Here is a 144179-nt window from a genome sequence, read left to right on the forward strand (position 1 = left end):
TGACCAAAAACAAAGAGGGCAAACGTTTAAAAATGCGTTTCGGTGCTCCAGCAAAATTAATTGGAAACGTGCATGAGATGCATGCCGAATGGATTCAATTGTTGTTGAATCGATGTAAACTCTCTATAAATTACTGCAGCCAATTAGATTCCAGCCTGCATAAGAGGGGATAGGAGAGGAGAAAAAGAACGGGTCACCCCCCCCCCCCCCAAGTATTCTGATATTAATTAAGGAGAGTCAAATCACTGGGAGTTTTCCCTTGTGTAATTTGAACATATCGTTTTTTTAAGATTGTTGCAGTAGCTGGGTGCATATTTCAGAACTCTCAAGGAATCTCCAGGCTCCTAATGGGGTTTTAGGATGTGATGTCTGAACAAGTCTGCAGTTAGTTTTTGGATCACTGACTTGGCTCCTGTGTCGTGTAACCTCACAATGTCTCAGAAGTTGGAACAATAGTCTACAATGATATTTCCTTTGCCGACGAAGAGACTTCTGTCAGTCTTTCCCCATGGTCTTGTGGGACTTTCCCGTGGTTTAAGGTCATCTGTGATATCGCAAAGGTGCTTTTTCAAGAGGCAACTGGAATTTCTGGTTTTTCTTTGAAGATGGTTGAAGAACTGAAGAAATTTCTTAGGTGAGAAGCAAAATGTCTTCAAAGAAAAACCGGGAAGTCCAGTTGCCTTTTGAAAAAGCATCTTTGGGACAACCATGACCTGGATGACGGAGAATCTCCACAGACATTTAGCTATGTCTCCTGTGATACTTATCACAAGAAGAGCATTTCTGACTTTTTTCCATGTTTGCTTTCAACTATGTTGTCCTTCAAAGTCAGCAAACATACCTACAACAAGCTCACTGCAAGCCTCAATCAATTTGTGATGTATGTTTTTCCATCAGTCTTTTGTATAGTAAGTGAGGCTGGAATAGCATGTACCTTCAGATTAAAACAACTTTAAAGAACTCAGGATCCTTCTTTAAACTAAAGACATGCTTCAGCACCTGCAAGCACTTGGGTTTATTTGCTGACCAACCTTACTGTAACTTGAGAAGAAGGATTGCCTCCCACTTTCAGTAACCAGCCATTATTGTTTTTTTAAAAAAAAACTGGTTTGAATTACCTAATTTCTATCAAAAGATCACCCTGCAGCAAAACAAAAAACAAAAAAACCCCAACCCTGTTGTAATAATTTCAGTTTATTATGTATTTTGTCAAATTAAGCACAAATATCAGTGGATGCCATTTTCGCCACTTATAAAGGTATCAGTTACCACTGCTGTTTTTTATACGGAGCCTTGGTATATGCGTGCCTTGGTTAAATAAGCATGGAAGAGTTTACTTACAAACTTATTTTAAAAACAACACTGAAAAATTAACTGGAAGAGTTTTGAAGCATTTAAAAGAAGTCACCGTTATAGTTAAAATAGAGACATGATCCGCTTGATAAAGGTCTTCATTTGGAAAGCTGGAATTGGATTAGTGTTATTGCAGATAGATGATTTAATGCAAAACAATTTATCTTCTGAATTGTGGGAGGAGACACACCACATTCATAAGTTGGCCACATGCTTTAGAGTGACTTCAAAGGACTCACCCGTTGTACAGAAACTACTAGTTCCAAAATACCTTGCCAGCTAGGAATTCCAAGAACCGAAGTCCCTACAAATCTGGAGGAGACCAGATTGACAAGCAATTATTTTACAGCAGTATTTCTCAACCGTAAGAGAGATGGATTTCAACTCCCAGAATTTTGGAAGTCCGCCTTTCTTAAAGTTGGCACGGTTGAGAAACACTGTTGCAGAGGGTTCCTGTTGGACAAGTTTGAATTGCTTTCAACAATGGAAAGACAACCTTTGTGGATCCTTGAATTGCTGGCTTTTTAGAAGCTCAGCCTCTCACAATCTGATCTACAAGTTATTGATTGGCAAAAAGTTGCTCCCCTTTCTCCAATGATGACTTTTTGCCAGGAAAGGCCAGGTTTCTAGAATATTTCTGAAGAATGAGGAGGTTGGAGTCTCATTAGCATTTGGATGAGAAATCCTAAGGAAATACCAGGACTTCTGAGCTGAAAAGTCATAAAAGATATTTTCATGTTAAAGACAAGTTGTATCCATAAAAGTACCAGGAGTTTAAAATCACCTCTAAATGTAAAGATAAAGATACCCTCAAATTGAGTTCAGTTTGAGGGCATCTTTACATTTAGAGGATTGCTGATAATGTTGGCACTGGGGCTAGTTCATTGGCCAATTCCTCAGCACTTGGCCTAAATCCAGCTTCATCTTACATTCCTTTCTCTTCTGCATTATTTATTTTTGCCTGAGATGTACCCTCTATTGTTGCTACACAGTATATACTGCAAGCCCTTGCTTTCACTTTTAAAACCAATGAAAAAGAATAGCCACCTAGATAAATACTCAGTTTCTTCTTTCTTATATACAAACTAGTAGATTATTTATTTGCATACCATTGTGGATAAATAGCCAAATGGTAAAAGATGATGATGATGATGATGATGATGATGATGATGATGATGATGATGATGATAATAATAACAACAACAACAACAACAACAACAACAATAATAATAATAATAGCCAGAAAGAGAAAAGTAGAAGATTGGAGCACAAACTTAAAATAGGGGCCTACTGTCTTTTTACCAGGCTAAATTCTTGCTGTGCACTTTGCTAAGAGACCAGCCCCAGAGGCGGCGGCGGGGGGGGGGGGGGGTCAAGCAATGCAAAAAGAACATTGTTGAAGAAATGCAATCTTATGCCAGCTTGCTCAAATATCTACTGGAATATCCTGCAGCTACTTAAGATCTGTGTATCTAGGGAGCAGAATCTCAGGGTTGGAAATTTATACAACCTGGTCATTAGAGGGTCAGTAAGAATTGTGTTTTCTACACATTTGCTGTGATGCTTGGACAAAAAATATCTATAAATGCATTAAACAAACAAATAAATACACACACGCAGCATTATATTCCTGCAGTGGGTCATATGTTGGTTTTCTTTTGAACACTACAAAAATATCTGTGGATACAAAATAAACAGCACTTAGCTTCTTATTTGGGCTATTATGGAGTTAAATGGAAGTTACTTTCTAGATTGGTTGCCTCCTTGTCTGAGAGCATAATTCAGGGAGACACTGATAAAAATAAGGAAGGCAAATATGATTACATTGCACTTTTAATGTTTATAAAACAACACATGTATCAAAAGGGGGAAATTAGAAATCTAATTGGTTTTTTTCTTCATTTTTCTTTTTTTCTACATTTGAGAATTTTAATTAAAATTTAATGTAATTTAATTTTAATTAAAGTTGCTCTTTTTTCATTAAAATAAAAGGTGTCTATGTGTGTGAATTCAACAACAATACTTTGGACACTATAACATTAAAAAAATAGCTTAATTTTGAAAACTTTATTAATGAAACTTATATACTACCCATCTCACTACATAAGGGTTTCTAAATAGTTTACAATAAAAAAGGCCATTTGGGATAGATAAGATGCCATGGCAATTTTTTTGTAAATTGATTACAATAACAGTTGGGTAATAAGAGTTTTGAAAATTTAACCTTGTCTTTTTTATTATTATTATTAGTGTTCATCCTGTTAACTATTTTATCATTAATGTAGTAGATAGATGACAGGCCAATAATTTGCAAATAGATTTGATAAATAAAATGGGGGGGGGCTTTCTCTCTAGGGGTGGGAATCAATATTGTAATAATGTATTAACCTGTATTCAATTAGAGGGGATAACTGAAGACCAGTTTTTTAATTAATACACAATTATGTGTATGCATATTTTAATGCACATTTTAAATGTTTTGATTGATTGTTGGGTTTTTTTAAAAAATTTTTGGAGTTTTGTATTTTAACTTCTCTTTATAAAATGAAATAAAATAAAAAACAAAAAACATCATAACAAACATACCAAAATGTATAAAATATACAAAGACAGCGAGGGTTGCCCTCAAGGTACCAGCCACACCCAGCCTATGAACCAGTCTTGGATTTCCATGCTACTTAAAGAGCCAGACCTTTTATCATATGACAAATGCTTTGTTGTGAGGGGTGGCAATTCTTTTTTCAAAGTAATATTCAACTTTGAATGAAAACAGAAAATAATCGTATGTTTGTAATATTGACATCCTAAATCATAGTTAACTAGCTGATAACCCAGTGTTGCCCGGGTATTTATAGAGGGGAAATGTCCAGACCAAATGTAATTTCTAATGTTGGATTTTGCCCCTTACCAGAGGGAGCCCCCTTGTGGAGTACTGTGAAGCCGTTATCATGACAACTCCACTGCGCAGTACAATAGTAGCCATTTTAAGACTGTTCAGTAGAAGCCATTTTAAGGCACAACAGGCTGTATTTTAACAGAACACACACCCCAGGGGGTATAAAGGGTGTCTTACCCCCACAGTATTTTTTTCCAGAGAATAAGTCATCTGTGTACCAAGTTTGATTGAAATTGCTTGAGGCGTTCCAGAGTTATGCTGGAACACACACACACACACACACACACACACACACACACACACAGAGATCTTTTTACTTGTCTGTTTTCAATATACAAAGCTATTTAAAGAATAGAATGTCAGTAATCTTTAAACATCACTGTATTTAAAATAATACAAGTTATCCACATTTAATCCCAGCATTTGAGAGCTAGTTCTTAAACAGCCTCAAGCAAATCCCCTGATATTAGATCAGTCCATTACCCAAATAAGCAAATCATCTCTCCTTCTTAAAAGGAAGATGTTTCTGCTTCATTGCATTGCATGATCAGAAGAAAGAAGGAGAATTTGAATCTTGATTTCACTCCTAATAGGTTTCGCATTTGTTACAGTGCAGTCACCTGAAATCTTTCAGAGCAGCTTCTTCAGCATTTCCATAACATACCTACCAGTGGTGAAATCTTTTTTTTTTTTTGCTCACTGTTTTTTTGGGTGTGGCTTGGTGGGGGGATCATGTGACTGGGTAGGTGTGGCCAACTTTTTTTTCACTTTTTAAAGCATTTTTTCCCTGCCTATTCACTCGAACCAGCAGGAAAAAATTGCTTTAAAAAGCAGGGGGGAAAACTTCCCATGATTGCGTGGCTCACAGCTGAGCCGCGCGATCCTCGGAAGCTTTTTTTAACTATCAGTTTGCAGAACCAGGGACAATCGTCCCTACCGGTTTGGCCAAACCGCGCCGAACCGGGAGGATTTCACCCCTGATACCTACTTTCTAAATGTTCCTCTATCTTTGGGTGATTGTTTGTTTTCACTTTGGCTTGTAGGAAGAAGCCTGACTTGGTATCTTCATCCAGGGCTGGGAAAGGATCTGCCAGAAACATCAAAAAACAGTTGCTGTTATTCAAATAGTGCTCCAGATGTTTTGGAATTGCACTCAAGGTGCCTATTACAATTGGCATTTTATTTATTATTATGGTTCATCACATGGTCAGCTAGATGTTTAGATGGGATTTGGCATTTTTATCCACTCAGTGCATCTTTTCCAAGGACTTGGAGTAGAAAGATGCTGTAGTTTGATGGTATTAAAGGTATCATTGCAAGATGTAAGCTGTAAACTGCGTTTTGTAATTGACTATAATTGTGATTTTTGTCAATGCCAATAGTGTTCAAGTGATGCTCCAGATATTTTAGGATTGCATTCAAAGTGTCCATTACTATTGGTCCTATTTTTACTTTCTTTGACCAGTCACTCTATTTCTATTTGCAAGTCTTTCTGTTTTGCTCAATTATTATTTAGCTGCTATTGTATTTTCCTTATTTGGGTTGTTGTGAGCTTCCAGAAGTGATGAGAGCCAAGCAACATTTGAGTTTGATTAATAATAAAACCATATCTGGAATATCACAAGCTGTCTTTATTTTCCCCCGATATTGTTTAGTTGCTTGTACATGACAGCTTGTTGCAACTTTCAACCATGTCCATCCCTGCTTTTCATACCTTTTAGAGGTAAGCAGAGAAATACATTCATACATTAATTAAAACTAAAGAATCTTTTCGTTTTACTCAAGATTCGTTGTTGTTTAGCATTTGACTGAACGTAGGTGTGCACTGATTAATTGGCACAAGCTTATTACAGTCTTGGTTTATGCTTCTGAATTCAAACAAGGAAGCCACCCAAAACCAAACAACATACAATCTTGATTAAACAAGTGCATAAATACTTGTGAAAATAAAGGCGCTTCTCTGCAGGTGACCCAAATCAAAAGAGAATGTTTGCATATCTCTTTAGCAGCAAACAAATTTCCAAAGCAAAGCAAAATATATGATAGGAGATCCAAGTAGAGAACAAGATTGCCATAGCCAGGAACATGTTATCTGATATTCTGCAATGGCAATTTCAAGCAAAACCCAAGACATATTCTATGCATAGAAAATTACAGATAGTCCTCAAATTAAGACCAAAACTGAGCCCAAAATTTATGTTGCTAAATGAGAAATTTGTTAAGTGAATTTTGTCCCATTTTACAACATTTCTTGCCACATTTGTTAAGCGAATCACTGCAGTTCTTAAATTAATAACGTAGTTGTTAAGTGAATCTGATTTCCCCATTGACTTTACTCGTCAGCAGGTTGGAAAAGGGGCTCACATGACCACAGGACACTGCAGCGGTCATAAATGTGAGTTTTCAAGTATCCGAATGTAAATAACATGACCATGGAGATGCTGCAATTGTCATAACTGTGAAAAATGGACATAGGTCACTTTTTTCAGTGCTGCTGTAACTTCAAATGGTCACTAAACAAACTGTTGTAAGTCAAGGATTACCTGTACAGCAGCCAAACAGAAGTAGTATGTTGCCTGCTTTTAGATAGCTCTACTAGCAATCCTTTGAGATGGATTGGTGATGTAGTATCTCTTAATCTCGCAGGGAACTCAAATGCGTATCATTGATGGTGCATGTTTACATTTACCATCCAATTAAAGTCAAAGCCGAGACATTCCATTTTCCAAGAAAAATGTTCCTCATTAAAAGCATCACACAAGCAGGTACTATTATCCTTATTCTAGAAAGGAAGCATCCCGTTTTACAGCAGTGATTAAGGAAGTGATGCATGTGGAATTCTGGGAGTTGACGTCCACACAGCTTAAAAATTGCCAAAATTGAGAAACTTTGGATTAGGGAATGAAATTATCAATGGAAAGATGCCAGCTCTGAGATGTTTTCCCAGGTTATAGTCCAGCAGAAAGAACGAACTTGAAAAACAGGAGAAGCAGGTGGAAGAACATGGTTGATTAAGGCTTAAGAATCCAAGCCTGGGAAAATTTCTACCTACCAAGGAACCAGGATTAGGAATGATTTTAATGCTAAAGTACACTAATATTAATGGAGCATAGATACTCCGTAGGAATAAATAACCCTATCTGAAAGCCATGTCTTAGCCGTTTAATAAAAATCCCTTTGTCCATTGTTTCTCTATTAACCAAGTCTCAGTGCTAAACCTATATTTTCACCATTTTCCACAAACTTCTTTTATTAAATTTCTAAATCAACAGGTTGTTTATTTGTTGAAGCATAACAAAGAGATAATAAAAAAAAGATTCTCAAGACAAAGATGATACATGACAGCAACAACAACGGGGTTATAATAACGTAGTTTGCTCCCTCCCTTCCTCCCTTCCTCCCTTCCTTCCTTCCTGCCTTCTTTCTTTCTTTTTCCCCAAACATACAGTAGTGGGAAATTTGCGAATGCCTAAATGTTGTTGGGTTCCTTATCACTTGTGTGGTCACTGATAAGAGCTGAGATGCAACAATATTTGGAAGGCCACAAGCTTCCTAGCCCACCTTTTCTTTTCTCCTTCAGCATTTACAATCTTAAATTCATCCCCCCCCCCAAAAAGCATTATTTGTCCACAAGATGGCTCTTTATACAGTTATACGTTAAAAACATAAAGCAGCTTCCTCTCCCCTGGATTTTAGAACAGAATGACAAATTGATGTATTTGATTGTTGTATTGCAATTATATTAACATTTGCAACTGCATGCAAGCTTAATATAGTATCTTTCTGCTAAGAACATTTATTTATTTCAGCTTTTTAGCCAAGAACTTTTCCATCATAGATTGTACGTCTATGAAAACACCCACCCCTGATATCCACATATGCACACACACACAAGCCTTTCCTGAATTACATACAATCTCACTTTCTTCTCATTCCCAAAGTGATAGAGACAATAAGGCCATCTAATCAAAACAGGGAGCAAGAGGATCCAAATGTGCAAAGTGTCATGCCTGCAAGCCATCTTTTCTTTTTGGACTTCAGGCTTGCCACACTTTCTACTGTGGGAAAATAGGAGGGGGGATTATATGGACTTGGGTGATATGTAGCCATAATAACATTCTTCTTAGAAATCCAAGGTCCTATTTGTGTCTGCACCTGGCCTGATCTGGATGGGAGGACTCTGTCTTCATGGCAGTGGGAGATTGGGCCATGTGATGAACTTGTGGGTTTTGGGACAGGATCTTGAACTTTTAACTGGGTGGGGAAAACTGGAAGCTTTCATATTCGGGTTTCCCTAGATTTGCCAACATGGCTCTTTTAATAAATTGCAATTTTGAGGAATTTCTAGCCTTGGAGTGTTATTTGTTTGAGGATGCTATTTGGAACCCTGACACAAAGGTCTTTCTATGCTTTATGCCTTAGATCAGGGGTGTCAAACTTGAGGACCGGGGACCGGATCTGGCCCATGGGGTTGCCCTGGAAACAGTAAAGGACCAGCCTGCAGTGCCTCTGCCAGCAAAAACAGAGCTTGGGAGCCATGGTGGGATTCAAACATTTTTATTATCGGTTTTATGGACATGGCTTGATGGGTGTGGAATGGCTTGGTGGGTGTGGCTTTGTGGGCGTGGCAGGGGAAGGATACTGTAAAAATTTCCACTCTCCCCCCCCCCCATTCCAGGGGAAGGTTACTGCAAAATCCCCATTTCCTCCTGATCAGCTGGGACTCAGGAGGCAGAGAATAGATGGCCAGTCAGAGGTGGTATTTACCAATTCTCCGAACTACTCAAAATTTCTGCTACCGGTTCTCCAGAAGTGGTCATAACCTGCTGAATACCACCTCTGCTCGGGAGGAATGTGTGTGTCCCTCCAGAGCTCCATTTTCATTGGCAGAGGGTTGCAGGAGGTAGTCACAGCCGAAAACAGACCTTGGGAGCCCATTTTCGCTGGCAGGGTGCTTGGGCCACCACAGGTACCCCCGACAGAAGTGATGTCGAGATGGCCATGCCCCCTCTGGCTCCCCCAAGGTCAAACACGACCCAGATGCAGTCCTCAATGAAATAGAGTTTGACACCCCCGCCTTAGATAATAAAAACAGGAATACAATTGGAGTAGTCTTCATCTCATCCCATTGGACTTTTAACGAACTATTTATTCGAGGTCAGACCTGCTCCGCCTGCGGGAGGCCCCTCTCTCGCAGGTATGGCCCTTGGCTCTCTCAAGGGCCTGCCTTGATGACGGGTTTGCGAACCCCGAGAGGTGGAAGAAACGGAGGCTGAGGGGCTTTTTATCAAAATATTTTTTATTGTTATTAAGGGGTTCCAGGGAGGGGTGGGTGGGTTAACCAGGCCAGGAGAGGAGCCAGTGCCAGACGAACAGGTGAGTCCGGGAAGGAAGTGAGCGGGGTGGGGGGGAGAAGGAACAAGTTATTCCAACAGAGGGTTGTTTGATTACAACGGTCGCGGGGAGGGGGGGATGCGAGGACAAGAAAAGATCACAAGGTCGGTTGGGAGACCGTAGCTGCTGGCTACGCCCGGTCGTTTGTACCAACCCCCGCAACCTAGGTGGTCAGGAACTACAGAGCCCGGGCCTATGGCTGATGCTTTGCAATGCAAGGTCCGTAACCAACAAGGCCCCCCTCATTAATGAGTTGATCTCTGAGGGGGAGCTGGACCTTGCAGGGATAACAGAGACCTGGTTGGGCCACAAGGGTGGTTTACCCCTCGTGGAAATGTGCCCACCAGGTTTCCGTGCATTCCATCAGTCTCGGGCCCTGGGTAAGGGTGGTGGGGTGGCGGTAGTTATACGGGAAGGTCTGGAGCCGAGGGAGTTCACTGTTCCTCAGATATCTGGGTGTGAGTCCCTTGGTGTGAAATGGGGCCCAGGGAGGCAGTTGGGTTTGCTGATTGTATACTTGGCTCCTCGCTATACATCAGCGGCCCTGCCCGAGCTCCTCGATCTGATCTCGGAGACGGCAGTTGAGATCCCCAAGCTTGTGGTTATGGGGGATTTCAACCTGCCGTCGATGGGAGCAGCATCTGAGGTGGCTCGGGAGTTCATGGCTTCCATGACAGCCATGGGCATGACCCAGTTAATTCAGGGCCCCACGCACGAAGGCGGTCACACACTGGACCTTGTTTTTGTATCTGAGCAGTGGACGAGTGATCTGGGTATAGGGGACTTAGTTGTTACACCCCTGTCATGGTCAGATCACTCATGTCTCCGGTTGGACTTCCCTGGCGCTACCCCCCACCGCGAGGAGGCGGGACCAGACGGTCCAAGCTGGTACCGCCCCAAGCACCTGATGGAGCCGGATAGGTTCCAGACAGAGCTTGGGCCACTACCTGTAGCCCTGACCCGCGCTCGGTCGGAGGACCTAGCGGCCGCCTGGAATAGGGCGGCGGCTGGGGCCTTGGACCGGGTTGCGCCTTTGCGACCTCTCCTGCGGCAGCGACCCACCCTGGCTCCTTGGTATACCGAGGAGCTGAGGGTGATGAAGCGCCATAGGAGACGTCTAGAGAGCAGGTGGAGGTCCTCACGCTCCGAATCTGATCGAACACAGGTAAGAGCCTACTTACGGACCTACCTTGTGGCATTAAGGGCGGCCAAACGTAGATATTGCGCCGCTCTTATTGTGTCTGCGGATAACCGCCCTGCCGCCCTGTTTAGGGTGACCCGCTCCCTCTTGTCACAGAGGACGCAGGGGCCACCCTTGCAGGGCAGAGCAGAGGAGTTTGGGGAATATCTGCAGGACAAAGTCGCTCAGATCCGGAGCAGATGGGCCCCCCTCAGTGGACCGGACGGGCCGCCAACAGCGAGTCTTGTGAGACCATCCTGGGAGGAGTTTGATTCTGTTGCCCCCGAGGATTTGGATAGGTTGCGTGGACGGCTGCGACCCACCACATGTTTAATGGACCCGTGTCCCTCCTGGTTGGTACTGGCATCTTGGGAGGTGACCCGAGGCTGGCTTCTGGGCCTAGTGAATGCCTCATTGGGTGAGGGATCCTTACCAATCGCCTTGAAGGAGGCGGTGGTGAGGCCCTTACTTAAGGGGCCTTCACTCGACCCAATGGAGCTAGCTAATTATCATCCAGTCTCCAACCTTCCCTTTCTAGCGAAGGTTGTTGAGAATGTGGTGGCGCAGCAGTTTCCACGACACCTTGACGAATCCGATTATCTAGACTCACGCCAGTCCGGCTTCCGACCCGGGCACAGCACAGAGACAGCCTTGGTCGCGTTGGTCGATGATCTCTGGAGGGCCAGAGATAGAGGTTGTTCCTCTATCCTGGTCCTATTAGACCTCTCGGCGGCTTTTGATACCATCGACCATGGTATCCTATTGCGCCGGTTGGAGGGGATAGGAGTCGGAGGTACCGTTTTGCGGTGGTTCGGCTCCTACCTCTCCGACCGGAAGCAATGTGTGTTGACAGGGGGACAGAGGTCGACCCCGAGGCCACTCACTTGTGGAGTGCCACAGGGGTCGGTCCTCTCGCCTCTCCTGTTCAACACATATGTGAAGCCGCTGGGTGAGATCATCCGTGGTTTTGGGGTTGAGTATCACCTCTACGCTGATGATACTCAACTGTATATTTCAACCCCAAACCACCCCAACGAGGCTGTCGAAGTGATGTCCCGGTGTTTGGAAGCCGTCGGGGTCTGGATGGGGGACAACAGACTTAAACTCAACCCCTCCAAGACCGAGTGGCTGTGGCTACCGGCACCTTGGTTCAGCCAGCTGATTCCATCGCTGGCCATAGGGGGCAAACAATTGCCCCCTGTGGAACGTGCGTGCAATTTGGGCGTCCTCCTTGATGCCCGGCTGTCAATGGATGACCATGTGGCAGCCGTGGCGAGGGGGGCGTTCCACCAGGTTCGCCTGGTGCGCCAATTGCGCCCCCTACTGGACCGGGATGCCCTACGCACGGTCACTCATGCGCTGGTGACGTCCCGCCTGGATTACTGCAACGCTCTCTACATGGGGCTGCCCTTGGGACACGCCCGGAGACTGCAGTTAGTTCAGAACGCAGCCGCGCGGGTTGTGATGGGGAGTACGAGGTACTCCCACGTAACACCTCTCCTGCGCGAGCTGCACTGGCTACCTGTGGTTTTTCGGGTGCGTTTCAAGGTGCTGATTACCATCTTTAAAGCGCTCCATGGCACTGGACCTAGTTACTTGCTGGATCTCATCCTCCCACATACATCCCTGCGGCCAATTCGCTCACACAGGGAGGGACTTCTCCTGGTGCCGTCCACTAGGCAATGCCAGCGGGCGACACCAAGGAGTAGGGCCTTCTCTGTGATGGGCCCAACCCTCTGGAATGACCTCCCTCCCGACATTAGAACCACTACTGACCTCCGCTCCTTCCGGCAAAAATTGAAGACTCACCTGTTCCGATTAGCAGGCCTGGCATAATTACAACTGTCCCTCCTGGCAAATGTATTATCAACTGGTTATTTTTAGGGGTATTGTTTTTAATATTGTGTCTATTTTAGGGGTTTAAAAACTTATATTTATATTAGCTTTGTACAGTTCTTTTAATTACATTTTAACCTCCTCCATGCCAACTGTACATATTTAACTTTTTTTATTGTATTTTGTTATATTCTGCATGGACTGTACACCGCCCCGAGTCCCTTTTGGGAGAGGGGGCGGTCTAGAAGCATCAAATATAAATAAATAAATAAATAAATCTCATAATCAAGGTTGCAATAGCCCATTTTACAGCATATGATTTATTCAGCAGTAGCTGTCCTCTGATGATTTGAGAACAATTCAGAGAGCAAAGAAAACCAGCAAGTTTTGCCTCACTTGATAAGAGCTGACTGAATGCATCCATAACTACCTATGGCTCTTTCTGGGATAATCAAAACATGTGAGACGGTCATGGTCTCGTCTATTCTAATATCTTCTTCCTTCGCAGGGTGCTGCAGGTGCCTTAGAAAGTCTGTAAGCTGCACATGACAGTTGCACAGGACAGCAAAAAGGCTGTCTCTACAACATAATATATGGAAATTTATATTTTATAAGCATCCATTCCAAAGCAGTAAAAAAGGTTGCTTTTTTGGAAGCTATTTGCACAGGAATAAGGTTGTGTGTCCTTGGCTGTGGAATGTTGCATATGCTAAAAGTAAAAACCGAGGGATTTTCTTTCATCATCTGGAAAGATCCTCTGAGGTTTGACATTGTCTTGTTCTTTGGGATTTAGTGAGAACCACTAAAAGTAACTTGTTAAATAATTAATAACTGAACAAAAAGCTGCTTGCACAACAGACGTTTAGCCCTTCCTCCCTCCCTCCCTTCTTCCTCCCCCCGCCCTTTCCATATATTACCCAACAGTTGAAGGAATCCATTACAAAAGTTAAAATCCCAACAGAGGTACAAAACAATAGCAATAACCTACAAATTAAAGAAAACCAAGAAGAGTAGCTGCCTGGCTGGTCTCCCTGAGTTCTCTACTGCTTTCCTGATAAAAGACAAACCAATGTATGCCATATGGCCCTTCCTGCTTCTCCAAAGCAAACTTGCTTTTCTCAAATGGTATAAAGACTGGCCAGAGCTAGGTGTGATTCAGCAGCCGGTCTAACTAGCATTTCCTTTGCTTCTGAAAACAATCGATCTGTGGGTTGGTTCTACAGAAAAGCAATAGTAGAGATTATCTATTATCTGTTCCCTTCTCGATTGACAGTTCTTAATGTTCTCAATGTACTTAATGTTCTCAAGGATTCGTTCAGTAAACTTCCCCAAAGAGTCTGTTCCACAGGATTAAAACTGCCACTGTGGGAATGAAGCTGGCCATTTGGAGTGAGGGAAACTAGAACTGGCACCAATTATAATAACATGATACCGTGTTTCCCTTTTCTTTTGACCCCTGAAATAAGCTTTTGGCCATATTTTCGGGGAGGTCTTATTATTTTTTAGGTGCAGGAGAGCGTGGTCACCTCATGGCTGCTGCTGTGTTGCAATATTTTCAGGAGGGCTTATTTTAGCGCATCTGCTCAAAGGCCCAATTGGGCTTATTATTTTGGGGGAAATGGTATTATACTGGATGTCCATGTTATATTGACCACATATCACCAGATACAGAGTTGAAGAGTGAGCTATTTAATAGTTAATCTTTTCTATTTGACCAGGAAAAGTTTTCTTATGTTACAACCAGTTCTTCTACTAGCACACTGAGTTAGTGAGTGCAAACAGGACTGTGTCCATAAAACACCATCCATCTGGAACACAAAAGAAAGCCAATTTACTTGAGAATATCCACATGTTTGCATAGGTGTGGTTTGCTCTGGGTGGGTGGCTTTTTTTTGTTTGCTTTTTCTTTTATATATCTCAGGGAAGTCAATTCCATCATTGCCATAAGAAAAGGAGAAGTAATTTTAAAAGTATGGTATGGATTTTAGATTATCGGGAAGCAGATTAATCATTGTTCCATTAAGGGGTATAGCTTACCTGTGATTTATCATTCCAACTTGTTTCTTAATGGCTACCTAATATTCTCAGTGCCTAGGGACAGTGAATCTCCTTCGGATGAAACTGATCATAAACACACACAAATGTTTAGAATGATCCATATGAGATGTTATTGCAGATCACTGGGGTGATTATAAATGTTTATAAATGCTTCTGTATCACTTTATAACTAGAGAACATTGATTCCTGATCCTGGCCTTTTTCATAGGGCTACATATTGTAAAGAATTGAAACTTTTCTTGCGTGACTGAAAGTTAAATGTCACTTTAAAAAAAATACTTAAGGATGTGCATGGTGTTGGCACTGCTTTCCAGGAACACAAATGGGAGGGAGGGAGGGAGGAAGGAAATAATATGTTGTTGTAGTAAAAATCATCTCCCAAGAGAGAATTCTGAAAGGCAAGAGGAGTGAGATCTGCTAACATAATAGTCTTTTTATGAATGCTCCCATTGGTAGCCATTTTGTAAGACTGTTCACAGAATGCTTTCAATGTCTAGTTACCCCAAAGATTTTCCACTCTGATACTTACAACTTACAAACACTTTCCTAATCATCAGTAAACATAGATACTGCTTTTTTCTCTAATCCAACAAGTCCATTTGTTCATCTCAGCAGATTCTGTCATCTTCACCAACAATTCTTCAGCCATAGGTATTGCCATATCTTTCCATCTTTGTGCATACAATGGTCTTGCTGCAATTATCATATATATAAACAATGTTCCGTGGTTTTTCCCCCCTCAACTGCTTATCTACCAGTCCCAAAAGGAAAAACATATCCTGGTTTCACAGGGATACTCCCTTTTGAATAAAAATGAACAAATTGAGCTGTTTTGCTCTCACTCTTTTCAGAGAAACAATTTTTTCCTTGGGAAGACCCAACCTATGTATAAGGCATAGTTAAAATAATATTTGTAATATTCCCCCTGAAAACCAAACTATTTTTCAATATACAGGTTAACTTAGAAGTATCATTTCCAACTAAGTGAAACTGGCCAGAAATTATATTCTATTTCCTATACCCAGCAGAATGCAAGAGTAATTTTCCCCTTGAAAGTTATGATGAGAATATGTGATCTGGGCATTATATTTCAAATTGATTCATCACAAGGTAAACAATCTGTTGTACACCTCTGGTCTCATGTCCACTAACATTAGTATTTTTTGCATCCCAGAGCATGTGTGTTTACACCAGATATTCCTTCTCTCACAGGGCAGATACAAATTAATTCTCAGGTGGTCTCCATTTTTAAAACATGGATAAGCCAGTATACTTATTTGTGTTATTGCAAAAAGAACACATTGAGAGAATTCTGAGTAGAGAGCCAGCATTTAGTGCCTCCAATGTTTCATCAGATATTTACGAAAGCTTTCAACAGAATTCTCTTCATGGTTTTCTTGTATTTCAGATCACTTATGCCTGCAGGTAAGATTTCAACATACTTCACCCAAACCTAATTTGCGAGTTGCTTCACAGGCTCTCAAATTTTTTCTCACTGCCTTCATCCGGTAATTTCCTCACTGCTAAGCAGGTTTTTTTTTATCCTTATCTTTTTTTTCTTCCTGAATTCTTTGTATCATCTATTATTTCTGCCTGTGATATATACCTTCCAAATAATTCACCTAGGAAGTGGAAAACAAAAAAAATGTGCTCGGTTATGTAAAATGAATTCTGGTGTTATCAGGAGGTAGATCAGAGTGTCTCTAAAATCACATCACTTATAGGTGAATCTGTGCAAAAACACAGAAGAGGCATTTTAATAAACTGCATTTTGGCAGAAAGTAACAATTGACACATTATGCCATTCCCAATGATTTGGGGGACAATGCCACAAAAATATTTCAATTAAACATAGTAGACTCTTCTCTTAAAATGTCTATGGAGATTCTCAGTCAACCAGGTCATGGTTGACTCGAATGTGCCTTTTCAAGAAGCAACTGGACTTTCTGGGTTTTCTTTTAAGATGATTCACTTCTCATCCAAGAAGCCTCGTCAGCTCTGACTGGATGGTGGGGAATGGAAGGATTTAAACTCTTTGCAGTCAGATCTAAAGAAGCTTCTTGGATGGGAACAGATTAACAGTTTAACAAAGTTGGAACGGACCTTGTAGATCATCTAGTCCACACACACACACACACACACACACCCAAGCAGGAGACCCTACACCATTTCTGACAAATGGCAGTCCAATCTCTTCTTGAAAGCCTCCAGTGATGAAGCTCCCACAACTTCTGAAGGCAAGTTGTTCTATTGGTTGATTGTACTCACTGTCAGAAAAGTTCTCCTTATTTCTAGGTTGAATCACTCCTTGATCAGTTTCCATCCATTATTCCTTGTCTGGCCTTCTGGTACCTTAGAAAATAGCTTGACCCTCTCCTCTCTGTGGCAGCCGCTCACATATTGGAACATTGCTATCATGTCTACCCTGGTTCTCCTCTTCACTAGACTAGCCATGCCGAGTACTTGCAACCATTCATCATATATTTTAGCCTCCATCGTATGTTTTAGCCTCCAGTAAAAGAAGGGAAACGTCTTCAAAGAAAAACCAGAAAATCCAGTTGCCTCTTGAAAACAAAGAACTTTGGTACTCTTAAAATGTTCTTATTAAAGTAATAATGGTATAGCACTTCTTTAGTCAATTTAGAGCTGATTTGATTGTGATGAGACTTCTGAGTAAACATTCAAGAGAAGCTCACATCTTTTCTAAGAGATTTTGCCCACCTTGTCAGGTTGGTACAATTATCACATAGTGTCAAGTGCACTTTTGCATGTAAATCATGATAGGACATCAACAAGACAATTTACATTTTAAATAGTGATCGATTTCTTGTAGCATAATAAATGTCAGAGTCTACCTAACATGGGTAAATTAAGTTATTACAGGTGTAAATTAATTTGATACACAATTACATGCACATTGAAGAAGTCAAGAAACTGCACAGTGATAACTGCAGATGTGTGATGAAAAGTGCCATTAATGTGTGAACAATCCCAAGATCGAATCAGACAATTCACCCTGTAGTATTAAGAATATCTGTGTGGACACAGAATGGTACAAGCAAACACTATGAAACCCTGGTTTTTAATGGAAAATTTAATGGAAGCGTGCAGCGATGAATATCTTACACGGTTACCATTTCTTCATGTTCAACACTTGTTTGGGACACATCCTCTTCAATCCTATGGAAAAGATGCCCCAATCCTGCCCATATCCTGATATACATATACATTTATAATACCATGCTTCACTCTCTCTCTCCCCAAATTGTATATTCATTTTCATGGAAGCAGGTAAAGGTCCAGGTGCCTCACCTGTTTGTCATGAGATTTTTGCAACAAAGTAAGCAACCAACAATCTCTCTCTTCAGACATAGGCATATGGTATTCACTGAAGTCCCTAGAAAAGCAATAAGAAAACCTTAAAAATAGAAGGAAAATCAATCCAATAAAATTATATCCAGCCTCTGTCAGAGAGTGGCACTCAAGGCCCCTTTACCTTTATTTCTGATAGCACAGGGGTTAAATGCAGTTTTTCAGGAGAACTCTACCCACAGCATTTCAGGCAAACTCTGCCCACAGAGTTTGACCCTTGAGTCCACAGCTCAAGGTTGACTCAGGCTGGAGTGAAGAACATGAAATAGGGCAGAGACAGGGTTAACATTAGCATCCCAGCTGATATGGGCACAGGATGATGTACTTCCCTATATCATTTTCATATCTTTAGACCCAGCATATATCAGAGATATTTATTTTATTATTTGTAGACATTCAAATGAAATTGTTATCCTCAAAAATATGTGTTCAGCTCCAGGGCAAAACCTGGATTTTTATTCTGATGCCATGTTGGAAAAGCTGCTGAGAATACTGTAGAGCAGGGGCAGAGGTAGCTTCCTACCGGTTCGCACCAGTTTAGTAGAACCGGTTGGTCAAATCTACCGAACCGGTTAGAAGAGGTTCCACCGGTGGACCCGGAAGTAAGTTCGGGAACACCTGCCCCAGCCCTGTTGCTCGCTTGCTCACCCCCCTGTCCATCCGGAAGCTGCTCCATCGCTCGCTCACCCTGCCCATCCGCACTATCCTAGCCCCACCCACCGCTCACAGGTTGGCTGGCTCACCAATCGCCTCGCCCACCTCTAAGAACCCTACCTTTTATTCCTGCTTGGCTCTCTATTGCTGCCTGCCGACTCCGAGGAGGTTAGTAAGCTGCAACTAAGCGTGGGACAGGGGGAGCAGCAGCAGGCCATCTGGAGCAGTCCTGCACTATAAGCGAGTCCAGTGACCTTTTGCGGCCTTGCAAGGATCCCGGGCTCGCTTATAGCGCAGGGCCGCCAGAAAGCATGGGCGCAGGGGTGGGGATGGCAGCAGGAGGTTACGTGGCACAGTCAGCGTCTTTGAAAAGTTCGGGGACCTCGCAAGGCCTTTGCAAGATCCCTGGACTTGCTTAAGATGCCTGGCCACCAGAAAGCACGGGCGTGGGGGGTGGGGACGGCGGCGGGAGCTTAGGCAGCGTGGAGGGAATCTTTGAAAAGTTTGGGGACCTCACAAGGCCTTTGCAAGGTCACCGGACTTGCCTAAGATGCTTGGCCGCCAGAAAGCACGGATGCAGGGGTAGAAACGGCGGCGGGAGCTTGTGCAGCTGGTCTCTTTGACAAGTTCAAGGGCTTGCAAGGTCCCCGGACTTACCTAAGTAGCCTGGCCACCAGGAAGCACGGGCGCAGGGGTGGAGACAGCGGCGAGAGCTTATACGGCATGGCCAGTCGTCTAGGACCTCCTAGGTGCCGGGCGCACTGTGCAAACTACTGTCCATCTCCCCATGCTCAGGAAAGAAACTCCGGGAAGGTCCTTTGGTGGCGGCAGGCATCCTAGAACCTGCCTGCTAGCAAAGGACTTGCACGGGCTTCCTTTTCTGAGCATGGGGAGACAGATGGCATTTTGCGCCGTGCGTCTCCCCATGCTCAGAAAAGCAACTCCGGGAAGATGCTTTGGTGGCAGCAGGCGTCCTAGAACCTGCCTGCTAGCAAAGGACTTACCCGGGCTTCCTTTTCTGAGCACGCGGAGATGAATGGTAGTTTGCAATGAGGTTGTAATGAGGGGTTCTGAGTCCTTGGTGGTTTTCTTGCAGACGTTTCATTACCAAACTAGGTAACATCATCAGTGCTAGAAGGGAGTGGGGTTGGGTGGAAGGAGGAGAAAGATAGGACAAAAAGGAGAAAGAGAGGGAGAAAGAGGAGGTGGAGGATAATGGGATGCTTACTGCTTTCTGAGCTTGGTGGTTTTCTTACAGACATTTCATTACCAAACTAGGTAACATCATCAGTGCTAGAAAGAGTGGGATATATTGAGAGGAGGAAGAGGAGTGGGGGGGAGGGAGACAACAGCGGGGTCCTTGGTGTTCCCTGAGCTTGGTGGTTTTCTTGCAGACATTTCATGACCCAGCTAGGTATCTCACACCAATGACAATAAAACATCTGCAAGCAAACCATCGAGACCACAGGGCATTTATTTCTTCATTTATTAAATTTATATGCTTCCGGCCTCGTGGTCATCACGACCTTTCACAATGACCTGCCTCAGAATTACATCTCCACAATCTCAAATTTTATTTATTGTGTATAGAATATTTTAATGGTTTTATTTTAATTTATTGTGTATAGAATATTTCAATGGTTTTATTTTAATTTATTATGTGTAGAATATTTTTAATGGTTTTATTTTAATTTATTGTGTGTAGAATATCTTTTTTAAAAATTATTTTAAGGGAATTTTTATTTATGTATTGCTTATAGAATGTTTATTACAAGAAATGTTATTCCTTTTTGCAAATGTTTTATTTGTGATGCAATATGTTGCTTTTAAGTGTACAGGTTGGTGCATGGTTTATGTGTCTCAAAGTGGCTTCTTTTCTATGGGCAGGCCAGATAGGTGCGAGGCAGTTTTGCCAGATTTTGTGTGTTTCTGTGTGATACCTGATTGTTTAGGTAATTGTGAGGTGGTTGCTGGTTCTGCGAGCTTCCTGGCACTGCCCTTTATAATTTCCCACACTGCCTTGATGGTTTTTATTCCAGTGGCTTTGTCTTTCCTGTTCTTAGGGTTAGGGAAAAAACTGGTTTCATCTGCAGTCTTTTGGGGGGGAATTGTTATTTTTGGGTGTTTTCCTGGCACTGTCATAGTTTGTGTGTGTGGGTGTATAATGTCCCACAGTTATCTACACATTAATAATGATCAAGTACTAATAATATTTCTATACATTTTAGTGACCTTTCCTTACATAATTGGTGTTTTCTTTCATACGTTTAAATTTCTAATTGCTGTTTCTGTTAGTTAGTAATTAATAAAACAAATCCCATATGAAAAAGTATTCGAAGCCTTCTTGATTTTAATTATCAATTTATTCATTCCTGCACGTTCTAATATTTATTCATTTTCATATCTTTGTTTTTTCCACTGTTGTGCAAACACAATTCCAGCAGCTGTTAACATGTGTAAAATTAAATATGTATTGTATTCCCTTTGAAATACAAGTAGTAAGTAGTAAGCTACTTACCTTCTGTAAGTAGCTCTTTTATTGTTTTGTGTACTTATTTTAATCTTATTTAAGTAGTAAGTGCACAAAATAATAAATTTCCTTTTTATATCTTCTTTTTCTAGATCATCCATTGGGGCAGAGAATTCAGTGACATCGTCTTGTCCACTCCCACCCGGTCACATGACTGCCAAGCCACTCCCACCCAGTCACATGGCCAGCAAACCGCTCCCACCCAGTCACATGGCCGGCAAGCCACTCCCACAAAGCAGGCTACACCTACAGAAGAGGTTCTAAAAAAATTTGAAACCCACCACTGAAGGGAGGTATTGTCCTAGCAAGCAGTGGAAACAATAGCACATCTTAAAATAAGCAACTATGCTCCTCCAAAATACTGCCAAACTATACAATTCCCAGTTTCCTTAAGGAGTGTGGCCAATGCAGAGAGAAGGGATGGATGGGGTGTAATTTAGTAGCATATGGAACACAAAAACCATATTGAGGTCAGTGTTCCCACATACAGTTTAGGACACAGTCTCCAGGGACTTTTAACATCTGGATACAGAATTTTCTTGCATTCTAGCAATCATAGTGGTGGGGAATAACAACAGGCAGCCCAAGAATATCTGGAAGAGGGCCCGATAAATAAGTCATTTTCTTCAATCCTTCATCGTGGAGCCAAAACTATGACCAGGTAGAAAAACACATCTCTCAAATCTGCTTTATCACGGCAGTGGGTTATTCCTGGGATGGAGGATCAGAGAATGCTGGGAGAGTATCCCAAAAGTATATAGTCTCAGCAGGACCTCTTGGAGTTAAAAGTAACTTGACAGGACATGGGGTGGAGTTGGGTGGAGTGCAATTCCTTGCTATTCATTTTCAGAGGTCAGAAAAGTGCAAGAACCAGTTTGGTGTAGTGGTTAAGGCATCAGGCTACAAACTGGGAGGACTGAGAGTTCCTGTTCCACCTTAGCCACAAAGCCAGCTGGGTGATCTTGGGCCAGTGAATTTTTCTCAGCTCTAGGAATGAGGCAATGCAAACCACTTCTGAAAAACCTTGCCAAGAAAACTGCAGGGACTTGTTCAGGCAGTGACCAGGTGTCCATGCTGACTCAGCAGCATATGTTTGCATGCACAGACACACACACACACACAAACCCTCCTACAGCTGTTCCATAGATATATAGTTAAGTCTGGCCTAATTACATTTTTCCACTTCCTTCCTCCCCCATCTAGAGCTGATACGAACAGCTAATACAAAATCTTTTCATCTCTAGTCAGAGGAGAGGCTGTGATAGTCTCACTCCTCTCTAGTTCCCATAAGCATTTGTTTTCTATCTGCAGCTGTGAATCAATTCCAGAGAAAGGAGAAATAAGCAAGCAACAGAATACTGTGTTGCTGAAACAAATGTGACTGATGGGTATCTTAAACATTTCTCTAACTGAGGAATCTGAAACTCTCCTTTTGCAATTTAAGAGTGGCAGAGTCCGTGCCAATCCTTATGATTAGCCAGAAGGTAACATGTTACCGTATAGTGCAATACGATATTTGTCTGTGAATGTGTGTTGAAATTATGGGTTCATGAGAAACTTGATATTTACTTGTGTAAAGTAATACTGATCGAATTCTTATATGCAGTGTAAATATTGAAAACATGAGACTTTTCTTTTAGCAAAAAAAGGGTCATGCAGCATTCATTAATTGCGATAGTTTATTCCTGAAATCCAACCTCTTTACATTTAAATAAATTTAAGTAACATGTTCTTTCTTCAGGTGTTAACTTTACAGTGACAACTCCTTAGCCTTCTACACGCTGACTTAAATCAGATCATTTAATACCATTCCTTGTATTCTTGTAAACGAAATGCAAACAAATAAAATTGTAGTCCTTGCACATATTCACTTGGAATTGAATTGCAAATGTTTACAGGGATAAAATGTTAATGCAGGTATATAAAATCCAACCCACTACAGAACCGAATATTGTCTATAAACTTCTCAGTTCCTCCTTACTGGGTGTTAAAAAGGTATTTTTATGTTCATGAGGCACTTTTCTTTCATATTCTTCTGACATTTCTGTCTCCTTTTCCCATATCATGATTGAAGGTTTCTTCATTATGCCAGACATTTCTGCAAATTAAAAGAAGAAGAAGAAGAAGAAGAAGAAGAAGAAGAAGAAGAAGAAGAAGAAGAAGAAGAAGAAGAAGAAGAAGAAGAAGAAGAAGAAGAAGAAGAAGCAGCTAATTATTTGGTTTTTAAACTTTTCTATATTGTTAGCATCCTTCATTATTTCTGGACATATCATTCAAACATTTGTCTGGAACCACACTCATGAGTAATAAAGATTTTAGTTCCACTTGTCAGTTCTGATAGGTACAGATGTTTTATTTGCAACTGGATCCTTTTTTTAAAAAAAATGGAGATTCAGAATGCATGTTGATTCTGAAATTCGGGATTCAATTCTGTCTTCTCTTCAGGAAGGTAAGGAGACTCTCTGGGCCTACATATAAACCTGTCAGAAAAACCTGACAACCAGATTTGAGCTGAAAAAAATCTGGATGACCAGGAGATGGAAGCAAAAAGTTAGAGGTTTCCATATAGCATGTTCCAGTGGTGGGTTCCTACCGGTTTGGACCAGTTCGGCCGAACCGGTGGTGTTTGGAGGCCTGGGTCATTGGAACCGGAAGCGACCCAGGCCTGCCATGCCCCTGAACCGGTTCTCCGATCGGCACTATCAGTGGCGCCATCTTGTTTTTCAGTTCTGCACATGCGCAAAACAATTTTAATTGCACTGCGCATGCAAGCACAGCACGCATCAAACGTGCACACAAGTGAAATGGCAGTAGTGCTGGCTGGAACCCACTCCTGGTATGTTCTGTTTGTTCTCTAGTCAGGAACCTCTGAGTCTAGTTTCCTCACTTCCCACAGCACATTTTGACACACAACTTCACCAAGTTATCAGAATGGAAACTGGTGAAATCATCCATTGTGCAAATCTATATTTCATGTTGAAATCCATGTTCTATTTTGCAACTATTTTTAGTAGGTCAGAAATATCTAAAACAGAAACAGAGTAATGTTTCCTTGAGGACCTTGAACAATATAATAATTCTTTTTGCTCCAAAAGGTGCATTAGGGCTTATTTTCCAGTTAGGTCTTATTTTTGGGAAAATATTGTACTAAATGTGTCTGTCTGGCTCACGATATTAACTGGGGCTTATTTTTGGGATAGGGCTTATATTACAAACATCCTGAAAAATCATGCTAGGGCTTATTTTCCCGATTGGGTCTTATTTTGGGGAAAACATGTTATCTCTTCTCCTTCACGATCCCACAGAGTTGGCCTCCTCAGGGTACCGTCAGCCAGACAGTGTCGGCTGGTGACCCCCAGGGGGAGAGCCTTCTCTGTGGGAGCACCCTCCCTCTGGAATGAGCTGCCCCCAGAGCTTCACATAATCCCTGACCTCCGGTCCTTCCGACGCGCCCTAAAAAGTTGGCTTTTCCAGCAAGTTGGCCTGGCCTGTTAATTTTATCTCATTTTTTAAATGTATTGTCCTATAAATTGGGTTTGTTTTTGGGATATGTATTTAATTTCTTTTTAACTTTGGGGATGTGTGTTTTTTAATGTTGTACGCCCCCCTGAGTCCTTTGGGAGAAGGGCGGCATATAAATCCAATAAAACAAACAAACAAACAAACATCACTATTTGCCTATCATTTTGCAGTTAAATCCATAATCTATCCTGTGCCACACAGAGAGAGCAAATAGCTTACGGGCTTGGTGCAAATCTTATTATTCTGTGAGAAGGTTCACATCTTTTGATTTGATTTGCAGAACTCAAACCATGTCTGGCCCAAGACGTAACGCGTGACCACAAGAAGCCACAATATGATGAAATCAAATAGAAACATTGGATCTCTTAAAAGATGAAAGCATCTCCCCAAAGCCATAGCAGAGAACATCACACGTATATATATAGACCTACACTCACCAGAAGGCTCCAGAGGATTAGCTCTGTTTGTTTTTCATTATTGATTATATTTGTCATGGTGGTTATTCACTCTGCTTCTGTTTCCCTCAGCACAGTCATAGCTCAAAGTAAAATGTGACACCTGAGCTGTAGGTTATAACTGGCTACGTGTGCCTACATGTACTAACTATTGTGTTTGCATTTGCTAGGGCTAAGTGTTCCTTGATCAACCAGGGGTACATCCAACAGAGTTGGAACTCTTCATGATAAACGGCTTTACAAGTTTCTATCAAGGCTTAATATTAAGCTATTTGATAATGGAAAATAATCTCTGCATCAAACTTAAGATGAATTCTGGAGCTGATAATGGACAATAGTTTAGGGGAAAGATTAATTAATTAACCAGACTGATGTGGAGAACCATCAGTGTGGAATCTTGTATTATCTTTGTAAATACAAAAAGCAAGGAATGAAGAAGGGATATATCTTTATTAACCACCTATGTGTGTGTGTGTGATTTCTTGAAGGTGATCCTGCTAAAGGAAATTACATGTAGTATAATGCATAACACTACAATGTGTAACACTGGAGCACTGAATCTAATAGAGGCAATAACTGGTTAATATGTAGCATAGCAACCTTGCTGAAACAAACCTGGTTTTTAATCTGGTCAATATGTAAATAGGATAATGGCTGAGATCCAGAGAGATAGTGTGTGTGTATGTGTGCACGCACACACACACGTGTGTGTGTGTTGTGTTGTGCCTTCAACTCAATGCCCGGACACAGCTTTCTTGGCAAGGTTTTTCAACAGTGGGTTTGCTATTGCCTGCTTCCTAGGGCTGAGAGAGTGGCTGGCCAGCCATTTGCTGGCTTTATGCCTCAAGCAGGATTGGGACTTACAGTTTCTAGCCTGATGCCTTGAACAACGTAGTTTCCAAAGCATCTCACCAACTTACCTTGCCTGAAGTGAAGCATTTACTGCTTCACATCACGTTCTATAATTTTTAAAAAAATGAAGAGGAGGAGAAAGAAATGCTAGGATTTCTGGAGAAAGAGCATGGTTTCAATAATTGTTAGATGCCTCTCCCACCCAAACCCTTTCCAGGCAATATTGATTCCAGGATACTACTTCACATTCCCTTTGCTCTGCAATTAAAAATAAGTTCTGGGGCACAGATATATCATTAAATGCCAAGTTGGCGCATCAGGCTGCAATTACAACACTACGCTCCCTGATGAGGGTTTGTAAATGTCTCCAAGTGTCAGAAGACAAAGGCCATTGCATCTGTATTATTATACCCTGAATTCTTTTCCTGCTTCTACAAGGAGGATGAGGTGGGTGTGATAAGAGCTACAGGTCTCCTCCCAAATGTCAGGTACAGGAAGCCATTCTCCATACCTGACGGAACAATACCACCACAATCTGGCCTGCTTACCTCTAGCTGTGAAAGATAGCCCAAATCAAGGAAGATTGTGCCATCTTATCTATGGTATCTAGAGATGGGCCTTGCTTATCTTGCCAGGTTCGGTGTTTTTCTGGATGAGGGACTCTCTGGTGTCTTGTGCCTGAGCTCCAGAATGAAGGTATGATTGGATATGAATTCAATAAACAACTTCATGTCCTCGTTTCCTTTTAAAAACACTCTATATCCATGATGAAGAACCTATGGCAGGCCGTCACCCCATTTCAGCTCTGCTGTGCATGCACGTGTGCCTCCCACCACCCAGTTGATCTTTGGGTCTCTGCTGTGCATGTGTGGGGTCAGAGTGCATGCGGGGGGCATGTGCGCATTCGCAAGGGGGCATGCAGGGGGTGCATATGCATGCGCAAAGCTGCCCTATGTCAATGGTCCCCAACCTTTCTGGCACCAGGGAAGAAAAATTATCTTCCACCGACCGGTCGGTGTGTGTGTGTGTGTGTGTGTGTGTGTGTGTGTGTGTGTGTGTGTGTAACCTAGATTCCCCTCATGCTCAGATGATGCTTCACTTGTTTGGCTGCCACTTGCTTGGCCCAGTTACTAACAGCCACAAACTGGTACCAGTTTATGGCCCAGGGGTTGGGGACCTCTACTCTATATCACAGTACTACTAATAAAGTTTAATTAAACTTATCTTTGGCATTTCAACCTATACAAGGCTTGAGGCATTATTCTCTAATCCTAGTCTTTTTAAATTATTGCCTCATTTATAAATAAATATTTATTTAAACCTTCTAGGCTTCCCAAAGGGGTGGGAATCTCAGCTATTACTTGCAGAACACATACAGTCATCTTCCACAAATGCCGTAATTGTGTGCCATGATCAATCTGTAGGGTTGAAAAATGTACGTAGAACTCTGAAGGTGGCAGTGATCCCTGTTCCAGCTGGGCTATTGTCTAAATGACACTGTAGACCTAGCTTGACACTTAATTGAAGGACAGATCTTTTTTTTCTTTTCTTTTTTGTGGACAGATTAATTGTGATTGCTACTCAAGGACTACCTATAGATTTTCTTAGCTCAGGTGAAGTAAAACTCAAATGATTCTTACAGCTAACTCAAAATTTTGCATGCCAACAATATGACTTATTTTTTCCCTCAGGCAATGTTAAAACTAACCCAGATCTGGTCTGCAAAGATCCAGACAACCATCGGCGGACAGCAAAGAAATAACTTTTTATGCCTCTTTCTGCCCTCTAGTGATATTGATTTTGCTACCTCACCTGGTTGCTCTAGGCTAGGACAAGGGTCCCCAACTACCGGGCCGTGGCCTATTCAAGCCCGGAATGGGCAAGCAGCAGGCCAGCATGTACGTGCACACACACACAGCTTGACTTGTGCAAACGGCAGACCAGCTTGAGCAGCAGGCCAAAAGGCATGCACATGCACATGTGAGCATGCCAGCACGCTGCTCGCATAAGTTAAGTTGCACATGTGCATGCTTGCCAGCCCACCACTTATGAGGCCCAGTTCCCCCCTCAACCCTGCTTAGCTGGGCCACCAAGCCACAAAGATTGGGGACTGCTGCTCTAGAGAATCTAAAGGTAAAGGTTCCCCTTGCACATATATGCTAGTCGTTCCTGACTCTAGGGAGCAGTGCTCATCTCCATTTCAAAGCCTAAGAGCCAGTGCTGTCCAAAGACATCTCCATGGTCACGTGGCAAAGGTACATGGAACGTTGTTACCTTCCCACCAAAGGTGGTTCCTATTTTTCTACTTGCATTTTTACATGCTTTCAAACTGCTAGATTGGCAGAAGCTGGGACAAGTAAGGGGAGCTCTCTCCATTATGTGGCACTAGGAATGCCGCATAGGGAGTCTAGGCAATGTCATATACTCTCATTTCCAAAGGTTTTTACCAAACTTTGCATTGCATGAGTACATCTGGAGGGAACATTCATTTTGAATGAATACAATATTTCCCAAAACTGAGAATATATTTCTAATATATTTCCCAATTATAGTTATTAATCAATCATGATTATGAATTCAGTATCACTAACTGCATAGCCACAATATATTCCTTTAATCTACAAACACGTATTTTCAGAGCTCGGAAGAAAAGTACTAGTTGCAAGTCAAAATCCTTAGGCAAATCTTTAAAATATAGAATCTATTTTATATGGGGAAGTTAATTGTTCAGCTAGACCAGTATTACTTACTCTTACTTTGAAGTAAGTGTCAATTGATATGAAGAGACTATCCAGAGACATGCAGTGGCTTTACTTACTTTGCTGATATGAAGAGACTATCCAGAGACATGCAGTGGCTTTACTTACTTTGCATCATCACACTATTCCTCCCCCCCTCAAATTATCTCTGTTATAATTAAATGGTCCATTGGACTGGCTATTGATTTTCAGGGATTGGTTCACTACAGTTCCTATTAATTCAAGCAATTTATATAAACAGTTGTGTCTGAATATTTTGTTTCTTTCAGATGTGCTCTTTTGTCTCTCGTTTACATTCCGTTCCATTTCCCCTTCAGATACTTGGCTTTCCAAAAAACTATAGACCAGGATTGCAATGCTATGCACTGTTTTTCTCACCCCTGTATGATTAAACTGGTTTTGCACAAGTGGAATACAATTCCAAAATCTAGCTCCATTGTGAATGATCAGGGCTGATTGCAGCAGAAATGCTTTCCTCTTGGCATGACCTAAAGGTCAATCTGATCTTAAAGATTCTCCTTGAAATTTTCTTGTCCAACATCTAAAAAATTCTCAGACATTCCCCGTGTATTTGCTGCCTGTGTTTTGATATCAATCTACATTTTATTTTAGAATCTGAAACCTGGCAGCTGTTATTTGTCAATATTTGGTGGTGTATCTGCAGTAGCATGTAGTATTCTTATTAGCTTCTTCATTCACCTTTGAAGCTCACCACAATCCAAGCAAGCCTTTGCCTTTTGAGCTAAAAATATCACATACAATGTGCAACCAAAATATGTCATTCAGAATGTGATGGGGAAACTGGGAAAATTTCAAAAAGTTAACTAAATTTGTATGTATTTTCTTCAGTGCCAGGAGCAATGATCAACTATGCTTAAAAGACTTTAGAAGCAGCGTGCATTTATCCATGATAGCATGTACCTGTATGTATGCACATGCCTTTAAGCCAGTTTTCTTGGGCCTAACTAGACAGTTTCTGGCCTGGTGCCTAAACCCAGGGGTGTCAAACTCAAGGCCCGTAGGCTGGATGCTTAGATCTGGCCCGAGGGGCCACTCTGGAAACAATGAAGGACCGGCCCGTGGTTCCTCTGCCAATGAAAATGAAGTTCAGGAGGGCCACATGCAGCCCTCAGAGGCTCCATTTTCAGCCATGACGGCCTCCTGCAGCCCTCTACCAGTGAAAATGGAGCTCCAGAAGGCATGCATACGCCCCTCCCCCCAAGCCGGGAATGGATTTCAAAAAAATTTACTACCGGTTTGGGGGGCATGGCTAGATGGGGGGATGTGACTGAGTGGGCATGGCCAACTTGACGTCACTCATGCACACTCAGTCACATGGCCCCTCCAACAAGCCGTGCCCACCAAAACAGTGGCCAAAGGTTTTGACAAGGGGGGAGGGGGCCTTCAGCCTCGCTGGAGCTAAGGGAGTGCCTGCTAACTACCCAGTAAGGAAAAATGTTTTTGTCCTTCCCAGGGGGCCCAGGAACACTCTGCAGGTTTCAGCAGGGCTGGGGGAAGGAAAAATGCCCCCCCTTTGTGAAAATGACTCATTTTCTGCCCATTTTTCACAAAAAGGGGGGCATTTTTCCTTTCCCCAGCCCTGCTGAAGCCTGCAGAGTGCTTCTGGAGGCTATGAGAAGGGGGAAATGCCGCCGCCCACCCCTCATTCAACATGCTGCTCAACCTCCCTCCTGCCTTCACCCAAAGCTTCGCGCCACACCAGGAGGCTGAAGTTGGAATTTCCTTTCCCCCTGTTGCGTACCTTGACAATAGGACTGTTTCTGTCTGTTTTCTTTTCCAGCCAAAAATCATGCCAGCAACAGCAGTGGTGACTGGGGAATCGGTTCGGAGATTTGGCCAGGCTGCCATTACTACTAGTTCGGAAAGGTATGCCAGATTTTTACTACCTATTTGGCCGAACCGGACTGAAGATCTGGTTATATAGCAAAGGACTATATAATCCCTCAATAAGAGGCAGAATAATGTGAAGTGTATTTCCTGCTGTCCTCTATTTTTTTGCAGCTCTCAACAATTTCACCTCCCCCTTAAAGGATTACTACTGCTGGGTCAAGACTAATATCCAGCTAAGCCCATGGGGAAATTGTTCCTTATGCTCAGACATTGTTGAATTACAACTACCAACTCCCTCTCTCCCTCTTCTCCTGTCCTCTCCTGTCCTCCCTTCTTGATTTTCTGATATTGCCTTTTGCTTCCCTCTGTTTCCAATGGTTTGGCAAGAATAGGACAGATTTCTCCTGTCAAGCGTCTGATCTTCATCTGTTCCAGAAGGCTATTGAAATTGAGCCAAGAACAGGGGTGGGATTCAACCAGTTCGGACTGGTTTGGGCGAACAAGTAGCTCCAACTATCAGCTGGGAGCGAACCAGTTTGCTCGGCCTTTCAGCTGGGTCCACCCACCCACTCCGCCCTCCGGTGCTATACTCACCTACATCTCCTTTTCTGAAGCCCAGCTGACAGGCGCGGCACTGTGGATTGCCACGCATCATCTGTTTTCCTTCCCAGCAGTAATGGGGAAGATGATTTTTCTGTAAACTGTGCATGCGAACCAGCTGTTAAACCGGTAGGATCCCACCTCTGGCCAAGAGCTGTATGCAAACAATAATGACCTATCCTATTTTTCAAGAAAAAGACTCTACCCTCCTCTGATTTTGAGATAAATCCCCAGATGCAAATAAAACACCTGTGATTTCTCACTAATTGCAGCAGTACAACAGAAAATATTGCAACAGCATTCTATCCTACTATCTTTTTAACATTTAGATTTTAAAATACTATTGCAGTATCCTAATGAGGTATCTTCTCAATAGTTTCCTGCTGATGCCCTCCCTCTTACTACATTCTTAGAGAGGGCTCTTTTCTGTGTGAGCTTTTATAGCAGGATACTCTTACTGTGGGCCATAAAAGTTATTCCTTATGCACTGACCCAGTTACATAAAACATGAACACTTTATTTCAGGGAGGGGGAAAAAAGTATTTGGACATATCCTCTCTGATCATTTGTTTGACATTTTGCAAAAAAAACCCACCCAACAACTGGATGTATAGCATCCAAAAGTGAAATCACACCTGTCTCTAGAGCAGTTGTGCTTTTTTTAAAAAAAGGGGAAAAACAACTTCATGCAATAGCGATACACAATAAGAAAAGTTTTATTTTTTTTTCTTGCTTCATAAATATATTAATGTTTGTTGTCGTAGACTAAGCTGCTTCCCTTCTACCATTAATCATTGAACATCTGGAGAATAATGTGCTTCCCAGTGGCAATCATAGGGAACATTTGACCTGTCAACCTAATTATCTATCCAGCCTATAAAACTTTTAGGGGGTCTCACCCAAATTCCAAATCCCTGCTTCCTCTCCCACACTTTGACTTTCTGCCTGTAGATCTTCTGCCATAGCCTGACCTTTAAAACAGGGGTTCCCAACCCCCAGGCTTCAGACCGGTATGTCCGTGGCCTGTCGGGAACCAGCTGGAGGCAGGAGTGGGCTTCAAAAATTGCAGCAACGGATTTGCTGCCCCATTGCTGGGTGGGTGTGGTCATGGTGGGCGTGGCCTAGTCAGCCTCCTGCACCACAGTATGGTGGGGGGGGGGTTCATCCTACCCAGTCCCCGGAGGCTTTCCTTGAGCCTCTGAAAGGTTGAAAACTGCTTACCCTGGAATCCGGAGGCCCTCCAGAAGCTGGAAACAGGCCCATTTCTAGAACTTCCGGTAGGCCCGTTTTTTGCACTCCCAAAGCTCCAGGGGCTTTTCTCGAGCCTCCTGTAGGGCGAAAACGGCTTTCCCCAGGCTCTGGAAGCCCTCCGGAAGCCAAAAACAGGCCCATTTCTGGACTTCTGGAACATCTAGTAGGCCCGTTTTTTTCTCTCTCCGAGCCTCCATGCATGCCCTGCACTTACCTGGCATGATGAACGGGCCGCATGAAGACTCCTGGGAAGGGAGGGGAAAGATGGGTTGAGAGGGGTGGGACGGGGTGGGCATGGCCAGCCGGGGTGGCATTTGGGGGTTGGCCGAACTGGGCAGAATCCTAGCTAGAGGATTGCCCAAACTCTACGAATCCCCAGCAGCCCACCCCTGGCTGGAGGTGAGCAGTGGGCAAACGAAACTGTGCATTTGCGAGATGTAGGTTATGTACTCCTCCCCAACTCCCACCCCTGATCTGGAAAAAGTGGTTCCATGGAACCAATTCTGAGTGCCAAAAAAAGTTGGAGGCTGCTGCTTTAAAATACAAAGAGTTGCCATGGTTTGTACTTGTGATTTTCCACAGGAAGAGTAAGTACACTATTCCTTTAATTCCTCATTTAAAAACACTTCCGGGTGATTTGGGAGAGTTTGAAGATGAGGATTTTGGAGTCAGAGTCAGGGAAGAAGATTGAAGCTGGCATTCTAGAGTGATTTTTTAGGGTTGGATCTGTGAGGCAGGAGCTGAAGAGAGAAAGTATCATTGTAGGCCAAGGTTTGTGCTTTTTCAACAATTGGGTAAATCCAGCTACACAGAGCAGCCCCAAAGGAAAAAACAAACCCTTGGAACACTTCAGTTCTTCCTAAACCTTTGTTTTTTCCCCAAATGCCAGCAGTGGCATAATCCACTTACTCACTCACTTCTCCCTGGATGAAAGAAAGGGTAAAATGTGCTACTTCCAGGACTGGTGTCAGGATATAGCAACTGTGGGTCCAGGAAAGGGAAGAGAAGGAAGACATTTGCAGAGCTTATTTTCAAATCTTGAGGAGTGACCTAGATGGAACATCAAAGAACTAGCCCTACTTTCTCCATGTCTTTCCTCCTTCTTTCCTCATTCCTCACTTTCCTTTCTGCATTCCTCACTTTGATTTTGGAGAAGATTCCGTAGAATACCATGCACAGCCAAGAAAATAAACAAATGGATCATGAACACATAAACCCAGAATTCTCACTCAGGATAGAAATGACCAAGCTCAAATTATTCTACTTATGGCACATTATGTGAAGACCCAGCTCTCAGGAGTAGGGTATAATATTGGGAAGGAAAGATAAGATGAGGACAACTAGGAGCAAGGTGGACGTACAATGTTACAATAATGATAGGTGCATCATTGGAAGACCTGGAAGGACCAGGTTGGAGACAGATTGTAATCTGGAAAAATCTATCTCTGTTGGTGCTAAGAATTAACATGAACTAGATGGCACATAATCAAATAAAAGAAAATGCTATCATTAACATAGCATGCAATAAGTTGTTACCAATAAAAGATAATGCTTGTAAAGTTGAAGTTGTGAATGCCACAGAAGTTGTGAATGCCCCAACACTGGAAGTCTTTAAGAAGATGTTGGATAGCCATTTGTCTGAAACGGTATAGGGTTTCCTGCCTAGGCAGGGGGTTGGACTAGAAGATCTCCAAGGTCCCTTCCAACTCTACTATTGTATTGTATTGTATTGTATTGTATTGTATTGAGTTGAAATGAGAGGCCCTTGGAGCTCTCTGAGCTTGCTTGTTTTCTTACAGACATTTCATTACCACACTAGGTAATAACATCAGAGCCGCTGCTGATGTTTCCTAGTTTGGGTAATGAAATGTCTGCAAGAAAAGAACCAAGCACAGAGAGCACTAAGGACCACTCAAATTATTATTAGCTACTAATGATTGACAATTAAATGATAATGTAATATATAATTATGAACACAGTATGCAATAAATTATAAATTTATATAGAACGGGAAGGAGGGGAAATGCATCTTGTAATATTTCATATAGGGTAGCACGCGACCATTGTTATGAAATAAGTAACACAGATAAAATAGAGCCTTCAAAACATAGTAGCATAGTTAATGTCTCTAAGATAATGTCCATGGAAACATAATACAGTAAAATTTCAACATAAGAGACTAATTTGGAGAACAGGTTGTCCATTATTCCCAGGTGTCCATTAAATACAAACGTGTATCTTTCCGCATTAACTTAAGCCATTTGCATAATGACTTAAATAGATGGTAATGACATAATTCACTACAAATGTCATAACATGAAGATAAACTTAAGATAAATTTAGCTACATTTTCCAGGCTACTTCAAATGCCTTTTCATTATTTTGAGATGATGTCTGGAGAATTCTCAGTGGATTGAGACATTTGATCCATTGCATCTGAAATCTGCTCAAAGGTTACGCTGAGGGTGCAAACACCAAAATGAGGAAGAGATTAAAAAAAAAACCCACAAGGATAATTGGAACTGGAGAAGCCAAGGAACAATGTGGTTGCAACTAATGCTAGCCTGTTAACAGTCCATGGGGACAAACAGATCTTGGGTAACAAACAGTTGAAACTGCTCTAAGAAATACCTTTCAGAGGAGGCTGTATCTCAATCAGATTCTGTACCGCCTTCTGATATTTCTCCTCAGCCAGAAGTTGTTGTTCCACCTTGATGTTTGAAGACCATTCCTCCTTCAGGAGAGGACCAAATTCTTTTCCCAGGGAATGGTACATTGCCAACACACTGAACCCTGCCTTGCGTAGTTTTCTCAGGAACTTCCCTTCCAACTGCTCTCTTAGAAACTAAGATCATGATTGCTTTTCCCCTTCCGGCCGATGTTTCTCTTCATTTCCCGAATGACTCCAAAGGAGGACAGGAAGATGATAAAGCCAATGACACTCGCAAGGCAAAAGCAGACAAGCAGATAAAAGATAAAGGAAAGGGTTGAAGCAAGAGTTAAATCTGTTACTAGGAGAAACAGCTGAAAGAGGTGAAGTCCCATGACACCAGCCAGAGTTGTACTTCTTGCTCCTTTGCTTACTAGCTTGCAGAGAAATCTTCTGGAAGGGAGGTGCGTGGTATGCAGTTATGTCATTGGAAAAACATCCACTCTTGTGAAACCTGTAAAAGTGAGACCCAGCCCTGTTGGGAGATTGAATCATTGTCCCAGCTAGAGTAGCAAACAGCATTTCTAACTCATTTTCTCTGTAGAGAAGGCCAGGGGTGCTCATGAGATCTGGCAGCCTTGTATCTAGATTTTTCATAATAGCCTGCTAGGCTGAAGGCCAAGATTGGTTGAAAGGTTGCAATTCCCCAGAAAGATTGGTTGAAAGGTTGCAGTTCCCCATGCAAGTGAGTGGCATCTAGACTAGCCATAAAGAACCAGTTGAAGTTAATTTCACAAGAAAGGGAGAGGAGAGGGGAGAAGGAGAGAGGAGGAGAGACATTGCTAAATTAAGGTTACCTTTTTAAGATACCAAAACATTCCAGCTTAGATTTATTAGGCAAAGTCAAGATCAGAGAATTCTTTAGCAGGGAATTGCAGGAAGGAGAGCAATTTTAAAATGGCTTATGATCAGAATTGGTATTTATGTCATCCTTTTAAAAATCTGTACGGCCATTTCTGTTCTGGATGATGATTTTGCAGGGGCTGTGTGACTCACTGAGTTCTCTTAGACCAGCGATGGTGAACCTTTTTTGACTCACATGCCATAAGTGGGGGTCGTGTGCAGGCGTGCCACACCCATAATGCAATGCGCGCACTACAGGCACGCCCCCCATTTTTGCATGCTTTTTTCGCCCTCCCCAGGCTCCAGAGGCTTTATAGGAGCATGGGGAGGGCGAAAACAGCCCCCCCCCGCCCCCCCGCCTCCCGGATGCCCTCCAAAGCAATCAAAACGACCCTCCGAGGAAACCGGAAGTCACTTCCGGTTTGCTTGGAGGGTCGTTTTAAGCGCTCCGAAGGCTTCAGAGACCTTCAAGAGGCCTAATTCCCTGTCTTAAACTGTAGTCTAGTTTGCCTTTGCGTCCTTGATTTGGGGTGGTAGGAATCTTACTGTAAAGCCTTAAGACTGTCAACATCTAGGAATTGCTACTAAATGGCTATTGAAATCGTCATTAAATTCTAGCCAAGGTGCAGTCTTTTTTGTTGATATTCAGTGTCTATTAGGATTCTATAGGTTCTGGCATTAAATATCAGTGAATGCAAATCTAAATCTTATGTCTTGTTAGTAGGATTACCAGAACTTCATTATTTCATAAATAACTATTTACAAAACAATGCATAATTTTCTTTGATATCATGACCTCTAAAATGATGATAATGAACAGGAGGAAGTTCCCATAGAGATTATCACGATTAGGTCACCAAACACCTGTATGCCTCCCTTGTAGAAGCATGAGTCACACAGATAAATATGTGTATATTCTTATAAATAAGGTAGCCAAATCTGGGCTGCAAAAATCTGAACCACCAGATAGCAGAAAGAAAATCCCTTACTGCCATCATGTCATCTCTAAATTTTTGGCAGTCCAGATTTTATGGTTTTTGTTCAGAACTTAACTTGTTGCTGGCTCCTAGTAACACACACAACAGTTCACTGGGATTGTAATTGTGCTTTGACTTCTTGTAAACTCATGCAGGGATCATCAGTGATTGAATCTAGCCACATTTGTTGGCCTCCTTTCAAATTGTTTTTAATTTTTCCAAGGATTTGGGTCTGCTCCAATGACTCTTGCCTTGGTGTTAGGTTTCAAATAGCTAAACTCTAATTTCATTTTTCATGCTTGCAGTGAGCAGTCTGGTTTCCAGGGTACAGGTAGTCCTTGACTTACAAGCACATTTGAGCCCAAATTTTCTGTTGTTAAGCAAGACAGCTGTTAAGTGTTCCGTTAAGTGGATCTGGCTTCCCCATTGACTTTCCTTGTCAGAAGTTCTCAAAAGGTGATCACATGACCCTGGAATCCTGCAACCATCATAAATACACCCCAACTGTCTGAATTTTTATCATATGACCATGAGGATGTTGCAATGATGGTGTGAAAAACAGTCATAAACCACTTTTTTCTGTGCCATGGTAACTTCAAATGGTCAATAAACCTGAATGGTTGTAAGTCAAGGACTATCTGTATTCTCAATCATTTCCTACAGTATATATATATATTTTTGGTCATTCAGCCTTTCTCATGGGTCAAGTCAACCTACATAGCCATATACTTCAACTGGAAAGATCATGACCGTCACAATATATGAAGTTGCCGTTTGTATGTCTCTTACGTTTAATACTTACCATTGTTTTTCTCCCAACATTCTTATTAATGGAAGACCTATGTGCAATATCAATGAAGCACTTCGTCCATCTGAAGAAGGAGAATTAAATCTACAAAAGTTTATGATTAATATATTTGTTCACCATTCAAATGGCCTAATATATTCACTGCTGTTCAATCGATCAATTGGAATAGAGCTGGAAGGGATCTTGGAGGTCTTCTAATCCAACCCTTTGCTCGAGCAGGAAACCTTTTACCATTTCAGACATGTGACTGTCCAGTCTTTTCTTAAAAACCCCCAGTGATGAAGCACCTACCACTTCTGAAGGTAAGCTGTTTCACTGCTTAATTGTTCTCGGGAAATGTCTTCTTAATTCCAGGTTGCTTTCTCTCCTTGATTAATTTCCATCCATTGTTTGTTGTCTTGCCTTCTGGTGCTTTGGAAAATAGTTGAGCCCCTCTTCTTTGTGGCAGCCCCTCAAATACTGGAATTCTGCTATCATGCCACCCCAGTCCTTCTTTTCTCTAGACCAGTGATGGTGAACCTTTTTTGGCTCGCGTGCCACAACTGGGGGGAGCGCAGGGGGGTCGTGTGCGGGCATGCCGCACCCATAATGCAATGCGTGACCCCCTAGTACGCATGCGCGCACAAAAGGCGTGACAGCCCCATTTTTACATGCTTTTTTCGCCCCCCCCCCCAGGCTCCAGAGGCTTTATAGGAGCCTGGGGAGGGCGAAAAGAGCCTCCCCCCCCCGGAGGCCCTCCGGAGGCTTCAGGGATCATCCGGAGGCTTCCCTGAAGCCTTTGGAATGCTTAAAACAACCCTCTGTGCAAACCAGAAGTCACTTCCGGTTTGCTTGGAGGGTCGTTTTAAGTGCTCCGAAGGCTTCAGGGACCGTCCGGAGGCTTCCCTGAAGCCTTCGGAACACTTAAAAAGACCCTCTGTGCAAACCGGAAGTGACTTCCGGTTTGCTCGGAGGGTTGTTTTGAGCGCTCCAAAGGCGTCAGGGAAGCCTCCGGACGGTCCCTGAAGCCTCCGGAGGGCCTCCGGGGGGGCGGGGGAGGCTCTTTTCGCCCTCCCCAGGCTCCTATAAAGCCTCTGGAGCCTGGGGAGGGCGAAAAATGGCTTTTAAAAATGGTGAACTCAGCTGGCCAGCACGCGCATGCGCGCTGGCCAGCTGACAGAGCAGCACCAAGCGTGCCCTGACAAATGGCTCCGCATGCCATCTGTGGCACGCGTGCCATGGGTTTGCCATCACTGCTCTAGACTAACCATACCCAATTCCTGCAACCATTCTTCATACATTTTAGTCTCCAGACCTTTAATAATCTTAGTTGCTCTTCTTTGCACTTTTTCCAAAGTCTCGGCATCTTTTTTGTAATGTGGTGGTCAAAACTGGATGCAGCTGTGTTGTCTTATTAAGGATTTATAAAATGGTACTAATACTTCACTTCTTAAAAATTACATTTGACTTTTGTTGCAAGTCTTTGTTCATTCCAAGCCTTTGCTTTCCTGACTTCATCTTTGCAGATTTGGGCTATCTGCTGATGATCTGGTTTAGTTATGTTTATTTATTTATTTCCATTTTTTTCTACTTATCCTTAAAGAGAGATCTTTGTGCAAGCATCCTGATTTCTTCTTGGATTTCTCGTTTTTCTTTTTTAGTGGTATTGTGCCTGGACTAGGTTTTTATGCTCATATTTTTCAGTTTCCCACACTTCTTGAGTTGTTTTCCCCTTAGGATTTTCATCCGTTTATTGTTGCGGCTGTCTTTTGAAATGCAAATATTGCAAACGAAGCTAGTTCTACAATACTGTTTTCAACTTTATAATACATTTGTGTCTAAATGTGGCCAGAAAGCACTTATTACTTTAGTTGTGGCTTTTCCTGAGTACACATTCTGTAATTTAAAACAAGAGTTCAAGCCTGTTCATTAAAATACTTAAATATAGCAATATCGCCATCTATTGGCCTTTGTAGTTTACAGCAAAATAAGGAAGGGAAATTGCAGTATGTTAATTGGGATGCTTTATTTTGAATTCTTGTAACAAGAAAATTGCCTACCTGCCCACTTTTCACATCTTCCATTCTATGATTCTGTTATTTTGATAAATATTATTTTATATTTCTTCTGATAAAATAAAACCCCACAGAATAACTGACAATTACCTAGATAAAAAGGTGGAAAGGCAATGGAATGAACCAGCTTTTTAAAAGGAATGGATGCAGCTTACAAAGAATATTTATCTGGATATGCCCATTTTCTGAGTTCACTATGTCTACTTTCTATTTTTCCTTCCCTGTTTTGTGAAGACTACAAATACTGATGGTACAGAAGGGTCCTTTTTTTCTGTAAACGAGGGCAGTGGCATTATAGATCAAAAGGCATTTGGCAGCTGTACCCTTTTTCCTTCCTTAACAATTACTTCTAATATTAAAAATATGGGAAAGAAATAAATTAATACTAATTATTAATCATACAATTACTTAGAATAGAATTCTTTATTGGCCAAGTGTGATTGGACATACAAGGAATTTATCTTCGGTGCATAAGTGTACATAAAAGCTATAAGTGATAAATCATGATCATAGTCATCATAAAAATACATTCATCATAAATCATAAGATACAACACTTAGTGATGGTCCTAGAATACTAAACAAGCTATCAAAATCAAACCAGGAAACTAAATAAACAATATGAATCATAAAGATAAAAGCAACAAGGTTATAGTCATAAGTAGAAAAGGAGATAGGTAATAGGAAGGATTAGAAGAATAACAGTAATACTGCCTTAGTAAATAGTTTGACAGTTGTAGGAAGTTAAAACCCACCCCTCTCCTAGAAAAATGAAATATCCTGGGAAATATTGAAAAGGCAGAATATTATATTTCCCTGAATCAGAAATGGAGAAATATGTTTTAGGCAGGAAACAGACTCACTCTTAATAGCCCCCACCTTTTTCAATGGGCCATTAAAAAAGCCTGGGCCAGTCTATTCTACATAACAAAGATCTTCCCCTCCAGCTTCAGGGTGATGGTATTAAGGCATAATAGTATTAGCCCTTTACCCACCTCACCACAGGGCATCTGGGAAGAAGCAATACTCAACCAAATGTGAACTCATATCCTAGAGAGTTGCCCTTGCATGGCCCCATGTGAATCTGACAACCAATCAAAATGCAAGCTCAAGATCAAAGGCCAGAAAGGGCATAAAACCAGGAACTTTCAGCCTCTCACTCACTTTTCTGGAAAGATCACATCTGGAAGCACGTGATCCCCTTTTCTGTTCAGGAGCTTAAGCCATGTGATCCTGTCCACCATTAAACCATCTTTCCAAGCAGCCTCCATGCTTCCAGTGTCTTTTTCCCCACTTGGAACTGAACCCAGAAGGACATTTCTTCCAACACAGTGTTGTGGGAATTCGTTGTAAGGGAAACACTAATGGCTTACACTAATGTTTGCATTTCGTTCCGATCCTGGAATTATGGCTGCACACAGTCATACCTGAATACCTTTTCTACATTTACTTGGCAGAATAAATTCCTTTAATGCCTGGAAAGACGCTACCTCAGAGAACGAAACAGCAACAAAAGGAAAGACGGTATGGATCCTCTTCCTTCATTCCAACCTTCTTTTCCTCCTCTGGCTCCCCTTACGTTTGTCTGCATCTCTCAGGCTTCCCCAGTCAGGCTGGACAAAGGAATTGTCCATACATCTGGAGTGCAGCTGATTGGGGAACTAAATTATATTTTAGCAGCTTTATGTACAGATTGTTAGGATGTGGAGAGACTTTTAAATGCACATGTATGCCCAATTTCATTCCCCGGCCACGCATAAATTGTCTAGATTAGGGGGGGAAAATATTCTGCACTTGAAGTGAAGGCCTGTTGGAAAAGGTGAAGAAAAGTTGATAACCTGTCATGCCCCCATCAGAGCCTGAATCTGCGAAGGAGGACGAGCCAGATCTGGAGCCAATGGAGATCGAGGGGGGAAGCTTTGTTGGCTTCGGAGGAATGTGGAAAGGAGCAGGCCGTGGCAGCCCAGGGCCCCTCAGGATTGGGACAGCTTGTTAGCAGGGAGGAACTGAGGTAGGATGACTGAGAGAGGGCAAGCAGTGGACATGAGGAGCAACAGAGCTCAGGCAATGAGCAAGGACCACCCCCTCCTGATCCTCGAGCACGGAGAATGGAGAGAAAGCAGGAACAGCAGAGGCTGACCCGACGACTTGGGAGGAGAGCGGACTGCCCCTCTTCACAAGGCACACCTGGGGACTGAGATTTAAGGAGAGATGTTTATCAGGAATAAATGCTGAATTAGTAGAATTTGGTGTGCCGGTACAGATATTTGCAGGACTTGCTTCTTTCTGACTTCAAGGAATCAGTGCCTTGTTCCTGATTATGTGGACTCAGTACCTTCTTCCCTACTTTGTGGACTCATTGTTTGTTCCTTGGTTTGTGGACTCATTCCCCTGTTCCCTTGTTTTGCTGGACTGGGTGCAGCCAGAGGCTGGTGTGTGTGTGTGTGTGTGTGTTTGTTTGCTTCTAGGACTTTTCAAGAATGTGGGAGTGTTTGGGGGACATTTGGAGCATTAAAAGGGAGTTTGAACTCTCAGCTGGCTGTGTGACCTTCGTGCCTTCTCCCGTGTCATCAAAGTAAACAATAATGGAGAGATCAAATAGTTTCCTTCTGAATAAAGGGGGAAACGCTTAAGGTGTTAACTTTATGGAATTGAGGTATAAATGAGAAGTGATGTTATACAACTTTATAAAATGAAGTATGGTCAAAATAGAGAAAGAAGGATTTTTAAAATCTCCTCTGTAAACCCTTGAGCTACCAGATGAAAATGATCAGCAATGCAACAGGAAGTAATGGTGATGTGCTATTCCCAGCAGTAGAGGTTGAAAGCACCTCAGTGACACAGAACTGTAGAATCGTATGCTCTTCAGTTGCTGGGGAATTCAAGGAAAGTATTGAATCTTTAGTGCTGGGTTCTGGACTATCCATTTATAACCGATAACAATGGTTCTTAAAGCAAGAATTAAGAGCTTTTGTTTTTGGAATTCTACAAATTGTTGGAGCAGATCAATGTTCCCAAATTGGCCGCCTCTGAACTCTTAAATAACTTTGTTAAACTGGTCATTAGTATAGGGAATTATTTGGAAGGCATACAATCAAATCTGGATGAGTTTGACCAGCAGGATTCTCATATAGAGGAATTACCAAAGATATCAAATTGGTGAAAACTGGTTAAGTATTTGCTTCAATGATATGGGGATACCAAGCATACCATACTTAACAGTCATTGTGAATTCAATGCCCATTACTTTGGAATAATCCGGCAATTACTTGCATAACGGTAACATAGGCTTTTAAAATATTCTTAGATATTTCAAAGTAAATATATAAACAAAAGAACAAAGAATGCGAGAATAAAAGTAAATTACAATTGAATACATGAGATTTATAAATATCAGAGGGTTTTTTGCAGCATATTGTTCATTGCTTGAATCTCTCTCTCTCTCTCTCTCTCTTGTGTGTGTGTGTAAAATAGAAAATATTATATTGCTTTAATATATATACTATTAAACATAAACATCAGGAACTGTGCTCAGCAGACCATGGAATTAAATTATAGTATGAGCTACAATAAATTATATATAAATTGCTCAATGTCTATTCTGATTTAGAAATCCTACATTATTAAAACATGTACTTTATGCATTAAGTTAATGGAATATCCACAGAAATATGTCAAGCAAAATAAAATAGTTAGGTCCTAACTAAAGTATGTCAGCAAATTGGTAGAACAACATAGTGGTCAACAGATTAGAAGAGGTCAATCTACATTGGAGGAGGAGAGGAGGATTTAACAGAGTGTGCAAACTTTCATCGAGGATCCTTAAATTCACATGCTAGCAAAATAATGTTTAGGATTATCCAATGCAAATAAGAGTCCTACATGGGAAAAAGAGATGCCAGATATTCAAGCTGTCATTGGGAAAGAATGAGGAACATGAGACATTATTGCTGGTGCATGCAGGATAACTGAGAAAGCCAAAAAAAATATTTTTAGAAGTCACTATGTGCTTCATTGTTTTAGAAAGGTCTTCAGTTCTGTCAATCATGTCAAGTGGTCACAAAAATGCAAATCCCACAGCATCTCATTGTCCTCATGCAAAAAATTTATACGGGTCAGGAAGCTGACAGAACACAATGAAACAGACTGGTTCCTGGTTGGCAGAGAAGCATGCCAAAGCTGTATACTCTCCCTTTATTCATTCAACCAATATGCTAAATGTATATTAAGGGAAGTTGGATTGGAAGAAGATAAGCATGGTTTTAAAATTGGTGAAGAAATATCAATAACCTGTACTATGCCGATGATACTACTGCAATAGCCGAAAATGCAAAGGGTCTGCAAGAACTGATAATAAAAAATTAAAGAGTATAGTGGGGGGAGGGAGGCTCTAAAACCTAAGGACTAAATTAATGATAACAGCTAGAACAACCATCCTTAACGCTGATAATGAAGATATCAAAGTGGTAGGTAGCTTTTGCCTTTTAAGACAACAGTAAAGGAACAATGAACAAATAGGCCACAGATTAGGGGCCTTGGTAGAACAAGCATGAAAGTCTTGGAAAAGAGATTCAGTTGCTGTGCTATGTCTTTACTTAAAGTCAACAATGAATTGATGGCACATAATCATTCAATTAATGCATAAAGATATTCAGATTTTAAATATGGTCCAAATTCACGCACTGACTGAAACATTTGTGCTGGTTTCAGTGTTTGAGAGAAAGGCAACTATACGTATCTGGAAAATCCTAGCATAGAACATGTAGAATCAACTACTCAAATGACAGAATTATCATGAAATTAAATTCTGTGTCAGGTTTATTTTTAAAATATGTGGTTATTCGGATTATTCTGGTTACATTCCCACAGCTTGGTGAGTTATTTTTCTAGTAAACATTCTTCCCAATAAAAGATATATAGGATCTTGCAGCAGTTGGCATATATAAAGCTAATTTGGCATACTTTGAGGAAAGATATACTTTAATAACGTTTAATAAAACCTCACAGGTTGAAATGGAGATTCTAATTTTCCATTCTGGCATTCATAAGCTTCCAAAATTGTTGAATTCTATATTATGGGAACCAAATGTGAAAAAAATTATCTAATTTGGTCAATACATTTGCTGCAATTTTTAGAGAATGTTTTGCCCATTTTAGCAATCAAGATTGCAAAAATATATAACAGTAAAAATACCAATTTTCTCTATTAGTCAATTTGGAGTAAATTTAATACTATTCACTGAAATTACCATTGTTTTATATCTTTTTCTGCATCTAAATTCTGAATCCATTTAATCTTACAATTTGTTTTGACTTCTGAGTCATAACTTGATCAGCAGTTTATAAATATGATGCAACAGATGATCTGAGTCACACATTATAAGATTTTTAAATACAATCAAGTCTCTAAATTGTTTCTGCAAATTTCTTGATGCTATTCTGCTTAATTGAAGATATTAAAACCAGTCAGATGAACAAAACCAATATGACATAATAACTTTCTTTGTTTTATTAATAATCAAATCTCGCCATCTAAACTAAGTATATCTCCACTGAGAGAATATTTTGTGTTCTTCATAAAAAGAAAACATTTAGTAAGAAAAGAAGAGAGGAAAAACCTAAGCTTATTTTCCTGTATTTATCCCAGGTATTCGATGCATTACTTTTATTGCATTATCTCATATAAATGGTTTGCTTCTATTTGGATCACTCTCAAGATATTTATCTAGCTGCTCATCTGGAAATCCTGTCCCTTCCACAGAGGCAACTGGGCCATAAGGAAATGCAATCCATTCCCTAATCCATGTTAAGCAAATGTGTGATAATGTAATATAATATAATATATAATACAGCCACCAAACTGCCTTGCTCTTTCAAATCATGTCAGTTTTCATTTGTTTGTGGACTATATGTAGTTTACAACTTGTTTATGCCACTTATTGGCGTTGTCATTGGAATCAAGACTCCTAAGAATGCCATGGAACGTCAAAAAAAGAAATACATTTTCCCCCTGAAAATCAGCACTTATTTCTGGTTTTCGACAAAACATGCCCATAGCAAAACTTGGTAAGAAAATTCTAAGGCTGCGATGCAATATAGGTAGTGCTCAGTTTACACCCATTCATTTAGTTACCATTCTAAGTTGCAAGGGCACTGAAAAAAAGTGACTTATGAACATTTTTCAAACTTATGACTGTTGCAGTGTCCCCATGGTCACATATGTTTATGATAGTTGCTGGGTCCTGGGATCATGTGAGCCCCTTTTGCACCTTACAAGCAAAGTCAATGGGAAAGTCAGATTCACTTAACAACCGTATTAATAACAACTGCAGTGATTCGCTTAACAACTGCAGAAAGAAAGGTCGTAAAATGGAGCAAAACTCACTTAACAACTGTGTTGCTTAGCCATGGAAATGTTGCACTCAGTTGTGGTCATACATTGAGGACTAACTGTATGCAACTACTTGAAATTGCCCCATTGACGTACTTCCAAATGCTTTGCAAAGGGAAGTGGTTGTAACGGAGTGTGGGAGTGGCCTTGGGAGACAGGAGAAAGAGATGCTGCCCAGGGAATGGAGTGGATAAGAGAGAGCATAGCCCATAGCTGCATTATGGGCAAAGAAAGAAACTAAGCAAGGAACCTCTCTAATTTATCAGGTGGTAAAAGAGACAGCAGGAGACGTACAAGATTCTGTTAATGTGGCCTTATACAGGTAGTCCTCAACTTACAACAGTTCATTTAGTGACCGAAGTTACAACAGCACTGAAAAAAGTGACGTATGATCATTTTTCACACTTACCACTATTGCAGCATTCCCATGGTCACATGATCAATATTCAGAGGCTTGGCAACTGATTCATATTTATGACGGTTAAAGTGTCCCGGGGTCATGTGATCCCCTTTTGCGACCTTCTGCCAAGCAACGTCGATGGGGAAGCCAGCTTCGCTTAACAACCATGTTACTAATTTAACAACTGCAGTGATTCACTTAACCACAGTGGCGAGAAAGGCTGCATAATGGGGCTAAAACCCACCTAACATACATTTTGCTTTTAGCAACAAAAGCTTTGAGCTCAGCTGCAGTCATAAGCCGAGGACTACCTGCAAGAAAGTGGAATTAGCTTGTCTGAGAGTGTTTCCTGCTTCAGCTTGGGAAGATTGACAGTGGTCGAAGGGTAGGACTTGGAAGAATATGACACGCTCATTCAACTGAAGCCGAAGAAGCTGAAGCATGAGAAGCAAGCCACATTGACTTTCAAATAATGAAAGAAAAAACATAATTTAATTCGTTAAAAAGAAGTGGCATACACACAAAGGAATAACCTTACATACAAAGGCCAGTCTGGTGTAGTGGTTGAGGCACCAGGCTAGAAAAGTAGGACACCATGAATTCTAATCCCACCTTAGACACAAAACCAACTGAGGACCTTGGGCCGGTTACTCTCAGTTAGCTTACTTTATTGTCATTGCAATAATGAAATTAAATGCGTCAGTGTACAATGACAGTTCAGGTTGTGGTTGTTAAGGAATCATGTTCAGTCATTAAGCACAACATCAAGTGGTGGCTGGCTTCCTCATTAACCTGATTTATTGGAAGCTGGCAGTGAAGATCACAAGTGGTGATGATGTGACTGTGGGAAGCTGTGACCATTGTAACTGTGTGCCGGTTGCCAAGTGCCCCAATTATGATCCTGTGACTGTTGGGACACTGCGACAGCCACAACTTCAAGGGCCGGCCATACATCTTCTAGTTGAGCACTGCTGTAACTTCAAATGGCTGCTGAACAAGAAGTCACTAGATTAGGACTACCTGTATAGTCGAAAGCTGTCTTTCATGGTTGACAAAGCATAGTGATACCCCTGACAACAACAATTGGATCAGCCACTTGGTGGGCTCTGTAGTACCCTGGGGTCTCTGGCCTGCTGGCAAAACCATATCTTCATGCTTTTTGAAAGAATGTAGACCTGGGAAGGAGGCAATGGCAAATCACTTCTGAACAACCTTGCCAAGAAAACTTTAGGCATGAATGCAGGGAGTCACTGGGAGTCAAAAACTGATTCAAGGGCAGAAAAAAACAAAAGCACCCTTACACAGATGTAATGCACATAGAAACTTTCACTACAGGCTTTGACAATTGCTCAAGCTCAGTAAATATCACTTATATCCTGGTAGAGATATAAATAGATTATCCTCCATCAGATGCTTTCCACTGTTTGGTTTCCTTTGTTGACACGTTGACCTTGGCTGATTTCAGGAAAAGCTAAGCAGGGTCGGAACAGGTTTGTACTAAGATGGGAGACCAGCAAGAAATCTCAGAGCTAGTGATTTGATTATGAATAAAAATGCCCCAGAAAAAGGCAAACCGCTTAGTGCAAACTAAACTGGAAACTAGTTTTAGTAATCTTCCAACAACTACTTGTTTATAAGACCTGTCCCCATTACCTTCCACTCTCCAAACTCCCCCCCACCCCAATCTCAACTTTAGATTTGACGCCTCTTGGATAACAGGGTTGTTTTGATATCAAAATCTGTGGTTTGCTTGACTTCTTTTCTACATAAAAAAGCATCATTAAAAATAAATCTGTCAAGGCAAAAGGCTTTTATTTCCCTGGGAAAAATTCAAGTTTATTCCTGTAATAGTAAGCCAGACTTTATTGAAGTAAAAGAAGTATCTCAGACAGATCTGATCCAGAAAATGTGTATCTGACTTTCAATTTTTGACAAAATCGCTCCCCAAACACCCCAAAATATATAAAATGCATTTTAGCCATTAAATGTATAAACTTAGATAAAAATGGTATAACTTAACCTCAAGGATATAAAAAGAAAGCAACATAAAATTTGCCACGTGCTGCTAGTAGAAGGAATTATGGGATTTCTTGCCAGGTAGATGTGGAATTAACAAGATTCCAAAGAAAAATATAAAATTAGTCCATTTTAGTCCATTAAAATTAGTCCATGGGGAAAAAAATGAAAATATTGTTAGAGTTTAACCTTATAGCCTGTTTAGCTTAAAAGTTTAAACGTAATAATACCAGGTGACCCACACAGTGGCAACTTTTCTGGAATGACTTTTCAATGAAAACGTAGAACAGTATTAAAAATTTTCAAATTTGAAGGGATTTTTTTTTTGAAATTGAATAGAATTGACCTGAACAGATAAATCTTTTATCTTTCTGTTTTGTCTGTCTTTCCAGGTTTTTCTTTGTTTGTTTTCAGTTATAAGTTGTAATAAATCTTTTCTTTAGATTTTTTCATTTTCACCATATAGTATATTATCAGTGGTGGGTTGCAGGTGGTAGGCCCCGGTACGAGTGTACCGGATCCTGGCCAAACCACTGGATACCATTCTAGTACGGTGCTCTGGAGGGCCCATCTGCCCGCCCGCGCTCCTTACCGGTGCCTTACGCTATTGGCGCTTCCGCGCACACGCATGGCACATATGGCGCCTGCGTGAAGCTCCGTGGAGCAGCTGGAGCGTCGTCAAGGCTTGTGGAAGTGTCATTTGATGCTAGAACGCATGTGCGCGCCGCGCACTTGCATGTGGGTAACTCCGGGGCCGTTCCAACCGTACCGGTTGGAAAGGAATCTGGAACCCACCACTGTATATTATATAATGTTATATTCCACATAAGCATTTGGTGGTAACTGTACTGTCTACAAGGAAATATAACTGTACTATTTTTAAAATTCAGTTTGAAAGTTATAGCAATAAAATAAAATCAGTTTGGGCTGGTAAAATAAATCTTAAGGAGAAAATGGGACCCACAGAAATCGATACCTTTTCTATCCTAAATAATAGTAATTACTCTAATTACCCAGATAAGTGATGGGCTCCTCTTAACAAGATTCAATTGTGGTTAAACAGCCACCTGTTGCTTGTATTTGGACACATACATCCAGCAGATGTTGGCCTTGGTTACCTGAACAATGCTTTTCATTGGAACCTATAGAAGTATTAATGGCATATTATACAATCAAATGATTAAAATTTCAATCAGTTAATACATATCATCTTCTTTTAATGACCCCATAATCCCTTGCGGGGCGGGGTCTGGCCAATTAAATGGAGCTGAGTGTTTGCTGGCCGGATGCCCTTCCTATCGCCAGTGCAGAGTTATATTCAGCAGATATATTCTCATTGTGCCCAGAGAGAGAAATATCTGCCTCTACCTAGGATTGAACTCCCAGTCTCCTGACTGTGGGGCGAGAGCTCCACCTCTAGGCCACCGCACCAGTCAGTCAGTTAATACATATGATAATGGGAAATTAACCATATACAGGTAGTAACCAGTAGTAAAACCAGCAGCAACCCACCCCTGTGTTGGGGGTGTTACTTGGAACCGCGTGTGTGTGTGTGTGTGTGTGTGTGTGTGTGTGTGTGTGAAAGGAATGTGAAACTTAGATCCCTTGCATGGGTAGTTTACAATAGGGTTCACACACTTATAAGACAGTGGTGGGTTCCGACCGGTACAGCCATACCGGTAGTAGCCAGGAGCAGCTGACAGCGTACTGGTACGGTGGCTCATTTGGCCAGCAAACACTCACCCACCTGCATTCTATACCAGTTTTTAAAGCAACTGGCCAATTGCGCATGCTCCGACAAGCAGCTGGGTGTCACAGGGGTGGTGGAGTGCGCATGCAAGCGCAGCACGTGTGCATGAAAAGATGCGCGGACCCATGAGCACCGTACCGGTAGCAACGGGGAGAGGAACCCACCACTGCTATAAGAATCTAATGCCTGATGATCTGAGGTGGAGCTTAGCAGGTGATGTTAGTGCTGGGGAGCGGCTACAAGTACAATGGAAGCTTTACCGGCTCACCCACCACTCTCCTCCACTGTGCAGCCCGGTTCCTAACAGGCCACAGACATAGCCCGGGAGTTGGGGATCCTGGCTTTAGGGAGTTACTCCTGGCCTTCGGAGAAAGCACTTGGGCAGCCTGTCTGGGATACATAGCATGCAGCCAGGGCCTATGTTTACAAAATATGGCAAGGCACAAAACTTTGTCACTGGGTCCTAATCCAATCTTCAAGCCTTCTGTGCTGCTAAACTCTTAGATTGAGCTGTCCGTTCAGTCCTGATTAGTGGCATACACTAACCTAAAATAAGTCATGGTCCTTTGTCACCATGACAACAAGATGGTCAGGCTGAATGATCCTTCAGGGGTTTCACAGTTCGGAACTTACAGCAACTGTTCCTCCAGTTGCCTCTTAATATCAGGCACCGATACAGCTGGGTTGCAAATCCCCTGAGCAAAACAGATCAGCCTTACACCCCCTGCAGTTTGTTATTGATTACAATCTCCCTTAGATTAATCTCCGTGGTGTGATTCTATCTGTCATGAAGGTCGACTCATTTAATTTCTAAACTATTTTCATTCCATCCTCTCTGGAGACACAGAAGAATGCTTAAACAGAAAGGCTTTTGATCAAACCCCACTGTATAAAATACAAAACTAATTTGGATCGAAGGAGGCAACCTGTTGAAATATTCAGATTTTGAGCTATGGGTTAAAAATTGAATCTGCTTTTCAGGTTATTTATTGGAAGCTCTTTACTTGAGAAGTATTTCCAGCAAAGAAAAACTCATTTGATTACATAAGCTACTGTGGCTAAACTCTTTTGAGCTTCTGTCTGCTGCCAGAAGATGGCACTCTCATCCACCTCATATACTGTACACCTCCTTGCCTCTCTTAGGTTAAATGTTTCCAAAAAGATCTATGCATCAAACAGATCCAAGGAGACTGTGCACAGAGAAAGCTGTGTTTGCTGATGGATCTCAGATATTTATATTCCAAGTTTGGAAATGAACATGTCACCATGTAGAATGTGCAATCAAATATATTCACAAACCCACCAAACTTTGTTAGATTCGCTTTTCTTAATTAAGTTGAGGGTTTTGGTGGAAAAATGAAGGACAAGCCACCTCCAGTGCTCTACAATTCCCAGGAATAATTTCATTTCCATTTTGGCTGTAGGAGGCTGCACCTGTTGAATAACTAGCACCTGTGATAATCCAGGGCAAGGCACAGAGGCAACACAGTCAACCGATAGTTGAAATTGTCCATTTATTGCTCCAACTTCCCCCAAATGCTCTCCTGTTGATACCAAGTCCCAGAGCAAAGTCTCTCTCTCTCTCTCTCTCTCTCTCTCTCTCTCTCTCTCTCTCTCTCTCTCTCTCTCTCTCTCTCTCTCTCTCTCTCTCTCTCTCTTTCTCTCGCATGCACACACACACACACACACACACACACACACACACACCTCCAGCAGTCTCTGGCTGCAAGTAGTCCAGCACAATGCTGTGAGCACAACGGCTGCAAAGTAAGAAATCCAGCAGGGCAAGGGAGTAAATCAATGAATCCAGGAAGTAAAAGAACACAGCAATAGGTTTCAGGAAAGAAAGGAACAAGACAATTAATCCAGGAAGCAAGAAATAAAGCAAGAAGTCCAGGAAACTCCAAACGTTGGCAATGGCACACAACACTCCATGAAATCAGCATTTGTTCCTGACAAATGCCCCTCCTCACAGTGTCTCCTTAAAGCTCAGTCCCCAGGTGTGCCTTGTGAAGAGGAGCGGAATGCTGTCCTCCAGAGTCATTGGATCAGCCTGCACTGTTCCCGCCTTCTCTCCACTCTCTGTGCTCAGAGATCAGGAGGGAGTGATTCTTGCTCATCGCCTGAGTTCTGTTACACCTCATGTTCACTGCTTACCCTTTCTTGGTCATCCTGCCCCCATTCCTCCCTGCCTACAAGAGGTCCCAATCCTGAAAGACCCTGGGCTGCCTCAGCCTGCTCCTGCCCACATTCCTCCAAAGCCCCCTCGATCTCCATTTGTTCCAGCTCTGGCTCATCTTCCTGCCCAGATTCAGGCTCCGATGGGAGCACGACAACACCCTCTACTCTGTTTGTTTTGCTTTTCCAGGCCACAGAGTTTTCCCATCATTTCTTACTCATGAGCCATATTAGAGCATTTCAGGCAATGGTGGTTAGGAGACTTGATTAGATCCCAGAATATTAAAATATGAGTTACTCCCTAAGTTGACATTTTAGTATATTTCTTTCTTCTTTCAGTAATTTTTCTTAGTGTTTGCAACGGTATAGAAGCTATTCTATGATAAATAAATTTTAAAACCCTCTGTTAAACTGCTTTTTTTAAAGGAAGGACAAAAGAAGGATAATACTTCTTTGAGAAAATAACTGCACATTTGTGTGTTTTATTCAAATACATACTACAGAGAATTCATTTAACAACAGGCAACTCATAAATTGATTGCCTAGAATCAGAATATATTGATTACAGGCATGCTGGCAGTACTGAAACATTCATCAAGAACAATTCATCAAGAACAATTCTAAAGTCCATCCTTTAAATCCATTTTTAATGAGCCATACTGAATCATCACACCAGCCAGAGAAGGAAAAAAATGGAGATTTTTTTTTTAAGTGGGGGTGTACATCTTTACATTTAAATCAAAGAGCTCACTAAAGATTATGTAACTAAATCAAAGTTATAACCGGAAGGATTCTAGCCTCTGGGAAGAGCGATGTTATGAAACTTCAACAGATCCTGCTGCCAAAATAATTCAGTGTCAGCCCATTAGATTTTGGAAGTACAAGAAACAAAAGGAATGGTTTTTTTGATTTTTTAAAAATGTTCCCCAGCAATATTTTTTTAATTTTAAAATAGCTAATTTTAAAAAGCCAGTGGAGAAGCTCAGCTCACTCGTGACACCATTACCTTGCCCTAGAAAAGTCATTTTAAAAATTAACCGTCACAAAAAAGTTCCTCATTCCTAGTTTAAGAGGTTCTCCTGTCAATAGCAGTTTAACTAAATAAAACTGAGATTACTCAAACTGTATGAGATTAGCATTCTTGACGTACTCAGGTTGGATTTATAAGAAAGACAACCATATTTTGGCCATGTGATGTGAGTGGACTCACTCAAAAAGTCAAGCATACTTTGCAGTGGTGAGATTCAAAAAATTTAACTACTGGTTCTGTAGGTGTGGCTTGATGGGCATGGCATGGCTTGGTGGGCGTAGCAGGAGGAAGGATACTGTAAAATCTCAATTTCCTCCCAATCAGCTGGGACTCGGGAGACAGAGCATAGATGGCGGCGGGGCCAGTCAGAGGTGGTATTTACCAGTTCTCCGAACTACTCAAAATTTCCGCTACCGGTTCTCCAGAACTGGTCAGAACCTGCTGTATACCACCTCTGAAGCTTTGAGTGATCAATGGAAAAAGGAGAAATGGCTGCCCTAGTACCCACTGGCTTGACACTAAAAAGAATGACACTAGGATGACCATGGTGGAGCTGAAGCAGGCACTGCGAGACAGAGGAGTATGGAACGTGTGGATCCATAGAGTGGCTGATGAATAGTTGACCATGACAACTCTTCATAATAATATCTTTTAAATCTAGCCAGTAACTTAAGCCTATTGTAAAAACTTTCACACTTTTTATCTGGATTAGATATGGATGTTCTTTCCAGGGAAAAGGTTTTGCTCCAAAAACGCATTATCTTTTATAATTAGGGAATTAAAATAGACATTTGGCTATTTAGGGACGTTCACTGAAAATCCATTTAGGTCCAATCAGTAGCTTTTACATGCTGTACATTTTGAAGCTTAAGAGCAATGGAAAACTTTGCCTAAACTTGAGAGATTCAGACAAATTCTTTCTGTTAGGAATTTGTTTAAACCAGAGGTGGTATTTAGCAGGTTCTGAAAAATTTTGAATTCCACCACTGGTTTAAATTATCCAAGAAAGTAGGTAGCTACCATATACTTTTTAACCAGCATGTGTGCTAATTCCTAAGGTTGCAGTTTGTGGGGTTTTCAATCCATAACATGTACATCAGTGGTGGGTTTCAAATTTTTTTGGAACCTACTCTGTGGGTGTGGCCTCCTTTGTGGGAGTGGCTTGCCGGCCATGTGACCTGGTGGAATGGCTTGGCAGTCATGTGACCAGGTGGGCATGGCTAACTTGGAAAATGTGGTGAAACTCACTTAACGATGCTCTTGCTTAGCAACCAAAATTTTGGGCTCAATTGTGGTCATAAGTTCTTTTTCTTTCTTTCTTTCATCTCTCTCTCCCACTTTCTTTCTTTTTTTTCTTTTTCTTTCTCTCTCTCTCTCTGGCTCTTTGTCTCTCTCTCCCTCCCTCCCTCCCTGTCTCCCTCTGTCATTTTCTCTGGGTGTCTATCTGTCTGTCTCTCTATATATATCTCTGTCTCTCTCTCCTCCTTCCCCCATCTCTGTCACTCTGTGTGTGTGTGTCTGTCTGTCTCTCACTCACTCTGTGTGTGTGTGTGTCTGTCTCTGTCTCTCCCTCTGTCTCTCTCCCCTCCCTTCCTCTCTCTCTGTCACTCTGTGTATGTGGGTGTGTCTGTCTCTCACTCATTCACTTAATCACTCACTCTGTGTGTGTCTCTCTGTCTGTCTATCTTTCTCTCCCTCCCTCCCCCTCTCTGTCTCTCTCTGTCTCTGTGTGTGTGTGTGTCTGTCAGACTCTCTCTGATTCCCTCCCTCACTCCCTCTCTCTGTTCCTCTCTCTCTCTGTCTGTCTGTCTCACTCATACACACACACACACTGTGGTCACCTTGTTGAGTGTTCCAATCACATTTGAAACACTCAACAACTGGCCTGCATTTATGGTATTTTGCAGCATTCTGCAGCAGTGACGTGCGGTGAGGGTTATGGCTGGGGAGGCTGGTGACGTCATCAGGAAGGCGGGGAATGGGACCACGTGTGCAGACCACGTGTGCAGACCACGTGGTCTCGTTCTCCGCCTTCCTGAGTGAACATTAAGGGGACCGCGGCGTAGCATTACTTCCTCCACCGGCACCAGTCCCTTTCACCCCGCTCAAGCCTTGCCGCCTGCAGCCACCGCCCGCCCTCACTGCTCCTTTCGTTGCTTGCCCACCCGCCTCTAAGGCACGCCAAAGCCTCCTTCGTCCCCCCCCCAGCGCGCGCCCTTTTTATTTCCTGCGACACCCCCCCCTATTTCGGGAAAGCTTTCCCCATTGCCTGGGGGGTGAGGGGAGCGGCTCCTCTCCCCCCACTCCCTCCGTCCCTGCCTCTCTCCTCAGCCCCAAAGCTCCGTCCGCGCGACTCACTTCCAAGGCGGTGGCTGCTCCATCCCGCTCCGGCTCTGGAAGCGACCGAAGATCAGGCTGCGTCGCTCGCTCACTCGCCGGACTGCTTCGGCGCCATTCTGGCTACCTTCGTCCATCCGCGCCCGGGAGATGCGGAAGCAGTCTGGTGGACGAGTGACCGAAGATCTCGCTGCCTTGCTCGCTGCCTCGCTCGCTCGCTCGCCGGACTGCTTCGGCGCCATTCTGGCTACCTTCGTCCATCCGCGCCCGGGAGACGCGGAGGCAGAAATGTTGTCGGCGCCTCCAGATGACGAACCAGTCGCTTGCTTTCGTCATCGGGAGGCCGATAACATTTCTGCCTCCGCGTCTCCTGGGCGTGGATGGACGAAGGTAGCCAGAATGGCGCCGAAGCAGTCCGGCGAGCGAGCGAGCGAGGCAGCGAGCGAGGCAGCGAGCGAGGCAGCGAGATCTTCGGTCACTCGTCCACCAGACTGCTTCCGCATCTCCCGGGCGCGGATGGACAAAGGTAGCCAGAATGGCGCCGAGGCAGTCCGGTGGACGAGTGACCGAAGATCTCGCTGCCTCGCTCGCTCGCTCGCTCGCCGGACTACTTCGGCGCCATTCTGGCTACCTTCGTCCATCCGCGCCCGGGAGATCCGGAGGCAGAAATGTTGTCGGCGCCTCCAGATGACGAACCAGTCACTTGCTTTCGTCATCGGGAGGCCGATAACATTTCTGCCTCCGCGTCTCCTGGGCGCGGATGGACGAAGGTAGCCAGAATGGCGCCGAAGCAGTCCGGCGAGCGAGCGAGCGAGGCAGCGAGCGAGGCAGCGAGATCTTCGGTCACTCGTCCACTGGACTGCTTCCACATCTCCCGGGCGCGGATGGATGAAGGTAGCCAGAATGGCGCCGAGACAGTCCGGTGGACGAGTGACTGAAGATCTCGCTGCCTCGCTCGCTCGCTCGCTCGCTCGCCGGACTGCTTCGGCGCCATTCTGGCTACCTTCGTCAATCCGCGCCCGGGAGACGCGGAGGCAGAAATGTTGTCGGCCTCCCGATGACGAAAGCAAGCGACTGGTTCGTCATCCGGAGGCGCCGACAACATTTCTGCCTCCGCACCTCCCAGGCGCGGCCGGACGGATGTATATAATATTATATATATATAGTATATAATATTATATACTATTATTCCATGAAGAGAGGTGAGGCCCTGCCTCCCTTGCCTCTACTGACCGCACATCACTGTTCTGCAGTCATAGGACCAAAATATATGCTTTTAACGGTGGGAACTTGTTGTCACTCGGCCAGGCTTCTGCAGAAGCTTCCCTCCGAAGCCTTCCGAGGGAGGAAGGGCCAGTTGGGAAAGGGACTTTGCTCCTGCTCCGGGCTGTAATTGCACCTATGTTTTCCACGGAGTGGGGCCGCGGCCAGAAGACAAGGAACATGAGGTAGCGCAGCAGTGGCAGCGGGGAGTCAGCCCCGATGCAAAAAACGGCAAGGGGGTGGGGCAGGAAATTACTTCCGGGTTCATTCTCCAACCGGATCGCGCGATCCGGTGCGATCCGGCAGAAACCCACCACTGATACATGATCAGAATTATGCTGGATTTTAAAACTTTAAAGTAGATGTTTTCAAATTTTGTCTCTGAACCATTGAAGGTCTACGAACTCATTCCAAGTGATCAATGCAAGGAAGAAGAAAGTTGAGAATTCAGGTACATTTGACTCAGTTTGGTGAAAATGGAGATGAAAACTTTAGATTCTAATTTGCATTATGCCATGTACTAATTTCATCAGATAGTATATATTTAAAAAAATATGGAATTTGACTTGCACTAAAGCTGACAAATGTTACACAATGTTATATAACTTAGCTTGCAAAATACAGGGATATTGACTTAAAAGGAAAGTCTGAGGGTAGATTGATCAACTTTAATTTTAAAAAGATTCAAATTAAAGTTGATTTTTAATTGCAATGTTGTAACACATGATAATATATTATTTCAATACACATTTCAATGCAGTAATTGTTTATATAATTAAATTATTTTCTATTGTTTTAAAATATTGAAAATAAAAGTACAAATGCTATCTTGAGGGACCGCTTTGGGAGGAGTTTGACTCGGTTGCCATCGAGGATTTGGACAGGTTGCGTGGACGTCTGCGACCCACCACATGTTTATTGGACCCGTGTCCCTCCTGGCTTGTACTGGCATCCTGGGAGGTTACGCGCGACTGGCTCCTGGGCCTAGTGAACGCCTCGTTGGGTGAGGGATCTCTACCGGCCGCCTTGAAAGAGGCGGTGGTGAGGCCCCTGCTCAAGAAGCCTTCCCTGGACCCAACGGACCTAGCCAATTATCGTCCTGTCTCCAACCTTCCTTTCTTAGCGAAGGTTGTAGAGAATGTGGTGGTACAGCAGTTCCCACGTCACCTGGAGGAAAATGATTATCTAGACCCGCGCCAGTCCGGCTTCCGACCCGGGCACAGCACGGAGACGGCCTTGGTCGCATTGGTTGATGATCTCTGGAGGGCCAGAGATAGGGGTTGTTCCTCTATCCTGGTCCTATTAGATCTCTCGGCGGCGTTCGATACCATCGACCATGGTATCCTGTTGCACCGGCTAGAGGGGCTGGGAGTCAGGGGCACCGTTTTACGGTGGTTTGGCTCCTACCTCTCTGACCGGACGCAACGTGTGTTGGCAGGGGAGCAGAGTTCGACCCGGAGGTCACTCACATGTGGAGTGCCACAGGGATCGGTGCTCTCGCCTCTCCTGTTCAACACATACATGAAACCGCTGGGCGAGATCATCCGTGGCTTTGGGGTGGGATATCATCTGTATGCTGATGATACTCAGCTATACATTTCCACCCCGAACCACCCCAATGAGGCCGTCGAAATGATGTCCCGGTGTTTGGAGGCCGTACGGGTCTGGATGGATGGCAACCGACTAAAACTCAACCCTTCCAAGACGGAGTGGCTGTGGCTTCCGGCCCCCCGGTTCAACCAGGTACTTCCATCTCTGGCCATTGGGGGCGTGCAACTAGCCCCCATGGAACAGGTGCGCAATTTGGGCGTCCTCCTAGATGCCCGGCTGTCCATGGATGACCATGTAACAGCCGTGGCTAGGGGGGCGTTCCATCAGGTCCGCCTGATGCGCCAATTGCGCCCCTTATTGGACCGGGATGCCCTACGCACAGTCACCCATGCGCTAGTGACGTCTCGCCTGGACTACTGCAATGCTCTCTACATGGGGCTTCCCTTGAGATGCACTCGGAGACTACAGTTGGTCCAGAACGCGGCCGCGCGGGTGATTATGGGGAGGTCTAGATACTCCCCTGTAACACCTCTCCTGCGCGAGCTGCACTGGCTTCCTGTGGTCTACCGAGTGCGTTTCAAGGTTTTGATTATGATCTTTAAAGCGCTTCATGGCAGAGGACCTAGTTACATGCAGGATCGCATCCTGCCCCACACATCCCTACGACCAATTCGCTCACACAGAGAGGGACTTCTCCGGGTGCCGTCCGCCAAACAGTGTCGGGGGGCGACATCCAGGAGCAGAGCCTTCTCTGTGATGGGCCCAGCCCTGTGGAATGACCTCCCCCGTGACATCAGGATTATTTCCGATCTCCGCTCCTTCCGTGTACAGTTGAAGACCCACCTCTTTCAATCATCCGGCCTGGCTCAACCGTAATCTTTTCATATTCCTCCTGACTGTCTTTTTTAAATTTTAAATTTTTATTGTATATTGGATTTTTTATTTGTTAATGGTTTTAATTTGTCTTAATGTTTTAATCTATTACCTCCTCCGTGCATGTATGTCTTTGTATATATGTATGTTTATATATGTCTTGGTGTACGCCGCCCCGAGTCCTGCCCGGAAAGGGAGCGGCTAATAAATCCAAATTTATTATTATTATTATTATTATTATTATTATTATTATTATTATTATTATTATTATTATTATTATCATTATTTGCTATTTGCCAGAGTTGAAAGCATAATATTATTTTTTCATCCCAAATTGAGTATAAGATAAAGTTGAACTTGACTTCTGGTGATTTCACAGACACCTATTGTACATGACAACAACATTCCAAAATCTTTCTCCAACATCTCATCCTTTCAGTTTCAATTGTGGTTTGTATCTATGCCTATACTTCCCTTTTTAGAAAAGTACTTATGTATTGTTTTAACAAGAAGCGTTCTCTATTTCAGCTGAGTCTGTTGAGGTCTGCACAGGGCAGGTATAAAAAAAACCCCATCCAGAGGGCAATTGTGACATGTAAGGTCTTGTCACTTCATATATATATATACAGTACCTGTACATGATATCACAAATGTAAAGGTTCCCCTTGCACAAATGTGCTAGTCGTTCCTGATTCTAGGAGACGATGCTCATCTCTGTTTCAAAGCCAAAGAGCCCATGCTGTCCAAAGACATGACTAAATGCCGAAGGTGCACAGAACGCTGTTACCTTCCCACCAAAGGTGGTTCCTTTTTTTTTCTACTTCTATTTTTACATGCTTTCGAACTGCTAGATTGGCAGAAGCCAGGACAAGCAATGGGAGCTCACTCCATTATGCTGTGCTAGGGATTTGAACCGCCGAACTGCTGACCTTTCTGATCAACAAGCTCAGTATCTTAGCCACTGAGCCACTGTGTCCCTTACATGATATCATACACTGTACAAAGGGAAGGGAGAGCTTTGACTGTGCAGTCACAAGTACCCAAACTTCCACAGATGCTATTGAAGGTCATCCAAATTTTGGGGCCAATTGTAACGTCAACAATGGGGACCAGTCTTGGAAGTAGATTTTGAATCTCCACACAAGCATCCCAATGTGGTTTTTTTTAAAGGCACAATTTAATCCCCACCCCCATTAAGCTCATGTTAGTTTTGACCATTATGATGGTAGCTAGAGTTATAGCCCAAAATGAGTGAGTCTTCGTTTTTTCCAGTATTTTTTTCCACAATAATTGCTGGAAAACAGTGGATGTGTACGAAAGCCAGGCTGGGTGGAAGCTCACCGTTTAGCTAAATCTTGGATGCTATAGCTGGTTTTTTTTTCATACTTAGCTGTTTCCCACCAATCAACTGAGTAGCTACTGAAGAAAAATCATGAGAAGGGAAGACATTTATTGATTAAACACAGCAGACGTTGGAAGAAAAGTGCTGACAGGGCTATGAAATTATACTTGCTCTGAGATTTTTAGCAATGGAAAACCCAGTCTAGCATATTATTTCAGTGATTAACCATCAAAATGGATCCTGGTTTTAGATAAAGACTCATAGGCCATTGTTGTTTTAAGAATGGTTTGCTGGATTAAGCTGATGTTCATTTGTTCTTAATCTTTGTCAGCAAGCTGTAATAAATCTTCTAGCAGCAATGTACCATAATAGGTTTCTTAAGCTTCAGGGCAAGCACAGAAGCCTTTGGAGTCTGCAAATTTAATATTTGCAGAGAATGCCTTTGCACTAATCTTGCCCTGAACCAGGACCAGGGGTGGGATTCAGCCGGTTCCAACTGGTTTGGATGAACAGGATGCTAATATTACATCTGGTTTGCCGAACTGGTAGTTGCAAGGACTGGCTGGCCCCGCCCACCCCTCCCTGCCCCCCTCCCCTCCCAGGAGTTTCCACATGGCCCATTTTGGATGCCAGCTAGGTAAGTGCAGGGCTCGCATGGAGGCTCTAGGAGGGTGAAAAATAGGCCGTTTTGGCCACCGGAGAGCCTCCAGAGCCTGGGGGAGGCCGTTTTCACCCTCCCGGAGGCTTGAACAAAACCTCCGTAGTCTGGGGAGGGAGAAAACATTCCCCTCCCCCCGACGACGTGGTGCAGAAGGCCGAGTAGGCCATATCCACTATGGCCACATCCACCCAGCAACTGGGCAGAGAACCAGTTGCTAAAAATTTTCAATCCCACCCCTGACCAGGATTGTTCCTCTTTTCAGATTTTATAGACAATGAAATATTTGATAAAGTCAAGTGATTTTTTTTTTTATGACATGTTACAAGCCTAAAAGTTTTTCAGTTAGTTTGTTGTCAGGCCCCATCCATTAAAACTCCTAATTCATTGGAGAACATTATATTGAGGCAAAATATTACTTGATTTTAGTATTATCGCCCTAGCCCATTGCTGGCAGATAAGCATTTACTACTTCAATTCATACAGAATACTTGAGAAGCCCATAGAGGTTATTTCTGTTGGGAAGATGTATAAATTCAATATCTCCACGGAGCTTTTTGGCTCAAAAAATACACTTTCCTAAGTGTTCTCCTTACCACGATGAACAACCAATATGTGAGAAGTGTTTGGAGGTGAGAAGTTTATGATCTTGTGCTTTTATTTTGTGATGCATTTGTTTGTGAAGAGTAAGATTTTTTTAAAAAAAAAAACATGGTCATCAGTGTTTGCAATCCTTCCAAAACATTATTTTTTACCATGGAAATACAGCCAATATTTCCTATGTTGTCGGATAATAAACTAATTGGAAAGAAGTCAGAGATGTGAAACAGTTGTAGCATTTTTATTTGAGCTGAGTCACATTATGGTGCCAATATGACAATTAAGTTAGCCAATTAAAGGTGGGTGTTTTTATCAAATTAAAGTCCAGGATTCTAAAATAGTTAAGCAATTAAATTACTTTGTTTGTAATATATGGTTATAATGTGCTTAACTGTGTATTGCAAAATCACAGTAGGAAGAAAGTATTATCAGCTGTATCTAATGGAAAGAATGATATAAAAGATGGCACCAAAGAGAGATTTTTAAAAATTGATTAGAGATATTGAATAGGATCCATATCAAAATATGTAAGGTAAATGCTAGATACACTGGATGTGTTCCTGTTTGGTGGAGAATTTTTTTTAAAAAACCACTCACGATTTAAACATACAGTATATCCAATTCACTAGAATGTCCTTTCCCCCTTTTTTTCTTACTGGCATTGTACAAATATCTCTGTAAATTAGACTATGCTTTGCAAACAAAAATCTGACAGTCTCAACCTTTGGGCAGTATAATTTCTCTCCAAGATTACTCTAGGCCAAAGCAGAAAAGCTTTTGGATTAAAAAACTAATTTGATAGGATGTGATGGCTACTCTCATAAAATAGCTGCCTTAGAGGTGTGGTCAGTCCCTGTGATAAAATGTCTAACAAACCCAGGAAACATAAAGGAATGAATAACATCATTACAAGAGGGAGGTGAGCAGGGGTGGGTTCCTGCCAGTTCTAACCTCTTCTATAGAAGAGTTTCCACAAATCTACAGTGCCATTTAGAACCGGTTCCAGCTCCCTCCCCCCGCCTGTCCGCACATCATCAAGATGAAGAGCGAGAGGAGGAATTCTGGGAATTGAAGTCCACTAGTCTTAAAGCTATCAAGTTTGAACACCCCTGGAGGTTTTTTTCCTAAAGGGTTAGGGGTGGAAGGGTCTTGTAATTTGACAGCTTAAGACTTGCGTGCTTCAAATGCCAGAGTTTCTGAGCCAACATTTTGGTTGCTAAGCAAGAGCATTGTTAAGTGAGTCTCACCACATTTTACAAGTTGGCCACGCCCACCCAGTCACATGGCTGGCAAGCCACTCCCACCCAGTCACATGGCCAGCAAGTCACTCCCACAAAGCAGGCCACACCTACAGAAGAGGTTCTAAAAAATTTTGAAACCCACCACTGGAGGTTATAGAGGAGATTCTGTAGCCCATGGAAGGGGAAGAACCCGAGAAAGAGGTTAATGAGGGCAAAGATTCATTCTCCAAGCTTGTGCGTTGGTTTCCAAATGTTTCATTACCAGGATATGTAACATCTTCAGTGGAGTTTAGGGGATGTCATTCACTTCTGCTTTGTGTGGTCAGTAGGTCTTGTGATGGATCAGGTGTGGGTGTGTCTGAGGGTCTTGCGATGGGTCAGGCAAGAGTCATCAGTGAGTCTTGTGATGCGTCTTGTGTTGGGGAAGTTATCTCAGGTGAGGGTCAACCAGCACTTCACCTCCCAATGACCCTCACCTGAGGTAACTTCTCCATCACAAGACCCATCACAAGACTTATTGATGACTCACACCTGATTCATGACTGACACTGACATCTCCTAAACCATGGGTGTCAAACCTGTGTCATCACGTCATCACGTAATGTATCGCAACTTTTTCTCCCTTCACTAAACTGGGGGGTGGGCGTGGCCAGTGCATGACACATCTAGCCACAAGCTCAGAGAACTAACCTTCACCTCATCCTACACCCAAGCTACAGATATTCGCCTCTATTGCAAATAGATTAATGTGAGATCCTGCAATACCGGCAAAATCAAGAAAGAAGTGCCATTTAGATCTAATAATTAAGGCAGAGTTACTCTGAACGTCTTTCTCATGAGTTCCCTCTCCCTGGATTAAGAAATCTCCTCCATAATGGTTTAAGTTCTCCCTCTTCTATGTTCTGTTGGACGTTCCATCAGAGTCCTAAAGGTCTTATCTATTTGAAGGATAAATGTTGGGAACAGAGTAACTTCCACCTCTCATTCTAGGATCAAAGGATGTTGCCCCTGCTTACACATGTGTGTGCGCGTGTGCGTGTGCATGTGTGTGTAGGAATATTTCTAAACAGAACCCCAACAAGAGCCATTGATAGTTTTTATTTTCTGAGAAATGAGAAAATAGAAGTATTCTTGGGAATAAAGCTGATGTGGGGATGGGCGTCTTTGCAGCATGCCAACTTTCTACTTATAATTTCATTATTCGCTTATTTTCTTGGGAAAAGGTAGATCAATGATTTTCCATTGATGTTACATGGCCATATAATTCATTCCCACCGGTGTCCATGCTACTACAGCTGTTCTTCTACAACTGTTCCGGACTACTCTTCAACTTGGTAGAGCAACTGTTCTCAGCCTGGGATATCCTTGGTGCCAGGTCAAAAACATTTTCCTTCAATACCTGTAGCACTTGTGTCACATTTATAACATTACTAATCCTCAGTGGTATTGCTACTGTCCACATCAGCTTATCTGACAAGTTTATAGTGCAACTAACCATTATATCTTAGTAGCTACTTAACCATCAGAATCTGGTATAAGCGCCTGGTAGCATAAAAATTGTTCCCAGAATTTTACCTTACTTATTTTTTTAAAAGTCCTAAATCTATTCCATTAAATGGTGGCCCTCCTTTTAATCCTGGACCTGAACAACTGTCCCAAAACCCAACGACTCTGCTGCATGCCTATGAAGACTTCTGGAATTTGTTATTGTGGATAGCTTCAAATAAAACAAATGGAATCATCGGTTGCTTAAAGATGACATCTGATGGGTTCTAGCGACATGGTTTCATATCTAGGAATACCTGAGTCATAATCCATTTGTCAGTCTTGGAGCAAAGCAGAGGTGTGTTGCAAATCCTGTTTGCTCGTGCTTGTGCACACTCGCATGCTCGAGTGATGCTTCTGCGCATGCGCAAAAGCATCTGGGCGTGGGGGAGCCACCCACCGCCACCACTACCAGTTCACCCGATCCGGGCCAAAATAGGATTTACCCACCTCTGGAGCAAAGCACTGGCTTTGTGGCAAAGATTAGCTAGCTTGTTGAAATCTGGTTATTATGCTTGTGTTTTAGCTCTCTATTATTTTGTGAGAGAATAGAGAATTTAGTAACAGTTGCTGGGTTAAATTGGTATTCTGCTCTGGTGGTTCTAGACACTGACTTACATTTAGTACTCTTTTGGGTCTTGTACTTATTATTGGTTTTTGCTAGGCAAACTAATTTTCTAAGCAGAGACATTTCTAGCCAAGAAACCTACCCAGCAACTTTGCATTCTCCATACCTGTAAAATCAAGTAATGTGGAAAGCCAATTTGGTACAAAGGTCAATGACTCTCAGGGGAATTCCTTCTTTGTTTGTGATGCTGTTTGTTAATTCACCTGCATATCTGTCCTCGGGTCTAAATCATGGGCAGAATTATGATTGGTGGAATCCTGATATTATTGAACTTGAACCTATTAAAGGATTTGGGATTTTTTTTAAAAAAAAGTTTTTAAAATGTATGGCAGCTTGTTCTACTTGTCTTAAAATGACAACAACCCTGATCTAAGAAGAGACTGGACAGCCACTTCTCTCACATTGTATAGGACTGTGATGGTGAACCTATGGCACACGTGGCATGCGGAGCCATTTGTCAGGGCATGTGAGGCATTGCCCTGTTAGCTGGCCAGCGCACATGCGCGCACTGGCCAGCTGACTTCGGCCTTCTTTTGAGGCCATTTTTCACCCTCCGGAGGCTTCAGAGTGCGAAAAACCGGCCCTACAAGCAAACCAGAAGTTCGGGAACGTACTTCCGGTTTGCTCATAGGGCCGGTTTTAGCCTCCGGAACCTTCAGGAGGCTTCCCTGAAGGCTTCGGAGGGCAAAAAACAGTCCTAAGAGCAAACCGGAAGTCCATTCCTGAACTTCTGGTTTGCTTGTAGGGCCGTTTTTTTGCGCTCCAGAGGCTTCAGGGAAGCTCCTGAGGTCCTCTGAAGGGGGGGTAGGGGGAGGCTGTTTTCGCCCTCCCCAGGCTCCTATAAAGCCTTTGGAGCCTGGAGAGGGCGAAAAAAGCATGCCAAAAATGGGGGGGAGTGCTGATTGTGCGTGCATGCGTGCTGGGGTCGTGTGCATAGCATTATGAGTGTGGCATGCCCACGCATGACCCCCCTGCGCTCCCCCCACTGGTATAGGATCCCCTGTTTGATCAGGGGGTTGGACCAGAAGACCTTCAAAGTCCTTTCCAGCTCTATTCTGATCGATCAACAACCCCACTCCTTTTCCTCTGCACATTGACAGTGTTTGCTAACCCAGCTCAGCAAACCTCAAGATCCCAATCCTGAGATCCATCTATTCTCCATTAAAATTAAGTCTGCTCTTTCTAAACTCTCACGGTGGTTTCTGATTTTCTGCTATGCTAAAGTATACTCAGGCCAGTGGTGGGTTCCTAACTGGTTTACTACTGGTTCCCTGAGAGGGCATTTTGCTCGCGTGCTGCTTGCTTCGCTTGTGCGTGTGCCCGCCACACATTGCTGCGCATGCGCAGTTGACTGGAAACTGTTCTGCACATGTGCAGAAACATGCCTGTGATGACAGAAGAGACTCGGGAACCAGTTTGGGGGCATGGCAGGCCTGGGTCGCTGTCGGTTCCAGCTACCCAGGCCGCCATACCACTACTGGTTCGGCCGAACTGGTCCGAACCAGTAGGAACCCCCCACTGACTCAGGCACTATGCTGAAACAGATACCACAATTATCTTAAACTCTGAGAAGGGTGGGGAACTTATGCTGAGAACAGCTCTTACCCAAGAAACACAGATCTCAACTTCATCCCACTTCTGTCCAGTCCTCCAAAGTTTTTCCCTTTTGCAGTGCTATATTAACAACTCTGCCTCTGAACTGTCACCTGGAGAAGAAACCAGCTGCATAGCGCAGGGGTGCTAGATGATGAGGCTAGACTCCTTGGGAGTAGCACCCTCCTTAAGCGTTGCCCCAGGGGGAAGTGCTAACAAGCAGCAGATGAGCCTGAGAAAGGCTCAGCTGCTAGGAGCATAAGCCTTCACTCAGCAGGCAAGTCAGGTTGCAGGGAAACAACATATGTGGCAGCCCTTTTTGTGTCTTTTATCCGGAAACATTGACTTTGTGTTGCTTTCTTGGGGTTTCCCGTCCTTTTGCTCATTCATCATGGATTCTGTATTATTCTGCGCCTTCGACATACTGACTGAACTTGATGATTCTTTAGCCCACTGATGAAAGGAAGTTTCCCAATCTCCCTGGGAACACCTCGTATCTAGCAGAAGGTGTGCAGGGGACAAACACTTGAATGCAAAATATTAATTGTGGGGAAGAGATGGTTCGTAGGAGGCAGGACAAGTCCTCTTATTCATGCCTCAACTTTTGCAACATTCCATTTCAAATTTTACAAGAGGGGACTAAGCTTCCCACCAGTGTTTGCAGTGGTACATAAGGGAGCACGAAACCAGACTGCTAATTTTGTCTTTCCCCAATCCTCACAAAATGAATGTGGGTGGAACAAATGATTGTGTGCAAACAATAGTCATGTTGTTCAGAGCAGTACATTGGGGGGTTTGAATTTTAAAACCATGTGTCAGGGAAGGTTAATGTAAAAACAAATGAATAAAAGAATGATTTGCATTAAAAATATTCTTAGGCAATTATGCTAATGGTGACATGATTGCCTGGAAAACAAAGACATATGTTGCAAGATTTTGTGAACTTAAAGGGTTACAGATTGTGCTATTAATTTTTAAAATGTAGAAACAGTATCATCAGAGCCTGTGCTGGGGCACTAACGTAGGTAATAAACCACTTGGGATTTGTACATTTGTATTATAGAGATGGACAAAGAATAAAATCTAAAAAAGTTGGGGTTTTTTGATGCACTCTGAGTCTGTTCCACTAAATCCTAAAATAATTATTAATGTAAACTTGTAGAGGAGGCTGAATGGAAAGGTACTGAGTAGAAAATAAAGGGCCTGAAGACAAATGTTATAGATTTGTCGTACTGTTGTAACCTTTCTTCTGAGTTGGAAAAAACAACTTCTCAGTTCAGGAATATTTTCAGTGTTTAAATTGGAACATTTTATTAAATAACCATCATGCGTTATCACAGCATACAGATAGTCCTTGACTTACAACCACAATTGAAGCCCACAATTTCCATGGTTAAGGAAAGACAGTTGTTAAGTGAGTTTTGCCCTTTTTTATAACCTTTCTTGCTATTGTTGTTAAGCGAGTCACTATAGTTAAGTTAGTAACATGGTTATTAAGTGAATCTGGCTTCCCCATTGGCTTTGCTTGTTAGAAAGTCGCAAAAGGGGATCACATGACCCCGGGACACCGCAATCATCAGAAATATGAACCAGTTGCCAAGCATCTGAATTTTGATCATGTGTCCATGGGTGGCTGCAACAGTCGTAAGTGAAAAATTGTCATAGGTCACTTCTTTCAGTACCATTGTAACTTCAAGCAGTCACTAAACGTATTGTGGTAGTCAAGGTCTACTTCTATTGACTGGTGTTTTCAAATCCATTTATGGATATTCTTATTATTTTAAGATATGGAATATAGAATGTATTCCATCACATATGGAATTGATAAATATCATGTGGGTTGGATCCAGTTTACACTTCTATTTCTTTATAAATTAATGTGAAAATTCAGCCTTAACTAACGATAGGTGACAATTTCAGTTTGGGTGAAGTTTTTATTTTCTGTTTTGTTTTAAAATAAAAAATCTTGAAAGACTCATCTATAGAAAGAAAGAAAGAGCTCTTCTATTTTGACCCTTGTATTTTCTGTACAGGTGTGAGCCTGAATTTTCTGATGTAGCAGTCAGACTCTATCCTGATCTTCTGATTACATAGGAGCAAAACCTTTTAGATTTGGGTGGTGCATATTGGTGATAGGTTCATTTGAGTTGTTTCTGGTAAGGAAAATGTGCAAGGTACTTCAGAAACAATAAAGAAATTTATTTTTGAGAGGGGCAGGAGGAGAGGGAGAGGGGGGAGGCACAGACAGAGAGAGAGACAGAGAGAGAGACCTGGAAGAATGCAAAATTGACAGATTTTGATGGTCTTAAGAATAAGTAAGTCACAGAAATAATACAACAATGAATACAAGAGTGATGGTAAAAGATTTCTCTGGATCCAGTTTCTTGAATGTATTAAGATTATGCACATATTTGTATTAGCATTTCAAATATAATAGACTTAACTTAAAGAATTGTTAGAACTACTGTCTACCTATTAAATGCACTTGACACCAGAAAGTCTAAGAGATAACCATTTTGGGAACCAATGTATCTACAAAATGTATCTTACCTTTGACGTTATTAGGGAGAGCCCAACCCAAGTTAATAATAAATAGTGGGCTTAGAGTTTCTAGAACAAAAAAAAATGAACAATATTTCTATTTTTTGAAATGCAGATGTATTACAGAAGACATGCATTGTTTTCCATTTTGTATTTGTGTGTCATTTGTCTCTTTTCTTTCTTTCTTTCTTTTTCTTTCTTTCTCTCTGAAGTAAAATAACAAGGAAGATCATGCGGAGAAAAGCAAAATTACCAGTAGGGAGCTTTAGCAAATGTCAGGATGTGTGTGAGTGGGGTATATCAACTCTTCCACAATGGAAATATAGATCCCTGGTTTTGGTTAAATAAAACCCTGATGAGATGGTATGGGGATTTTGTTAGAAAATATTGGAGCAGCTGCTTTGCTTGCATCTTGCAAGGCAAGGACAGAATATTGAGAGACCAAAGGGGAATTGGATCCAATGATGGGGAAATCTGCTAAAAGGAATTCTGATCCAGTAATGGTGCTGAATTTGAAGAGCAGAAGGAGAAAAGCAGGATTCAGGGCTCTGGGGTGCAATCCAACTGTGTTTATTTGTTTGTTTGTTTCCCTTATGTCGCAAACATTCTTCAGCTGCCCAAAGATACCTTTGTGAGATCAGCAGCCATATAAATGAATTTTATTTTATTTTTAATTAACATTTTCACAACAGGGTTATAAATTTTCCGAATCTGTTATAAAAGAGATCATCTAAATAAAAACTGAGGTGGTCATGCTTACTTCATAATCTAGATTTAAGTTTAGTCTGATGTTAAAATGTTGAAGGAATCCATCACCTGGGAATTTAAAAAAAAAAGATTTAAAAGTAGTCTTCATTTTAATTCAAGAAGAGAAGAAGTCCTTCAAGTGGGCTCTTTTATCCTCTTTTACCAGGGAAGGAGAAATGCTTCTTCCAAGAAGTTGCAGTTGCTACACTAAGAATATGATTAAAATGAAGACGATGGTTCAGAATTCTAATTTTTACCCATATGCAAACCAGCTATTTGGCTAGAGCTTGCATAATGAAATGACTGATATTTCCTTAATGTAACATTGCTTGTTTCCTCAGTTCTTTTGCTTAAAACTGAATAACCAGAGAGAAAGTACCCATATTTTGTACCGTATATTGGTAATGTACGAGCTCAACACATTCAACCATGAAATCCTTTGAAGATACTCTCAGCTTAACTTTATCTACACCGCGGGCTTAAATTGGAGGCTGGCTTTCCTTCAAGAGGCGCAGTGATTATAATTCTGTGAGGATGTTATAGATATAATGTCTTCTCACCTACAATATAGGAAGAAAGAACAGAAATCCAATAGTTAAATTTCATTATAGATAGTCTTAATTTAGCACCTACCCCATTTAGTGGCTGTTTACAGTGATGACTAGGATAGCAATAGAACTTAGACTTATATACCACTTCACAGTGCTTTATAGTCCTCTCTAAGCGGTTTACAGAGTCAGCCTATTGCCCCCAACAATCTGGGTCCTCATTTTACCCACTTCGGAAGGATGAAAGGCTGAGTCAACCTTGTGCCGGTCAGGATCAAACTCCTGGTAATGAGTTGAATTAGCCTGCAATATTGCAGTACTGCGCCACCAGGAATTGTTGAAAATGTAACTTTACTATGAATAGTCACATTTATAACCTTAACAGGTCTATAAAGCAAGGTAAGTAAAATCATAAGCACAGATGCAGTTTCAGTTAACAACTGCTTTGCTAATAACAACTTGCCGTTCCTAATTATGGTCACTAAATGAGGACCATTTGTACAGGAGGACTTTTATAGTCAGCTCAAGAAGTACCTAGATGGTCAGCAGATAAAATTCAATATGCAAGACTAACGTCCCAAGGAATGTCTCTTAGTTTTTCTCCACCTGCGAGCACCTGAGCACTATAAATATGGGGAATGAAGATTCAGTTTAAAAATGAAGTTACGTATATCTTGTGACTAGGACATCCTTTTCATCTTGTCTCCCCCTTCCCATTCCTTTTCTGAATTAGAAAGAAGTCTACTCTGATGAAGAAGGCAGGATGCTAATGATTGAATTAGAGACAACAGAAAAAACTATGTTATTAATAGTCATATATGCACCAAATCAGAAACAAGAGGAATTCTATAGGAAATTACACAACAAAATAAACGAATTAGAATATGAAAATATTTGCTTAATCGGGGATTATAATGCAATAGTGGATTAAAAAATGGACTATGAAAGCAAAAAGAAAAATAAAACAAAAAAAATATGCTACCCAAATCCTTTTTTGAGATGGCAATGGAATATAAATAACATGATATTTGGAGAGAAAGGCACAAAACAAGAAAGCAATATACCTTTTATTCGAACCCCCACCAGTCCCTATCAAGAATTGACATGGCTTGGATTTCATCTGGTCTATGCAATCAAGTAGACAAAATTGAAATAGAAGCAAATGAGTGGGCAGATCATAATCAAATAAAATTAAGATGGAAAGGTCAAAGAAGAAGAAAAAGATGGATGATGAATTCAAATATTGTAGATGAAATAGAATACACTCAAATGCTGGAGAAAGAATTAAAGCTATTTTTTAGAACAAATAAAAAAGAAGACACCTCAATTCAAAATCTCTGGGACACTATGAAAGCATACACAAGAGGCCTTACAATTGCCTACATGGCGAGAAAAATTAGAAAACAAAAAGAGCAACAAGAATGTATGCAAAAGGAACTTATGGAAGCCGAAGATGAACTACAGAAAGACCCAAAGAATAAAATTAAAAAAGAAAAAAGAGATGATAAAACATAAGATTAACTTAATAACTCAAAAGGAATTAGCACAGAAAATTAAAGCGGCCAGACAAAATTACTTTGAACAAGCCAACAAACCTGGACAATGGCTGGCATACAGACTGAAGAATGAAAGAGAAAAAAGGATGATATATCAATTAAAAGATGATGATAAGAATTCAATACAAAGTGGAAAAAAAGAAGCATATTATTCATAAATACTTCACAAAACTATACGCACAAGATAGTAGGAGGAAAACAAAATAAAACATTATTTAAACACAGAAAAGATAACACCAATCTCAAAAGAGCAAAGGGAGGCGATAAACAGGCCAATAACGTTAGCCAAAGTGGAATTAGTCCTGAAACACCAGAAAAATAATAAAACTGCAGGACCAGATGGAATACCAGTGGAGCTATACAAATATAATAAAATAATATTGGAAGAGCTAGGAGTGGAAATGTTTAATGAAGTTTTAGGAAAGCCAAGATACCTGAATCATGGACAGAAGCAATAATATCGCTAATCCCAAAAGAAGAAACCAGCCTACAAGAAATTCAAAAATACAGGCCAATTTCATTACTAAACTCCGATTATAAAATATTTGCAGCAATTATGGCAGGAAGAATTAAATAGGTTTTAAATGAACGAATACACCTGGACCAAAACGGATTTTTACCTCACAGACACATTAAAAATAATACGAGAATCATCCTAGATATAACAGAGTATTACGAGACGTATCCAGAAAAACAAATGGTACTGGTTTTCCTTGATGCACAAAAAGCATTTGACAACGTAATCTGGAAATTTATAATAACACTATTGGATGAGATGAAATTCGGAGAAAAATTTATAAAAATGATAGAAGGATTTTATAACAATCAGACAGCCAAAGTTCTGATGAATGGAGAATTAACAGAGAAGATTGAAATAAAAAAGGAGTCAGACAGGGATGCCCCCTCTCTCCTTTGCTGTTTATATTAACTTTGGAAATTTTATTAAATGAAATTCGGAAGGACCAGGGAATAAAAGGTTTAAGACTCAAAAATGAAGAATATAAGGCCCAAGCTATGCTGATAACTTAGTATTTGTTCTAGAGGACCCATTAAAATCCAGCCTGAAATTAATTCAAAAATTAGAAGAATATGGCGAAGTGGCAGGACTAAAGATCAATAAAGACAAAGCAAAAATGATAACTAAGAACATGACAAAAAAACAAGAAGAGGAACTGGAAGTAGCAACCAGAATGCAAATAACTAAGTGAAATACTTGGGTGTCAGCAAAATGTTCCACAATTAAAGACGATAATTATAATAAATTAGTGATACAAATAAAGAAAGATTTAGAAAATTGGAAAAATATTCAGCTATCACTCATGGGACGTATAGCGACAATTAAAATGAATATTTTACCAAGAATCTTATTCCTGTTGCAAGCCGCACCTATTAATCCGGGTAAAAAATTCTTTTAAGAATTAAACAAAATAACCGCTAGGTTTATTTGGCAGGGACGAAAAGCGAGGATTAAACTAAAGTCAATGCAAGACAGCAAGGAGAGGGGAGGTTTAGCATTACCAAATTGGGATCTATACGCATCAGCAGTAACAATAACATGGGTGAAGGATTGGATAGAGCTAAAGAATAAAATAATTTTGACCTTAGAAGGCCATGATTTGCAAGCAGGCTGGCATACATTCCTATGGGATGATAAAAATAAAATGCACAAATACTTTCAAAATCATTTAATTAGAAGAGCGTTATTGCAAAAATGGCTCAAAAAAAAAAAACCATTATGTGAAAATTCCGAATTGGCTATCACCGACAGAAAGGACGACCCATCCAAATTTTATAGATTTGAACAAAATGCTAAGATATAGAGACTTAATTGATAGACAGGGAAATGTAAAAACAATTGAAGAATTGGCAGAACAGAACATGAAAGTTGACTGGCTAACTTACCTTCAAATCAAAACTAAATACAATAAAGATACTAAATTATATGACATTCAAACAAAACCACATGAATTGGATAAAATTATTCAAAGCTCAGATAGAAAGATAATAGGGAGAATATATAAATTTCTCCTGAAGTATAAAATGGAAGAGGAAATTGTGAAAGAACAAATGATAAAATGAGCGCAGAACTTTGGCTATAATATTGAATTAGACAAATGGGAAAAATTTTGGGGAACAAACTAAAAATGACATTATCAGTTGCATACAAGGAAAACCAGTACAAAATGTTTTATAGATGGCACTTGGCACCAACAAGGTTAGCTAAAATCTCAACAAATACCTCCCCAAAATGTTTGAAATGCGAATCAATACATGGAACATACTACATGGGGCTGCCCTTGGGACGCGCCCGGAGACTGCAGTTAGTTCAGAACGCAGCCGCACGGGCTGTGATGGGGAGTACAAGGTACTCCCACGTAACATCTCTCCTGCGCGAGCTGCACTGTCTGCCTGTGGTTTTCCGGGTGTGTTTCAAGGTGCTGATTACCATCTTTAAAGCGCTCCATGGCACGGGACCTAGTTACTTGCGGGATCGCATCCTCCCACATACATCCCTGCGGCCAATACGCTCACACAGGGAGGGACTTCTCCTGGTGCCGTCCACTAGGCAATGCCAGCGGGCGACACCGAGGAGTAGGGCCTTCTCTGTGATGGGCCCAACCCTCTGGAATGACCTCCCCCCCGACATTAGAACCACTTCTGACCTCCGCTCCTTCCGGCAAAAACTGAAGACCCACCTGTTCCGATTAGCAGGCCTGGCATAATTCAACTGTCCCTCCTGGCAAATGTATTATATCTGGTTATTTTAGGGGTTTTTTAATTCACTGTATTTGTTTTTAGGGGTTTGAATTTATTTTATATCTGCTTTGTACAGTTCTTTTAACAGCATTTTAACCTCCTCCATGTCAATTGTCAACTGTACATATTTAATTTTATTGTATCTTGTTATATTTTGTATGAACTGTACACCGCCCCGAGTCCCTTTCGGGAGAGGGGGCGGTCTAGAAGCATTAAATATTATTATTATTATTATTATTATTATTATTATTATTATTATTATTATTATTATTATTATTATTATTATTATTATTACCATTTATGGTGGACCTGTGAGGAGGCTAAAAAAATTTGGAAAAAGATCAAAAATTGGCTGGAGGCAATAACGGGGGTTAAAATAGAATGGAAACCTGAAATTTTTTTATTGGGAATAATGTCTGCGAAATACAAAAAAAAAAAAAAAATCCAGTATTTAATATTATACATAATTACGGCGGCAAGGATTGCCTTTGCCCAAAAATGGAAAAACAAACTAACTCCAAGTGAAGATGAAATAATACGAAAGGTTATGGACTGTGCTGAAATGGACAAACTAACTAAAGAAATTCAGGGAAAAGAAGAATTAGAATTCTACCAGATATGGAATAAATGGTATAGGTCCGTGATGGCGAACCTATGGCACGCGTGCCACTTGTGGCACGTGGAGCCATTTGTCAGGGCACGTGAGGCGCTGCCCTGTCAGCTGGCCAGCGCGCATGCGCGCGCTGGCCAGCTGAGTTCACCTTTTTAAAAGCTATTTTTCGCCTTCCCCAGGCTCCAGAAGCTTTATAGGAGCCTGGGGAGGGTGAAAAGAGCCTCCCCCCCCCCGGAAGCTTCAGGACCGTCCCTGAAGCCTTCGGAACGCTTAAAACCACCCTCCGAGCAAACCGGAAGTCACTTCCAGTTTGCTCGGAGGGTGGTTTTAAGCGCTCCAAAGGCTTCAGGGAAGCCTCCGGACAGTCCCTGAGCCTCCGGAGGGCCTCCGGGGGGTCGGGGGAGGCTCTTTTTGCCCTCCCCAGGCTCCTATAAAGCCCCTGGAACCTGGGGAGGGCAAAAAAAACATGTAAAAATGGGGGGGTTGCGCATTGCATTATGGGTGCGGCACGCCCGCACTCGACCCCCCTGCGCTCCCCCCACTTGTGGCACGTGAGCCAAAAAAGGTTCGCCATCACTGGTATAGGTGGATGGAGGAAAGAAACAAGAATCAATGAAGGAATATAACAAAACTCAAAAATAATAATTATGAGTAAAATAAGAGAGTTATGAATGGTGAAATTAAAATGAAATACAATAGAAGGGGAAATAATATAAGGTGAGCGGTATCGATTGATAATTGCTATTAGAAAGAACAGGAAGCTCCTGTTTGTATTGCATTGTGTAAATGTGTTGTACGTCTAAGTTTTGTGTATGTGTATTTTACATGTTTGTTAAAAAAAGATGTTGTAGAGAAGCTGCTGTTTCCATGATTTTTTCTAGACATTTTCAATGTTTTTCAATATTTATGTTTTATCTATTTTTTTTCTATCCCAGCTTGGGAAACATACTACCATTTGCTTCCCTCAGATTCCTGTTTATCTCCTACAGTGCAATAGAGGTAACATACAATCTACCAAGCCCACAGTCAGATTGGGCACCAAGTTCTTAACAGTTTCCATTGCCAGCTATAACCGTATTTTTTGGAGTATAAGACACATGGGAGTATAAGATGCACCAAGGTTTTGAAGAGGCAATTTTTTTAAAAAAGTAGGTAGGTAGAGGGAGAGAGAAGGAGAGAAAGAGAGAGAAATACAGTAGGTAGGGAGGGAGAGAGAGAGGGAGAACGGTGGCTATCCGTTCTCAATGGATGCTTGCTGTGGGGAAACCGGGCAGTACCTCCCCCCATGCTCAGGGTGCCAATTTTGAGCTGCCTGCACACTACCCACCCAGGAATCGTGCACATGAAGGCGCTGGGCAGGAGCTACGTGTGGTGGCCCAAAATTGACCAGCAGATTGAAGACTGGGTGGCTGCCTGCCAACAGTGCCAGCAGTCAAAGCCAGCTCCCCTGTTAGTGCCCGGGCTCCATGGGCACGAATCCATTTGGATTTCACTGGCCCATTTCTGGGGCAGAATTTTCTAATTGTAATGGACGCCTACTCGAAGTGGGTGGAGCTGGCACTCATGCCATCCACCACTTCAGAGGCCATCATTAAAGTACTGGAAAGACTTTTTGCAACCCATGGGTTACCTGATGTGGTGGTGTCCGACAACTGGCCGCAGTTCACGTCGGCACCATTCCAAATGTTCCTAGGCCAGCTAGGCATCCGACATGCGACCACGGCTCCGTTTCACCCGGCAGGCAATGGCCTGGCTGAACAGACCGTCCAGTCTGCCAAGGAGGCATTGGGCCACCTGGGGCCAGGCAATTGGCAAAATAAATTGTCCCAATACCTCCTGGCGCAACATACAACACCATGCCCGGTCACTAATCAAAGCCCAGCAGAACAGCTAGTGGGACGCCGGCTCCGGACAACCCTAGACCGGCTGCTCCCCAGCTATGTTTTAGAAAAAAGCCCCATCATAGACAGCACTGCTCGAGCCTTTAACTTGGGAGACCTGGTCTACGCTCAGAACTTTGGGGCTAAACCAGGGTGGCTCCCTGGACAAATAACACAGCTAACCGGACCCTACTCTTATAGGGTCCAGCTCGACGATGCAAGGGAGTGGCGCCGACACATTAATCAACTTCGACGAAGATCGACCGGTGTTTCAGACTTCCAACCAAGGCAGGCCCAATCCTGCCCTGGCAAACTAATGCCGCCTGAAGCCGCTTCCACGCCCATCTCCAACGACTTCTCATCGCCAACCCTGCCTGGTAGTCCAGTTGGTCCAGCAATGGTCACTCGTCCTACCGTCTCGGCCGCTCAGTCTCCAGAAGTTCCGCAGGCTCAGCCAGCAGAGACTCCTCCTATGGCCGCCGCCCCTGAACTAAGATGATCAGGGCGGATCTGATGTTGGCCAGCGTACTTGGTGGACTACGCATGTGCCAACTGGCAGGAGAGGGGTGTTATGTACTGAACTTTCCCTGCCATAGACTTGCATTGCTGACTCCTGATTGGCTAAGACGCAGCAGCCTGCCGGCGGGAGAATCCAACCACTTGATTGGTTACACACCTGACAGCTCGACTATAAAAGAGCTGTCAGCTGTCTTTTGCTGCTGTTTGCCGGTCTGTGATTTGCCGTACTTATGAGCTGTTTGTCACTTTTAATAAAGGTTGTATTAGCTTCAACCTGCCTTGCCTCAGTCCCTGTCTGCCTCGTTCTCCCTACAGAACAAGTTAGGTAGGTAGGTAGGTAGGTAAAGGGGGAGAGAGAGAGAGAGGGAGAGAGAGAGAGAGAGAGGGAGAGAGAGAGAGAAATATATAGAGAGAGAAATACAGTAGGTAAGTAGGGAGAGGGAGAGAGGGTAGGTAGGTCGGTAGGTAGAGGGATAGAAAGAAATAGAGAGAGATATACAGTAGATAGGTAGGGAGAGAGAGAGTAGGTAGGGAGAGAGAGAGAGAGTAGGTAGGTAGGTAGGTAGATAAAGGGATAGAGAGAGAGAGAAATATATATAGAGAAAAATACAGTAGGTAGGTAGGGAGAGAGAGAGAGAGGGTAGGTAGGTTGGTAGGTAGATAAAGGGATAGAGAGAGAGAGAGACATATATATATATAGAAAAATACAGTAGGTAGATAGGGAGAGAGAGAGGGTAGGTAGGTTGGTAGGTAGAGGGATAGAAAGAAATAGAGAGAGAGAGAGATACAGTAGATAGGTAGGGAGAGAGAGAGGGTAGGTAGGTTGGTAGGTAGAGGGATAGAAAGAAATAGAGAGAGAGAGATACAGTAGATAGGTAGGGAGAGAGAGAGTAGGTAGGTACATAGGTAGATAGAGGGGGAGAGAAATACAGTAGATAGGGAGGGAGGGAGAGAGTAGGTAGGGAGAGAGAGAGAGAGAAATACAGTAGGTAGATAGGGAGAGAGAGAGAGAGTAGGTTGGTAGGTATTTAGATGTTTCCAGGTGTATTTAGCCATGTGTTGGAGAAGGAAATTGCTGACAATCTGCAGCACCTAAGACTTTGTTTCTGCTGGTACAGCACTTGATCAATGTAATTCTCATCAATCAGTTAAAGAGCTTTCCGAAAGGGGGCAAAAAATTTTTTTGCACTCTGCAAACCTCCCCAAAACAGCCCATTTTTCACAAAAACGGGCCCGTTTCCCCCCCAAAAAAAGGCATGAATAGCCTTGGGGGGTTTACAGAATGCTCCTGGGGAGGTTGGGGAGCCAAAAACAAGCACAAAATGGCCCTTTTTTGTCAAAAAATTGCATGCATAGCCTTATGGAGGCTTATAGAGTGCTGCTGGGGGTTGGGGGGCAAAAAACGATATGTTTTTTGCTCATTTCTGCCCTCCCTAGCCCCCAGGAACTCTCTGAAAGCCTCCATAAGGGTATGCATGGCGATTTTGGTGAAGGGGGCGGGGGCTTCGGGAGGCAAAAAATTATGTATTCGGTGTATAAGATGAACCCAGATTTTAGCCTCTTTTTTGAGGAAAAAAGGTGCGTCTTATACTCCGAAAAATACGGTATATCAGAAGTTTCAGAGAAAAACAGTAGGGTTACCACAATAGACAAAAGAAAATATTGCCGATTCATACATCAAGACACAGAGTTCTCTAAAGCTCTATCTCCACAGCACAATTTAGGAGAGGGAGGGAGGGAGAGGGAAAGGGAAGGAGAAAGAACGGAGGGGGAAGAGAGAAAGAATGAATGTTGTGAAATACCTAGCCAGGTGGGAGAGGCCTCTAGTGGGGAATTAGCCTCGAGTCTGTGTGTAGTCACAAGAGGTCCTGAATTGATCCCCCCTCCTTAAACCCCATAGAATCTTATTTATCTGTTCCCGAGCTAAGCATGGTAGTCTGTGGAGATTCTTGTGTAATTGGTAGAATGTAATAAACGTACCTGATCTTTACACGTGTAGACCAGATACTTGTACCTGACATAGAGAGATGATGTTTGTGTGGGTGGGTGGGTGGGTGGGTGGGTGGATGAATGGATGGACGGACAGACAGACGGACAGACAGACATTCTGCTGTGGTGACCAGGAACAGAGGCCATCGAAGCAAAATGGAGGAGGGCATATTAGATAGTGTGAGTTTTTTGTCAGCTTACAGAATGGATAGCCAGCACCTCATTCCATAGTTGGAGATGGCAATACTACAAGAAACTGTGAATTTATATTCTGAGAATGGTTTAATAATAAAAATAGGCTTGTCTCTTGAGCACACCTGGGCATTTAATGGTTCCCGGACTACATCTGGTCCTTTGGCTGTCCCTGTCCAGCCCACATGAGGTCAATCAGAAATTAAAAATCAAGTACAAATAAATGCAGTACAGGGGTGGGAGAGGAAGCTGCATCAGCCCCCACTCTACACTGATGGCTGCCGGAGGGCAAAGAGAGAAAGTGGTTTTCTGCACCAGCACAGTATTCTCTCATGGACCAGCCTGAGGAGGCAGCAGCCAGGTCAGGTTGCTCTTTCCTTCACCATGAAGGAGCTCAACTCCAACCACGATGGAGCTGAGGAGATCTCTGACATAGAGCAACAGAAAGCAATTGAACATAACAATAGCAATAGCACTTATATTTATGTACCACTTTGTAGTGCTTTACAGCCTTCTCTAAGTGGTTTACAGAAAGTCAGCCTATTGCCCCCAACAATCTGGGTCCTCATTTTACCGACCTCAGAAGGATGGAAGGCTGAGTCAACCTTGAACCGGTTATAATCAAACCAGTTGGCTGTGGGCAGAGTTAGCCCACAATACTGTGTTCCAACCACAGCACCACCAGGGCTCAGTATATTGATGAACTACAGAAAGAAATATACAGACGGAAAGCTATTGCTTTTTGTACAAAGTTAATTAATTGCTCGCCTTTAACATATTGCATGTATAAATGTTTCAGTACTTTTTGTGAAAGTTAAAAGTGTGTTATATCAAAAAGAACATGAAATAGTGATATGTTTTTACTATTTTTTTTACTGACATACTTGATCTACACATTCTCAAAGCCATATCATAATATGTATTCTTACATGCAGCTGATCAAAACCGTATTAATTTACTGCTTTATATAAAGCAATAAAATTAATATGGAGCAGAATTAAGTCCAGCCTCTTGATTCGGCTGACCATAACAGTCCTAATTTCTTGTGAGGCCCCTTGGCAAAATAAATTACCCACCTCTGATCTTGAGGAAAGTCTTCCAAAGTGAGATGGCCTTTTTCTGATAACTTCTCACCCCAGGTAGCATTGACGCTAAGACCTTCACTGGGGATCCTAAACGATTAGATAGCTTTTATGAACAAGAAAAGCAAATTCAGGGAAGACAGAAAATTAGTCATGGTAACAAGAGATATCATTATTCTGAATTTATGTGTCTCGCAGCTTTTAACAACTCTGGACACTTATCTATCCTTGGCATATAATTCTGAATATCAGGAGATTGGGTCAGCTTTGACTGCATTCATTGCATATCAAAATCTATAATTTAAGATAGGATGCTGGACTAGAACTACCAGATCGGAGCTGTAAAAATGCAGATAACCCATATCTCTTTCTGACAGGGGTGCCCAACCCCTGGTCCGTGAACCAGCACTGGCCCATGGTCCCTGGACAAATCTCTCTCCATGGAACCAGTACTATGCCCAAAAGGTTGGGGGCCACTACTCTATGCTGCAATTTCTCAGACATGCTAGATTTCGGCAACTCTATGCAAGATTAGGCAAGTGTTGATCTGCATCAGAGTATGAATTTATGCTGAGAAAGCTTTTGGGATTATAGTTTCACATGCTTCTGCCTCCACCTGTTTCTCTCTGTTTGTTTACTCAACTTTCTAGGTTGTGAATGACATGGAGACCCTCATGGAGAGGACAGATCGTCTACTACAGGTGGACGCCCTCTAACATGAAATGGCACCAGGGAGCAGAACTAGTATGCTGGTCCTATTTTCCCTGATTTCAGGGCGTCATTTGCTGTTTTTGTACCATTCATAGAAAAAAAAACTTGTCTCCATGTTTATCACAGGAGCTCCTTCACTGATTTGCATTCTAGGCAAGTTTAATTCAGGCTTCCAGAGTGGTACTGCTTGTTTAATGTGCTTCTGTAACAACTAAGCAAACTGTGAAGTTAAAAGATTTCAAAAAAAAAAGAGTGAATGTAATAACAGAACTGCAGAGCCACACTATGCATGATTAATGTAAAGATTATTGCAGCAATATATGTAAAACAATTTCAACAGCACAAGGTTATTTCAAATGATATTACAAATCCACAGTGACAAGCACAGCACATTCCTGGATTGGGGTTTCCCCACTGTCCTTCTGGTGTCCCCTCAATCAGCAAACTGATCAGCAAGCAGGCAGGGAGCAAAAAGAGGCTTTGGGCCTGCGTATCACAAATCTTGGGGCCAACTTATGCTTTGAAAAGGCACCACACTTTATTTTCCTTGTAAGAGCCTTGTAAGAGATTCAGCAAAGTCTGTGAGAAACTATGGGAACTTCTTACCTTGAAATATCTTAAACTCAAATATAGCATCACTATGTTGCAATGGAGCCCTGAGATATTGACTGAGCCTGCATCTCTTCCATTTGGATTTGAGGCCTTTCAATGTATGGTCATATGTATGTATGTATGTATGTATGTATGTATGTATGTATGTATGTATGTATGTATTCATTCATTCATTCATTCATTCATTCATTCATTCATTCATTCATCTATCCAACATGTATCTTGCCTGCCACTCATGGGCCCTAGTATTGATTACCCCATGTTTGATGCTGACAATCCTAATTCATTTTCTTGGCCAATGGGATGAGAGCTTTTTTTTTTAAACAGTTGACTTGAGATCTTTTTGGAGGACTATAGCTGATTCTTTCATAATACTCAATGGCTTTATGTATGAGTTCCTGACCATCCAGCTCCTGCACACCACCTTAATAAAACTCTGTCTTGGACGCACATTCTCCTGTACTGTCTCTTTTTTTTAGAAATTGCAGAAAGTCAAAGTTATGTTGAAAAAAACACCAAATTAATATAAGGGTGCGGGTTTCAAATTCTATTCTATGGCAAAAAGATAAGGACATTACATAGTACAAAGTTTCTGCCTTAGTTTACATTCCATGTCAAATCTTGCAGGCTCATTCTATTCTATAGGCAAACTGTTAGATACTTGATCTAACTACAGTGGTTTCCACCAAGGTCCTCTGTTCCGGCAGGAACAGAGGTTTAATCCTATTGGTCGAAGGGTCTGACAGCTCCCTATAAAAGGGCTGCTGTCAGACTCAACCTTCGCTGGATTGTTCTCACTTGTTGTACTTAATAAAGAGCTGTTGTTGCCGTTAAGCCTGTGTGTGCCTATCCATTACCCAATCCAACACAAACCAACTATACCACAGATGCTGAAGTCAGTGAAACACACACTTTGTGCTGTATATGAAATATGAAACCTGTAATACTAAGGCTATAATACTATCTTCAAGTTGCCAAGGTTGAGAAATGCTGCTATCAAGGTAAGGCAAATTCTGGCAACAAGGAGGAACCTAGGGTTTGAATGGCTAAGAGCTACACTGCTGAATAAAATAACTAGCCTTAGGCAGGTTCTAGCTGACTTTGTTTTCCAAGGCTATAATACGGAGGTTGCTCTAGGACAGTGATGGCGAATCTTTTTTGGCTCGCGTGCCACAAGTGGGGGGAGCGCGGGGGGGGTCAAGTGCGGGCGTGCCGCACCCATAATGCAACGCGCAACCCCCCCAGTGCGCATGCGTGCACAACGCACGACACCCCCCCATTTTTACATGGTTTTTTTGCCCTCCCCAGGCTCCAGGGGCTTTATAGGAGCCTGGGGAGGGCGAAAAGAGCCTCCCCTGACCCCCCGGAGGCCCTCTAGAGGCTTCAGGGACCGTCCGGAGGCTTCCCTGAAGCCTTCGGAGCACTTAAAACCACCCTCCGAGCAAACCGGAAGTGACTTCCGGGTTGCTTGGAGGGTCGTTTTAAGCGCTCCGAAGGCATCAGGGAAGCCTCGGACGGTCCCTGAAGCCTTCGGAACGCTTAAAACCACCCTCCGAGCAACCCGGAAGTCCCTGAAGCCTCGGGGGGGCGGGGGAGGCTCTTTTCGCCCTCCCCAGGCTCCTATAAAGCCTCTGGAGCCTGGGGAAGGCGAAAAATAGCTTTTAAAAAGGTGAACTCAGCTGGCCAGCGCGCGCATGCACGCTGGCCAGCTGACAGGGCAGCGCCTCGCGTGCCCTGACAAATGGCTCCACGTGCCACTTGTGGCACGCGTGCCATAGGTTCACCATCACGGCTCTAGGAGAATATGAGCTTTATTGAGCTGGATGGGAGTTCTTTTTGAGTCAGTAGACTTGAGATCCTTTTGAAGGACTGTGTCGGATTCTTTCACAATGGTGAACGTCTTTATGTATGAGTTTTCTCATCCTGCAGCCCCCACACACAAATTTAATCTTGGATGCACACTCTTCTGTACTTTCTTCTACCTCCTTTCCTTGCTCCTCTTTATCTATTGTGTTTAATGAACTGCATTACCCTTGAGAGCTGCACAAAGCTTCTGAGTCATAGTTTTCCTAATTCTTTCATTCTTTTTGTGGAAGCATTCTGCTTTAGTCTATGCCTCATGGCACGCCTGCAGGAAGGATTCTTCTGATCTACTAGACTAGACACTGAACTAAGAATTGAGCATCAAGATTAAATAAGTCATTAGTTCAACATGAGAATTGACTTTCCGGGTGCAGTTTCTGAAGGAGTGAATGGGCAAAAACATTCAGTTCCTTATCTACTCTTATGGCCTTCAGAATAAGAGTGTCACCCACATCTGTTCTGCCCTGAGCATCTTTCTGGAAAAGCAGCCTACAAGGTGTAGCATCATCATTCTACGTTCACATCAGCAATGGGTCATTTGATACAACTCATTTAATTTGCTATTGCACAGAGATGTTGGCTTCTACTCATGCATCTTCAAATTCTCAGAACTTTTCCTTCCTGATGAAAAAGATTGGATTATGGCAAGGTACTTAGCTGGCATACGAGGGAAGACTTCATTTGACCTAAATAGCATCCTATGGAAGGTACCCCAGAGTAGGCCAGGTCAGGACAAAACATTAAATTTGATTTGATTCCATATAGATAAAAATGAAATTAGATATAGTCAGATGATTACTCTCTGGTATTTGTTATCATACAAAGTTATTACTAACTTGTATTTCTCGTATCAGCACCAGAGCAATCAGCCGTTCTGTACTACATGTATATTATGCAGTGTACCACTTTTATTTCTGACCTGGGTCACATTTCATTAAGGGTAATCTATTGTGGGGGGGATGCATGCCAACTGGTGGGTGCAGCCTAAACAATGGATAGAGCCACTCCTTCCCCCTCCTTCTAATATCTCCTTTTTATCTTTGTCCCTCCCTGCCTCCATCCTTTCCTTGGAGAATTCAAACATCATCCTTGCCAGAGATGTGAAATCAGGCTAACTCTGCATGAAATTAAGGCGAAGGCATTAATCAGTGGAACAACTTGCCTCCAGTTGTGGGTGCTCCATGAGAGATCTTTAAGAAGAGATTGGACAACAATTTGCCTGAAATGATAAAGGCTTTCCTGCCTGAGCAGAGGGTTGGATTAGAAGACCTCTAAGGCCTCTTCCAATGCTGTTTTTCTGTTACATGTGCAACACTCTGTCTTCAACCACCGAAGGTGTATTACGTTATACCGCAGGACAGCATGTCTCATTCATGGCAAGATAGTGGACTTCCAACTCCCAAAATTCCCCAGCCTGAATTCCCCTAGGTTAGGGGTCGGCAAACTTAAACACTCAAAGAGCCATTTGGACCAATTTCCCACAGAAAAGAAAACACTGGGAGCCACAAAGGTCCTAACCAGAAGCCCCCTCTTCAATTCTGGAGCTGACCTGAAGTTCAGTTCCCCCACCATAGAGTCTCCTCCTAGCGCGGCATAGTTTTTCCTCTACCTGTCATAACCGAAAGCCCTATCAATTGTGGAGACAACTGGAAAACTCTTCCCTTGCCATAGAGTCTTCTCCTGGTGGACTGTGCTTCTCTCCCTCCCTCCCACTGGACGCTCCTCTCAAAATTGTGGCACTGACCGGTGACGGAGCTGCAGCAGAGGGAGGAAAGAGCCATATGTGGCTCCAGAGCTGCAGTTTGCTGACCCCTGCCCTAGGTGGAGAAATACTACCATCAGGGTAAGGCATATTCTGGCAACCAAGAGGAAACTGGGTTTGAGTGGCTGAGAGCTACACTGAGAAAAACTGTTAAGCAAAATGCAGCTACTTAAGAAAGCTGAGATAATTGATGGATGAATGAGCTTTTCTTTGTTTTCTTACAATCAGACTATGCATTATAGGCAGATATACATTATAATCTCTTTTGATGGATGACCACCTCAAAACAGAGAGGTTTTGTCACCAGTTTTCAGGAATTCTAGTCAGAGAATCTTCCAAGAACTGGGGGGAGGGGGGAGAGAAAGGCTTGGTGATGACTTCATCAATCTAATGATTTCAGAGTGTCATATCCCCATAATAAGATTTGCCTTGTGTCATTTTTTTTCTTGCTATCTTTATCATAGTTACTTGAATCAGGAACTTTGGATTCTTAACATCACCATTGTTCCCACTTCATAAGCATAATAGGAGCTTTTTATTTTGGGGGTCTTTAGTTACAAATAAAATTGATATAAGTTTTTTAAAATACTATCTTAGGGCTTCTCTATACTGCTGAGATGTATAGAGCATCGGAATAAGCCAGCCATTTTTGGAGGATATGAAAAGATTATGTTCCTCTTTACACACTCTCCACCTATTGCAAATATGATTCCTTGTCACATTTTCCTACAGTGGATTTAAAGTATCATTCCCTCCCCTTAAGTCATGTTGACCGTCCCCATCCATTTTGGCTGGCAAACTCTGTTTTATTACAGAGTTTGTAATGAACCCTTGCAATTCATTGATCAGAGGCAAATACATCCTCAAAACTGAGACAATTTTTCCTATAGTAGTAATAACTAAGCTGTTTCTACCAGGAATTATATGTTGGCACAATGGCTATAGCACTGGTCATGTAAGTGGAAGGTTGCTGATTTGAAACTGGGGAGGCGAAAGATTTTTAAGGCTGTTATAAAAATTTTCCTGACATACACATATTTCATGCTTTAACTTTGAAAATATATGTTCAGATTAACTTTGTGTGTGTGCATACAGACACCTACATACATATACATGTATAAGTAGTGTTCTCCTGTTTTTATGGATTTTATACCATGGATATTTTTTTTATAATCTATTAGCCCCAAGAATCTCCAGGTTGTAGGAAGGAGGGAGAGGGGGAGGAGAGAGAGAGAGAAAGAGAGAGAAATAAGTGTGTGTATGCATGTGTATCCTGTTTAAGTGTGTATGTATACACATAAACACAAAACACAGTCAGGATGGAAAGCAATTGTGTAGGAAGGCCCAACAGGAAGGGAATTATCTATTGTAATAACAGGCACTAGACTTTGCAAGCCTTTCCAAATTTGAATCAGGATTTTCTGATGCCATTTTAGAGTCAAACCAACATAAGCACAGGACAGAGACATTTTAAGGATGCAATACAATTTTGTCCTAAGAGGCAATTAAAAGTTGACTTCCTGCACGTTCCTTATTCTTTTTTCTAATTTTCTACCCCAAAGATCCACAACTTCAAAAGTCCTCTTCCAGTTTATAACTCAGTGGTGGGATTCAAATAATTTAACAACCGGTTCTCTGCCCTAATGAACAACTGGATGGGTGTAACCATAGTGAGCGTATCCAGGGGGTGACAGGCAGCATTTGGCCTCCTGCAGCCTCCTGGGAGCAAAAACTGGCCATGCCCCCCTCGCACCCCATTTTGGGCCTACTAGACCTCTCTGCAGCCTCCGGGGAGCAAAAATAGGCTGCCGGGAGACTCTTGGAAGAGCCGGGGCAGGAAAGGGTGGGGCCAGCCAGCAATTTAACAATTGGCCCGAACCAGCTGAATCCCACCACTGCTGTAGCTGCTTCCTGATAGTTTTATTGGGCTTTGTTCTTTCTATATATAGAGAGAAGAAGTTTCTTGGAGGATTCAATCAAATCTCTCTTTGTTTGCTTGCTTTATTATTATTTAGTTAGAACTCTACTGCCTTGCAATCCTGCAGAGACCCTAATTAAAATTACTTGCTATTAATTTGAAATAAGCATCCCCTTCTGCCTTCACTACAATCATGTATGATAGTGTAGTGTAGTACTTTCTATTGTTAAAGCTGTTTTGTTACACTGGAAGCAGCACCTGAATTTTTATCTTCACTTTTTCTCTTTTCTTTTTAATACTGTTGCATTGGTTTAAGGTGAATAATCAAAGTACACATCATAACAGGAGACACTTTTCTCATAAATTTGCTGTTAGCTTTATGTACACATTATGTATTTCAGTAAATGGCTGGCTCTGTCTAGGTGTGGAAGCTGAGCAGGCTCAAGCATGGTTATTATTTGGATAAGAGACCTCATCAAAATACCAAGATTGTAGGTTAGACCACAATCACAAAAGGTAAAACAAAATTTCAGAAGAAGAGAGCAACAAACCAATTCTGCATGTGTGTGTGTGACAGAGAGAGAGAGAGAGAGAGAGAGAGAGAGAGAGAGAGAGAGAGAGAGAGAGAGAGAGAGGGAGAGAGAAGAGGGAGGGAGAGAGACTGGTTTAACAAATTGGAAATTCGGTATAGCCCCAGTGAAATGTGTCAGTCAAGATGCAGTCAGGCTGGCAGAAAGACAATAACACAAGTTAATTCTGTACATTGTAAAGTAATGAGTGTTAAATTACACAGGGCTATAATATAAAGCTGAGGTCAAAACTGGAAAGCTAATAGAACGGAAAAGAACAAAGAGTTTTGTACATGCATTTGGGACAAACAAGAAGAGAGAGGGGAAAGGAGAGTACAATCCACCTATAATATCTTCTCTTGTCTGTCAGTCAAATATGAATATTTATTGGGTTTTGACAACTCCTCAGATATCTATCCTCTGGGATATGATGGATGGATACTTGGTTATATTAATCTTCTCAATATTTAACCAGCAATTAAAGGCTGTCATGTATAAGTTGGAACCTGATTTGATGCCTAACAGCTAACTGGGGGGGGGGGGGGGTGGAGATAACAAAGATAAAATGCAGCAGTTAAACTACTGTTTGCCAAATTTCTCGCATTTAACTAAAATTCAAATTTTCAAGATTAATCTACTTTCTGGGGCATGGACAGTGCTAGGAGCCCTGGTATGAGCAACTAAATGCAGAAGAAGGTGTGTGTAATGCTATTTCATTGGATTAAATGTGGCCAGAGATGCCTATGGCCTAGGCCCAGGTATCCTTTTTTAGTGAAGTTCATCATCTGTTGAAGGACTGCCAGAGGACAATCCTTATTTGAAACTGCCCAGTCCAAATAATGTTTAAAACCATTTTTAAGAACAGAGATGGCCAGGAAGCTGTCCATCAACACTGAACACTGACCCGAACAGAAGAGCAGGCCTGCTACTTACCACTGGTTATTTTTTTTGGATTGTATTATATTAAATAAAAAAGATTGCATTTCTACATAAATGATAGTAACTTTGTCTGTACAATAGTGGCAGTTGCCAGCTGAGCCTAGTTGAATAGCCAACACTCCAGAAGATAGGCTTAAGATACAGAAGGATCTTGACAAACTTGAACATTGGGCACTATCTAATAAAATGAAGTTCAATGGTGAAAAGAGTAAGGTTCTACATTTAGGCAACAAAAACGGAATGCACAGGTACAGTATAGATGATACCTTGCTCAGTAGTAGTAACTGTGAAAGAGGTCTTGGAGTCCTAGTGGACAACCATTTAAATATGAGCCAGCAGTGTGCAGCAGCTGCCAAAAAGGCCAACACAGTTCTAGGCTGCATAAACAGAGCCATAGAATCAAGATCACGTGAAGTGTTAATACCACTTTATAATGCCTTGGTAAGGCCACACTTGGAATACTGCATTCAGTTCTGGTCGCCACGATGTAAAAAAGATGTGGAGACTCTAGAAAGAGTGCAGAGAAGAGCAACAAAGATGATTAGAGGACTGGAGACTAAAACATATGAAGAACGGTTGCAGGACCTGGGTATGTTTAGCTTAAGAGAAAGAAGGACTAGGGGAGACATGATAGCATTGTTCCAATATCTCAGGGGTTGCCACAAAGAAGAGAGAGTCAAACTATTCTCCAAGGCACCTGAGGGTAGAACAAGAAGCAATGGGTGGAAACTAATCAAGTGGAGAAGCAACTTAGAACTGAGGAGAAATTTCCTGACAGTTAGAACAATTAATCAGTGGAACAGCTTGCCTCCAGAAGTTGTGAATGCCCCAACACTGGAAGTCTTTAAGAAGATGTTGGATAGCCATCTGTCTGAAATGGTATAGGGTTTCCTGCTAGGCAGGGGGTTGGACTAGAAGACCTCCAAGGTCCCTTCCAACTCTACTATTGTATTGTATTATTGTATTGATCTTGAAAGCTACATGGGCTGGATATCACCAGGACTTGAATGGGAGACCACAACCCCCCCTTCCCCCTCAGAACTATAAACTAGCTTGGGAAGTCCAAAAATAGAACATCCTGGAAGATGATCGCAATCTCTTTCAAGTTTATACTCAAATGGCATGAATATGTCCACAGTCAACAGGAGTCAAATCAACTCAAGGCAGTCATTTCTTTAATTAGTGCAAATGTGAATTTGCACTAATTAAAAGTGCTAATTAATTAAAGTGCACTAATTTAAAGTGATTTTGTGTTTCCCCACATTGTTGTTCCCACTCATATGGAACTGAAGGCAACCTATTCAGAGTTTAACAGCAAAACTATAAAAAAAAAACCCATTCTTATATGGAGTTGCTTCCTCATCTTAGCATCTAGCACACACATTGAAGGATTGTGGGATTATTGTAAAATTAATTATTCACATATCTTTCAAAGTGGCCAAAATGATCAGTGTCGTCATTCATTCTGAGAAATTGCAAACATGAAGTTGAAAGTACATCTCAAGGTCATCCCCAAAAGTGACTTAAAATGCAATATATCATGTACTGGATATGCATGCAGTGGCTCCAGGAAGAAGTGTTGGATTCCCACAACAGAGCTCACATTACCATGGGGCTGTACATGGTGGGCAACTTGCTTTTCACCAATTCCTCTGACTCAGAAAAAATTCTGACAATTACCAATATCCTAGGAGGTATATTAAAATAAGCCTAAATCTGGCTTTTGTTAGTGTTCCACTTTCTTTTTTTCCAGATATTATTATTTTTCAAATGGTTGGAAAATATGCATCTGTTATATTTGGAGATTTTCTTTATACAGAATTATATCTGTACAGTACACTATATACATATACCAAAAACTCATTAACAGCCATTTTTATACATGCTACCATAATAGCAGGATTGAATCCATAGGATGAAAGGATGAAAGGTTTCAAATTCCTCTCCCAGAAAATCTCTAGGTTTTGCCTAAGGTTAGTAGCCCAGTAATAACTTTTGCTATCACCTCTCTTTTTCCTCATTCAGTGTCCATCCTCTAAGCTTGGTCTGTGTGAGAGAGAATTCCTACAAACTGCATTGCCCTTCTGACAGATAAAAGAGATAAAAAGAGTACAAAAATGGGGGGGGGGGGATAAAAGTTCTATAGGGAAACATTTTAAGTCCTCCTTAAGAAATTTACCAATCTCACAAGAGACAAACAAAATTAAACTTCACTTTTTAAAAAAGAAGATATGTGGTATACACTGTAAACTCTTCTTTACGAGAACAAAGATTCAATATTGGGAAGAAAGCTTTTAAAAACTGCAGTACTTATCTTTTCAATGGGACCATTTTTTCACCAGTGAGCCCCCTTTTCTTTTCTGAAAACAACAACATCCAGACTGAAATTATTACATTGCAAGAGGTTTGAAAAGCAGCATCCAAATGCACGAAGTTGAGATAGAATAACTGAGTTTGCACATTGTGATAAAATTACCAGTTTAGACTTAAGCACATAGAAATCAAATCAAACAAATCAATATCAAACAAATCAAAGCAAAAATCTAATGCAGATTTCTGGTTCTGCTTTATACCTTTTCTGTGTTTTTATTCCCTTTACTTTACCTGGATTTTCCTTTTTCCTGGAGTCTATGGGAAGCTGTGGAACCCCACTCATCTCCATCTCAGCTCAGCAACTTCTCCCTAAGATCCCTTTCATTATGCTTTAACCTCCAAAGGACTCAAACCTCCTACATATCTCCTACATTAAGCAAAGGAGGAAGCTAGAATAACCACTTTGTACGTAACACAAAACCGTCCCTCAGTCAGAGTTCATGTTAATTGACTGAGCTTTGCAGTTTGTAGTCTCTGAATGATGTCTGGCATAGGGGCTGGGAGGTTGTAAATGTATTGTTCTTTTTTAAAAAAAATAACAGCCCATTCTCTAGCACACTTTATTTTGGTAGATCTTGTCCTTTGCCTGCTGCAGAAATTAGGGGCATCTATTCTTCATCTTAGATTAAGCTTTCAGTTGTGTTTGATAGTTATCATTGGTATGTCGGATTATTTAACGTCCAGTGTTTGTAACAGAATGTTAATTTTGTATCATAATGTTATAGATAAGATGAGATATTACCTGGCTCTGTTTAATTAATAACACACAATGATAGCAATTAATATTTAGCAGCTGATAGTTTATGATCTTGGTCACCAACATGGCACCAAATCCACACGCTTCCTTGTAGGAAGCCATCATGTGAAAGGAAACTTTAGCTTCCAATATATTTATTGACAAAAATCTGCACTCTATAACTGTCTGGTTTGGTTCTGCAACCCAACAAGACAGTCACAGACTTCAGAGGATAATCATTCTATTCTATTCTATTCTATTCTATTCTATTATTCTAAAATGTCTCTAGTGCCTCATGGGCAATATTAGAAGATAGAAATGATGGTTTTTGGTTTGGACCAAAAAAAAAAAAAGAGGCAGAAAGTAAATTGTGGGGCTGGGCTAAGACAGCTGGTGTTACCAAATACCCAGTGTGACTAAGTGCTTTCTGTGTGGCTCAGATATCCAAGTTTTTTCTCAGGATGATTCAACATACAACCCTAAAAAGCATTACAATTTCATTTCTATTGTTTTGTGTTTTCATTTGCTCTATTAATTTAGTTTGGGGCACCCATTATTAGCTGGCAGTCTGCCCACACTGCTCAGGAAATTGGCATATATGGAGAGGAACATGTTTGGATGTTACAGGATAATGGAGTTAAATGGGATAGTGGAAAGCATTATTATCACCTGTGACTTGCTATGTTTGGTGTGGCAGCCATTTTGATACAGCATCCACAGGACGTGTTCTCATAATTCCAAATGTTCCCATTGGTTCAAAATAGCTGAGGACTTATAAGATTTTAGGCCCCTCATATTAATATGCAGGTCACTAAACAGAAGTATTACAGTCCTCTGTTCGCTCTCATCTGTGAACAAAATTGTATAGTCTGAAAGAGATTGCCTTCTGCCTGAACATGTGAATGAAATCATAAATATAACATCTACACTGAAGAATGAGAACCACTGATCTACAAGAAGTGACAGAAAATTAATACACCGCAATTCGTTAACACAGGAGAACAAAAGTACAAGAAAACAAGAAGGATGTCGCTGTAGCAAACTTCACTTAAATGGTTGTCTTTTTCCAGAATTCCAATTCTTAGGGTGGGGGGGGGGGGGATACTGTCTGACATAAGGAAGGGATTAACATCAGTTCAGGAAATTACCCAAGAGATGAGATGAATGCCACACCTGGAAGCCACTGTCACCTGTACACCTTTTATTCCCTGAGTTACAATCTGCCTACAATCTATGACTCAGTTTTGGGAAGGGGGCTTCTTGGAGTAAGAAATAAAAGGTATTACTGTATGTGTTCAATAGACTGAATTCCTTTTTAAAATGTAGGAGGTGGGCAATCTGTCCCAGCAGAAAACACACCCCTGCAACCTTCCCTATAGTGTCCCAGCCCTTGCCCTAAAATGCTCCACATGAATGATAATTTTAGAAATTACAATCCCCAGCAAAGAGATTGCTTGCCCATTTCATGGCAGCAGCACTCATATCTCCCCACCATTGGCTTTTTCACAGTTCATGAAAAGCAAACAATGGAAAGAGGAAGAAGGGAGGAGAAAGCAGAGCTAGGCATCTCATAGTTTAGGGGCAGAGATGGGTTGCTCCTGGTTCGGCCCAAATTGAGCAAACCGGTAGTAGCGGCGGCAGGAAGCTCCGTCCACCTTCCCTTTGTGCATGCGCAGAAGCATCGCATGTGTGCACATGTGAGCGCAGGAGCTCACCCAGACAGGTGGTAAAAAAATTGGCAACCCACATCTGATCAGGGGTGTCAAACCTAAGGCCCATGGGACAGATTTGGTCTGCAGGATGTTTAGATCTGGCCCATGCGGCTGCCCTGGAAACAGTGAAGGACCAGCCCGCGGTACCTCTGCCAACAAAAATAGAGTTGGCGAGAGTAGCAGGTAGTCCCCACGAGCTCCATTTTTACTGGCAAAGGGTTGCAGGAGACCATCGCAGCCAAAAGCGGAGCTCAGGAGCCCATTTTTGCTGGCAGAGTGCTCAGGCCACCACAGGTGCCCCTGACACAAGTGGTGAAACTGGCCACGACCACCCTGGCCACGACCACCCTGGCCACACACAAACACAACCCTGATGCGGCCCTCAATGAAATTGAGTTTGACACCCCTGGTTTAGATTATTTTAGATTTAGGTCTGCTGCTGCTGCTTGAGGAGTGGAAGCTGCTCCGGGCTGTCTATGATTAGTCCTGCAATTTGTTTTAAAAAATGCAATTACTCCAAGCTATAGAAGCTAGCACCTTTGGTTCTCAAAACACTTTGGAAGCTAAAATCTGCATCAATATCATGAATCTCACCTAGTGCTTTTTGGAACATGGAGACATGTAACATGCAAGGCCTGGTCAACTCATATGGTTACAGCCTTAGCTAGATTTCAGTGAATGCAATCTAGTGTTTCATGAAGCTTTTTCTTTATATAATTAAACCCTCTTAATCTGTACTGACATCTTTTTTCTTTAAAATGTTTTGGTTCAATTCATATCTTTAAACTTTAAACATACTGCTAGATCAGGCATGAAATGTTGTGATCTTCGCTACCGGTTCAGAACCAGGAGCGCACGCTGCTTCTGCGCATGCACGGCACATCTTTGATGACCTCTGGGCAGGTGGGCGGAGCCTCCTGCCGCCACTACCGGTTTGTCTGAACCGGGGCGAACTGGGAGAATACCACCTCTGTACTAGATATATTCTAATTCAAACTGGTTTCATTTACTCTACCTTATTCATTTAAGTTAGAAGTGAGTGATGGCTCTGCAGAATTGGGCAACATTGTCACTGCATTAATTGTTTGCTAGCTGAACTGAAAAAGTTACTGCGCAGGTCATAGGCCCTTATCAGCAATGATTTACTGCACATGCTTCTTAACACGTTTCATATACATCACACATTCCAGAGACTTCTTTTTTTTTATCTTCTGTTCGTCTGCCAAGAAGGTGGATGATAATTTGCTCTTGACAAAATGTAACAATTAGATAGATTTGTTTATTTTCTTATTTTCATATTAAAAGTTTGTTTTAATTAGAACTTGTTATTGGATCTTACTTTTCGCTTCTTGAAGATATGCTGTTTGGAAAGCCGTCGCTCTAAGACCTCATTAGCTCAGGGTGAAATTTTTCTCCTGACAAACATGTACTCTTTTCTAGGCATCTGAATAGCACTTAGCACTATAGCACTTATCTACTGCCTCACAGTGCTTTGTAGCTCTCTCTAAGCAGCTTACAGAGTCAGTATATTGCCCCCAAAATCTGGGTCCTCATTTTACCAACCTCGGAAGGATGGAAGGCTGAGTCAACCTTGAGCCCCCATCAGGATCGAACTTCTGGCTGTGGGCAGAGTTAGCCTGCAACAATGCATTCTGACCATTGTGCCACCACAGCTCTGAAAGTGAAAGAACCATGATTCTGGACGATCACAACAGACATATGGTAATTGAACAACTCTTAAAATGAACAATCTTGAGCCTGAAGCTTACAGACATTTCTGTATTCTGTTATGCTTATGGCAGCAGGCATAATTCAACCATTGATGGGATTTAAATCCAACCCATTAGACTACTACTAAATTGGAGAAGGCTGTTAATCACTGCTAGCCTACATCCAGGGGGGTACATGTGGCAGATCAAATATTGTTGCACCCTAAAGCTGCAGATTTCGACAAAATTCAGCCACAATATCCAATTGTGCTTTCTGCTGCATCAGCAGGATTCAGAGGATTAGGGAACAGGCCAGAGACAGAATGCAAGCCTCGCAATAAACTTCCTCTGGATTGCATGATACAACCGCCATTCCAGTGTAAGATGAAACCTGCTTTCGATGAATCCAATGCTGTGCATTATTTATCTTCTTGGCAGTTTTCCCACCACATATTTGGCATCACTGAGCAAAAATAAACGGGCAAGGCATCTGCATTATCAGAAGCAGCAGCAAGCAAAACTGAGCCACAGAATGTGTGACGTGCAGAGCACGAAGACTATGCCAGTTGTTCCACCTCTGAAAAATGTTTTTTGTAAAAAAAAATTAAAAAAAAAATAAAAATTACAGTTGAAATGATAAAAATGCAAACTAAAAACAGAGGCATAAAAAGAAAAAAAAGAGAACAATAAAGAAAAAGAAAATAAACATATAAGGAATTGACTTGCCCCTTCACCACGAGTATGACCATTTTAGTAATTTATTGCCTCTTAAAATACAACCGATGATTTCTTCTTCCTATATCTCATCTCTTGTCTATTAACAGATCCTTGAAGCCTCATTGTTCAATTGTGATCAGCAAAAGTTCATGAAGGCTTAACAGAGATGATAACATATCTATTTTAACCTGGTTCAAACAAATCAATTTTATATTCCTTCTTTTTACATAACAATCTTGATCTTGAATTCCTTCCAATAATGCCTTAGAACTTGATTTCTTTTAACATTTTCTTTATCCCTTCTCACATTGTTTCCAAAACTTTAAGAAGTCTCTTTTGTAAATCCAATATAGGAAAGCTATCCATGTCATTCTTTTGGTTTGTTTTTTTGTACAGTATATCCCTTTTAATTAATAACACATCGTGTCAAGCCCAGCCTGAGAATGGAGATCAATCCAGCCAAAGTTAAGATCTTTATTTGCTCACACCATATAGATAGAAGAATCGGGAAGGATTCCCCGTTGCGTATTTGTCAAGCCCTGGAACAGCTGGAAATAGTTGCTAAATCAGAGAAGTGGAATATCTTTTCTCATTTGCAAATGACCTCATACAGTATATACATGATGGCTAACCTATGGCACATGTACCGGAAGTGGCATCTTTCTGGGCAAGCCAGCCATTGCCTGTTGCTCTTCTGGGTTCTGACGCACACATGCACACTGGCCAGCTGGTCTTCGCGCACGCGGAAGAAACCGGGAGACCAGGCATGCTGGAAACTGGAAGCTCAGCTTTCTGGCATGCATGTGCATGCTGGGGAACTGCTCTTCCGGTTTCCGGTACTTCTACGAATGTACACTGGGGAGCTGCTCTTCCGGTTTCCGGTACTTCTACGAATGTACACTGGGGAGCTGCTCTTCCGGTTTCCGGTACTTCTACGAATGTACACTGGGGAGCTGCTCTTCCGGTTTCCGGTACTTCTACGAATGTACACTGGGGAGCTGCTCTTCCGGTTTCCGGTACTTCTACGAATGTACACTGGGGAGCTGCTCTTCCGGTTTCCGGTACTTCTACGAATGTACACTGGGGAGCTGCTCTTCCGGTTTCCGGTACTTCTACGAATGTACACTGGGGAACTGCTCTTCCGGTTTCTGGTGCTTCCCCGCATGCACATGTGTGCTCCCATCTAGGAACTCAGTGCCAAAAAGGTTTATCAACACTGTCATAATTTGAGGTCAGCAACCTGGAAGCCAAACTAACATGCAGATTTGTAGCTTTCGAAAGAAATATCAAATTGAACTTTCTTGACATTTTCAGGTAGGAACATGGGGCCTATTTCAGGCAGGCTAGATACAGATAACACTTTTTAAAAAGGGGGGGAGGGGGGCAGAATGCAAAAGGGATAAAAAGCCTTTGGGTGAAAAATTCCAGCCTTGTCCATTTGTATATCATTGTTACAGCCACACAAATTTTGTCCCTGTGCCCCTGAATGTTTCTGTGGTCCTCTAACCTCCCCACCTGCTCATGGCTAGTCTCTGCCTAATAAGATCTGTATTATATAAAGGTCTTCCTTCATTTAGGCCTTTTGGATTTTAACTCTCATTTGCTTTCTCCAGTTGCAGATCTTAATGTGGGATGGTGGGCATGAAGTCTAAAACCACGGGAAGGAACCGTCTTACCCAGTCTAGTTCCCACTTTACAGCAGAACATGGTCCCCAAGCAATGCAATGAGTTCTGAAGCAGGTGATGATAGGGACACAGTATCTGGAGAATATTGACTCTATACCGTCAAAAATACTTTACATTTGTTTCATAGTTTGCTAAACCAGGTTGAGACACTTTGGATTTCTATGTGCTTTCTCTTTCCTGATAGACATTTCAGCTGTTGCCCATCTTGGTTGGCATGATAATGAAGATTCCTGATAATATGTGGGTATGTGGCTTCTTTGCTGCCTTGGTGAGAACAGCGGTTCACAGAGGCAGAAGATGAAAGAAGACATTTTGGTTGTAGGTGTTGGGAGTGGTCTTATGCAAGAAGGAAGATTTAGGTTGGGACACAGGGCCTACTCAGGTGGAGGCACTGAGTGTGCAGCAGGTGTGCCAAAGTCTGATCAATGCCTGTCTTTCTAGGTTGGTCTAGAATCTAGACTCTAGATTGAGTCTAGAATCTAGACTCTAGATTGAGTCTAGAATCTAGACTCTAGATTGATGTGTGGGACTGGATGTTTTGCAGTGCTTTGGGGATTGGAGGCTTGGGAGAGAGAAGTTAGGTGGAGACGGTAACATGGAGGTGATTGGCATGGGGAGGTATGGTGGGAGATGGGGGCAAACCACTTCCATAGAAGAGTGGCTCCAGTGTTTTAATACAAATACCATATTCCAGCTCCTCTGTTCAGTCCTGGGACCCAGTTTTCAGAGCTTTGTTGGCTCTGGATTCCAACTGCTGCTTCTTAATGCTAGGTCAACCTGCAATAAAGTTAAACTTCTCTGCAATCAAATTGTGAATGAGAGGACTGACTTTGCTTGCATCACTGAGACATGGTTGGGCACTGGCGAGAGTCCCACTCTATGAAATGTGCTCTCCTGCGTTTTGGATGTGACATCAGCCACAACTCCAGTGTATGGATAGGGACATGGCTGTTGTTCTTCATGAATCTCTGGTGGCTCCCAGGGGCCCTGCTCCAGAAATCACCAGATTGAAATTCTCTTTGTGAGGCTGGACCAAGGGGTCAGCGGGGATTGCTGCTCACTTACCTTTTTCCATGCAATACAGTGGTGTGAGAGACTATAGTGAAATAGCAGTTTCCTGGGAAGGAAGAACCCCATTACAAGGCGGGGTGATACAAGAGACAATACAACCCAGAGCTGGATTAGAGACAAAGAAATTATTTAGGACAGACACTCCTAGAATCTCCCAGCGTATATCATTCGGGGTTAAAGTAGGATAGGTTTAGTTTGGCAAGATTCTGTCTCTATGGTATGAGCAAATAAAGAGCTGAATTTTGGCTGGATGGTCCTATGTCATTCTTGGACAGGGCCTGACAAGCAGCATCCTTGTCTTTCGAGTGCGTTTCAAGGTGTTAATTACTATCTTTAAAGCGCTCCATGGCTCAGGACCTAGGTACTTGCGGGATCGCATCCTACCACACACTTCCCTGCGACCGATTCGCTCTCACAGGGAAGGACTCCTCCGGGTGCCGTCCACTAAGCAATGCCAACAGGCGGCGCCTAGGAGTAGAGCCTTCTCTGTGATGGGCCCAACCCTCTGGAATGACCTCCCCCCCGATATCAGAACCACCACCGACTTCCGCTCCTTTCGACAAAAACTGAAGACTCACCTGTTCCGTTTAGCCGGCCTGGCCCATTTATAGTTTTATTCTACCTCCTGGCAGATATTTTAATTGGGTATTTTTAGGGTATTTAAATATTGCTTTTAATTACTTTACTTCAGATATGTACAGTTTCTTATTGCCTCCTCTTTGTGTTTGTATTTTCTATTTATTGATGTGTTTTTATTTGACTGTACACCGCCCCGAGTCCCTTTGGGGAGAGGGGGCGGTATAAAAATCTAAATAAAAGTAAAGTAAAAAGTAAATCCCTATGTGTTCTTGGACTCAGGGCAAAAATGGAATTTCTATCAGCGCAAAAATGGAATTTCTCAGGCTTATGACTCTGGGGGATTCCAACCTGCCATCTTTGACATAGGATCTGAAGTAATAGAGGAATCCAACTTATTGGATCTGGTGTTACCTCTGGTGTTACCTGTTGGGCTAGAGTTCTCTGCAGCTGCCCCTCTCTGCAGGGAAGAAGGGTCTATTAGATCAATCTACTCCTGACATGTGATAGAATCACTGAAATTTCAGAGGAAGCTTTGGGTTTTTTGACCAATATCCTTATTACTGTTTGGAATGAGGTACTGAATCGAATTGTGCCCATCTGAGCAGCTTCAAGAGATGAAGCAACACAAGAAACAGCTATGGTGCTTCTGGAAAAAAAATCAAGTGAAGTCAATCGAGCACAGGTAAGAACCTATAATAGGACTTACCATGTGGTGATAAGAGTGAGAAGGTTGTTGAGAAAGTGATTGGGGTCCACCTTCATAGGATAAAGCATGAAAGGTATAAAGCAGATTATCTGGACTCTTTTCAGTTTGAGTTCAGGCCAGGGTACAGCATGGAGATGGCCCTTGATGATGACCTTTGGAGGGCTTGGGATGAGGGTGGTACAACTGTCATGACTTTCTCCTGAATCTCAGTGGGCTCCAATACCACCAAATATAGTATCCTTCTGGATTGTCTTTGGGGGGTTGGGAATGGGAGGGACTTTGTAATAAGTCTGCTTCTTCCCCATGGCTAGTTCAGTTGAGGTTGGGAGGAGGGGAGAGGTTGAGCCCTAGGCCCCTGCAGCGTGTGTCTGGGTGTGTGGCCTCAGGGTTCAGGCTCTTTCCTTTTGTGACATTTACATGAAATTGCTGTGTGAGGTCATCTGACAACACAGAGTATGTTATCACCAGCATGCTGTTGATATCCATTTATACATCTTCACCCCTAACTAGGCAGGAGATACAGTTATGGGCGGGTGGAAAGTCTGGAGGTCATGTGGCTCTGAGTGGAGAGAAACCAATTTTGACTCAACTCTGATAAGGTGGAGTGGCTTCTGTTTTTGGCACACACGCACACACACACCAGTGGCGAGATTCAATTTTTTTTACTACCGGTTCTGTGGGCATGGCTTGGTGGGCATGGTGTGGCTTGTCGGGCGTAGCAGGGGAAGGATACTGTAAAATCTCCATTCCCTTCCCACCCCAGGGGAAGGTTACTGCAAAATCCACACTTCCTCCCCACTCCAGGGGAAGGATACTGCAAAATCCCCATTCCCTCCTGATCAGCTGGGACTCGGGAGGCAGAGAACAGATGGGGGCGGGGGCCAGTCAGAGGTGGTATTTACCGGTTCTCCGAACTACTCAAAATTTCTGCTACAGGTTCTCCAGAACTGGTCAGAACCTGCTGAATACCACCTCTGACACGCATCCTTGTCTGGTGATCTGTCATCTTTGACTCTGGATGAGAAAAAGGGGGAAAAAAGCAGAGAGAAAAGAAGATACCAGTAAAGAATATTTGTAGCTCATGATTGAAACAAGAGATCCTTGGTGCTCTCTGATCTTTCTTGCAGTGTTTCATTACCCTAAGTAGGTAATATCAGCAGTGCTAGTGAAAAAAAGAAGGAAATAAAAAGACAAAAGCATGAGGGGAGGGGAATGAATATATATAAAGAAGGGAATGCGATATCCCTCATAGCAGTTACAGAGTTCTAGTCCAATCATTCCCATTTCACCAATTTAAGGAAGGCAGGTTGCCTCAGAGTGCAGGGTGATGAAGGCGACTGCAGATAGAACTGGCCTGGGGTTAGGGTTGGGGTTAGGTAGGTGAGGTGTTTCGATGCAGCTGCAGTTTTGTGCTACGCTTCTGGGGCTGCTGGCACTTAATACCACAGCAGGCTGATGTGGGGTATATGTGAAGCTTCCAGGGGCAGCTGAGGCTTTCACTGTACTGCAGTTCAGGGACTTCTTGCAATGCCAGAGCCACTGTGTACCAAGAAGCGGCTGAACTGCAGGGTGGCAAGAATCCACACAGACCACCGTTTGGGGGCTGCTTATCACCCTGTAAGGCAGGGAGTATGGCAGTCAAAAGGGCAGAGACTGGGCAGGACAAATACATAGGGGGAGGGAGTTGAAGAGGAGGCCGTTCCTTACCTAATCAAAGTTCAGGCATCGGAAAAACCCAGTCTGGAATGGCTTGGATTGCAGTGGCTACTCATCCAATGACTGGTGGAATTCAATTAATGGCAACAATGGTAAGGGCTGGTTTACAATCACATCACTTAGCAATGGAAATTCCGATCCCAATTACCATTGTAATTTGAAAACTACTCGTATGTTTTTATAAGATCGATGCTTTAACCAGTATCATTTATCATAAAAATGTGAAAAAGTGGATTTAAGAAAAAAAAAATCTAAATCAACTGGAAGTAATAAGCACATTGTGCCAAACTGCCACTACTTGCAATGAGTCCAAAAGAGGAAAAGCTGAAGGATTTTTTCTAATCCGCAATGGGGAGAGAGCTTAATTGCTAATAGCTAAATTACTTCCATGTTCGCCATAAAGGTGAAATGTAGTATGCATATAATGCCACACCTGATTTAAAAATCAAAATAGAATATGTTAATATTAAGCTACACACACACCAACTAGAAATGAGTCTGAGCCCCTCTTTTGAATTTCTCAAGAGGCCTATTTTAAAAATGCATTTAAATTTTGCAGACGTGTGGCCAAAACGTGGACAAAATTTTTCAGAGAGCTACATGATAGCCCTGAGCAAACAGTCATCCATAGGTTGAAATATGGGGCAATGGAAACTTGCTCTTCTTCATCCCCTTGGATCACTCTCGGAGATGGTCATACCATAGTAACAGTCAGGACTGTGCATTTTAACTACACTTGTTTAATGCAAGTGTTCATTAATTGAAGCTCTACAGGTGTACAGGTATCAAATGAGGCTTTGATTGAAATATATCCCATCGAAATGTTGACACAGAGTTTCTAATTTGAAACTACAGGTAGTCGTCAACTTACAACAGTCCATTTAGTAACTGTTCAAAGTTACAATGGCACTGAGAAAAATGACTTAGGACCATTTTTCATATTTATGACATTGCAGCATCCCGATGGTCACATGATTTACATTTGGATGCTTGACAACTGGTTCATATTTATGATGGTTGCAGTGTCCTGGGGTCATGCAATCATCTTTTGCAACCTTCTGACAAGCAAAGTCCATGAGGAAGCCAGATTCCTTTAACAACTGTATTACTAGTTTAACACCTGCAGCAGAGGTGAAATTCAGCAGGTTGTGAAAGGTTCTGGAGAAACCTACCATCTCTGACTGGCCCCAGAGTGCCGTGGGAATGGGGATTTTGCAATATCCTTCCCCCTGGAGTGGGGAGGGGATGGGGATTTTGCAGTATCCTTCCCCTGCCACGCCCACCAAGCCACGCCCACAGAACCAGTAGTTTAAAAAATTGAATTTCACCACTGACCTGCAGTGGTTCATTTAACAAACATAAATTCTGGGCTCAATTGTACTCATAAGTCGAGGACTATCTGCTACATTAACACAATTACATTTCACCTTCCTTACATCGGTATAATTTCAAAATAATTGCTTAGCCCAAATATTAACGTATTGGCTTTCAACCCGAGTGATCTTTGCAGGACTGTCCAAAGAGGAACCTAAAATAGGAACAGGGTGATCCTATACATAAACACTGTTTGCTTTTCTTGAAAATAACATAGCAAGTGATGATACTCAGCTAATTTTGGCTTAGCAATGTTGCTAAACTTGGATAATACTTGAACAGGAGACCACGAGGAAATCCCTAGACTGTAGGTTAGATTGGGAAGCTGAGAGAAATATTCCAGTGCAAGGAAAGGCAAACCATTCCCAAATTATTAAATAAAAATAATTACCCAGATGTACAGGTATAGCCGCCAATACCCAAACCAGCTTAAAGAGCTTTTCCCTGATGATGATGATGATGATGATGATGATGATGATAATAATAATAATGAGTGACTGTGGAAAAAGAAATTGCGTGTTGTCCCAATTTTAATTGGAGCCCTTGGAGCAATACCTAAAGGGCTACCTTGCTATTTGGAAATTCTAAATTTACCTGACTTGAATATTCTGACTCTACAGAAAACCACCCTACTTGGAACAACTTACATCCTCCGACGTTACCTTAACAGTTCCTAGGTCCTTGGTTAGGACTCGAGCTGTTGGGCTACCAACCAACCCCAAAGGCTGTGAATCTCACCAAAGATTATCTAAATAATAATAATTAGGTAAATTAGGGAGGTAAATTATTATTATTATCATTATCATTATCATTATCATTATTATTATTATTATTATACGATTGTATCACAGTAGCCAGTTGTTTCGCCGGATTTGGCATTGATTACTAGTCGGGCCCCACTCAGGGGCCTAGGACATCGCAATGTATTTTCGTAATATCCGTGCAGATCCAAGCAGTGCAGCTTTTTGCATTTGACTGATGGTGATTTTGTCAAGTTTTAACTGTTTTAAATGTAATTCCAGTGCTTTTGGAATAGCACCCAGTGTGCTGATTACCACTGGAATTCCCACTGCTGGTTTGTGCCATAATCGTTGAATTTCAATTTTTAAGTCCTGGTATTTCACGACTTTTTCATGTTCCTTCTCCTCGACCCTGCTATCCCCTGGTATTGCGATGTCTATGATTGTAACCTTATTTTTCTCAACCAGTGTGATGTCTGGTGTGTTATGCGCCAGTATTTTGTCTGTTTGTATACGAAAATCCCATGGGATCTTGACCATCTGATTTTCGGTAACTTTTTCAGGCTTATGTTCCCACCAGTTTGTTGTTGTTTTAATATTATAATTTTTGGACAAATTCCAGTGGATATTATTATTATTATTATTATTATTATTATTATTATTATTATTATTATTATTATTATTATTATTATTATTATTATTATCGTATACAAACGGACAAAATACTGGCGCATAACACACCAGACATCACACTGGTTGAGAAAAATAAGGTTACAATCATAGACATCGCAATACCAGGCGATAGCAGGGTCGACGAGAAGGAACATGAAAAAATCGCGAAATACCAGGACCTAAAAATTGAAATTCAACGATTATGGCACAAACCAGCAGTGGTAATTCCAGTGGTAATCGGCACACTGGGTGCTATTCCAAAAGCACTGGAATTACATTTAAAACAGTTAAAACTTGACAAAATCACCATCAGTCAAATGCAAAAAGCTGCACTGCTTGGATCCGCACGTATATTACGAAAATATGTTACGACGTCCTAGGCCCCTGGGTGGGGCCCGACTAGTAATCAATGCCAAATCCGGCAAAACAACTGTCCGCTGTGATACAATCGTATAATAATAATAATAATAATAATAATAATAATAATAATAATAATAATAATAATAATAATAATAATAATAACAACAACAACAACAACAACAACAACAACAACAACAACAATAGTGATAGTGATGATAGTGATGATAATGATAATAATGATAATAATAAACATTCCTGGCTCAAGCTTGTGAAGTTAGAACCCACAGTGAGGGCTGATAGCAAAAGGCCATTTTAAAAAAAAGACTGGAATTGCTTGTACTGCTATGCGGTTTGAATCAATGGTTTCTTCTCCCGGTTACCTTTAGCCATAACCAAGCAATGAATAGGGCTGGTGGGAGAAGGAGGAGGAAATTTTGATGTGCAGAACGAACTCCCCCTCCCCTTTTTGCTCTTTAAGCCCCGTGAGAGAGGGAGGGGAGCTGTTATTACAAGGGGAGGGGGTAGTTGGGAGGGCGCACTGCAAAAAAAGTGAAGGGAGATTTAGGAGAACCTTCCAGCTGGGTAAGCCCCATTCCTCCTCCTCCTCCTCCCTCCTCCTCCTCCAAGGAAAGCGTTTCTTACGCGGAGCAACTCGTCTCACGGCCGCTGCGAGGCGAACTCGAGCTCTGGCCATCGGCAGCCCGGATGTAGCGGCGCAGCAGCCAGCCCGAGCCGCCGAGCGGTGCCTACTGGCCTCCCTCGCCAAGTGTGGCACCGCGGAGAAGCAGGAACATGGCGCTCAAAGCGATGTGACGGGGAAAGGAGCCGGAGATGCCGCGGGCGCTCCCCTGACACGCAGCCGGCCGGCCGGCCAGCCAGCCATTCGGTAGGAGCGGGCAAGGGCTGGGGAATGAATGGCGCGGCTCAGGACTTTGGAGCCGCATCCTAGAATGGGGAAAAGAAGGAGAGGGCGGACGGGGAGCATCCGCGCGCCTAGCCTGGAGGGAAGGAGGCAAAGAAGGAGAAGCCCCTCACTACCACCACCTCCTTGCTTGTCAGCGCCTTTGTCGGCTCCCCCCCCCCCGTCTCCGGAGGGTAGCGCGGATTTGTGGCTTGCGAGGCCGGCAACTCCGGCGCGCAGAAACCAGAAGGAGCCGGTGGGTGGGTGGGTGTGGAGCGGCGTGTGCCATCGCTGGAGCCGCCGAGGGGGCGACCGGGAAGGCGAGGATCCCGGGCGGCATTTGGGGATGGCGTCCAACACCCCCCCCCCGGCTTTAGCAGGGCCGGGTCGGCGGAACCGCGCACCGCTATCCAGGCGCCGACCCCCCGGCCCCAACTCCTGCTCCCGAGGAGGGCGGGTCCGCGCGGCTCTTTGGCTGTGCGCGAAACCTTGATCGAAGTCGGCATCGGGCGCCGCGCCGCTTGGAAATAAGCCTACGGCTGGGTGGCCGGGAAGCCTCGCTTGGCAAAACCCATTCGGGTAAGGAAGGATCGCTTCTGATAACGTGGCCAGCAGCTTACAGGCGCACCCCCATGAGTGGAGGGTGGGGGAGAGATACACATGGATGGACGTGGGTACGCGGGCGCACCTCATCTCGGGGAGAGGATGTATGGCGAAAGGGTTTTTAAAGGAAGCGGAGCGGTGATCCGAACCGAATGGGGGAGCTCGGTGATTCTGCGCGCTCAGGATTTTAAAGAAAGGATGCAAAAAAAGGGGGGGGGATCCAAAACGGGTGCCGGTGGATTGTGCCAGCAAACTCTGTGACCTTGCCATTTTAGATGTCGCGGAGGTAGCAAAGGGGTGGCGGGGGAGGGAAGGAGCCCCGACTCTAATTAAACAATACCAGCTTTTTATAAGCAGGAACTTTTGATTTGCAAAAGTACTTCCTCGGATTAGATTTCACACTTTTTGTTGGTTTAACAGTTCCACGGATAAGACATGCCTCCATTTATAAAACCAAGTGGACCTAAAATATGTAAATAGGGTCTTTTGCCAATCTCTTGAAGCCCACCATAAATGTTGTAAATATTCTGTGGTGTGTATTTCTAGGAATTTAAAGGAGACGGCAGATAATATCCAGCTAACCACTTTGCAAGCACACCTTTAGAGCACATTATTTTGAAAATTAAGCAGAAGTCAACCCCAAGTAACACTAATTTAAAAGTGGGCATATGGGTGGTTGCAATCTTAATCTAAGATTGCTTTTTCCAACAAATTGGCTATATAGATCCCTTCACTCTTCAACATTTTTAAATAATAGAAAGTGAGGGATTAATTAAACTCTCCAAATAGGTTATCTTTATAGCTAAATAATTAACTTTTCATTAGAAATCGAAGATGGTATGCAAACTCATTATAAGAATTAGACTGCCATGCTGAAAAATATACCATAATGAAGAGAGTGGGCAGGAAATCTTAAAGCCCACTTTTGAAATCAGTAGAATATACAAATCTCTTTTAATTATACAGTAGTGAGTTCAAAACATGAAACTTAAGATCCTGCCTATTTTTGCTATATGTACAGTAAAGTTATTTTAGGAATTTGCTAATTCCTTTGTACTTTTTATATATTACATTCATTTCACTGGGTGCTATGGGAATTATAACAGTAGTTCTATAATGCCTTTATTATTTCTGTATAATTTGTTTCTGGCATGGTATGGGAACAACCACAGCAAGTTTGCATAATACACAGAACGTGTGTAAGATGTCAGATCAGGTTCCCCACACTCATATCTTCCAGAAGTGATGGACTTCAACTTTCTCCTACCGTAACTAACACCAAGGACAAGAAAGTCATGGTGCTCAAAGGAATGATACAGTGATTTCCAGAACATGCAAACTGAGAAAAGGAGAATTACCCATTGGGCTGACATCAACTCTAGGCATCCTTATGTCTAAAGATTCCTGGCTTTGGCTTCTTCCGGCAGCTAGATTGAAATCCTTTTAAAATTTCCCATAATGCCTCTCTCCTAGTATCATTCAAACTCAGTGGATGGAGAGTAGAGTAGAGTAGAATAGAGTAGAGTAGAGTGTAGAATTTAGAATAGAACAGAACAGAACAGAACAGAACATCAGAGTTGGAAGGGACTTGGAGGTCTTCTAGTCCAAACTCTGCTTAAGCAGGATACTCTATACCATTTCAGACAGGTGGCTTTCCAGTCTCTTCTTAAAAGCCTTTTTAGAACAAAGAACAACGTTAATGTTCGTATTTCTCTTCTGAATTTAGAGCAACTTGGAACTTAAGAAATCCAATCCCCTTTTGTAGCAGGACTCAGATTCCTGCTAGCAAGCTGATATTCCTAGAGGTGTAGAAAATGGAAAAGATATTTCTCATCAGTATGCTGAGGAATAGACACAGTATGCTGCAGCAAATATTAGTAAATCGTAATACCAAATGTGAAGCCTCTTAGCTGCTTTTCTTCAGAGCTGACCCCAACAGTTCAGACACCAACCTTGGTTGATATATGTCCTTGTTAATGGAATGGAATGACACATATTCTTCAAGCTTTCTTTTGTTCCTAAACAGCACAAATTACCTTTTTTGTCAGTTGAACCTTTATCCTGTATAATATAATTTCTCTTACTATTCTGGGATTGAACCTGATTATGTACTTCCTTTGACATCTTCACCTTTTCAGATACAATCAGTTTTCCTCTTTGTTATAGGCACTGAATGCCAGTCAATTTTCTTTTACTTTTCTTCACAATGGAATTGTGGTGCTTGGCTTCAGCTAGGTAGTATATTCAGATTTCATGCTTGCCTTACTTGCAACTTCATTCTGTTCCTAAATGGAGATACTGTGTTCTATATTCCTCCAGAACTTTATTTTTTATTCATTTTATTTATTTAGTTTGACACTCATGTACAAGATAACAGGAATAAGAATAAACATGAATAACAATACAGGAAATGGGTACAAATAAATGTGGACAGTAGGACAGGGACATTAGGCACACTGGTGCGCTTATGCACGCCGCTACTGACCTCTTAGGAATGGGGTGAGATCATCAGTAGACGTTTTAAGGTTAAAGTTATGGGGGTTTGAGGATGTAACAACAGAGTCAAGAAGTGCATCTCAGACATTGACCACTCTGTTGCTGGTCCTATTTTCTGCCATCAAGTTTGGAGCGGTTTACCTTAAGTTTGTATCTGTTGTGTGCTGGTGTATTATTGTGGTTAAAGCTGAAGTAGTCATTGACAGGTAGGACGTTGTAGCAGATAATTTTGTCTACTACGTTTAGGTCAGACCGTAGGTGGCATAGTTCAAGGTTGTCCAAGCCCAAAATTTCAAGGCTGGTGGTTTGAATTTGTTCATTTTCTAAGACCTATTTTAATTTACATTATAATGCAACACATTTTCTTGACGGGGGGTACCATCCCTGATTTTAAGATGTCACAAACTACCTGAAATCTCTTTGAAATAATGCAAAATCTTACAGACTCTTCAAATCCTTGTCCAAGATTATTGAAAGCTCCTGGGGAACAATTGAATTCAAAGTGTTTCAGTTATTTACATGTTGGTGGAGGTCCCTTGACCCTTAGACATACCACACTGGTCTCTGATTTAATCCCTGAACTACAACTGTGTAACTTTACAAATATATTAACACCCCATTCTTTGTTTTAAGTTCAACAACCTGCATATGCTCCATTTCTGTTTTGGCTTTGAGAAACAGATGTCCTAATAATGTATAGGTAATCCTCAACTTGCAACAGTTCATTTAGTGATCATTCAAAGTTACAACCGCACTGTTAAAAGGTACTTATGAACGTTTTTCACACTTACTTATAAGTATTGCAACATCGCCATGGTCACGTGATCAAAATTCAAACAAGCAAAGCACCTTCACGCTTGGATGCTTGGCAACTGGTTCATATTTATGACAATTGCAGAGTACCAGGGTCATTGATCACCTTTTGTAACCTTCTGAAAAGCAATGAGAAAGCCAGATTCATTTAATAACCACCGTACTAACTTAACAACTATAGTTACTCATTTAATAACTGGCAAGAAAGATTATAAAATGGGGCAAAATTCACTTAGCAAATGTCTCACTTTAGCAACAGAAATTTTGGGCTCAATTGTGGTCGTAAATCAAGGACTGCCGGTATTGAGATTGAACCTAATCTTGGAATTTATATGGTAGCTGTATATTTTGAGTTGGCACAATATCCCTTTGAAATGCTTCAAATGACTTTTTTTAAGTGTAGGAATATTTCAGCCATGATTCCTGTGTTGATTAATCTGAGGGATGCTTATTTAGGAGAGAGAGAAATGTACAACGGGGGATCTTCTGATGTCCCTTGTGACTTGCCTACTCATGAGTTGTTCCTATTTTAGTTGTGTCAGATGTTGGAGGGTGTGTTGCTCAGCACAAAGTGTTTCAGAAATTTTACACCTGTCCCCCAGAGTTGTTGAAATTCATGCTCAACCTCTGCCTTGCCTTGTTTTCCAATTCAGTGACATGAGATCACCGTCTCTTCCTCTTAGTGTTGCCTCTTGCTTTTGGCTCTCCCATTTCTCTCTCCCACAGATATATTTGCCGGTCATGGCTCTTCTCTGTTGTAATGGATACTTTTCTTTGGAAAGTCTTATTAAATGGAAGCTTAAGCTTAAACATCAGAGAGACCAATGACTGAGTCAGGTGAAAATCAGCATGAGGTTTAAAGCAGGATGGTGCAACTTATGTGTTGTTAAGCTGATCATGGCCAACAAACCATGCATGGTGCTCCTCCAGGAACTTCATAAGCCACTGTTCTTTTGTTGACTATACAAAGCTATTAAAAACAGTGAGGTGTTCAGGCACCTGGCAGGCAACCATCTGTGCCTGGTGGTTAAATTTAATTTAGTGTGGCATACAAATGTGGACTGATTTCCTCTATGCCAAGTGGTTTCCTTTTTTCCTTGCTTTTCTTTTGAAGACTATTGTGACTTCTATTATTTTCTCTAAGTGCTTAAAATGGTTAATTGATAACTGATGTATATTGATATATATGTTCAAAAGCATAATCAAAAGCATCAAAACCAAACAGGAGCAAATACAAAAACCAGAAAGCTTGGTAATATACTATCTAATATACTAATACAGACTGAACAGATCTTCGCAGAAGGCTTCATTCAGAGCTTAAATGAAGGATCCTTTCAGAATGTATATGAATGTATGTGAAGGATCCTTTCAGAATGTATGCATGTATGTATATGTATGTATATGTGTGTATTTTATGTTTATATGTATGTATGTATATTTTATTGTACTCCGCCCCGAGTCCCTTGCGGAGAGGGTGCGGCTAACAAATTAAATTTCTATTTCTATTCTAGAATGCCCCCATAAAATATGCCTTTCTATTTCCTAGAGCAGCAGTATATCTTTTCTCACAGCTGTAGCTACTGTACAGTTCAGTCCTGGTTCAACTCTAGTTCAATGAAGTATCTCAGCAGAACAAGCCATCTTTTTGAAGTCGAATACTTCCTTGAAATGGAGCTCAACAACCCTAACCCTAGCAAAAATTCATTATAATCTGAAGAAGAAAGGTGACGTTTGAAACATCCACATTCCATATTTCCGTGTGAAAAGGTGTTTGGACAGAGTAATATAATACATGAGGAATTACTTAGTTAAGTAGTTAGAGCCATGGTGGCGCAGTGGTTAGAATGCAGTACTGCAGGCTACTTCTGCTGCCTGCCAGCTGCCTGCAATTTGGCAGTTCAAATCTCACCAGGCTCAAGGTTGACTCAGCCTTCCATCCTTCTGAGATGGGTAAAATGAGGACCCAGATTGTTGGGGGCAATAGGGTGACTCTGTAAACCGCTTAGAGAGGGCTGTAAAAGCACTGTGAAGCGGTATATAAGTCTAAGTGCTATTGCTAAGGTAACTAAAAAAAAGAGAAACCAAAGATGAATGAAACAATCCTTAATAAAAAGATCTACAGGATTCTCTGTTCTTGTGTTAATTTTTTCAGCCAGTCTTATTTCCCATGCTTTAGAAGTTCGCTCGGGTGTCTCTTCCCCTCACAAACACATTTACTCTTTATTGTGCGCAGATCCAATAGTAGTGGCATTGTGCTGACTGCAGATTGTAGTCTAATCCCACAGTATAATGTAAATAATCATATGGTTTCTCTCCAGGGGAAAGGAACATTTTTCTTTTCATGTTGATGTGACTTCTGGCCTGTAATAGTGGGATATACAACCCCTATTATTGGGCTTCCTTCCTCCTAATTTAGGTCTATATTCAATCAATGGCACTTTTTACTCTGAATGATGCTCCTGGTGGAATTTGAAATGAAACAGATACAGCATCTCCCAGCAAATATCAAACTGGACCAGAGATTAGCTTGAGGGACATCTTTTAATAAAACAAAAACAAAGAACCTTCATTTAAATGTATGGAATGAGTCCTAATTCTCAAGAACCTTCTTCTCGTATTTGGACACAGAGATTCATGGCAGGTTAAAGTATGGCTAACATTTTTTTAACCTGCCCATGGATTGAAATGTGTACCTTTCATCTGCAACTCTACTGTGCCTCCTCTAAAATTTGACCAGAATGTATGGAATCTTTCGGAACAGGATTAAGGATAGGAGAAAGAGGGCTGTAGAGACAGGGGGATTGTCTGTCTCTTCCTCAATCAGTAGTAGTTGTGTCCATGATTGACAGAAGGAGAAAGGAGATTTTATCCGTGGAACTAAATTCTGCGACTGTTTCAGTGGTGGGATTCAAAAGTTTTTACTACCGGTTCTATGGCTTGGTGGGTGTGGCTTGGTGGGTGTGGCAGGGGAAGGATACTGTAAAATTTCCATTCCCTCCCAATCAGCTGGGACTCGGGAGGCAGAGAATAGATGGCCAGTCAGAGGTGGTATTTGTCGGTTCTCAGAACTACTCGAAATTTCTGCTACCGGTTCCCCGAACTGGTTAGAACCTGCTGACTACCACTTTTGGACTGTTTCCTGCAGAGGAGAAAGGGTTTTTTTATTTTTGTTTTTGTGAAATCTTTGAGCCACAACTACCACCAATCAGACACCCAAATCTGTCAGGCTACTTGCCCTAAAATTTTCTACCTATATTCTTCCTTGATAGTTTTTCTTGAGAGGTATTACATAGCCTTCGCAAAAACATCTTCACTTGTTTATATACTCACGTCTGGGTTTTTTCCCGCACTCGGAGCAGACTTAAGACAGCTAGTGCTATTAAAAAATATTCAGAAATCCAGAACAGATGCTTTACTGGTGAGAGGGGCCACATGTAAATTTAATAAATAAATGGAATCAAAGAAAGCAATTGATCGCACATTGAAACTCACTGCTGCTAAGTAAAAACTACTACAGGTAGCTCTCGATTTATTTGTTTAGGGACTGTATGAAGTTACGACAACATTGAAAAAAGTTACTCACAACTGGTCCTCGCATTTAACGAATGGCACAGTGTCCCCGGGGATTACGCGATTGCAATACAGACACTGTAGTGCGATCAGGTATTTATGACCATTGCAGAGTCCTTGGGGCCCACGTGGTCACCACTTGGAGTCTTTGCATCTGGCTTCCAACAAGAAAAAATCAGTGCGGGAAAGCTGGGTTCCTTTAAACAACTACTTTATTTATTTACAGTCACAGACCAAAACACGACCACTACAAAAGAGACACAGCAGCCAGTCACCAAAAGCCCAACTAAGGGAGGTTACAGCTCTAATGGTCACAGCTCTCAAGAAAAACCTGGAAACCTGAGAGGTGATGTACGAGGAGACATCCCCAAGGCAATCCACAAACAAATCACAGCCATCAGGACCAGAAGGGACGATTTCAGGAAGAGACAGTAACCTAGATCTGTCCGTGCTATACATAGGGCAAAATAGAAGGACATGCTCCGCTGTCTCAACCTCGGCTCTGTCACAAGGTTCCTTTAACAATCACATGATTCGCTTAACAACTAGGATTTGCTTAATGACCCTGTGGTTTTGGTTACATAACTCTGGCAAAATAGGATGTAAAATCAGCCACGGTCATGTAAGAAACTCACTTAACGACTGCATCACTTAGTGATGGAAATTCCTCTCCAATTGTGATCGTAAGTTGAAGGTTACCTGTATAGTTTTAGGATTGAAAATTCCATCGTCTAAGTATTACCTGAGTGAATCTCTTTCAGGTTATTTGCATATGCTGGGAAAATCCTATCACCAGTAAGGAAAAGATCTGCATGTACAGATAGTCCTTGACTTACAATAGTTCATTTAGTGACCGTTCAAAGTTACAACTGCACTGACAGAAGTGTTTTACAAGCATTTTTCACACTTATGACAGTTGCAACCTCACATGATTTACATTCAGATGCTTGACAACTGGTTCATATTTGTGTCTCAGCGTCATGTGACCATCTTTTGTGACATGACAAGCAAAGTTCATGGGGAAGCCAGATTCACTTAACAACCGTGTTACTAATTTAACAACTGCCGAGATTCAAATGTGCAAGAAAAGTCGTAAAATGGGACACAACTTTCTCACTTGCAGGGCTCAATTGTGGTCATAAGTCGAGGATTACCTGTATCGATATAAGACTCCTTTGAACTATGCATTCCTGCCATCAGGATACGCAAAGACGTCCCACCTGAGCACGTCCAATATCCTGTATCCAAAGAGCTTTGGAGAACAGACTTGAAAACTAGCGCTTTGTACCACAGGAAGTGTCTTCTCTGTCAGCCTTACAATGAATAACATGAGCATGTAGTTAGCTGTGGGCAAGCATTTCACTGCTCCTTCTCTTTCATCTCCTGTGCTATCAAGACCGCATGCCCAACCAATGTTTTCATTTCAAATCTTTCTATCCAAATCGATGAGCTAATAATAAGATCTGGTTCTTTAGCTTCTGGGTGAAAGGTCTGTTTTAAGCTGGCTCTTGTGAGCCAGAACATGATAAATTCACCGGCATGAAAATGTTGTGTGCTCTAACTATGAAAGAGAATGAGAGGTGGAGAATGAAGTCTTGCTTCCAAGAGCTTGGTAATGACTAGAGAGGCTGAATGTGTGCCATTTGTATACAGGGAAACAACCTACGTATGTTGTAAAATGGGTACCTTATGGCTTTGTTGGGCTGGCGAAGCTGATAGAAGAAAAAGGTGACTCAGGAACATATATGTTCCTACCACATCTCTGTGTTTTGACAGTAGCTTGAATCTATAATCATGATCTCGGAAATATTAATTCTGGAAACCTGATCTGATTCTGAATTCTGAAATTCTGATCAGTACTGTGTAGGCTTGTAGAAGAACTTTGCTTTATCTCTACATCTGGCACTATCTAGTACTTTTATCTAGCCAATCTGGAGTTATTTTTTTTCCATATTCTTCCATTTCCACAAGAAGAAGGGTGGTAGTGCTGATTTTTATCATTTCCTACTAAAGATAGGAAAATCTATTGATTTTGCTTTTTTCTCAGTTTATAGTTTCTGCCAGTCTATTAACTTCTGCTTTTCTCAGCTTCTCTTGTTTTGTGATCATTTGCATTTTTGACCCATAGTTCTTCAAATATACACTTTTTTTGTGTGTGTTGGGATCTGCCTCGTAAATACCCCATTTTGCAAACTACCCCATCTAACACAACCATCTTGTGTATTATTATTTGTTTTTATAGACATTTCCCCAAGCCTTAAGCAGCATTGCAAAATTCCGAAGACAACACATTTCTACAGGTGTCCAAGGCTCAGTTTGTATATTGGTAGAAAAAAAATTGAAAAAATATTTTTATTACAAAACTCTGCTAATTATTTTTTTCATAATTAAAAATATTATCTGTAAGAATCCAAAGTAGGGTATATAGAAATTCCCCTTATTTTATCTTCCTAAGAACCTGGTGAGGTAGGCTAGGTTGATAATTAGTCATTCAGTGTTTTCCATGATCAAAAGGAGAGCTTGAACCAGTTCTCTGTATTCTAGATAACCACCTTAAACTACCATACTTTTGACTATCTGACAGTCAAGCTATCTAATACAGAAATGATAATATTACATAGTAATTCAAACTCTGGTATACAGAAGATATACTTCATACTTCAGAGTGGGAAATAGGTTTAGCACTTCAAATATTTATAAAAGCAGAAATATGTATGTATGGATTAGTTGATAATCTAATCCAGTGTTTTTTCTGTCAGCTTTCCGAGGAAGATCAGAATGGAAACACAAACAGATGAGCTAATTCTGCTTTATCATAAGTCTACATTAATAGCATCTTGAAAGTATGATAGAACTAACCTTCCACTGTCTCTTTTACTGCCCCATAAGATAAGGAGGTTCCTTTCTGAGTTTTTCTGCCCATACTGCATCTGTGGGCTAGTCTTATCTTTCTCTATGCCACATTTCCCCCCCCCCACCCCACCCCCAAGTTCATTCCTGTATACTAGGGGTCCAAACTTGGCAACTTTAAGACTTGTAGACTTCAATTCCCAGAATTCCCCAACCAGCTATGAAGTGCACAAGTCTTAAAATTGCCAAGTTTAGAGACCCCTGCCATATATCATTATATCTTCAAACTTGGCAACCTTAATATGTAGACTTCTGAAAGTTGAAGCCCACATATCTTGAAGTTGCCAAGTTTGAAGAACTGTCAAGCCCCAGAAATCAAGCAAGACACATTGAGGTTCTTGTAAGGTGTTGCCTTTTTTGTTCCTCACGAATAGTTCTAGGGAGAAGCTGTATTAATTCTTTCTCCCATACAAACTATCTAAATGTCACTGTCTTTTGCTCTTCTGGAATGCACCCCCTCCTTCCTGGGAATCCGGACTACCTTCCGTCACAAACACTGATCTAACTTCAGTTTCTTGCATGGATCCAGGAAAAATTAGAATTAATACGGAATTGTTAACTAAGACTCAGACCTTTAAATATGAAATATATTCATGGCAATATCATTTGTTCTAGGACAGTGATGGCGAACATTTTTGGCACTGAGTGCCAAAAAGATTGCGCGGAAATGTGCACGTGAATTCATCAGGGCCGCGCTCCAAAAAGCCTAACTTCCAGGTTCTAGCGTGCACCCAACAATCAGCTGGCTGGCATGCATGCACAGGCTGGCTTTTGGCACTGCCACATGTGTGAAAGGATTGTGCTCCAGAAAAGCTGAACTTCCGGGTTCTGGCGTGCATGCGCACCCGACAATCAGCTGGTTGGCATACATGTGCACACTGGTTTTTGGCACTGCTGTGCGTGCAAAGGGCAGCTAATCATCACACGTGCAGACTCACTAGAAACCCGGAAGATGAACAGGCAAGGCCGTGCGTGCCGGGCAACATGGCTTCGTGTTCCACTTTGGGCACACGTGCCAATAGGTTCGCCATCACAGTTCTAGGCATTAGGGTGGAATGTTACAATGACTCAGGAACAAACTCAGTTGGACACATTAGTGATTTCTACTATATGGGCATATCTGAGATTACAAGAAAAAAAATCTTAGCTTGTTGCACAACGCACACATTATTAAATTTGTATCTCCATGCTCACCGAAGAAAAAAAATATTGAAAAGGTGGATGCCAAAAAAACAACAACCCCTCTTTGATATGCAGGTATTTCACTCCTGAACTCTTCAAATCACTTGAAATTGTTGCACACTGAAGAAAGTCTGCTTCTGCCCCAGTTTTAATGTATTCTTCTACCATGGCAACTGTAAAAGTCAGTGCAAATTGGAGGGTGGGATTATCTGACTTTATCTAGGGAAATGCAACTTAATTATATGCATGTATATTCTACTGGCTCTGAACTGATTTTCATATTTTATGAAACTGCCATTGTTTGTATAACTAACTGTTCAACTAAGTTATGGTGGCACTGTAACTACATATATGTTGTGGGAAAAGATGGAACATGGCAACTTGAACTAGACGGATATCTGCATCACAGCCATACCTCATAATTTGTCAATCTCTTACTGACCCATCTTATTTTTTTCCTCTTTTTGTGTGCCTGTCATATATAAAACACTTGCTAGCTAATCTGTAATATGTGTAGATCAATAATTTTTCACACGTATATACTGCCCCCAAGTCATTCTCTGTGTTGCAGGAATGCTACATTCTGAATTTCTTAGTCAAATTTGTAGCATGAAAACAGTGAATTGCATTGAGGAAAAATATTCTTCATTTGAGTCCAAGATTACTGAGACTTGAATTTAAATGATCAAATGTAACATTTTACGAAATTCAAATTCTTGGGATTGGTTCCTTTGTGGAATGATAATTCCGTGCCTGAAAAAGTAAAATTATAATTTTGTGTTATCCCTTGTTCAAAGAAAGGCATGAGAAGGGACTGACATACATATTTGCACCACAGCACAAATGCTTTTGTGTTTGCTTATTTTATTTTATCAGTTTATATTCTACAGTTAATTCAAATTGAACATTGAATTTATGAAACAATCCTAATGGCTTATTTCCTTGAATCCAATCTATATCTCGATCCTTGTTAAATTCTGAAATTTCTACATCTAGAAAAACAAAATGCATTATACACTTCAATTTTAGGGTCATCAGCCTCTTGTTCTGGTTGTTCTTAACCAGTTAGAATTGGCAAGACGAAGCCTTAACTACAAGTTTATGGAAAAGTGCAATTTGCCTCTATTTAAGTATTCAGTGCCACATGTAATAAGGATTTTGCATGCCTGGGTGTGCATCTCAATTAGATTTGCAAAATGTTTGGAGAAGATAGTTTGCTCCCACAATTAGACATTAATTTTGCATTTACCATTCACATGGAAAGCATCTCTTCACTTGCTATTTTACATACCCTTTTTATGCCTCATTTGCTGCATGTAAATAAAAGAGTTCTATTGCCATCAGGAGAGGGAAACATTTCAGCAGCATGTATGATTGTGGCCTTTTTTGTTCATTTATTTCCTTCTTTTTGGAGTAACCCAGGCTCCTCATAAATAGAGCAAGTTCATGACAGGCAAGTGGGATGGAACTGCCATTTCTAAAATCAGGGTTTGGTTTTTCCATTAGAAAAAATAAATGCTGGTATTGTTTTCAGTGCCCCAGGATCTATCGTTGCCCAAATATTCTCTGGGTAGAGCCCATGTAACTGAGATGGAGTGAGAGTTGTGTATTCCATATTAAGCATAGATATTTTCATTTGTAGGAAATGGAAGCTGACAATGTATTCTAAACAAAAGACACAGATTTAGCCAAAAGAGAAGACTTAGTCATCAGCCAAAATTAGGAGAGGCATTATAAAAAAAGAAAATTATTTGCATTAGAATTGCATATATGCTTTATATAAATATAGATATAGGTGGGTGGGTTTGAAAAAAGTTTATTAAATAGAACTAGACTTTAGGAAGGCTGTCAATCTTCTGTGTTCCTGTCATGGGCTAAACACTGACAACCTTAGTTTTATTAAACTAGGCTTGAGGTTGGGTTGTCTTGCAAAGGGAACTCTGACTTTTGAAAAATAGGGCATATAGCACCAACCACATCAGTAACAAATTGGTTTGGACAATGCTTTGGGGTCTATTAATGCTCCAATTAAAAGGATTTGTAGCAATAAAAACTGCTAAAAGGCTCACATGTCCGAGTGAACTGTTTCACGAAATAAACATCTTTCTCCTGGAGTAACAAAAATATTTCTGGCATAGCCCATGACTATTTTTGTTCTGAGTGATAACATGACAGATTGGCAAATGTCACCAGTTTGTCTCCCTCCACTCTCACCCTCCCCACTTGTTCAGTTGCATAAGATGTACCATTAAACAGTTATTTTCCAGCTCAATTTTGTCATCTCACTCATACATCCATTCCATGAAAACCAGAAGAAGATAGCGGCATAATTCAACAGCCAGAATTCTGAGACCTTCCGTGGGAAGATCCATCGAGCTTCTTGATTAGGGTGACTTGGGAATGGATAATAGCATGTTCACATCCACCCGATAGTAATTTATACTTGATACTGCTATCAGAAATTATCAGTCCATCAATTTCATACTTAGGAGAAGCCTCCCAAATACTTGTCATGTCATGGTTAGAGAAGAAGTTTGCCTGTGAGGATGTAGCTGTTTTCTTCAGCAATTGATTGCCCTTTGTCAACATAAACTTGGGAGTTTTCTTATACCCATGACCGTTAATTGTGGCATTTCTTTTTCTTGCCTTTGCTATGGTTTAACACAGAGGTTCCCAATCTTTTTCGGTTTGCGGCTCCCATAACACTTCAGATTTTTTCCGCGGCTCCCTTAATAGGTACATCCGATTTTTTTTAATTTTTGACTTTTTAAGGATTTGGAAATCTACTTTTTAGTTCGTTAAGGTTAGGTTAATTGAAAAATAAATTAAACACGAGCTTTAAATTCACAATTTATTGAACATCGTTTAATGATTTAAAATTATTAATGGGATGGATGGGCTTGTTGTTCGCTGCACAACTTCTCAAATCTTGGATCAGAAAAATAGCTTTTGAAAAGTAACTTAACCACCACACTAGCCCAGTGGTGGGCAACCTTTTTTTTCAACTGAGCCAAATCTCGCCAAAACCACGATTGAAATTTATTTGGAGAGCCGCTCTTGCTTAGCAACCAAAATTTTGGGCTCAATTGTGGTCATATGTTGTTTTTCTTTCTTTCTTTCATCTCTCTCTCCCACTTTCTTTCTTTTTTTCTTTTTCTTTCTCTCTCTCTCTCTGGCTCTTTGTCTCTCTCCCTCCCTCCCTCTCTGTCTCCCTCTGTCATTTTCTCTGGGTGTCTATCTGTCTCTCTCTCTCTCTGTATCTCTGTCTCTCTCTCCTCCTTCCCCCATCTCTGTCACTCTATGTGTGTGGGTGTGTCTGTCTCTCACTCATTCACTTAATCACTCACTCTCTGTGTGTCTCTCTGTCTATCTTTCTCTCCCTCCCTCCCCCTCTCTGTCTCTGTCTCTGTCTCTGTCTCTGTCTCTGTCTCTGTCTCTCTCTCTCTCTCTGTGTCTCCCTCTGTCTCTCTCCCCTCCCTTCCTCTCTCTCTGTCACTCTGTGTATGTGGGTGTGTCTGTCTCTCACTCATTCACTTAATCACTCACTCTGTGTGTGTCTCTCTCTCTGTCTGTCTATCTTTCTCTCCCTCCCTCCCCCTCCGTGTGTGTGTGTGTGTGTCTGTCTGTCTGTCAGTCTCTCTCTGATTCCCTCCCTCACTCCCTCTCTCTGTTCCTCTCTCTGTCTGTCTGTCTCACTCACACACACACACACACTGTGGTGACCACAGTGTGTGTGTGTGTGAGTGAGACAGACAGACAGAGAGAGGAACAGAGAGAGGGAGTGAGAGAGGGAATCAGAGAGAGACTGACAGAGACGAATCAGAGACATACTTTTAGCTACCTGGCAGCGGTGTTTTGCCTTGGGGGGCTCCTCAGAACTTCCCAAGACTTCGGAGGGAAGTTTACAGCCCTCCCTCGGAACGCTTCGGAGGGAAGCTTCTGCCAAGGCGAGTGGCAACAAGTCTCCCAGGCTTTAATTTGCCGAGCTGTGCGCACGCGCCTGTTTTCCACGGCGTGGAGCAGCGGTGAGATTCTGCGCGGCGAGCGATGATTCCAGGGGCCATCCGGGAAGATGAGGAACGCGAGGGGGACCCTTCCCCCCCCACTGATGCCCCCCAGAATCATCGCTCGCCGCCCAGAATCTCGCCACTGCTCCACATCGTGGAAAACAGGCGCGCGCGTACAGCTCGGCAAATTTCAGCCTGGGAGACTTGTCATGCCTGGGCTTTTGCAGAAGCTTCCCTCCAAAGCCCGAGAGGAGGGAGGGAAGCGGGCGCGCGGCTTCGCGGCGCCCTTATGACGATAGCGCGGCTCCCCAGGGAGCCGCGGCGCACACTTTGGGAATCACTGGTTTAACAGATATTGACCTTACACTTTTCAAGTTGGGAGCAGGATAACTCTTGGTTGTTTTTACAACTCTTCTCCGAGAAGCTGTAAATATCCAGTTCTCCATCGAGTTCTCATACTACCCTCCTCTCCATTTCTCTCTCTTCATCTGGAAGGAATAAGACCTATCTCTTTTCCAGTGGGGGAGAGGGAGCGGTCACATGCGGGTATTCTCAAAGCCTGATTGGTCCAAAGACTGAGAGCAAACTCTTAAATACTCCTGCCTTCCCATTCTTGCCCAGTTTCCTCTCAGTCTATTGGTCCAAGCACTGTTTGAGATTGGTTGTTTAGGTAGGAAAAGGTGTCTGTTTTATTTTTCTTCCCTTGGCAATTGGATTGTTAATTTGGTTTAATTGGTAACTCTAAAATTAAATTAAATTCCAAATTGAAACAGCTGCGGCTCAAAGGGACAGTCCTTTCTGCCTCGGGTGGTTTTGGGGGGGGCTGTGGGGCAGTCTTCCTCCCCTCCGCGGGCCTGGAGTTCTAGCCCGATCCCCGGGACTGCGAGGGTGCCACACGCCAAGGGGCGGCTGGTGAGCGAGTCCGGGCCTCCCAGCTACGTCGGGGGAGAGCCGGACCTTTTGAAAATTGCTTGTGGTGCGCGCAGGACGCCTGCGGAGCCGCCGTTTCTATCCTGGGCAGCTGCCGCATTTTAATTGAGGCAGCGAGGCGCGAGTGCTTTGGAGGGCGAATGCGCGTTGGTGCGTGGGGCCCCAGGGGCTTTTACAAGGCTGCCTTGGCCCCGGATCTTCCAGCGGGGCGGCAAGCCTTCCCGGGCGCTCAAAGATCGGCGCCAGCGTGCAACTTCATCTGGTGGTCATTTTGAGACTGTCGCCACTTGCGCAGGGATAGGCCTTGGCCCGGGCGGCCATTTTGGAGAGGCCTAGACCGGCAGGCCCTGATCTACTAAGCAGTTTTCGGGCCCAGGTTCCAGCGGGACCAACAGAGGCCTAATCCCATCGCCCCGAGCTTCAGGACACGTAAGTGGGGCAATGGAGGAGGGGTTGGAAATCCCCCAGGGTCAGATGGAGGCCCCTTTGGCAGAGAGCGGGGAGCTGAGGCAGGTGCCTGGGCCCAGGGAGCCCCCAGCCAGCCCTTGGCCTCTAATCGTCCCTCAAGGACCACTTCAAGGGAGGAGGCCAGGAGGCACAAGGCCTTGGAAAAGACCTTTGCCAGGGCTGAACAACAGGCTAGGGCTGCTGGGCCTATTTCCTCCAGCAGATCCAGCTTTCCACTCAGACCTGCTTCGGCTCATTCCTCCCCCAGAGGGTTCAGCCCTTCCTCCCCTTCAGCTTCCCCAACCAGATCCCACAGCCATTCTGGGCGAAGGGAGCGTTATTCACCCTCTCCTTCGGTCTCCCCAGGATCAGGGAGGGGTAGTTCTGAGGGTCCGTTAGAGGGTACCTCTGGGGGCCATCGTTCTGCCCGTAGGTTGGCACCACGTGGTCCTAGGACTTATGATAAGGGCATGGATGATTTGGAGAATCTCCCTGTAGGGATTCAGAAGCTCATTGCTACAGCCATATCACGGGGCATTGCCCAACGGGATAAGGGCTCTCACTCCTCCAGGTCTAAAGGGGGTTCAGGCCATCTCCATTATAGGGCTTCCCCCCCATCCCTGGTCAGCGAGGGGTCAGTCTTGGGGGAGGAGAACTTCCAGGATATGGGATTTTCGGAGGATGAGGATACAGCGCCCCCTGATTCTCCTTCTTCCTTGGGCCTTTTTCCTCCAGCCATGTTCAAGACACTTCTGAACAAGGCAAGGAAGACTACCAAAATTGGAACTGGGGATCCCACTGTGCCCCCTCCTAGGGACCCCGATATGGCCATGTTTTCCAACACGGCCACTAACAAGGAGGAAATTCCAGCTCCTCCCTTATTTATGGAGGTCCTCACCAACCAGTGGGCCCGGCCATCTAATTTCTCTAATCCGGGGAGCAATGAATGCTGATTTTATAATGTGGAACAGGCTTTAGCGCAGGCCATTCATTTGCCTGTTATTGACACCCAGTTAGCTACTCTGGTTTCTTCTTCCCCGGTGGTGTCCGGGGATGCGGCTGATAAGTTAAAACCTGAGGATAAGCGCGCAGAGCTTACCTTGAGGAAAAATTTCAATGCCACAGCCTGGGCCATAAAGTCTGCAGCAGTGGCATCATACTTCAACCGCACCACGGTCATGTGGCTTCGCCAACTCCAGGTTCGCATCCCTATCCAGGATGAGTGAATTCTCCAGGATTTCACTAAGATCATTGCTGCCTCACAGTTTTCCCTGGACACGGTTAAGTTTGCGTCCAGTGCTCTGGCCACCTCAGTCACTTCCCGCCATCTGTTGTGGCTTTGCAACTGGCAGATGGATAACAAGGCCAAGTGGAATTTGGCAGCTGCCCCCTTTAAGGGTCCAAACTTGTTTGGGGAGGCTCTCGACCCCATTTTAGTCGAGAACAAGGACAAAAAGAAGGTCCTGCCGTCCAATGCTAAGAAAGCAGAGACTAGGGCTCACCCCTATCGTAGGCAATCTTATAGGGGTTCTGACTTTGACCATCATCAGTGTTTCTCTTCTTTCAGGTCAGACAGGCAGTTCTCTCGGTCATCTTACCAGGACCGGAGCCGGTACCAGCATCAGTCCCGGCGGTCCTTTCGAGGCGGCGGCGGTCGTCCCTTCCGCAGAGGGAAATGACTCGAACCTGAGTCGTCCCATAGACAGCCGCCTATCCCATTATGTGGACCAATGGGATGCCATCATGACAGACCCCTGGGTCAGATCCACGGTTCGGCTAGGCCTCAGGTTAGAGTTTCTCTCCATCCCCCCAGATATCTTCAGGTCGTTCCCTCCGTCCCAGATTCTGGAGCGCCGTCGCCTGATGGATCAGGCTATTCTTCACCTGCTCGACATTCGGGCGGTGGAGGTCATTCCCCCGTCGGAACGAGGTTGGGGCCACTACTCCAACCTGTTCGTGGTTCCGAAGAGTTCGGGGGGCTGGAGAGCCATTCTGGACCTCAAGTGTCTGAACCGGTATCTGGTGTACAGACGCTTCAAGATGTCCTCCCTCAAGTCTATCCTTCAGGGTATCCGAAAGGGGGACTTCTTAGTGTCAGTAGACCTGACGGAGGCCTACCTTCATATTCCCATTCACCCGGCTCACCGCAGATTCCTAAGATTCTCTCACGGGAACTGCCACTACCAGTACAGAGCACTGCCCTTCGGGTTGGCTTCAGCCCCCCGAACATTTACGAAGGTTCTGGCGGCATTGGCAGCTCACCTCCGGTCCATTCCGGTGAGACTCCAATGCTACCTTGAGAATGTCGTGGTCCAGGCAGGTTCGCTACCTCAGGCGGTCTCGGACCTACGACTCACCATTCGGTGTCTTCAATCTCTGGGGTTCTCTGTGAACTTCCCAAAGAGTCACTTCCCCCGTCCATGCGCATTCTTCACCTGGGGACACTCATAGATTCCGAGTCGGGGATGGTCAGGCTCTCCCAGGATCGACAGACAAGTCTGCGGCAACTGGCAAGAAAGGTTCACGCAAGTCGGTTAGTTTCTGTCCTCACATTGTCACAGTTGCTCGGCAAGATGGTGTCTTGTATAGGGATAGTGCCGTGGGCCAGGCTTCATCTTTGGCCTCTTCAGTGGGAGCTCATCCTGTTCCAGAGGGGACGACTGAGCAACTCTCTCCGGCTCTTACGCCCTTCTGTGGGGGTTTGGGCCTCTCTCAGGTGGTGGATATCCCCGGCTATACAGAGGGGTTGTTCCTTCTGGGAGCTGGAGAGGGTGTCAGTGACCACGGATGCGAGTCTCTTCAATTGGGGGGCCCTGGTGGGCTCCCGCCTGGCCCAGGGCAGATGGACAGCTTCGGATCTCCGACACAATATAAATTGGTTGGAGTTGAAGGCGGCGCGGCTAGCCCTACAGCATTTCCGAACCTCGGTGGAGGGCCGTCATGTGCTCCTCCAGATGGACAATGTGGCCGCCAAGGCCCACAAAAACCGTCAGGGGGGACCCATTCCCAGACTCTCTGGTTGGAAGCCCTCAGACTCGGCGCCTGGGCGGAGAGACACCTGGCATCCCTGGTCTCAGAACACATCTCCGGCCTGGCAAATCACCAGGCGGACTGGTTGAGCCGAGCGACTCTGGACAACGGTGAGTGGCAGCTCCACCCGTCCTTGTTTCAGGGAATCTGCCAGAGGTTCGGCACTCCTCTAGTAGATCTGTTTGCCACTTCGGCGAATTCACAGCTGCCGCGCTTCTTCTCCCGGTTTCAAACCCGGTCGGCGGAGGGCACGGACGTAGTTGTCGTTCTTCCCTCCCTGGGACCGAGCTTGGGTATGTCCCGCATGTGACCGCTCCCTCTCCCCCACTGGAAAAAGAACATTGGTCTTACCTGAACGTGTCTTTTCTGGGGGGGAGAGGGAGCGGTCACGACCCGGCCTGTTACGTGGTGGTGGGCCCAGGGGAGGGCCGGGAGGTTTTGTTTCCCGGGTTGTGTTTTGTGTTTGTTGTTTTTCAGTTCTGGAGTTCGCCTTCGAGGAAACTGGGCAAGAATGGGAAGGCAGGAGTATTTAACAGTTTCCTCTCAGTCTTTGGACCAATCAGGCTTTGAGAATACCCGCATGTGACCGCTCCCTCTCCCCCCCAGAAAAGACACGTTCAGGTAAGACCAACATTCTTTCTGACTCAGTGTGACTTCCTCCCTTCCTCCATCTCTGTGACAATTAACTTCTCTTCCTTCATGGTCAGAATGATAGGAATGGCTGACATGTTCTTGTTCCTCTTCAATCTTTTAGCAAGATGCCTCCAGTTTCAGAACTCTCTTTTGAGTGGTGCCGTGTCTTTCAATCCAAGGCGTTAATAGATAATAGGGGAATTTGATCTTTTGGTCTTCCCTCCTCTATCAAGTTATCCCTGCCTCTTGTCAGAATCACTGGAGGCTGCAGAAGTTTTATTGGACAACTGAACAGATGGCTTGGGTTTGTAAGGGCATTGCAAATGGATATCATGAAGTAGAGGAAGTAATTACACATCATCTGTTGCCTTCCAGGAGCATTCATTGTTCAGGAAGCCTCTCTAATAAATCAAATGCACAAGCCAGTGAGAGTTCAGAATATGTATCTGATACAGTATTCCTCCCCGTGCCTACAAGGTGCATAAGGACAGAAGTCTTTCCTAAATAAGGCAATAACTGGTTCTGATTATAATTTCCCATTTTAGACTCTTTATAATGAGATATCATAAACAAATTCCTTGTGTGTCCAATCACACTTGGCCAAGAAAGAATTTTATTCTAGCCTAGTCCCGTCCATCCAGTCCAGTCCAGTCCAGTCTATATGCACTGGAAATGACTTTTGAGATAATTTAGTCCAAATAGCTGCTCATTTTAGGTTTCATTAATGGCCCTCAAGCATCTTTGAACATATATGGTGAAGGAGAATGTATCATTTCATGTGGCAGACTATTCTGGTGGCTAAAAGATCAGTGAGGAAGTTCCTTCTGGTGTCTATCCAGAATCCCCTTCCTTGCAGTTTTAAGCCATTGATTCTGGCTCTGACCTGGGGAGCAATAGAGCAGTGTTTTTCAACCTTGGCAACTTGAAGATGTCTGGACTTCAACTCCCAGAATTCCCCAGCCAGCGAATGCTGGCTGGGGAATTCTGGGAGTTGAAGTCCAGACATCTTCAAGTTGCCAAGGTTGAAAAACACTGCAATAGAGAATAAATTTGTTTTCTCTTCTCTATAAATCTCCTGACTGAATCATCAACCTTAACTCTGGGCATTGGACGGAAAGTACTTCAGTCACTCTCCTGGATAAGTTTTACAGGAAGTTGGATGAGAAAAGTGTGAATCTTTCTTGTGTTACCAGATCTCTCAGCAGCATTTGATATTGTCAACCATAGTCTCCTTTTGGGTTGTCCACATGGGCTAGGACTGGTGGAGACCATAGTTGTGGTGGCTGCACTCCTTCCTAAGTGAGTGAGCCTGTCAGTGGCTATGGAGGCACAGAGGTCAGACACTCAGTGTGGGTTTCTGTAGGGCTTAGCCTTCAACTCGATGTTATTCAATATCAACTTGGTGTCACCAGATGAGTTAATTTGTCAGTTTGAGATGGCATAGTAACCCTATACTGATGGTACATAGTCAGGGGTGGGTTGCTGCCAGTTTTACTACCGGTTTGCAATCTACACGCAACACGTCTGCGTGTGCATGCGCTGTTCAATGGAAATTGTTCTGCGCTCGTGCCCAAATTCCACTACTGATTTGGCCAAACCGGGCCGAACCGGCAGCAACCCACCTCTGTACATAGTTGTATGTCTCCAATCTGGGCCAAATAGGAAATGCGGGAGATGTTCTGACCTAATGCCTAGAAGCTATCAGGGTCTGGATGGGGAGAAACAGGCTCAGGTACAACCCAGACAAGATGGAAAGATGGTAATTCAGAAACCTCTTGAGCCTGTAGTTACACCAGTTTTGGAGTTATGATCTCTCTCTCTCTCAAAGATCCATCAACTGGGAATCTACCTGGACTTGTGTCTCCTACTGGAGGAACAGATGGAAGCCTTGGCCAAGAAGATTTTTTTCCCATCTTCAACTGGGTTGCCAGTTGTGGCCATTCTTAGAATGGAATAAAGGCAGTCCATTCATGCTGTTGTCTCCACTTGGATTATTATAATCTGCCCAAGAAAGAAGTGCCCTTGAACATCACCAAGAAACTCCAGCTGTTGCAAATATAGCTGCTGAATAACTTGTGGTCTGACATAATGCCATACTGCTACTACTGGAGTTGCATTGGTTACAAGTTTGTTTCTGAGTGCAATTCAAGGTGCTGATCATTCCAATAATGCCTTTACAACTTGTGTTTCTCACTTAGAGGAGTCCCAATGATGTTGAGATAGTAGCACCATTTTTTTTAAAAAAGAAACCTATGGGGAAATTCCCTGATGAGGTCTCCCTGCAATTTAATTAAGTCTAAGAAAACAGGAAGGATGCTGACTATTGGAGAGATTGTACAATTCACACAAAAACACATCAGTTGGAAACTTAGAATTAATTGAGGATAAGAATTTGAAGGAATTTCTGAACGCTTCCTTTTTTACAAACTCAATAGGAACTGTTGCAAAAAGTAGAAAATGCCTATTTTTGGCATTGATTAATAGAAATTTTGAAGATCAGACTGAGTAATTGATGGAGAAAAGGAGGGGGTGAACTATTTCTTTTTAAAAAAAAAAAAGTCATGTGGTCCCTCCAGAAATGTTGAGTATTTTAATATCCACAATTCTAGTGGCTAAGAATGTTGGGAGTTTGCTTTTTGCAAATTATGATCTTTCTTTCTGCCCTTCTGGGCACATTACTCTAGGGGAAGCTGCGCTACCTCAAGGAAATACTTTCTCCTTTGATGCCACCTGTTTTGAATTTCTCATACAGACAAACAAGTAGCCAAGTCATAAAAGTGATGAAATTCAATTCAAACCACTTGGAATGCTAAACACTCCATTTCAAGATGGAAATATCCTTCTTGAGCATGAAACAGCTATTTCAAGCATGAAATGGGCCATTTCAACTATTTTGTGTTTGAAATGTGTTTTGAGCTTGGTATGGGATCTTGCAAATTCAAAACAGTTAACATCCAAAATGCTTGTACCTCAGTTTGTACTCCTTGTTTAAACTGAGTTGCAGTGATATTGAAGATCTCATGAAATAAGGTTATCTGCATTAAAGCATTGCCATACATCTAAATCTTATGAGTCTTACTATTAATCTCAAAAAGGAAAGTTGGAGCTTGCTGGGAACTCTGAATTTTGCTTTCATGGTACATTTGGAGGGTATCCGGTTGAGAAGGATTGCATAAAACTGATCAGTAATCTCTGGATATTTTGTCTAACTGGAAACAGTGGTATATAAATGCATTTTTAAAAAATATTTCTTTTTAGTGTAGGAAAAACAGGGTGATAAGCTATTCTCTACTGAAAGCGGTGACTGGTATTTCAGCCTAATTAAACCAACTCACATTAAAAAAAACAAATGCCCCCCTCCCCCAAGAAATACATAAACAGTGAAGAAATAGAGAGTAGACCAGATTTCTGCTTCTGTTATGATGGCTTTGCTCTGAAGTACAGTTTGTACACCATCAAATAGCTGGTTCATGTAAACTTTGTGCCAACTGAAGTTAGCTTTGGAAGCACATGTAGTACAAACAAGGAAAGAGAGAGGCCAAATGCAGTTGCGGGAAAGCAAACTCCAGTCTGTTGCAAGTTAAATGACAGAAGGTGTTATGTATTTGCTAATATGTTCTATATATTTCTATTGTGGCTGAGCCAAAATGGGCTACTTGTCTCTTCACTGTGCTGTTTACCACCTGCACACATGGGTGCAGCCATTTTAATGATTGAAAAGTTCATATAAATCTTTAAAACTTTGCCCATCAAAGGGGTGGCATTCATATGTCCTTGTGTTCCTGGGCCGGGATTTTCCCCCCCCAAAGTTTCCTCTTTTTAAAACAGGTGTCAGTTTCAAGGCCCGCAGGCCGCATACGGCCTGTGGAGTGCTTAAATGCAGCCTGCGGGGCTGGCCTGGAAATATCAAAGGACTGGCCCACAGGGCCTCTGCCAGGCAAAATGGGTCGTGTGGAGCCCCCCTCCCCCCCATGGCCTGTTTTTGTCCTCCCTGGCCTCCTGCAGCACTCTGCTAGCCAAAAATGGGCTGCTTGGAGGCCTCGGGAAGCCCGTTTTGCTTGGCAGAGTGCTGCTAGAGGCCAGGGAGGCCAAAAATGAGGCACAGGGAGCCCATGTGTGGCTCCTGGTGCCCTAATTTTGGTCGGTAAAGTGCTGTAGGAGGTGTCTGTCCCGTCTCCCCCCTCACTCCCCCCACCGGCTCGCAGAGGAGAACTGTAATGCTGATCTGGCCCATGAAGAAATCCAGTTTGACCCCCCTGTTTTAAAATATCACCCTAAGGTTGTAGAGCAAACATATTCTTACAGCATCCAAAATTATTTCTCTGTCTTCCAGATGTTCAAGTGCTAAATGAGCTTTGATTAGTTACATCTGTTAATGCAGAAGAGGATTTTGTTCCCCTGCCTATTTTTGTGCGTTCTCAAGCCTTTTAAAAAAATCATCTAAAAGGCATAGTGTACAAAAAAAAGACCACCTCAAAAAAACCACATTAAAACTAATTTCAACTGATGCATCCCGCTAAAATATCTTCGGATTTTTCTTCAATCAGCCCTAAAGATTGGCTGTCCTTTGGTAAGGACTTCAGAATGACCCTCTCCCCAGCCCTAAGAAATAATTAAAACTTACATTAAAGTCCTTCCTTGTAGGACATGGGGATTTCCTGGTATCTTCTTTAACTCTTTCTCCCTATTTATCCTTTACATCTATGCTGCTTTCAGATACAACCGTTGCAGAAGGACTTCTGAACTATGGATGCAGGAGCTAAGGAGCAGGGTTCTTGAAATTCTTAATTTGCTTCATACGTGGTAAGTTTCTTTTTCTGTTTCTGAGAGCCTCTTTAAAAAGTGTTAATCACAGCATGAATCAATTTCAAGGAAGAACACCATTTGTTCATTTTCTGATTGGCATCACATGTTCATTACATTTGGAAAACTGATCATTCAAAGGTATTATGTATCTTAGAGCTTCTCCTATTCCCTTCCAGTATGGCTAAACAGTTTTATCTCCCCTGCCTTGCTTTATGGAAGTCTCCCATTCTTATCATAGATTGTGAAATATATATTTGAGGCAGGATAATTAATATTTAGTAGCTGGTCATAATAACAAGCAATAACAAGAATATATTTGCTGAAGCTAAATGTTTTCCTTTAGTTCTTTGATTCTTCTGATGATGTTTAACACACATTCTACCTGCATTTGCTATAACTATATAACTAAAGGCTGAGTGAAGTACCTCATGCTTAAGCCTATCCAGTTACAGGAGAAATCATAGGTTGTACATCTATGAAGTCATAGATCTCAGGGCATCTAATTCAATATCTTGTTGATATAAAACATCCTTATTATAATAATCCTCCTTATAAAATATCCTTAAAACATCTTCATTACAAGAGTTGTGGGGCAGTGGTTAGAATGCAGTTTTGCAGGCTAATTCTGCCGATTGCCAGCAGTTCGATTCTGAGCGGCTCAAGGTTGTCTCAGCCTTCCATCCTCCAGAGGTCGATAAAATGAGGACCAGATTGTTGGGGACAATGGGCTGACACTGTAAACCACTTAGCGAGGGCCCTAAAGCACTGTAAAGCAGTATATAAGTCTAAGTGCTATTGCTATTACTTTATTACCCAGGATTGATACATATCTGCCCAATACCAGTTGGGTATTAATACCAGTTTTAGCATGGAAAATCCATAGCTGAGTCACTAAACCCATAATTTGTATGGAAATGGATCATATGCTCCATCCTCAAGAATGACTCAAAAAAATTTCCCCTAGAATCTTGGAAAATCAATTCCAATCAATGAGTGGACAATAATGGGTCAGTCAGACCAAAAATCTAACTCAGCTTTTCCTGCTTTCTGGGATCAAATGGAAAATGCTGCAGGAAATGCTGACTAATCTTTCATTAACCCCCCCCCCCCTTTTTCCCCAGGAAATTGAACCCCTTGGTTTTTCTTCCCTGCCTTTTGGAACAAGAAAAAACAGATCTTCTCATTAAATTGGAAGTTGGCCATACAGTTTCCTTTCACTTTTAAATTGTCTCTTTTCAAGGCTAAACAATAAAGGGTGGGGGAGAAGGCAGCTGTAATATTGAAATGGTGGAGCCAGCAAGGGAATCGTATGATGAAATTATTTTGTAGAGGTTGGTTGGCTGCTGAGTGCCATCTTAACAATTCAGGTGTGAAGGAGACAACGGACATGCTTTATACTCTGTTATTTATCTTCTGCCTTTCTTCTGCTTCTGTCTGACTCAACCAGCTAATCACCATAATCATTTGTACAAGTGGCCAGATAACAGAAAACCGTCACATTGGATTGCAGTCTAAATATTTGCTGCATTCTCCTTGATGTAAATCCATATGAATTCGTTCATATCCAACACACCATCGAAGCTCTGTTAGTCAAAAAAAAAAAAACCCCGACAACAGCCCCCTGTTCCAAACAGTCCAAACATTTCCCCTCCTCCCCCATTGGAAACAAAACAGAAAAACACATCCAATGGTTTTTAAATATTCTCATGAGTGTAAATGCTTCAGGGCAGCATTCATTTTCCCTTTTTCCTAGGAAAATGGTATTATGTTTTTACACACTGCTTTTCTACTAGCCATCCAAAAATGCTTAACTGTTTTCTCCCTTTTTTAATTGAAGGGAGATGGTAGAATGAAGGGTGGACAAAAGCTAAACCCAGACACCAATAGACAATCAATAACACCTGATTTTTAAACAAAAGCGGTATAAAGTATGGTGAAAGAAAACCGTGGTATTTGCTGTGGCATTATAAGAAAAGCACACATGGATTCTCCCCCACCCCCTTTTTTTTCTGTCCATGATGCTTATTCAGCCTCTATTTCACTATTTGCTTTCGGCTGCCATTGAAACGGGGAGGGGGGGGCTGGTATTTGGGAGGGGAAGTTTTAGTACAGGAGAGACTGTAAAAAGGGAGTTTTGGTCTCACTGTCTACTGCGCATGCTGGAGATTGGCGCTTGGTATCGGTCAAGGCCAACCGTCCCGCATACCAACCTGATGATGCTCCTTGAAGATGGAACTCACATGACACCTAAGGGATTTACAGATTGGACAATGGGATGAGGGTTACTAGGGGAGGGGGTTGGTCACATATTGGTATGTATGATTTCGCACGCTTTTGCCTCAGATCTTGCTTTGCTTAGCTGCTATCTTTTCATAACCAGTAAAAGTACTCTTAATTCTGCAAAATGGAGTTAAGTAGTTTCTTTCTTGGTTGCTGAGGGAGGCCGGCTTGATATTAAGCAAGATCTCACTTTCGCACTCATCCCGGAGCTAACACCTTCCGAGGGGAATGTAAATAAAACCAAAACCTTCAAGGGAATGTCTTACCCAGGCAGCGGCCAGGAGGATGACATGGGGGTGGCTGCATCCTCGTGTCCCTTGGAGACGGAGCAGATGGTGGATCTGAATTTGGAGGAACGATCCATCCAGCCCAGGTGGTCATTGAGAGTGGGACAGAAGTATGACCCTGAGGAAATTCTGGCTGGAGTTACCACAAGGTGACATCGGCAGCCAGCAGCTGCTTGGCAGGACGCCGACGAGGAGAACAAAAATATAAAATATTTGCAAAAATATAAGCCCACCCCTGAAAATAAACCCCTGAACAACCCCCCCTCCCGGCCAGGCAGAGCACCGCTCACCGACATAGCGGTATCCCGAAGGCGGCAAGCAATTTGAGTGCCTTTCTCCCCCCCCCCCGGCTCCTGTGGCTTGGCGCCTTCAGGATACTGCTATGTCGGTGAGCAGTGCTCTGCCTGGCCGGGAGGGGGGGTTGTTCAGGGGTTTATTTTCAGGGGTGGGCTTATATTTTTGCGAAATATGCGAAAAATGTGACAAGTCTTTAGTTTCAGGACAGGTCGTATTTTCTGGAAAACACTGTATTACTTTGTTTACTTCTAGGTGTTCGCTGATTTGTTACTTGATTATCTTTTCCAGAATCTTTCCTGGTATTAAGGTCAGGCTGATAGGTCTGTAGTTTCCTGGATCTACTCCCCCCCCTTTTTTTTATTTATTTTGAAGATGGGAACCACATCAGCTCTTTTCCAGTCCTCTGGCAGTTCCCGGTGCTCCAGGATCTCTGAAAGATATAGTTCAGTGATTCTGAGATCGCATCTGCCAGTTCCCTCAGAACCCATCTGGGCCTGGTGATTTGAACTCGTCTAGGGTAGACAGGGGCTCACTTACCATTTTCTTCCCTATTTTAACTTTGCTAACTGTAACTAACAAATAGCTACTGTCATGGCTAAGATAAACAAGCACTTGAAGGAGAACATTACTTAAGTACATCTACCAGAATAAGTAAACTTAAATTGCCATAAGAGTCGATTCTTTTTTTTTAATTCAGAAAAGAATAATATCCTTGCTTATTTAATCAACCACTCCATAGGCCAATCACTACAGTCACTAAATAATGGAATGAGATATACAAACCAGTATCACAGGCTTGGATTCCAACTTTGTCATGCTTAGAGAACATCATTTATCTTTTGGATTAAGCCATTGGGTAATTGGTTAGTGACTTAGACACACAATCACACTTGGTATTTGAGGAAATGTTCACTCGGCTTAGTCAACAAGTCATTGTTTTAATCACATAGTAGGATTTGTGAAATCAAACTCACATGATCACCTGCTAGCTAAATCATTTAAAGTTTAAGAATATTTTACCAGCAAATTTCAACAAGTCCGTAGAATTAGTTTATGGATTGTGTGTATAGGTTTATTTCTCTTCTGTCATGTTTTCATAATATGCTAAATAAATAATTAGTTTATGGACTGGGTTTCTAGCAAAATCAGCCCCAAAGGATCCTGAAGCAGTTAGTGAATATCTAGAAGTCTTTGTCATCACTTTTACAATCTGAACACACAGTACAAGCTATTACCATATAAGCTATTACGAATATAAGATAGCATGATAGAATGGTAAGGTGAGAGTCATGGAAACATTCCACATCCAGCAGAGATATTAGAATTACTCTGCTAGAATTTGTGTTTCTCCTCCTGTCTTCTGCAACTTGAATAAGATGGAATGCTAACCAGGAAAGCCTAATTTAAAGCCATGTATACTGGCTTATGTGATACAAGGTACACCGTACACCGTACAAATCCATACACCTCACTGTAATCTAGGGGTGTCAAACTCAAAGCCTGGGGGCCGGATTTGGCCCTCAGGGTGCTTAGATCTGGCCCGTGGGGCCACCCTGGAAATAGCAAAGGATTGGACCGCAGTGCCTCTACAAGTGAAAATGGAGCTCGGGAGGGCCACATGCGGCCCTCGCGAACTCCGTTTTCACTGTCAGAAGGTTACAGGAGCCCATTGCAGTCGAAAACTGAGCTCGGGAGCCTGTTTTCACTGGCAGAGTGCTCGGCCCCCACATGAGTGACATCAAGCTGGCCACGCCCAACCTGACCCTTTGAGTCAAACACAACCCTGATGCGGCCCTCAATGTAATCGAGTTTGACACCCCTGCTGTAGCCCCTTTCACAAGAAGCATTCCTATGCGAAGTAGAGAAAGTGAGTAAATAAAAGAAATTAAAGGCAGGATAGAAACAATCTGAATTAGCTTATTGAGACAGTCTTAGTTAAAATATGACAGTTTCATATTATTTTTGATTATGCTACTAGTCTACCTTTTCTCTGACGGTTGAAGGTAGCATACCTAAGAGTGTCTAGTAATTCTAGCTTCCCCTCATTTCTGTGAGGTAGATTGAGCTGATGGTTTGACTTAAGCACTCCTTTAAAGACTTGGCACTTGTTTCTGATATGACAGGCCTGCATATGTTTCATTAAGCCATTTCCTAACCTTCCTACAAGGGAAATAAATGAAGAAGTCATTTGTTAACTTAACTCCTTTACTTTTCAAACATCCAATGACATTTAGAGACTGTGTGTGGTTTCTTTGGGGAAAGGGCAATGACAATAAAAAATGTGAACTGCAGTGATTTTCTTTTTAATTCTCAGCTGCTACAGTATAATATCCAAGCTACCTTCGGCACCTAACAGTCACTGAACAATTTCAACTCGTAAAATGTGGCTATTATGCAAGGCAAGGTACACCCTCAGATTGAATTTAGGGAGAATAAGCTGTAAGAGCCATAATTGCTTGGGCAGGGATTCATAATCATCAAACCAGCCCCGAAGTATCAGATTTCTAGCTAACCAGAATTTCATGTAGATCGTTCATCCAGATGGATCAAGGGACAAAGATTAAAGGCAGGTTACAGGACTCCGTTTATAGGTGTGTCCCCCCCTCCCAAAATGACTGTTTAAATAAGGACAATATAGATGCACAAACCTGCACTTTACACCACATAATGCCATTGTTCAGTGAAAACATATCTTATTTTCTGTCTTTTTAATAGCCCAGTCAGCAAGAGCGCAGTCATGAAACATTAGTACTAGGGTTTTTGATGCAGCAGTTTAGAATTATGACTGTTTCCTGCAGAAATTACTTTCACTCTTTATCCAATTCCACCTTCTCCAGGAAATACTTCTGAAAGGATAACAATGCTTTGGAGCCTAAAGCTGTGCAATTGATTTGCTGAAGTTTTCAATGAACTTTCAGTGCTATTGTTTCTTCCTCATATCCTGTCATGGTTTGTAAGCTTATAGGTAATAGGTAAAAGAATGTGCAAAACAGCTCCTTCAGGTGTTTCAAGAGAAAACCCCACTTGTTCCATTTCTTTTCTCCGAGTTCAAAAGAAAGATGATTTTATCCTCACCTCAGAATAAAACAAACAATGGTGTTTTGAGTGTTTAGGCTATTGCAAGTGCTCTGCCATTTTAGAAACCATGATTGGGTGTTGTTTTGTTTTGTTTGTCAATGTTTCTAGCGTTGCGGTACAGGTAGTCCTCGACTTAACAATCACAAGTGAGACGGAAGGCTTCATGGCACACTTGAGGTTGTTAAGCGTGCCTTGCTCCATTTTATGACCTTTTTTGCCACAGTTGTTAAGTGACTCTCTACAGCCGCTAAGTGAATCATGTGGTCGCTAATTGAAATGACTTTGTTTGTCTGAAGACGGCTGGGAAGGTCAAAAATGGTGATCACATGACAGTGCAACAGTCATAAATACATGCCAGTTGCCAAGCGTTTTTGATCACATGACCAGCCACAGGGATGCTGCAGTGGTTAAAAACTGGTCATAGGTCACTTTTTTCAATGCTATTGTAACTTTGAACAGTCATTAAATGAATGGGTGTAAGTCAAGGACTACCTTTAGTGCAGAAGGGAAGGAGTCCTTTTTCGGCTATTGTTGGCTGAAATTGGATGAGGTATTGGGGAAGGCTAAGAGGAGAACTGGAAAACAGCAGTTTTTTGGAGCTTATGTTTGGAGGGAGATGTTTCTGATGCTAGGTCCCAAACAAAAAATGCCATATCTTATCTTCAGAGGCAAATTCTTGATGAGGGACCAAGCATACGCACTGGTAAAGATACCTCACACTTGCCCACCTGTTTGGTAGATAAACATGCTACTTTAAATATATAATTTTGCAGGATCTAGTGTGAGTCGGTCACCAGTACCAAAGATTTATTTTTTCAGGTTTTCAAGTTCATGCTGGAGCCTAACCTCAGGGATCTTCTCTCTCTCTCTCTCTCTCTTTTTCCTCTCCCTGAGGATGGGCTCCAGCACAAGCTCGAAAACCTGGAAGAATAAACGTTTGGTCTTGGTGATCGACTCACATTGGATCCTACAAAATTATCCTGGAACAGGTTCATTTACCTTCATTCACAATATATATTTGATTTGGAGAACTTAATATTCATGGTTCGTGTTGCAGCCATGAACTCTTTTGGAAATAGATAACCACTGCGCAAATAAAAAAAAAAGTTTGCCATAAGGGCATAAACATATTGTGCGCATTACATAAGTGCAACTAATATGGTTGAGATTTTTAGGTTGTAATATACTGGCAGAGTATTTTGAAGTGCTCCATCCCAAGCTTAAGAAAGAAGACATGGTTTCTACTGGTCACAGCTAAGCAATATCTGAAAGGTCACATGGAAAGAAAATCCACCTATGGGGCAGGGGTGGGCTGCTGGGGGTTCGCAGGGGTTCGGGAGAACTTCTAGCTAAGATTCTGTGCAGTTCAGAGAACCCCCAAATCCCACTCCTGGCTGGCCCTGCCCACCCCACCCCAGAAGTCCTCACACGGCCTGTTTGGATGCAGGTAAGTGCAGGGTGCATGTGAAGGCTTAGGGAGGGCGGAAAACGGGTCTACCAGAAGTTTGGGCCTCCAGAGGGCCTCCGGAGCCTGGGGAGGCCATTTTGGCCCTTCCGGAGGCTCGAGGACAGCCTCCAGAGCCCAGGGAAGACAAACCCCCCACCCCCGCCATGGTGCAGGAGGCCTACTAGGCCACGCCCACCCAGCAACCGGGCAGAGAACCCCTTGCTAAAATTTTTGAAGCTCACCCCTGCTATGGGGCCAGGTAGATAAATGGTTTTGTTTAAGGTAAAGCAGCTCCCAGTTTAGTTTTCAACTGCAGAAGAAATAATCCCAATTATAAAGGATTGATGATTTGGCATCAAAAAAGGAAAAGACAAGACACAAGAATTACCCCACTTAGCCTACTGAGCAGTTATGTGGCTTGTTTGGTTTGGTATGTTATGCAAATCTAGCCCTTGTATTAGTGAACCATAGCTTGGTATAATGAACAAAACCAACTAATTGTGTCCTGTTAAACAAACCAGACTTTAACAGATTATGACTTGCCTCTTGTAAAAGTTGCTGCTACTTGAATGCAATGATTGCTGGGGAGGGAAAAGGGCTTCCCTTTCCTCAAGAGTTGTTTTCTTCATCAAAATTAGACTTTAATCTCTCTTCTTTCAGAGAAAAAAAAATACTGGGCTTTCCATAGTTTTTCTGTAATGTAAAGAGACCATCCTTTAGTTCTGTGTGTGGTGCCCCACAGCAAATTCAGAGACCTTTCAACAGCAGATTTGTGTATTGGGGCACTGTTTTTTATTTTGTGAGAGCATCCCCAGATAGCGTTTTGCTTCACTGCACTTATACATGATTTTTTTAACTAAGCCATTTATGGGACAATGAATGCTAAAAATTATATTTTAAGCAGCCCATTGATTAAATAAATAAAACTTTAATATACATCACAATACTCTACCCATCCAACCAGATCAAGAAGAATGGCCATGCTGCAACCAAAGATTGTTGTCTGGGAGGGGATCAAAAGATGACCTTTTTCCACAGTGGCCCCTGCTCTATGGAACTTCATTCGGAGGTCAGAATGACCCCCAACCCTGCTAGCCTTTCGTAAGGCCTTAAAAACTTGGGTATGGTGTCGTATTCCTCCCCCTCCGTTGAGGCAGAGGGCTGTTGAGGGTAAGATTCAGTGATCCATCTGCATTTGAAAGTCAAAGGTCACTCTTGAAAACAGAAAAATCCACATTGTGGATAGAGAGGACCATTGATTTGAAAGAGGGGTAGAAGAGGCTGTCTATGTTAGAACTGAACAGGCCTCCCTTAACAGTGGGGGAAGAATGAGACACTACCTCCTGCCTACAACACAATCCTTTCAGCAGTTCCAAGAAGATCACACTCTGATTCAGGTGACTTTGAAAACGCAGATAAACCCCCAAGTGGTCTCACTGGCTCTTAGAGAGAGTGTTAATGACCATATGACTGCAAATAAATATGATCCTTCCATCCTCTCTGTTAGAAATGTAAGCTAACAGTTGGTTTAGCAATATATAAACCAGGATGGTAGTACTGTTTCCTTAAGTACTGCTGTAATGTGATTGGTTGCTGTTACCTCAAGCAGCCATAAGAAGGAGCCAGAATGACTGTTAGCTCTCTGTTTGTTAGATGCTGATCGGTGGATGTATCGTGAGGTACTGTGTTTTTGCTACTGTTAGTTGCTTTGTGTGCTGAAACGATTATATGATACTGGACTGTGTTCAAAGGATCATTCCTTAACTGAGAACATTGATATCTGACTGACTGAACCGTGTATGACTTGGACTTTAAATTGAACTCTGAATACCTCTATATTTCCACATAGTAAACTACTATTATTTATACTATTCGGTGTCCCTGTATGCTGGTTTGTGCGTGTTCTTCCATACCACTCTCATTACGCTTCTCTGAACACTCGCTCTTCTAATGGGGAGCTTACTTACTTAACACCCTCCACCATCCAGTGAGAACTGATGAAACTTCTTGGATGAGAAGCAAAATGTCTTTGTTTTCAAGGAAAAAGCATAACCCAGTTGCCTTTTCAAAAAGAGCTTTTGAGACATAACAACTCAGTCAAACAAACTTAATCAAGGAACCACTAAGGACACTCCTGCCAATGCTGATGGGGCAAGCCACTAATATATAAATAGAGACCAAACCCCACTCTGTTCTCACACGAATGATGTTTCTGATTTGGGTAATGAAACGTTTGCAAGAATACCACCAAGCTCAGAGAGCACCAAGGACCCCATAATTTAACCTTGAACGTTAAATAATTGTCTTCTATATCGGTAAACTGAATAAGCTCAGGTTTTACTAGAGAGAGTAATGATAAAATCTGTATCCATAATCTAGTCCAGGGGTCAAGCCATACAAAATTCTATAGGAGGGTTGAGTATTGTCAGGTCTAGGTGGAAATGAAAGTTTTCTAATAATCAAATAAGGCTCTGTGTTGAGTTATCCGTCATAAAAGTTATTCTAACACTGAACAATTGCAAGTGTTCCAAAAATTCCTCTACTTGGGATCGAGAGCATATTTCTGAATTAACTGTTCTTCCAATGTGCCTTTTTCAGCAACCTGATACTATGCCTTTTTTTGGGGGGGGGGGGGCACCACACCTATAATTTTTGTAGTTTTGAGAACTATGTAATTGAGTTTCCATGCCTGGTATCCATGGTCACAGTCTATGGGCATAGCATCTGGAGCCCAGAGACTTCATTCTTCCATGAGTGATGCTATTACCTGGTTCTCCAGAAATACGCTAGGAACCCCCTACCCTTTCTGGTCTACTGAGGCCATGACAATCATCACTTAGACCTCCAATGAAAACATTGACCAAGACGCCTCCCCGCCCCCCCTCAGATGGATCTGAGATGAGATGTGTAGGATTATGCTGTCAACGCCTTTAATTTCCCAGGAGGTTTTTGAAATAAATCTTTACCAAGAGCTGGCCAATTTTCAACATCCATCAGAATCATACAAAAACTAAGTGACATTTCAGAAAAGCTAGTAGGCCTTCAGCAACTAATAAGCCAGCTGGAGAGTTGGATTTGTCATCACTGAAAAGTGTGCTGTGTTGGTTTGAGTTCTATTGTTTTCAGGAGAGCATTTTTAAAGTTGTGTTTTAAAAGGCAGACAGAAGGACCTGCCTACAGGCCCTTTGTTTGCCACCCAAAAGCCGTCTGTCATGAAGGATCAGTAAGGCATTTTGTGAGTGTTTTGAAATTGTCAGAAGCAGGATCCCTTTGTACAATTTTTAAAAGAAAACAACATACCCATGCTATTTTTTTTCAGCATGCTGAGAATATAACACAAATGTATTACGCATATTAAAATTGTTGTAAATATCAAAATGTAAATAATGTCATTATTTTGATTTCTAAATGTGTGTTTACTGCACAACATAACTAAAAGTCTAATTATATGTAAGCAGGAATTGCTCCCTTATATACAATATCATACAGCAACACAAAGAAACTTAGAATAAGTGTTTGAAGAAAAACTGTTTTAAATTACAACAAGAAAAATGAATAATATGGAAAAGAGTTAGGTTGAATAAAATTGGGAGAGTGAAAAAGATCTTAAGGTGCAAACTCAGTGGAGGAAATGCCATCAAGGCAATTAACACCTAGGCAATTCCAGATACACAGCTGGAATAGTGGACTGGACTTTAGCAGAACTAAAAGCAATGGATAGGAAGACCAGAAAAATATGAATCATGCCCTTCATCCATGGAACAATGTTGACAGACTCTACTTACCAAGGAAAATAGGCAGGTGTGGACTTTTGCAAGTGCATCAGATGGTTGAAGAAGAAAAAAGGCATTTGAAGAATATTTCATGGACAGTGAAGAGGCTCCACTGAAGCTAGTATACCAGAAGATTTACTGAGTACTGGAGAGACAAAACTGGCCTAAAAGAAAGACCAAATGAAGAACAGAAAAGAAGACATGGAAAGACAAAGTATTACATGGCCAGTATATTAAAAAAAAGAATAGGCAAAGCAGATAATAACAAGATCTGGCAATGGGTATGGGCAGGAAAATTGAAGAAGGAGACATAGGGGCTAATTCTGGCTGCACAAGACCCAAGCTTTAAGAACAAACACATACAAGCCAGAATTGAGGAGCAAAAGGCAG

General features: G+C 42.4%; 1 protein-coding gene and 2 long non-coding RNA genes across 11 annotated transcripts in view; 2 read left to right on the forward strand and 1 right to left on the reverse strand.

Moving 5' to 3' along the window:
• Window positions 1-22938: 22938 nt before the first annotated feature.
• Window positions 22939-35818, reverse strand: LOC309385592. The gene is made up of 2 exons (XR_014174257.1): window positions 35195-35818; window positions 22939-23371 (listed from the first exon to the last, which is right to left on the reverse strand). It is a non-coding gene; the product is annotated as an uncharacterized lncRNA (long non-coding RNA).
• LOC309385593 lies at window positions 30684-82675 on the forward strand. Its single transcript, XR_014174258.1, has 3 exons — window positions 30684-30748; window positions 41412-41478; window positions 82425-82675. It is a non-coding gene; the product is annotated as an uncharacterized lncRNA (long non-coding RNA).
• A 24240-nt stretch (window positions 82676-106915) lies between these two features.
• The window catches only part of PAK5 (p21 (RAC1) activated kinase 5), a 153194-nt gene continuing 115930 nt past the window's right edge, over window positions 106916-144179 (forward strand). For 5 of the 9 annotated variants that reach the window (XM_081941141.1, XM_081941147.1, XM_081941148.1 and 2 more), the window contains exons 1-2: window positions 106916-107185; window positions 132538-132624. The gene's annotated coding sequence lies outside the window, so the exon portion shown is untranslated. Of the gene's footprint in view, window positions 107186-107619; window positions 107780-132537; window positions 132625-144179 lie in introns of those variants that run through there. The other 4 variants (XM_081941143.1, XM_081941146.1, XM_081941145.1 and 1 more) reach the window with 3 other exon arrangements.

Source organism: Natrix helvetica, assembly GCF_964273705.1.
Source record: "Natrix helvetica genome assembly, chromosome: 2".
Taxonomy (NCBI): domain Eukaryota; kingdom Metazoa; phylum Chordata; class Lepidosauria; order Squamata; family Natricidae; genus Natrix; species Natrix helvetica.